Source organism: Epinephelus fuscoguttatus, linkage group LG1, assembly GCF_011397635.1.
Source record: "Epinephelus fuscoguttatus linkage group LG1, E.fuscoguttatus.final_Chr_v1".
NCBI lineage: Eukaryota > Metazoa > Chordata > Actinopteri > Perciformes > Serranidae > Epinephelus > Epinephelus fuscoguttatus.
The window spans coordinates 5,929,648-6,073,065 of NC_064752.1; the positions used below are offsets into that span (position 1 = coordinate 5,929,648).

A 143,418-nucleotide genomic window follows, 5' to 3' on the forward strand; every position below is an offset into this window, starting at 1 on the left:
TGATGGGGTATGCTGGTGGAGAAGGTGTGATAGGTACGCTGGAGCCATTTGTGTGCACGCAGAAGAAGTTTGTAGGTGATGCGGAACTTAACCGGAAGCCAGTGAGGGTGGGCTGATGTGCTGCCAAGGCTTAGTGCGGGTAAGCACCCTGGCAGCTGAGTTCTGCACATACTGGAGCCTGTCGAGAGCTTTATTGTGGACACCAGCAGGACTCTGTTGCAATAATCCAGCCGGGATGTGATGAAGGCATGGATCAGGGTCTCAGCCACAGTCTGTTAGCGACAGGCAGAGTCTGGAAATGTTTTTAAGGCAGATTTGGTGACAGATTTGATGTGTGACTCGTATAATAAAGTAGAGTCAGGGTGACGCCCAGGTTACGTGCATCTGGCGCAGGAGAGATGGAGCAGCCGTCCACATGGAGAAGATCTCCAACCTTCCAGAGCAGTGCCTTGGGAGCCACCACCATGAGCTCTGAAGTTTGAGGAGGTTAGTGGTCATCCAGGTTTTTATTTCTTGGAGGCAGCATGGTTTTAGATAGTAAAAAATCATACTTGTAAAATTATTTCAGCATAAATATATGTTGTATAAAACAACGTTTTTCGTTTAACAACAATGAATGATCAGGTTTTTTTTAATTTTGTAGCAAACAATCACTTTTGATTTTTGTAAAAAAAATGAGTAGCCCAGCTATTATTTGCTTAAATCACTAAGATAAACAGGCCTATATTTGGGACAGGCCTTTAATTCCTTGCACGCAAAACTGTTGCTCAGCAAAGATGGAAAATACAATCAAATTGTTTATTTAAACCGTATCTTGAGTTCCTTTTTTTTTTACCAACTTCCTGCAGGAAGCTATAAAGTCCTACTTTTTAAAAACACAGTGACATGTAGTGGATTTTTTTTTTTTGCCTAATATTCCTAAAATGATTAGCAGAGATAGCTTGAGTTAAGTTCACCACATTTTTATGAAGATATAGTGACTCATAATGTGCTCTACCTGTTGAGCAGGATGTTTAATTAGCATGGACCCCAGGAAGAGTAGCTGTTGCCTTGGTAACAACTAATGGGGATCCAAATAAACAATAATAAATAAATAAAAGAAGACAGCGTCAGGCAAAGCTGTTGAAACAAAGCTGAAAATTAAGCCTTGTAAACATCGGCTAAAGAAAAAGGCTTTGTAAGAACAAAGTTCACCAAAATGGAGTCCACTCATACGAGAACAATAGCTTCCATGGGCCCTGACAGACTGGAGGCAGGTGATCCAGACAAGATGATTGATGAAAAGCAAAATATATCTGGGATCCTTCAAAGCGGATCAGGATCAGCAGGACCACAACATAAAAACAAAATGTGTCCAGTTGAGAAAGTGATGCAGCAGCAGTCTGCAGCAGAGATCAAACAGCCGCGTGGGGAATTTGACATTTATAGGAGACAAATTTTGGAATCAGTGGGGTGAACGGATTCCTGCTGGGCCAGCTCATCAGTTACAACAAAAGACTCTCAGAGACCAAAAGCGTCAGTTAACAGGATCCAGTCCTCCTGTTGGTGTGCATTCCCCACTATGTTTATTAAGTGTGCTGGACCCCTGCACAGCCGAGACACTCGTCATATTTTCCGTCTAACACGTCCCTCACCCCCTCACAGGCCACACAGTGGGGCTTAATAAACCTTGATGTTCTGACACGGCTAATTTGATAGCTTCCACTGTTCTGGACTCTTTGACTCGGGTCCCTCAGAGGAACAAATGATCCAATTTACATGTCAGATTCACCAGTGCACGTGGTCGTCGCCTCAGCAGGCACATCCACTGATTGCTGCCATTTTGTTGAAATTACTCAATTCTGATCCAGAATCTTCCTGTTATAAATGTTGGTTTGGCTCCGAGACGTCATCGCTGAGACTGAGGGTGATGCCGTAAGAATACTGAACCTGGTTTTATCTGGTAATGTGCAGCCTGACCGCAGCATTTAACGTCCTGACTCTAATAATGAAGCCTCACAAGCACAAGCAGCTCGAGGTGAAACGAATTTGTAAAGACTGACAACTGAACTTTGTGTTAAAGGTCCAGTGTGCAGGATTCAGGGGGAAATATTGCTGGTTCTCCTTATACAGGAGAATCAGACATTTATATCTAAACTGGAAGCAGGTCTTCATTTACAGAGATCATGTTGCATCGCCATCTTCCAAAGCAGACAAACCAAACGCTGCTCCACAGAGACCATTTGCATTTTTGCATCTGCCACCGTAGTGAAAAGCCAAGCTGCAACGAGCAGCGCCAGAGTTATATTGATTTGTAACATGAAGCTGAAATATTCTGTGTTTCTACTGGTTGAAATCACCTGGTCCACTTGCATTGGAGAGGACAGGAACTTTGCAGAAAACTCAGCTTCAAGTGAAAACCTGCTGAACATCTGGATCTTATGTTAACGGGGGGGAAAAAAAGGAAGAACCTGTGTTATTGACGTTTTTACCAGTTTAAATCACCGGGTCTGTTTGTTTGGCAGAGGAGGAGACCTCCACGGATAATTCAGCTCAAGGTAAAAACCTCCTGAATGTTGGATCGGAAAAAGGCGAGCATACAATGAGGTGTTGTGGGTGAGCTGCCAAGGATGAAACAATCAAGATCCAGGAATACATCAGGAGGATGGCCCCCAGAGATGAGCTGCTGAATGAATACCTCAGGCAGCAGAAACTTGAGAATGCAGAAGGGGATGATGAACCATCATGGAAGGACAAGCCCCTGCACGGCATGTACCACCGACAGATTGAAGAGGTAGCTGACATCATGAAATCCTTCCAGCGTCTGGAAAAGGCTGGACCGAAAGACAGCACGGAAGCACGAATCATGGCAGCACAGGAACAGGCCAGTATAAGATCAGTAGAAGCAGACCACAGCAGACAGGACCCCAGGTGCAGGCTGTGCAAAGGTGCTTCTTGGTCCTTGAAGGCAGGTTTGACAGGTTTACAGTGATAAAGTGGACGGTCCTATAGAGCCTTTTTCGGCACAGTAAAGTTAAAAAAATGATTTTGTCTCCAAATAGCTGTCAATATTTAAAAAAACAACAACTCAATTTTAACTTTTACCACTTTATTTTACACAGCTTTGTTGGATACTCAATGCAGTTCTCATTGTAGATGCTGAATGGAAGCAACAGATGTATCTTTAGATCTATAAAATCAGCTTTAAATATATTCTTTGTTGTCGCATAAAAGAGACTCAAAACATGGGATTGCAGATTTGAGGGTGGGACCTGGGAAATTTAGAAGCCAGGTCGTCACCTTGAGCTTTTTGTCACGCTGCACGGGACATTTCTAAACAGTGTTTGCAGTGTGGCATGGTGCATTATCCTGCTGGGGGGCCACTGCCATTGGGGAGTACTGTTGCCATGAGGGGGGGGTACTTGGTCTGCAACGGTGTTTGAGTGGGTGGAACATGTCAGGTGGTATCCACATGAATGCCAGAACCAAAGGTTTCCCAGCAGAACAATGCATTGGAACAAGTTATTCACTTCACCTGTCAGTGGGTTGAATGCTTCGGCTGATCGCGGCGTATCGTTGCATGTGGCCATACAGTGTGTTCGGAGGTTCATACCATCCTAGTATGACCGACTCCGATTTAAATATCCAGACTGCAGAGCAACAATGAATTATAGTTTAAAACAGAAGAATAAATATTCTACTCATGCCAGACTTTATTTAGAATAGTTCACAGGTTGCATGCTTCCCCTTTGTTTTTATTCCCTGTGTTAAAAGTACCAGTCTAATGAAACCACCCTAGCACACTGCTGTATAATGTGTCCTAAGATTTAGACACACTGGTGCAACACTCTTTATGTAATTTCAGTAATTCTTGACACAATAACTGAGCCTGAGCCGCGATTCATTATCTTTAACACAGCCCTGACGCTGTGTGAAACGTACATAAAAACAGAATGGTTTTGCAAATCCTGTCCAGCGACACAGCGGGGGAAGTAAGGACTCAACACGTCAAACGGATTTCCGATGCAGCTTCTCACATATTTCCACCAGACATCGGTGTTAACTGAATTAAACTACACAGATGACACCATTTCAAGTGGAATACCAAAGGAAATGTATTTAATGCTTGAAGTGCTGGATGAGATCACGGCCCACTCTTCCCAAAATCAGTCTTTAAATCTTGAAGATGTCGGGGGGCCTGCCAGAGTCATTGTTAGGCCCGGGTGTGTGAGACTTGAGCCTTAATGTTTTATGAAAAAGCCTCAGATCTAAACAGGCTGTTTATATATATATATTTTTTTTTAAAAAAAAAAAATAAAAATAGACCTAATAATAAAAGGAAAAGCCCCAGATGTACCAATGTGTCAGTTTGTTCATGCATTAAAGCCCTCAGAAATAATATGATGTCAAAGACAGCTCATTATAATCATTTTAATGTTGCAGCTGGTGAAGGTGGAGCTCATTATAAATACTTTATATAATCTATAATCATACATCATTTATTAGTTGATTATATTTTATATTGATCTTGTTTTTTTAATGAAGTGCAATCCACTATTTATTTTTACTTGCTTGTTTTAATAACTAGTTGACCCCTGATCAGATACAGCACCATCTTGTTTTATACTCTTCATACAATTACAATCAAGACTTTCTATTCTATTTTAAGTCTTTCAAATAAATGTCGTGGAGCAAAAAGTACAATGTTTCCTTCTGAGATGTCTAAAGTAGCATAAAATGGAAAAAAAAGTCTCTAAATTTAAACGACAGCAGTTGCAAAGTATTCTGCTGCTACTTGACACTAATTAGCAATTAACAACTAATATTATAACATCACAATTTAATCTGGAAAATAGAATTAACTAAATATATTTTAAGGGTAAATAAGATGCAGAGTGCATAAGAAGGCTTCAAAGTAGAGCTTGTTTATTAAGAGAAAATTCCCAGGGAAGGATCCGTCCGGGCTGAGCCACTAATGTCCTCACATCCTACAAACACTCCTGGGACCTGTTTGTGAAACCTGATAAAGAATTTCACTTTCAGTCTTGAACAATTCGTGTCTTCAGTTGTTAAACATCTACTGAGTGATTTGATGAAAGAAAAGTTGATGAAGCAGAGTGGTAAAAGTGCCCCAAACGTGTTGCAGACATCAAACTCGGAGTGAGTGTGTATTTACGACATTAAATATCTCGAGCCTCATTTTCCTTCAAATCCTTTACTCAAAATGAAACCAGTTGCACAAAACACCCTAAATCTTCTTCTTGAGGTTTCCTTAAAATGTTCATTTGAGTATTTATGGTTTTCTCCTGCTCTTGGTTTTAAAACTTCATGAAAGCCTCGACCGACTGCACAAAACACATTAGCAACCAAAGCAAGGTAAAATAAAAAAGATCTTAAGGTGCCTGTGAGTTTATCTTAACTGCAACATGACCGAGTTTATGGTGATAATCCATTTTGATTTTACACAACAGATTTGACTGAATTTATTTTCGTTGCACTTTCTCCGTACAATTGTTTTCTGGTATTTGGGGATCAAACTTACTTTGTAGTTTGTATTCCTTCCTGCAAGTGTTGAGTCTCTTCCTCCTCTGACCAGTTTGGTTTTCTTGTCTTCTTTTCTTCTGCCATTTTTTCAGTATCTAACTATGATCCAACTTTGAGAGACGATAACAGGCGTCACAACCGTGAGTCCAAGCAAACTTTCACAGCTCTCTTTAAACACAATAAATGAGTTTAAACGTTTTAAGGGATTCTGTGTGACTGTGTAAGGCCCTCAGCTGAGGAGAAATTAAGCCTAAAGTGTCATACCTAAGGAGAAAACTTAAGGTGTTAAATGCAACTGATCCCTGGATCTTTGGACTGTATTTTATTGATTATAGATCAAAAAGAATCACCAAAGCACTGCATCCTGTTTTTATTTATGTTTCACACAACAGCCCGACTTCTTTGGCATCGTGGTTGTGACTCCGAGACATTTAACAACCTCACACTGACTCACAGATGACATATCAAATATTGCCTTAAATCAGCCTTAAATGTTTGATGATGATGTGGAAGGGTTAAAAGGTTCCTCATGTCAAAATGTGGCTTCATGTGGAGAAGATCAGAGATATTACAAGTGAGCAGCTGAACTTATTTGATGCCATCTGGCAACTTTTCACTAAATATTTGGAGGAGATAACACAGATCTGTTGGACATCTCTGTTCCCACTGCAGGATCCTTTGATTTTGTTCTGGACGTCTGGGCTGGGTGTTTTGTTTTTTCTACATGTCTTAAAAACAGAGCGGTCTCTCGATTAGTTTTGTAAATTCACTGATTATCTTTACATTGCATCTGTGTGTTCACAGATCATTTTGATACTTTTATATTTGCTGCACTCCATTCTCAAAATATAAATAGATATTGTCAGTGACACTGAGTCAACCTGCTGACTTACAAACTCCCCCGGCCCCTGCTGGAAGACTCCACAGGTCTCGCTGCCACAGCAGGGCTGCGCTCACCTCCGTCACCACCTGTGCTGCCCTCTGAAGACGCTACAGGGATCTGAAATGCAGCACGTCCAGACCGAGCAACAGTTTGTACCCTACAGCCTCCAAATCCCCCTCCGTCCCTCCTTCACCAACACAACAATTTTAAATCCCACTACCACGGACTGATGCACAGTAACTGCATGAGCACTTTATCTTTTCCTTTTTACAGCACCTGATTTATCATATTTTAGCCTTATCCTATTTTAATGTGTGGGTATGTGATTTTTCTTTCATGAGAGACAGCAAATTTCGTTGTGCGTGAGCATGCAGTGACAATAAAGGCTTTTCTTCTTGTGCTACTTTTATACTCAGCCAAAGTTACACAGGCTCACGTTAAAGTCAGAATCTGCAGTTTATTTAAGCTATCTTTTTTTCTTAACTTAAACTAATGTTTTTTGTTTATTACTTGTTTTATTTTGTGTTTTTTGTTGATTTTTTAAATGATGCTTAATAATAATAATTTTTATTTAAAGGGCACCTTTCAAATCAGTCCCCTCACAGAGCATAAAATAATGTACGGGACGAGGCAGCCGGAGCTGTGGAGCTGCTCACAGCCTCTCTAGCCGAGAGTGTAAATGAGTCTGTTTAAACGGGGGCTCTCCGACAGGAAGTGACACATTTATGCAACTTTCTCATTAAAATCAACAATAAAACACAAGTTTTGGATCTGATCATTTCATCCAGAATTTTTGACATTATAAACTCTCAGCATCTAATGTCTGATCCTCCTGTAACATTTATAACACTACATTCTTCATATAAACTTAACCGATCGCCTTTAAATGAGTGTTGGACAGAGTTAATATAGTTTTGTATTTTTCATTAGTTTTTATTTCATTTTAAATTTTTGTTTTCAATTCAGTTTAGTTTGTTAGTTTTCATGGTGACTTTGTGGCTTGTTTCATTTTTACTGTTTACAAAATGTTAAGCTTTCCTTTAGTTTTTGTTAGTTTTATTTTTGATTTATTTAATATAAGGAGTATTTGTCAGGGGCAAGATTTAAGAGGTTCAGAGCAGCTATTACAACACAGACACAAGGCTGTGTAGAGGCAGCTGACTGACAGTCATGTCGATTCACAGTCTCTCTAAACATTTGCACCAGTGCCTCATCGTGTTTGTGTCGTGGACACATTTTACCAAATTTACAAACTCTAAAACTAAAAAAAATTCCTGTATATATATTTTTAGTATCTAATTTCATTTTAGTTGGTTTTGTAATTACATCATTTTGTGTCAGTTTTTTTTCCTAAAGTCTAGTTTCTGTTGAGATTTTTCCCCACACCTAGTTTCATTTAGTTTGAGTCAGTTAACCATAATAATTAACCATAATTACCTCGGTGTTGGACAAAAGACAGGAAGTGGTCGCCCATTCGCCCGATCTGAGTGCTGCTGCTGACAACTGAGTAGGTATTATGGTTTTCAGCACACTGTCCACAATGACACATAATCCCGAGAGCACAAACTGCCACCTGCTGGTGAAGGAGCGCAGTGAAACACAGCTGACGACTACAGAGTGTGGAAGATACACTCACACACTGACACATCTATTCATCTGTCATGTGTTTAAAAAGATGGTGGCTGTGGCTCAGGAGGTAGAGCAGGTCGCCCACTAACCTCGACTATGAGTGTATGACTGTGTGTGTGTGTGTGTATGAATGTGACATGAAACATAAAAAGCACTTTGAGTGATCAAAAGACTAAAGTCTATTTATAATTTACCATTAATATTGCTTTTATTTATCACATCACCACCGTGAGATAGAAAGAGCAACCTGTTACTAACCTAACCTGTTACACTCAGCGATAGGCCTACACTAGAAGGATGCAGTCGAAAACATAGCCATGTTATCATACCCTGTGTGTAACTAATTACGTGCCTTACCCTTATTGATCCCATAGTTGAAAATGTCTAGGAGCAGGAGCACGGATGCACTGGTGCCAGGCGGGAGCTTCTCGCGAGATTTTGAAGTATCTTGTCTCCTCGTTCAGGAAAAAAATTAGCACAAAAAAAAAACAGAAAAAAAAATACCCTGAAAAACAGAAAAAAAATTAGCACAAAAAAACAGAAAAAAAAAATACCATGAAAAACAGAAAAAATTACTAAGAAAAACAGGACTTTTTTTGTCAAGTGAAGGCAATACGCTTCCGTAGGTAAGGGATTTTAAAAGATCTCAAAAGAATCTAAAATCAGCATTTCACTGTCTGAAAAACAGTCTACAAGTGGAGGACAATCAAAACAACTGCCACCATGCCCAGGTCTGGCCGTCCAAGCAAGTTCACCCCGAGCTCAGACTGCAAGATGATAAAAGAAGTCTCCAAAAACCCTAAAATGCCATCATGGGTCCTACAGCAGGCTCTTAATACTGGTGATGTGAAAGAGCCTCTACAGTCAGAAAGAGCCTTAAGGGAGGTGTGCAAGGAGGAAAACTTTGCTCTCTAAGAGAAACATGAAGGCCAGACTGAAGTTTGCCACAGATAATGTAGACAAAGACCAGGACTTCTGGAATAATGTTCTTCAGACAGATGAGTCTAAAACTGAATTATGTGGACACCATAACAGAATGTGGCGTAAACCAAATACAGCCCTCCAGGAAAAGAGCCTCATACCAACTGTGAAACACAGAGGTGAATGTCATGGTTTGAGGATACTTTGCTGCAGCAGGACCAGGCCAGCTCACCATCGTAGAATCCACCATGAACTCTACCATGTATCAGAGGATGCGTGAGGAACGTGTGAGACCCTGCAACATGACAATGACCCGAAACATACCAGTGAATCCAGCAAGGACTGGCTGAAAACTAATGGCTACAAGAAACGTGTCACTGCAGTTATTTCAGCTGAAGAGGGTAACACGAACTATTCAGGGGCAGGGTGTCCGAACTTTTTCCTCAGTTAGAATACGCATTTGTGTTGATATCCTTTGTTTAATGAGTAAAACAAGGTTATTTTTTGTTGTTTACCTGCAATTAAATCACTTTCTTTTCCAGAGATTAATAAAAACAAGATTAGAAATCGATATCTGAACATTTCTTAATAAAAGATCTGAATATTTATTGGGTTGTCCTCATTTTTTCACGTGGCTGTTAGTGCATCTGTGTGTATTTTGGGCCTGTGTGTGTGTGTATATGACAATTGAGTCAAAAAATTGAAAATGAATAAAGTATATCTTAAAGTCAACCAACTACATTTTTAAAAATGACTCATGGGTTTGTGGATAACAGTTGAAATAAAGAAGACAAACTTCTGAAATCAACAAACTGTCAAATAAACTTAAAGTACACTCTAAAAAATAATTCATGGTTTTAATGGATAAAAAGTTTTTCAGCATAAAAATTTTGTTTGTTTCATTAAGGTTGTTTAATCAGTTGACAACTTATTTAAACTAGTCCATACCCATTGGTAGCTTTGTCACCTTCTACCTATGCCAATCCTCAATGCCTATGTGCAGTTTCACATAGATTGACCACGTCAGTGAGTAGAAAAACGTGGGACAGACAGAATGACTGACTGACAGAATGACACACTGACAGTTTCCGTGATTATGTACAGCATACCATACCATGACTTAGTCATACCAAACATTAGAAAAATCAACAACATTGGTCCACAGGGGGAGCCACAGCGATCGGTCGCATTTTAGCCATTTTTAAGCATTTTTCTGTTGTTATAGCGCCACCCAGTTGCCAATTAGAGTTAAATTTCTCCAGTCACCTTGAGGCGTCCTGTTCTACATATCTACCAAGTTTAGTAAAAATCCATATGGCGGTTAGGCCTAGATAAGAAATGAGCTCTCTAGCGCCCCCATTTTGTTTGATGGGGTCAATAATGGAGGGGTCCCCTCAGATTATGTGTGGTCATATGCCTACAAAGTTGCGTGGTGATGGGTGAAACCCTTGAGATGTTCTACACCTTTATGTGATGAGCCACGCCCTCCGCAATATTCATTGCCTTATAGAAGCTCAGTTTGAGTAAGTTTTCCAACTTTTGCCAAGAGGGAACTTTAGATATTGGTCCCTAGATTATGTTCACCCAGTTTCATGCAGATCGCTCAAACTTCCCAGGAAGAGATCCATTTGAAGTGTTTTTCAAAAAATTCAAAATGGTGGAAAATCTATATAAGCGGAAGTTATGGGTTCTTGAGGCAAAGGAGACAGGAAGAGTAACTGTTTTCTTAACATTGGATAAGCCTAAGGTGGGGTGTCTCCTTTATCCAATATCTCTGCTATAGCGCCCCCCTTTGGCCAATTGATGTAATATTGCTTCATACACATCCTCCCATGACCCTCTACCACTGTGCCAAATTTCACATGGATTGACCAAGTCAGTGAGGAGAAAAACGTGGAACACACACACAGACAGAGGTTTCGTCATTATATAGTAAGATATTTTAAATATTAAGTTGGTTCAACTTCTTATGCTTTCGAGGTCAAAGCAAATTGGTTGTGATCCTGCTGGATCAGGTTATAAAAGACTCACAGGATTGACTCAGTCAGGCAAGGTCTGGAACTAAAAAGATGCATGAATATTGTAACCTTCACTTTTTAAAGTTGAACCAGTGGATCATTTATGGCTTTATTTGATTAGAGCTCCCTGAACACGACCTTTATACTCATATTTTCATGAACAATATTCCTACAATCATCAGTTCCACAGCCTGAAATAATTCCAGGCCTCCTGTCTGTCGAACGTCTCAGTTACAGTTTAATTTACAAAGGTTTAACATGTCGACATTTTTGTCATTGAACATATTTCCAATGCAGCTGTTCAAATGAAATTTACACCAGACATTGATATCCACTCAATAAAACTACACAGAGAAAATAATGCCGGCTTTTAAGACACTTCCTGTGTGAAGAATTGAATCTCTCACAGTGTTCAGATGGGATTTTAATCAGATTTTCCACACAGAGTCTTTAAATCTAGAATATTCTGAGGGCCTGCCGGTGAATTCTGATCTTCCAACTCGGTTTCTCTCTGAAGTCATCGAAATCTGGTGCTTGGTCAGTGACTTCCAGTGCCAGACAGCAACAAAAAAGCTGTCCTTTAACGTCGGCATGATACATGGCCGGTCACCAATATTGCGTAATGGTGACCAGAGGTATCGGGGGAAACGCAGCGGGAACCACTTGAGTCTTTGCAGTGTGTTTTAGATTGTGATCCTGCTGGAAGGTCCACCTGCGTCTCATCCTCACCTTCTTGGTGGATGGCAACAGATTCCTCAAGAATTTTCCGGTACATTCATATTCCCTTTCATAATTTGGATTCTGCCGGTACCATGAAAAGATAAACAGCTCCACCATGATGCCTGTACTGCCAAACTACACTGTAGGTATGGGGCTTTTAAGGTCACACACACACAGAGCTCTGATTCCTCCAAACATGACACATCGTGTTGGTGGCTACACGACTTGGAGAAGATTAGAGGGAGAACATCGTATGGTCAGATATGACAAAAATCTAACTTTTCTGCAAACAGTATGACATATCTGGAGTTTGAAGGTGGAGGCGTCATGGTGTGGAGCTGTTTCTCTTTTCATGGAACCAGCAGAATCCAAATTATCAAAGGGAAGATTAATGGAGCCATGTTTCAAGAAATTCTTGTGAGGAATCTGATGCCATCCACCAAGAAGGTGAGGATGAGATGCAGCTGGACTTTCCAGCAGGGTAACAATCAAAAACATACTGCAGACAAGACTCTCAACTGCTTCCAGAGACAGAAAATAAAGGTGCTGGATTAGACTCAGAGTGCTTTCAGCCCTAGAGTCGTCTCCTTTGGTCTGAATCAGGGACTAATTTTGTCCCAAAATTGTATAATTGCCTAGAGTTGGTTGGTGTTCTCACGGCAGCATTTACAAGAGGACCAGATCAAATGCCTTGTGTGAGAAAGCTGCTCTTGATTGGTCAGAATTTCCATGTGGGAAAAATCCAGGAAGTAAAGCAAACGTTGAAGAAGAGTACACTTGCAAGATAAATGTGACACTTTCTAATGTCACAATGGAGGGACAACTACGCAGGTTGATTTTAGCGCTGCTCATCGTGGACTATATTGCTGTCATTGTTCATTTTAGTCAAAGCATACAGTTTGAAAACGAGGCGCGGCTCCAACTAGAAAACAATGTTTTGATGCATTGGATGTGCTGAATGTGCATATTAAGGCAGTACAGGAGGAGGTGCACATTAATAATCCTCCAGGACTGTAACATGCTCATGTTTAACCCAAACAATGTGTCATGTGACTGCAGTTGCTTCACATCCAGGTCGGAACACCTTCTCACCACAAACCAACCGCACCAGAGTTCATTTGTAACCAGACTGAGACCACCTCTTCAAGAAGGTCTCGGTCTGGTTGTTTTGGTGCACACCTGGCCAAACGAACGAACCACACTGAGGGGGCAAACTAACTTGAGTTCAACTGAACCGAACCAAACAGGGCAGGTGTGAAAGCAGCCTTAACCCTGATAGAACATTTGTGGAAGAATGGACCAAAACCACATCTGAACACTGAGAGATTGCTTTCTTCATACAGGAAGCAAACAAAGGCTCTTACACCAGTTATTAAATATATTTTAATTAGCATGTTCAGTACTTTTATTCCTGTTATTCCATGTAACATTATATATACATACATATAATGTAACATTATTTACTCTGCCATCTTGTACTTTCAAATTAGCACCTGCACAATTCAAGAACGCTATCAAAGGTTTGTTTTAATCTCCCCAGTGTTACGCTTCAAGACTATCTGGGTAAACGGCCGACAACTGAAGTTTACCTTCTTCATGCGTGAGGATCTCGCCACAGTAACATGCTGATAGTTTCAAACACAAACATAAACGATCTTTTATCACACATGAACTTTAACTCTCAGGTCTGGTTCTGCTCTTGTTTGCTTGGAAGTGTTTTTTTAACAGTACCTTTATCTGAGACCGGTTTTAAAAAGGTCCATTCGTCCCACCTCTGGGGTTTAATCCAATCAGCAGACTCTCAGAGTGGTTCTGAAAATGATTTTAAAGTTCTTATATCAGTATCAGATCTGCTGCTCTGACATCTGGTTTGGGTTTTGCGAGCTAACTCAATTCTTATAATAAAATAGAAGCTTCGATTGATGCCTGGAGGACTTGTGCAGTACAGATCTTATCAAAGTGTTCAGCTGGTGGGGGAATCGCGGGACTGTTTGGATTGTCACTCGGCCAAACAGCAGCTTCACTTCAGAGACCAGATTTACCCAAATATGAGACCACAGTTTCACTGCCACAGACCGTATTTCCTTACATTTAAATTTCCGATTTCATTCCTGCTGGTTATGATATTTTACTTTAAGTGGTCGGTCAGACAGGATGTAAATAAAACCGAGCGTTCCCTCCCTTCCCCACAAATAACCTCCATCTCATCAGACACAAGGGCTCTGCATAAATCTGTCTGACTCAACAATCGCAGCAGCGTGACAGTTTCACTGGAGCCCACGCTGCCTCAGTCGAAGATTCTGAGAATCAGTTCTGCTCTGACTGAACAAGAGTTCAATATTGAGAAAAACAAAACTATTTATAGTTGATCTCATGTCAGCTTCTTGAGCCACATTATCAAAGGTCCAAACAGTGACACTCGCTGTTTTCTTTTATTTCTTCTTATTCTTCTCTGCTAAAAGTGTTTGTGCAGCAAAATAAGTGCAACAAAAACTCATCAAAACTGGCAGGTGAGTTGTAAATTCAAACAATGTATGACATTTGATTGTGTTCCTATGATTACTACTGACTGTTTTTAATATTTTTGTGTTGAATTTATGTCATAAAATATAATTGTTAAGACCCTACAGCTCAATGACTTGGAGAAAAGCAACATACTGTCAGATCAGAAGGCAGAGTCGGCTGTGCCTGTGAAGCCACAGTCCACCATGCAGTCACCACAGACTTATTTAATAATTAATACTTTTTAATAAGAGGAACCATCAAAATATTTGCTAAAGCTCAGCTCAGAACGTGGCTCATATTAGCTGAAATGTGTGGCCCAGTGTACCTGAACACATGAAGGTAAATTGGGCCACTAACAAAAAAATGCTTTTTCATCAAAAATAATTTTATTTAGCAAAACATTAGCATCAGGACATGTATTATAAATCATTATTTATATATGTACATTTGTTTTTTATTTTTATCAACCTTCCCATTGACAGTTAAGATTTGGTATGTCAGGGCACTCACCATGCAGATCTCTGGAGCAGTCTCAATATGAGGCTTTGCCCCACCCACCATAGCAACCATAGACCAATCATATCAATTGTTACATGTCAAGTACTGTTGCGGCAACAGTTTGAAATCATTTGCATTCATTGGCTGTTAACTTTTACAGAGCTGAGACGCTCAAACCTTAAAAGGCCCATTTTACCTGATGGCTCAATTTAGCTGATGTCACCCTATTAATGGCCAATTCGCACGGGATAAGAAATATCAGTAAAACTACCACAAGTGGGAGGGGTACATCCATTCACGCACTGCCGTCCCCTCCTGTCGCCACGTTGCTTCCTGTGCGTACCACACTCCTTGCAGGCAAAACACACTTGAATCGTGTTCGTCGTAGGCCCACAGTGCCTGAGGTTTCACACGGACTTGTCTGACTGTGAAGTGCAAAACTGAGTGCTTCTTCAAGAGCCTCCATGCTTAAAAATCTGCGAAAAACCACTTGTAAACAGGATATGATGAAATATCTACACACATATTTACTGGGATTCGTATAACCTGGATTAGTATAACCTGAGGTAATTTTCCGGGACCCTTTCACAGAAGGTTAAAGTCACGGTAATCTTTACTGACATCGTGTGGTAATGATTACTGACATGGCACATTCAGACGGGACTAAAATCTCTGGTAATTATTACTTTACCCCATGTCCCTATGTAAAACTAATCCCGTCTGAACAGGGCTTAAGGCACAAAAAAAGGACACTCATTGACCTGAAGGTGGCGCTGTAACAATCGAATTTACATTTCAGCAATTATCTCAAAAACAGCTTGAATTCAAAATTCTTTCACCATATTCATCTTTCAATTCATCTGCATTATTTGCTCCGGTAAAAATGTCAACTTATGTGACTTTTTCCTCAATTTTTTGGTTTCCTGATCTAAGGTCACCAAAGAAATTTCGTCAATCCATTTTAAAGTTATACATTTTCAAACCTTTGTCTTTAAAGTCAATTTAACATAAATACTCAAATCAAAAACGTCACGATCTTTGTCTTTTAAAAGATCATTTTGCACATCAAGAAAGTCGCAGTTCCATAACCACTTATCTTGTTGGAGGTCGTGTGTGTGTGTGTGTGTTAAGCAGACTGATGCCAAAGAACATTGGCGTGGACTAAGACTGCAAGGAAAGTTAGCCTGTCTCGATTTTGTTGATCATTCTACCTCACATTCAATGTACAGACATGCTGCTGTTGGTGAGGATGTCTTAAAATTTACCATCAAAGCAAGATTGCAAGTACTGTCAACTAAGTATAATCTGTCAACCTGGTACCCAAGTATGCATGAACCATTTTGTTTAAACCATGATTCCTAACAACTTGAATCAACTGCACATGTTCTAAATGGGTGTCATGCTTACAAAGCTCTGTATATTGCTCGTCATGATCGCATTGTCGATCTAGTATCTGAGGCTGTGCAAAAAGCTTTACCATCAAGCGCTGCAAGGTATAAAAACTTGAGTGTTGCCAGGTTGGTTTGACCTGGATTATGACATCTTTGCCAACATCCCCAATACACCTGACATCGTTTTTGTTGATAGCCGCCACACGGAGGTCCTGATTTTGGAAGTAGGCTGTGTGTTTGACCGGTACATGGACCAGGCTTTCCATGACAAATATTCAAAATATCAACCATTACTCCGAATCATAACAAGTCTTGGTTACAAATGCAAATTCTCCGTACTCATATTTGGAAGCCTGGGCCATGTGTATAAATATACCACTAGTGGCCTGAACATTGCTGGCATATCTAAGCGCAGAGCAAAAAAGCGTGCTAAATTTTGCTCTGTTTCTGCTGTTACAGGCAGCTTGGCTGTATGGAGGAGAAGATGCTATGTATTTCCATGAGTGACCAGTATTGTCTTCTTGAGCCCCTTTGTATTTGATTCCCTGCCATATTTAATGTAATTGGCGGAATCAAATAAAGAATTCAAATGTGTGTGAGGCGACAGTGCTAACCACTGCACCACCGTGCCGCCCCTCAACTGCAGTTCCAAATGTGATCAAAAAACAGTCTCTCCATTGAATACCACTTTTTCTTTCCAACATAAAGTTCAATGGTGGACGTCCTGCGTCACAGTGTTGTGTACCTGATGTGTGTTCTCGTCGGCTCACACTGAGTCATCCTCTACATTTTGGAAAAGCTAGCAAAACCACAACCCAGAAAATTTTCAAATTGCCCATCATAGTGTTCTACTGGAAAGCATGTGCAGCTGCATCGTGCTAGAATATAGTGACATTTCGATGGACTCAATAATTGAGTCTCAATTCAAGCTGCATCCTCTGAGGCTGAAAAATCGAGCCAACACAGAAGTTAAGAAAAACTGCAGATCTAACAGAGTCAATCCCCACGTCTTCCATGTTAAAATGTCTGACTTTACAGCAGAAATTAACATGTTTACAGCCTTATGCAACAAACAGTTTGGGTTTCTGTAGTTAATTTCAACATTCATCACGACTGTACCGGGGTTAATTTTTCTATAACTCACTCACTGACTTCTTATTAAGGCCCAAAGTTATGCATATTTGTGACAGACTGTAGTTTGAGACAGCTCCACCCTCTCACCCATATATGATCACTTCTGGCTCCAAAAACACAACATGGTGATGCTGCTGCAGTTACAGTACGCACAGCTTCAACCAGCAGGGCCCTTATCTATGTATTTACATCACTTGCTTTCCCACAAAGTCAGATTTGCCCCAGGTGCGTCCGACTCGTCCAACAAAGTCTCTCTATCCTCTTAAAGGAAATTGTCAATAAGACCTTCTTGTCCTCTTAATACTTCCATCATCTCTACATGTTGCGATAACACTGTTTGTAATAGAGTTTCTACTACAGCATCCTGTGGGGTCAAGAAACGAGCAGTCAGACAGGTTGTAAACAAGCAGGCGGTTTATCCAGATGATTAAACCACTTTATCAGGAGGTCAGACTGAAAGTCGAATCACCCGGAATATGTCGATATAAATTTGGTGTATGCTGATGGATGTTTATAAAGAACAGTCTGGAAAATACATTTATATCTCAGCTTTGTTTTCTCCTTCAACTACGTTTGATTCATCTGCCAACATTTGCTTCTGGCGACTGAAGTATTAGCTAGTACTGAGCTAGGAAAACCTCACAAGACTAGTAAAATATTAGTCTTGTATATAAGATTATGTGTGGTTCAGCACTTCCTCCTCTATCTGGCTCCATAATCTTCAGATCTACTGCTGACAGAGCTGCCAGAGGGCCAGCGAGGGAAGACGATCCTGCTGAGAGAAAATGAATCCAGCCTGGTCGTTTTTCCTTCAGGGTATCGCATCAGAGTTCAGTCCCACTAACAGTTCTCATCTTCATATCAGTCCGTTAAAGTTAATGCAAAGAAATGGATAGCTGACAACCTAAGATGTGAACAGATACATGCAATATTTAACTCTAACATGTGACAGTGGATTTTGTCTGTAAGCATATTATGTGTGATGAGTTTTGACCTGTTTTACATGCTGTGTTTTGTTGTTTTTAATTTTTCTAGGATGCCTTTTTACAGCTGGCGAAGGGACTGACGATGAAAACTAGCATTTAAGATAATTCAGGTGCATTTACATTTGCTAACATGTTGGCTAACGCACAGTCTCATGTCTTAAATAAAATAAAAAAAATAAATTCCACTTTGTCATAAAAGACCACATGAAGGAGAAACAATCCAGAGTCAACATGTTTTGTTTTTTTTATTTCTCATTGTCACACTCGACAGTTTCACTCCACCGTTAACAAGCAGTTCAACTCTGCATTTCAGGCTGTAACCGTTGAGAACCGTGGCCACCGCTTTAACGTCACCCTGATCGGCTCCAGTGAGAATCAAAGGATAAGAGGGGGCCGCTGCACGCGTTTGGCCCTTCAAGTCAGATTAAATAAAATCACAATCATGAAAGAAAATTAGGCAACAGAAATAAGACTTTGTTTAGAAATCAGGCAAAAACATGATGTGCTTTGGTGGTTCCTTTGGCAGCAGTGCTTCTCCTCACTCTACTGATCAACATGGATAATGAGTAAACACACTGAGAACACCAAGCAGCACGTCACGAGCATCTTCTCACACAGTTCAGGTACAGCTATCAGTAAGTGCTAACACAGGGCAGCGCTGATGGGAATAAAGTGGAATAAGGCCGTTGTACACTGAACTTTGCCTCGATTCATTAAAGACGCACAAGAAAAACCTGCTCTGTCACCTTCCAGCTCGAGCCACGGCGAGACAGAGAGAAGAGCTCAGGTAGAAAAAGATCAGGGTTTATTTTATTCCATAAACGGACAGGGAATGACGAACAACGACAGGAATTCTCTTAAACAGCCACAGTAGCACTTGATGGTGTTTCAGAAGAGTACTGATGAGAAAGAGAGAGGAGATGGCGGAGGACTGAAGATACTGGTGTGGTAGAGTCAAAGAAGATGGCGATGAGACGAACTAAGTAGCTTTCAGGTGGAGATCAGGGTTGGATGTTGATTTAAATTGCAGAAACAGCCTTCTACACCCACCTGATGTCCATAAATCTACTGACAGAAGCTTTGGGGCAGCAGACGTCCTGCTTCGACCAGAAACGACCCCAGTAAAGCAAAAGCAAGGTGTCGGCTCCCAACTTCAGTTGTGTCAGATCACTTCGATTGACACAGGATGCAACATGTGAAACACATCTTTAGCATTTGATATGAAAGGCTATTGAAGGGGAAGAAACAAAAACACAAACTGTCTCCGTGTCCCTGAAAAGTCGACATTTAGAAGTCCAAAACCCAAAATGGTGCCCAGAGTGCAACCTGCCTGCGATCTCTCAACGTGCTCCCACACACCAAACCCTGCTGCACCTAAACACCAACACCGTTCTGTCCACACCTCCTCCTCCTCCTCTTTCTTCTTCTCTGCCTCTTCCCCAGCTGGACGGGGCGCTCAGTAGCGATAGTGGTCCGGTTTGAAGGGCCCCTCGGTGGGCAGACCCAGGTACTTGGCCTGCTTGTCTGTCAGCGTGGTCAGCTTCACCCCCAGTTTATCCAGGTGAGCGGCTGCCACCTGCTCGTCCAACTGTGGAGACAGAGAGAGGAAGATGCTGTTAGATCAGACTGCTGTTCGCTTATTGGCCTCTCTTCTGTATTTACACATTATCTGTCTTGCAAATGTTTTTTCTTTTGAAGGTCTAATGCTGTACATATGACGACAAAGAACTTTGTCACTCAGCAATGTTTCCTCAAGGGAAATTGTCTCAGAGTCGTGAGTGCTAACTTCAGATTAAAGCCACTAATCCTTGTCTTCATCACAGATCATTCTGATTTGGTTTGTATGGTTCGTTATTTACAAAAAGCTGAAATTATCTATCACAACTTTCCTGAGCTTGAGGCAACTAAATTGCTTATTTTGTTAAACCAGCAGTCCAAAACGTACATTTTTTAACTTACAATGATTAAAAAAAAAGAGAGAAGCTGGACAAAATAACGTTTGACATTTGTTTGATAAATGATAAACGTGCCCACAAATAACAGTCAATGTTTTGAGCTTGTGAAACTTTATTAAGTTAAATTAGTGTGTGTATGTCTCACTGTCTTGTGCAGAGATGTTGATAATGTAGTGAGTCCCCCGGGCCCCCATGGTGGTCACTGGAGCCAGGCCCCACTGAAGTTTATTTTTTTTGACAAACTACAAGGAAAATCTCATTTTGCACGAGATATGATGGGGTTTTCACACATTCTCATGAGCAAAACTTTTCCACCACTCTTTGAGGACCCAGAATAAAATCTTCATCTTGGAAAAGCATGCACTTCACTGTGTCCAGTGCACTGGTTAGTCTGGGGCCGTTAGTGGCCGTTTTGGTAAGGAAACGGAACCAGGGCGAGTGAGACAGGATCCGGAATTCGATGGATGTGCCTTTCCGTAGAGATAAAAGCACCAAGCTAATAAAAATGCGGTGAAACTTTTAATTTAAAGAATATAATTTACAAGAAAAGCCCCAAGCCATTAAGTTAATCGATTTTCTTACACCCCTCATCACCCCAAATCGATGGTGCGCCAGAATTTAAAGTTTTACTATGGTGAACACTTTTAGTTTGGTGAATTTGGTGAATACCGCATCCGCTCCCTAGACCGGAACCAGAATCCAGACAAAATTCAGAGTGAATAGACACCAGGCTCTTCGCCTGAAGAGCCTGGTGACGCGAGGCTGGCACTGGTTAAAGCACTCATTCACACATACTCCACTCGATTCAGTGTTTCCCCTACATTATATCAGGGGGCACTGACCTGACCTGACATAGTTATTGTTATGGACAGTGTAAATAACCATGAACAGACTGAGCACAGGTCACACAGCAGTGCAGCATGGCACTGTACACACAGCGGAGCGAGCCTGTGTTGCGTTCAGGCGTTGATATGTAAATGACAAATTCCAGCACACCATAGCACAACACAGCAGCCTGTCAAGTGGGCCGAACCTGAGCAAAATTGCTCCGTTTTTCATTTGTTATTATATAGTTTGTTATGGAGTCCATGATTTCCCTGTAACACTTACAAATGTTTGCATAACCATGCTTGGATGTTGTTTTATGAGGCTCTGGCGGCTCTCAGTTGTCTCTTTGTCTTCAACGTTACACGGCTCGGCTTTCTCTCACATGCACTCTTCCTGCTTTGTGCTGTGCTGTGCTGTCTCAAGTGTTGATATAGATTGGTCGTGTTGCCGCGGGACGTGGCGACTTTAACACAGCACGTCTTTCTGTTCAACGTCGCCGCACCTGAATCCAAAGTATCGCCATGTAATAGACGTTGGGTTTTTTTCCCACCACCAACTCAGCCTGTTCATGATCGTGCTCATGCTCTTCTTCTGCGTCTATGTTGGTCATTGCCGCACGCTGGCTGGTCACCTGGCCATACGTGCCGCACACACCAGGATAGTTTGGGGCGTAATGTCAACAAACTCCAGGGGAGGTAGTCACGTCCACGGGCGCACACGGTAACATTTATTTACATTCAATCACAGCCTTTTATGCGGTTATGTAATCACACAGCCTGACATCGTGATTCCAACTGCAATTAGATTAATCATGCAGCACTAATGGGAACCCTGTATGATATATACACAGTAAGAAAATGGCAGCTGAACATATTTCTTCAACACGGTGCAGGACATGAGTCCATACAGTATCAGTGGCACATTCACATCATCACTATTATCAGGAGAAACATATGGCTTGTTGCTGCGTCCCCTGAACTGCAAACATCATTTAGTCATCATCGACATGACTCAATACAACATCTGTCACAGCAGATGAGATGAAAAGTTACAGGAATGCCTGTGTGAATTCAGGTACATTTTCTAAATCTAAAATTTTAAAAAGGTCTACCGGCAGTCCTCGGGGACCTTGTGCCGACAGTACTGCCGCCTTTTCCAGGCAACAGTGGCTCACAGAGCTTCAGAGAGCTATGGATGAGGGTCAGTGGGCACCGGAACAAATCACAGACAGTACAATAACATCTGAACAAGTGGTTTCTGTGACATGAGAAATACTTTGAAGATTTCAACATGGACTTGTTCATAATGTAGCGTTATCGGGGAAAATGACAGTGCGTTCCCCAGGTGCATTGACAGTGAGTTTAATTTGTCCTTTCCAAGTTACCTCACCAGGGACACAGGAAGCTGCAGAACAACATCACTGAGTATGAGACACTGCAGTCGGCAAAAATCTCACCTCAGTTTTCTGCTTTATGTCTAAATAAAAACTTATGTTATCACCTCACATTGATATAATCTGTGCAAGGAGTCAAAAGCAGTCACATTTTTCCTACGACTACATCCTCTTCTCTGAATACTTACTAACTTTAATTTGTCGTCCAGGTGGTTGTTCACAGGTTTATAAAGGTTATACATTGATTTCATTTCACAAGCTCAAAATCGTGAGCCAACAGAGGATTAAACAACACTTCTGTGGATCGACTGATGGATTCAGCGTATTTCAGAGAAGCCTGAATGGATCTGTAAAGTGATCCTTTTGTGTAAGAATAACCTCTGTGCTGATACACATACACACACGGAGGACCAATGTGAAGGATTTATGTGGAAGGTAAAGAGTTGTCTTGGATGGAGGAAGATGTTCTGTGGGAATAACCTCACTCTTTAAAGCTCTATATCATCTCTTAGCTTTTTACTGCAAAGCACCAAATAATTGTGTTGCATTCGCCAGTAGCTTCCTCTTCCTGTCCAGCTTTTGTATCTCGGCTCGAAATTCCTGCCCGTCTTATGAACCCCGCTCCCTTTGATGTAGCCGCTGTCTTTACTACTCACTGTAAAAACATCACATCTGGGATTTACTGCTTTAATTTTTTCACTGCTGTTTTCAGGCTTAAGTGAAACACACTTCATGCCAAATTCAGTGTAAAGGAACTGACAGACACCACATGAGACTGCCCTCAAAACTAATAGTTTTCATACCAACTAAATCCCTCTTTTTGAAGTCACCCAGCCTGATCTACATCTTGGCTGCATCCATTCCGTCCTCTGGTTACAGCCCTCAACACTGAACAGACATCTAGTGTTTGGCTATTGCACAGGAAAAACACCTCACCTCCGACTACAACTACATATTGTTTTCATAACTTCAAACTGTCCCTTCCTTCTTGCTGTTGCTGTAAGTTTTAGATCATTATCTGTGATTTTTAAATTAAATCTGACAAGTAAAGCCTCCGACCAAAAGTCTGGCCCAGAGTCTGGTTTTCAGACAGCTTTTTTAATGGCTCAACAAACAGAAACAATAGATCAGTCTGGCTTCTCCGAGCAGGAAAATAGTACGTGACAGAGGGACACATTCAAGGTCCTAACTTAAACGAACGAGGCAAACCGACAAGAATTGAGCCTTTCACTCTTAATTAAAAAAAAAAAACAAAAAAAAAAAAAGGAGAAGTAGAGACTGTGGATGACGAGACCGTCACACAACTACCAGGAAACGTGTCCCATTTAACTTTTCTGGGAATCAGTAAAGTACTCTGTATTTATTACAGAGTACAGACCATGGTGCTGACTTAACCTCTGTTTCTCTTCAGAAAGTTACTTTTGGGCGGCGCAGAGCCTAAACAAAGGAACATTAGATATTTTCTTAATGTAACATGATGTTAGCAAGTGTTTCGCTAACATTAGTGAACTTAAAATGTGACTGTATATGTTACATGTCTGAGGAGACTGTGAAAGTCCCCTAGCCACATCAAAATTAAACAAGCCCAGCAAATAGCACATCTTATGCCTCCCATACTCTAGAAGACTTAAGCCCCTTTTACACTGCCTGTCCAAGGTGGGAATATCTCGCTGTTATGCTGCCTCACTGTTCTGTATAAAAAGGTACAATTGCAGAAAAGGGTGAGAGAGTTGTCTCGCCTCTGAGTCAGCATCAGAGATAAAAACAGTGCTGGAATGATGTCTTTGTAAAAGGGGCAGCTGGCAGGATGAGATCAGGTGTGACGTTTTTGCGACTCACTGCAGGAGATCAAAAAAGTAGCTTTTAGCAGTTAGCAGCTAACTCAAAAAGAAAAACAGCGTCCAAAAATGGCCGCAAACTGGGAGAACAATGACGTCCGCAAGCTCCTTATTCTCCGAGTAGAGGATGAGATCAGTCGCCATACATCAGGGACAGTAAGTGATTGTTATTTCCATGTTATGCCATTGCGATTCTTAATAAAGGGCTGCCAACGCATATGTTGTGTGTCACACTAGACGCTGACGCAGTTGTGTTACATGTCACACCCATCACACCTCTTTGATTCCGTGATGCCAGCACGCAGTCTTAAATCACACAGTTTTTTGACTTTGTAAAAATGCAAAGGCGGCATGAAGAAGGGACATCGTAGCTGCTCTCCAGCACAATCTGTGCAAAGAGGGCTTTTGAAAACACTTTTAATCGACGTTAATAGAGTTGTCTGAGGCTCTGCAGTGTTCCAAGCTCACTCAACTGTTATTGGAGCACAGAGCGAAGAGGGGCGGGACTTAGGAGGGGCTAATTGTTGGGCTTTGGTGCAAGCCATGAAAACATGGCATAACTAACCTGATAGCATTTAATTTTACTCTCCTGACTAGACGTGGATGTGAAAATCCAGTTTTAATGCTGATGCTGCATAACATATACTTCATAATCATAGGTGTGACCTCTGACCTTTTTGGGCAGGAAGTAGACTCCAATGGGGTATTTGGCGGTATTCGTCCACAACTCGATCTGAGCCAGAACCTACAGGGAAAAGCAGGTGATGAGACTCAGACAGGGGCTGTGTTAAATAAAGCAGGCTGGATGCAACTATGGTGTCTTTATGTCAAATTAAAATATTGCTGTAGCTTTGAAAATCATGCAACTAAAGAGAACTTCACCGCAACTTTTCCCCTTCTCTTGCTCACACAAAGTCACAGTACCTGGTTGGTGAAAGAGTTGCTCATGACGAAGGACGGGTGTCCCATGGCACAGCCCAGGTTGACCAGTCTGCCCTCAGCCAGGACGATGACGTGACGGCCGTTCTTCAAACGAAAGCGATCGACCTGAGGAAGAGGAGAAGGATTACTGCTTCTGTGATGGTTCAGATACAGAGCTGAGACTGATGTTGGAGAGCCAAGCTTTAACAGAGCAAGAATACAGAGGAGAAAACTAGATGCCAAAGTTCAAATATGAACCCCGGGCAGCTTAAAATGGAACATTCCCCAAATAAGAATAAGGTCTGTGGAAGTTTTCCTACCTGTGGCTTGATGTTGACCTTCTCTGCAGCGTTTTTGTTGAGCCAGCTCATGTCGATCTCACAGTCAAAGTGTCCGATGTTACAAACGATGGCATCGTCCTTCATGTTCTCAAAGTGACTGAAGATAAAGCAATGACATTTTCATTCAAGAGTTCAGTAATGCTTTGGATAGGTCACGCACTTTGTGAAACTTTAATGAAAGTAGTTTTCAGCTCAGGTTGAGTCGAAAACATCAGGTCAAACTTACTGTCCCAGGATGATGTCCTCACAACCGGTGGTGGTGACGAAGATGTTTCCTTCCTTACAAGCCTCATCCATGGTGGTGACCTCATAACCTGCAGAGGAACGAAGAAGGAGGAGTTTGTATTGTGGATCAACAGTTTGGCAAAACTGCAAAAGCAAACCCCGTCCTTTTATTTGACAATTTTACAGGTTACTACATAATAAGTAGGTTCAACTTAGTATTTCTTAATTATCTCATCCACTCAATTTGGATGTGGATTTAAACGGTGACATAAAAGATTTCCTGAGATTATTCCAAAAGGTCTACTATAGGTCAGTTTGCAGTTTGTACAAAACCAGAGCATATTAGTGGCAGTGGATCTAAACTGTCGGTGGAGTGTATCACTCCGAGTCCTCAACTGGTTGTAGAGTCTCAGTGCAGACTACCACCGGTCTCTCTCTGCCACCTTGTGACACAGCCGCAACACGACAGTTGGGCTGCAACGCCTCAAGGGGCAGTCAGTCAAACATATTATTGCTTTTACATGCAACATCATGAACAGTATCTGGTGAGAAGTGTATTTAAATTACAAAAAAGGACTGTGTGAGCTAGAAAGCAGGAATGCAGCAATTTATCGGTTCAACATCCATATCAACCAATATTGGCCTTGCTTACCGCCATCAGCCTCAATCAATTTTGAGCAGACTAAAAAAGCAGAGCTCAAGACTAACGGCCTAAAACTTAAACTACTGAGCAGGTACAAGAACAATACAATTGTTGATTGGCAGACAGGCTCTGTGATCTCACTGTTGTGTTACAAGATGGCAGCTACTAGCCAGCCTCTTGTGGACAATGGAAATTGTGCTTGAGATGAACAGAGATAGGGACGCCTTCGGGACAAAAGGACGCAGTCAACTCACTATCGATATGTCAAAGGACACAGCCCATTGTTTTCCTGATAACGTTAAACTGTGAAAGACTAATCTGTGCTTGTATTGGCAGGAGGAGAGCTAATTAACAAATACTGCTGCAACAATAAGGAGACATAAATGAGCATGGAAATGTCTTATATGCTTTAATCATAATGTGTTAGGCCACTATAGTTAAAACTTTAAGTTTGAATAAGTGCCTGACCAAAACAAAATGCAACTCAAATAAATCTTGAAGTTCCCAGCTTCCAGATGATGTACAGCATTTTATGAGTCATATGCTGTTGACCCCACTGAAAAAGTAAAAAGGAAATGAGTCTATGGGGTCGGAGGGGGGTTACTGATTTCTGCAGATTGTATATAATTGGTACAATCTTGTCAGCTCTGAGGCTCGAGGCAAAATGTGATTCTTAACTCCCAAGGTAACCAACTATCCTTCGTCAACTCAAGTATTTTTGCACAGCGGTGCCCTCTCACAGTTCTCATTCATTATTATACTGTTGTTTTGGCCATTATCACCTACCCTCCATGGCGGCCTGCAGGGCGTTGATGGGGTCGATTTCAGTGACGATGACGCGAGCGCCGAACCCACGCAGAGCCTGGACACAGCCTTTACCTACGTCACCGTAGCCAGCAACCACTGCAACTTTACCAGCAATCATCACATCGGTGGCTCTCTTGATGCCGTCGATCAGACTTTCCCTGCAGCCGTACAGGTTGTCAAACTTACTCTGCAAGGAGGGACACAGAAAATATATTATTGCATTTTAGTCAACAGGATGTTGAGATTGTTACGGTGAGAGAAGATTTCCAGAGATTATTTCAAAAGGTCTACTATAGGTCAGTTTGCAGTTTGAATAAAACCAGACCTTTTAAAATATACCTGTTTGTAAGGTCACATTTTATAGTCAAACTCTCACTGTTCATTCAACAAACACATATAAACCATTCTTTCATTACTGAGTGGTTCCACTAGTGACGATGTGTAGACACAACAGGATGCAGCTGCTGAGGATTAAAGGTCGAGGCTGCTTACCTTTGTGACTGAGTCGTTGACGTTAATGGCGGGCATTTTCAGCTCGCCCTTTTTCATCATCTTGTACAGGTTGTGGACACCTGTTGTGGTCTCCTCTGACACGCCACGGATACCTGAAAACACAAGGTCGCATGATTATGGAAAACATGATTACAGACATGGGTCTCCTGGATTACAGGCGAAGAAATGACGTCAGTGAGCGTGGCTCCTAAATCAATATAAAACTACGAACATTGTGCACAAAGCAAAAGTGAGAGAAATAAGATTCAGACATATATAGTTCCTCTTCACAGTTGTGCCTGTTCTTAAAATCTCTTAGTACTTTAACTGTTTGTTAACTGTTGGTGGAGAGTATCACTCTGAGTCCTCAGTGTGTATCTGGGTCTCAGTGCAGACTACCACCAGTCTCTCTCTGCCACCTTATGACACAGCTGCAACACGACAGTTGGGCTGCAACGCCTAAAGGGGCATTAAATCAAACATATTATTGCTTTTACATGCAACAGTATGAACAGTATTTGGTGAGAAGTGCCTTTAAATTACACCAAAAAAAGGACTGTGTGAAAACGCTGGCCAATTGTACAAAATAATTGACTAGAAAGACAAAGCAAGAGAAAATCCATCTTCAGAAACTAAAAATATCATCGCGACTGATGGCTGTATCTGCTCTGCAGCTATGCCGCACTATGTGCCCAAACAAATTTTCCGTTTGGGACAATTAAGTTTCTTATCTTGACTTCATGCATGAAAATGTTTCATGTTACATAATTTTGAATTCACAGGAGTGAAGCTGCCCTGTGAGCCGGCTTGTGTCAGACCACTGCCGCCATCTAGTGTCCAAAACTCTAACCTGCATGTTCCAGAGTGGGAAAATCATCAACCACTGCATGATGCTGGGATGTCTCCTGGTCAAAATCAGTTTCCTGCAGCAGCCATTTTAGAACAGATAAAGGGCCCAAAATTAATGGGTGCTTTTCATTATGCCAACCTATGCCTCCTTGCATCCTCTCTCCTCCCATGACTCAAATAGTTCCCTCTCCACCATCATGGAAGAACTTCCAATCCCTTAAACGCACCTCGAGAAAGGAGAAGAAAGGAGGCTCCTGGAGTAGCTACGAGTGAGGAAACACAGGGGCATCCTATGCCCAAGTCTTATCAAGCTGTGTGACGTATAAGTGCTACACATCCACATGTGGCACAGTAACTGATGTCACAAAAGACTGATGCTACCGAACCAAGGATTTCTCATTTGGCAGCTTTGGCTCCTCCATCCTTGCATCTGTCTTACATCATTGCTAAGAGGAGCAACGACACAAAGAGACAAGTGAGGGAAGCAAGGAGACACATTAGCATAATGAAAAGACCCAATTTACCCGAGTTGAATGGTGGTAAAACAGTGAAACCTAGGCCAGGCATCGCTAAACCCTTACCAACATGTCAGTGATGGAACAGCGAGTGTGTTGTGTGTTGTTATCAATGAAACTTCAAACCAACCTGCCAGCAGTTTGGGGTACTTGGTGTGGACCATGTTGGTGAGGTCACCTCCGTCGTCCAGGATCATGTTGAGGGGCTGACCATCCTTGAAGTACAGAGTCTGTTCAATGCACCACACGTACTCCTCATCGGTCTCACCTTTCCACGCATACACTACACAAACAGAGACATATTCACTTATTTGGCTTCTCACTGAGAGCCATGTAAGAGTGTTCGCACTCATTGGCAGTGGATCTAAATTGTCAGTGGAGAGTATCACTCCGAGTCCTCAATTGGTTGTAGAGTCTCAGTGCAGACTACCACTGGTCTCTCTCTCTGCCACCTTGTGACACAGCTGCAACACGACAGTTGGGCTGCAACGCCTCAAGGGGCATTCAATCAAACATATTATTGCTTTTACATGCAACAATATGAATCTGGAGAGAAGTGTCTTTAAATTACAAAAAAAAGAAAGAAAAAAAAAAAGATTGTGTGAGCTAGAAAGCAGGAATGCAGCAATTTATCGGTTGAACATCCATATCAGCCAATATTGGCCTTGTTGACCGCCATCAGCCTCAATCAGTTCTGAGCAGACTAAAAAAGCAGAGCTCAAGACTAACGGCCTAAAACTGCAAACAGACTGCACTGAGCTACATTATGATGCTTTCAAGCTCTACTCAGTGAAAATGAGTACTGGGCGAAGGTAAATTGTAATGTTCACTGTACTCTTGTAAAAAAAAAAAAAAAAAACAGATTTTCATGAGAAACTTTTGTTAAAAAAAAGGAGAATTTTGTTGATGTTTTCAAAGCACAATTCACTGTGCAGCCCTGGTATACACAGAGGTGATGTTTGTTACCTGGAACGCCAGACTTTGCGATGGCGGCAGCAGCGTGGTCCTGAGTGGAGAAGATGTTACAGCTCGACCACTGAACCTGTGGACGAAGACAGAACGTCAGGAGGAGGAGAAACTGAATCTAAACTCATTCAACAGGTGTTATACATGTTAATACAACTGAAGTTGTGTGTTTAACTGTTGGTGGAGAGTATCACTCTGAGTCCTCAGTGTGTATCTGGGTCTCAGTGCAGACTACCACCGGTCTCTCTCTGCCACCTTATGACACAGCTGCAACACGACAGTTGGGCTGCAACGCCTTAAGGGGCATTAAATCAATTAACATACAGCACTATTATTTGGTTATTCATATATTTTTTTTCAATTAAAACCAATTTTAAACACAGTATTTTACAGAGTGAAAATATTAGCCCAATGACCAATTTCTAAGGCTTTAAAGCTACGATGTGCCAGGTTTGTCTTGTCCATCTGCCACTGAGTAGGTGACCTTTGTTTTGTTTTATTTTGTCTGGCTAGTTAGTGCAGCAAATTTAACAGCTACTTTCATATTTTACCAGCATGAGACTGGAGCCAAATTCCAACCCTGGAACATGCTCTGGTCATTTTAACTTCACTCAAACAGGGCACATCGAAAGATAAAGTCGGGATGAGGATGAGCGTTCAATTATGGTGATTTTTTTTTTATCGTTCCGTGAAAATCTCATACCACTGCAATCCTAGCGGTAGGTTTGACGATTCGTAACATTGGAAATGTGGACTTTCATGCAGAAGAGCTTGACTCATTTTGACAAAAAGATATTAAAAGATGGATAAATTAAATCAGATAAAATGTCTGTCGATCTAGACATCAAAAATTCTAATTTAGGACTGTTTAATTACTTTTAAGGTCTAATATTTAAATCATTGGCTTGAAGATATTTTAAGACCTCTTAAGGACCTGCCTGGCTCTATAATATGGTGTCTCAGATTATCTATCAATGAAAAGCCATTGCATTGTGAACAAACACTGCCAGCTAGTGTCCAAACTTCTAAACTGCAGCTTGCTGTCCAGTTGCATCAGTTTCCGACAGTAAGTTAGGTCCTGTCAAATCAATATCAAGCCAGGTAGCATTTACACACTGATCCTTTAAATGTAAAGTAGAGCTGCAAATGACAGAATTACAGTGTCTCCGCCACCTCAGAGAGGAGTACATCCAGTTTTGGGGAAAAAGCTGAGAGCAGGTTTTTATTCATTCTCTGTTCTTTCTCAGGGTGCCGGTTCCCGCAGGATGAAGCCAGTCATGTTGAGTTAGATAAAACCAACATGATAACAGAACACACTGGCCTTGAGGCAGACAGAAGGAGAGAGAAAAGCCCAGACTCAGTGAGACTGTTTGTTCAGATAAATGGATCAATAAAGTTGTTCTCTCTCTCAGTTACTACTGCTGGAGTGCACTTTAGCAAGGCAGAACGTTAGGGAGGTTATACTGGCATAGAAGCATCATCAGTGTACTCTAGAGCTCTCTTTTCTGATGAAACCAACTTGACTTGTCTTTAAACATTAACGCCACAACAGCTATTTGTCCAAAAGAACTGCAGTAGTCTTATTTTTATAATCTACTGGCCTTTACTTGACACAAACTGTTTGTGTTTAATGAACGAAGAAATCACAAGAGTGTAAAGACTAACTGAGCAAAAATCCACATCTGGCAAGGGGTGTTTTATCTCTGGGGAACATTTAACTGGGCTTGAAAATGTTCTACCCAAAGATGTTATTGGAACAGAGTGGAAACAAAGTTCACGCTCACCACAGTACAAGAGAAAGTATGACAGGCCTCCCTTAATAAAGAAGGAAGGGATTATGTTCTTTTTTTTTTAGATCCGAGAGGCTCCTTTTCTAAAATGTGCCTGCATCCATTCTGAGATTAAAAATCATCTACTTCCATTTACAGTGTTTTTCTGAAAGTCATGGTGAGCAATGGATAATCTCCTGCTGAATGCAGCTGGTAAATATTACCTCAGCTCCGAGGGCGGTGAGGGTCTCGATGAGCACGGCAGTCTGCAGGGTCATGTGGAGGCAGCCAGCAATACGGGCACCCTTCAGAGGCTTGGTCTGACCATACAGCTCCCTCATCTTCATCAGACCGGGCATCTCGTTCTCTGCAATGTCGATGGCCTTGCGCCCCCATTCGGCCAGGCTGATGTCAGCTAGGAGAGAGAGGGAGACAACAGGATGTTAAAACATGATTACAAAAAAAAAAAAAAACATTTTCTTGTCTGGGCCTTAAGGCTGAGTGTCCACAAAGTGTTTCTGGGCGCCAGCGTCCATTTTCTAATAAGGAGAGACCGTCCATCCTGAGCTGTATGATATGTCAGTCAGAAACTATGACAAAAAAGACAGACAAACCCATTTGTGAAAGCAGATTGGCCGGATACTGAATGTTGCTGTCAAATGTCACGCTTGTGTCACCGCACATGTTGAAAGCTTGTTGTTAGTGGTGTAGTCAACCCTCTGAATGAGGACAACAATGAGGACACAAGCCATTCATGAGCCAACGTTTGTGCCGTTTGTGCCAACTGGCCAAAAACACAAACACACACCATTTGGCCACGTCCCCTTTCATGGGTAATGAACCCGTTGTTGTAGGGACGCTTCAATGGACTAATGACAACTTCCTGTGAGACTGTGTGTGCGTGATTGCTTGAACAGGTGGGTGCTTGTGGACATGTGGCTGCAGCCACTGCAAATTCGCGCTTGTTTTAATTCAAAAGCATGACCAAAAAGCACAGTGTCCATATTTCCTGGAGACTTGGCACAACTCAACACGATTTAAACTGACACACAACATGAATAAGATTTGTTTTATGCCCTGGGGCACTAATAAATATGTGGTCTTTTCAAATCAGTATATCTGCTATAGTTTAAATAGATAAGTCTTAAGAAAACAGACAAATACGAGGTTATTTGCTGTTTTTCCTGCTGCATGTGTCACTTTCTAATATCTGAGAATATAGCAGTTATATCTCCTGATGCTAACAATGTTGGCACTGTACTAAGACAAACAACCACACCTGTCTGTACAGGCACTCTTTTCATCTGCAGACAGCTGCTGGTGCTGTGCATGTGCAGTTTTTAAGCCTTATTGGAGATTAGAGGACATGATCGCACAGAATGAATGTAACATAATTATTACCTTTGACTGCAGGGAACCAAGTCTCACCATGACTGATGCAGCACAGCAATATCAATGTTTAACTCTTAAAAATGTCTGAACAAGCAAATAACGATGAAAAGGATGTGATGCGTAAGTACGTGTTAGAGCATTGTTGCATCACCTGACTCTAATTCAATATTTCATCCGTCAATGGTTAAAGCTACAGGATTGTACACTGACAGCACCCAGTGTCGGTTTGTTCTTCCTTTCACTCCTTGTTTTTTTTAGCAGCAAAGTGCTGATCATGTCCTGATACAAAAGCTAAAATTCTCCACACAAACTAAGAACAAGTAGTTCTGCAGATCAAACACCAGACTAAATGCATTTTGACAATCACCAGCTGGACCCACATTTTAACAAATATAAACTTCTGACTAATCTCAATCCTTTAACTTTAAGATTATCATGATGCAACAGAGCATCTTGGGTGAAAGTGAAGCATGTTGGTTTAAGCTGTGGGCTCTACACTGCTGCAAGGTAAACCTCAGGGTGCACAAATCCCAAAGTACAACCCACCCTCCACAATTAGAGGCTGCGGCCTGTGCAAACACACCTCAGGGCTAACTGCACCTAACCGGCCCTAGCCTGACTGACCAGCCAGAGACGCGATTAGAAAAATGAGTTCACACTGGGGTCAAAGGGCCTGACTCAACTAAAACTCCACTCGGCTGATTAAACTACAACCATCAGACGTGAATGGCTGTGTGGTCCTGTAGCTGCATGAACAGAGCAGGGTACCAGTACCGACAGGCACTGGAGCTCAAATCCCATCCAAAGCCACCTATTAACAGTTCAGTATTAGCATGTGAAGTACGGCGATCCACCAGGTACAAATGCCCTCATAACCGCTTTGAACTTTGTGCCAACAGTTGAAACCAGGACAGATGTTTGGAAAGGCACCAAAGCCAGACCTGTGTGCATAACATGAATAGTTTTTGAAGACCTTAAATGCAACAACCTAAAATATTCACTTTTTTGAAGATCTGATCATTGCAGCTGTAATGAAATACCACCCTGCAGCAGTAGCTCCCTCTAACCCCTGCTGCAAACCCACCAGCCTAAAGCATCAACGCTGGAGTACAAACTGTACATTTCAAAGACTGAGCCAAAACGCAAGTCAGTTAACATGTCAGGACTTGACAGACACAGTCACAGAGCAACTCTCTGACACTAACTGCAGGTAGTCAGTAGAGAATGTGCAGACTTTGCCCCAGACCTATCTGTTAGCAGGACGTTGTGCAACTTTTTCTGCTTCTGACCAGCTGCTTCACAGCAGGTCAACAACTGTCACATTGACACACAATGATTGAACTGTTACAGCTGCGGTTATTTTAATAGATCGCACCCAAAATCTCCTATTTAACATACATGTGCTGATATTTTCCACTCAATTCGTTTGTCAAGTGCATTTCCATTTTTACAATGCAAAGCAGTTCAAATGTATTTGTATTATTCATTTTTTCCCCTTCATACGATGCTTTTTCCTATCTGGAGCCAAACAAAGACATCTGGAGAAATTAAAGATTTTTTTGGATTCCTAAACTTGAAAACAACTTTTAACCAAACTCTTCGTAGGCTGTGGCACAGGGGCACCACGTGTAGCTCCAGCATTACTACGGTATGCAAGTTGCACACAGTGCAGCTCAATCTCTGCCTGCTCCTGTCACTCACGTAAAAACTGGCGGCGAGGCGCGGGGCATCGCGGGAAATGTAGTTTGCAAACCCACTGAAAGCATAACGACGTCACGCCCCGGGCCTCGCTAATAAACTACAACACCCAGAGGCTGTGCACATTGTCTCTGCCCACGGACAAGCCCATGCTCGGCGCTAGTTCGACTGTAACATGTCGATTCATTCTCAGATTCAAACAAACTCTGCGAGCTGCGAGCGTCGGAAATAGAAAATTTACGAGTGAGAAGCTAAAATCACTGGAAAGAACAACAGATGTGCTAAACATTTAGCTAAAGGACAATAACAACGCAATACAATTCACCACATGCTAGCAAGTTATTGTTAGCAGCAGCACGAGGAAGAGCTGTAAACCCTAAAATTAGCCACAAATCAGTCTTAAAGATTTAATTACGTTTCTTTAGTTGCGCGATTAGCTTTTAGGCTAAATCCGGCTGCTAAAAGGAGCCGTTACCCGACATGCACCTCAATGTAAACTTCACAACATGCTAGCTAGCAAACCGCCGCTCTGTCGTGTTAGCACGGTTGAAATATTATATTCAGACACTGACCAACTTTGTAGGGAAGTTTCTCAGACATGGTTGTTTTCTGGTGTTGTTCTGGGCAGGTTGGTACAGCAGCAGCAGCCTAGCCGACGGACAGAGGCAGAGAGGGAGGGACAGAAACATGACGGCTCGCTTTTTATGGTCGAAGCCACATTCAAACTAGTTTACAAGTAGGGGCGGTTCCAACGCGGATCTACTCTGGATTCCCATTGGCTGCAGGAGCTCCCGCCCCGCGTGTGAGGGATTTGATTGGACGATGGCTGGACAGACAGCCAATGATAAGTCGAGGTGCTGTTTGAGGGGGAGGGACTGTTTGGAAGTGTGGTTGGAACAAGTTTTGTCTAGTGTTTTTGCCTTTGGGCAAATAAGTAACATTGCAGCTATTATCAACACCACCACATTTATATATTTATAATTTTTTCTAGATGAGACAAGCACATGTCTCTTTTACCACATTCTTTATGATGCACTTAAATTCATACATTAAAGATATTTTTCCAATATGTTCTTTCTGTAAAACAGAGATTGAATCAGTTTTTCATTTATTCTATCAGTGTACTTACTAGAGGTGGGAAAAATCGACACAGCATAGTATTGCAATATTTTTGTGTGGCTATAATGTATCATCACACAGTGCCTAGTATCATTTTTTTTAATTGTATAAATGATTAATATTACAAATACAATTTAAACTTTAGGTAGCCTACTAGAATAATATAACCAGTTGCTTTTTCAGTCCAGTAAATACATTTTGCTGCTGCAAAAAATGGCTGAAGTGAGATGAACAGACTGAAAACATATTAACTTAGTGGTAGAGCAGGCGCCCCATGTACAAGGCTGTTGTCGCAGCGGCCTGGGTTCGACTCCAGCCTGTGGCCCTTTGCTGCATGTCACTCTCTCTCTCTCTCTCCCCCTTTCACACTTGTCTGTCCTATCAAATAAAGGCTAAAAATGCCCCAAAAAATATCTTGAAAAAAAAAGATAAGAGACCGTAAGATAAGATAAAACTTTATTTATCCCACACTTGGGAAATTCACGTCACAGCAGCTCAAAGCACTGACATATACATATATATATATATGTATATATATAACCAGTAGTATATGTATATATATATATATATATATATATATTGACAAAGTTTTGCTTTAAGGACATAATTTACAGTTGGAAAAGGGTAATAAATTGCAATATATAGCAATATATTTCATTGCAATTCTCAGCATATCACCACATATTTAAAATTGCAGTAATATTGTATTGTGGCTTAAGTATCGTAATGATATCGGTTTGTGTTTGTGGATCCTCTGGTGATTCCCACCCCTTGTACTGACTCAAAAATTTTGTGTTGAAGCTTCTCTGTTAATTTACCTAAACTCTATCTCTATCTATAGAGTGCTTCAGATTACACCAAATGTCCATCTGTGTTGTGTTGAACTACAATACATCTTTGACTGTTTCTAACACAATGACGAATAAGAAAGCTATTATAACCTCTTAATAATGGTGGGTTGGACGTCACTGACCACTCGCGGACAACAGCACTGGTATATTTTGATCTATAAAGCAATACTGGACAAACTTCCAGCCTACCTCTGCATCAACTATGCTTCTCCAGGTGGTTGCTTTTTAATGTAGGCCTACTCAGGGTTTTAACAGATCTGGGCTAAACTGATTTCTCCTACTCTGCACCTTGGATGTGCAACAATCTTTAAAAGCATCTGAAATTAAATAATATTCACTGATGAATTTAAGGGCATGATAAAGAATGTAGTGACAGAGACATGTGCTTGTTTTTCTTGAGAGGCCACTACGTTTGAATAGCCAGGTCTCTCTTGTAAAAGAGATTTTTGATTATAAATGAAGTCTGTATCTGCAAATGCACTGTTATATTTGAGAAAGATTAATTGAAAATATATAAAAAAAAATATTTTATTCTACAGGCATACAGTGGAGTTGTTACTTGTATAGTTGTGAATATTGTAGTGACAGGTTTTCTCCTGTGAACAGAACTAGATAAACTGGTTTAACACTGCACTGTGAATGTGCACTGGAATCGAGGAATGGATCACCGTGATGTGATGTAGTATATTTGCATTAGCTAAATGGACGGCTGAGTTACCAACTAAATAGGTAACTGCCATTGGTTCCCAGACTCTCAGAAGGTCCACAAAGCCCCAGAATGACCACGTGTTTGTGGTTATATCTTGGTGAATTGATTAATTTCTTTTATTTATTTAATTTGCAAAAGAATTTGTATCACCAAAGTGCAATATCAACTAATGCAGGCCCTGCATTATTACCTAATTTTATGACTCTTTGTTGTACAGGTGCCCGGTGTCAAAATCTAATTTGTCGGCCGAATTATTTTAATTTGCACTTTGCTCATTTGGCTCATATTCCAAAATAAATATATCTTTAATAAAATAACACAAATTTAAGTGACACACAGGTCAGACCTGAGCCATTCAGAGGAAACTGCCAATAGTCAGTGGAGCTTTAATTGAATGTTCCCATATTAGAAGCAGATTAGTGGCTATTTGGAAGACTAGCAGTGTTGTAAGCAGGGAGGGCAGCTGGACAACGGAGCAGGCCAGGCTTCAGGTAAAATTGCCCCTGCAACCAGTGGGGCCAGTCAGTGCAGTGCAGCTGTTAGATAGAATGAGGAATCTTCATGTAACCAGACCTTATCTGAGGTCTGGTTACGCAGCCAAGTTTATGCTCTTTGCTTGAGCACTGGTAAAATTCAAATGCAGTTTAAACAGTGGAGCTCCCCAGGGCTGTGTGCTCAGCCCCTTCCTGCTATTGCTGCACACACACAACTGCAACACCGGAAGATGACTCTGTTGTGAAGTCTGCTTACAACACCACCATCATCAGCAGCCGGAAACAGTGATGAGAACTCATATTGGAGGCAAATCAACAGTCTGGCCGAGTAGTGCTCAGAGAACAACTGTCTGTTCAACGTTGGCAAAACCAAGGAGTTGATTGTTGATTTTAGGAAAAAGGAGGGGAAGACACGTACGACCCTGTCTACACTGATGGAGCTGAGGTAGAGCGAGTGAACAGTTTGAAGTTCCTTGGAATCAGCATCACAGAGAACCTGACATGGTCATCACACATCTCCACCCTGATGAAAGAAAGCAACAAAACAACTTTCTTTTTCTTACAGGAAACTTAAGAAGCAATTTTACCCAGCCAAGTTCTTGTCAACTCTTACACAGAAGCAACAGAAAGCCTCCTGGGTTAAAACATTACAAACTGGGATGCTGACGGCCCCGGACAGGAGGGCTCTGACTAAACCTTAAACCTTGAAAAAGTTAGCTGACTTTAATAGGGGCCCTAACAGCAAAGATTTCACACCATGGGGCCCCAAACTGGACACTCACTCTTGGGAATGGGGACAAAACATTACTTAGTGGGTTTTTTGTATTTTTACTCTTCAGTTAGGCTGGAAAATATATTTTATAAGATCTAAATCTTGACTATTAAATCTTGTAATGAGCCATCCCCCCGGTGATTTAATTTTTTTTTCTTGAATAGCGTAATAATGGATGTCAGAGGTAAGATCTGACGGAGCTGATGTCTTATGGACCTGACAGGAAGTTATATATTTATTAATTTCACAGCAGTCGAAGTGAGTAGCCATTTTATTTTAAATAGTTGCTGAGAATTCTCTTAATGCTCATCAAAATATTCATTTTTAAACCATAATTCTTACTTAGTTGTGATTTAGAGGGGCTATAGCCACCTGATAGGAATATTATTAAATTAATTTATCAAAAAATATAACGCTCACCAGAACTTAAGCAGCATTTTACTTTTGGAAACCAGGAAGTCAGGAGTCCTTTTGATGTAGCTGATCCCTTTTATACCTGATTAAATTATGCTTTTGTAGAAGTCTGACAGCGCTGAAACAAAATTGGGACACATATTTAAAGGGCCAACATTTTCACAAAAAATATACTTTAAAGCAAAGATGAATATAGTAGTAGATTTTTGACGCCGATGTTATCAGTGCGTACTGTCCATTTTAGACTGTAAAGGCTTTTAACAAATATTTTTAACTGTTTGAAGTTGTGCGTTATTTTCTGGGACAAGGCTGTTAAGATCAAAATATTTTATAAAGCATATTTATTTTAAACATATAAATCCTTTAAAAACAATGTGTCATCCTGGAAACTGAATAAGTGTGTTGATAAGTTAGAATTTTAAGGGTTTTCTTGGTAGGATGTGATTTGTCCCAGTAGTCATGAATGGGTGTTTCTCATAAATAAGTTAAGTAACACTAACACGCCCAGGAGCCTCTGGGAGATTCCAGTCAGGCTGAGGGTCTCTGCTAAACATGTTAAACTACTCTACTTTGAACTGTTAAAAATGGCCAAGAAACTGAAAGACTAAAAAAAAAAAAAAAACTAAAAGGCGCCACAAAGATGAGGAAACACTGATTATACTTTGTGGTCAAGGTGGGAAACACTTCTGGATATGTTCATGTAAGAATGATAAAGTAGATGTGATAATAATGTGTTAATATTAAGAAGAAACTGTATTTGTGTCGCACCTTTCCTACATGAGATACAGCAATTAATATACTAGAGAATGCAACATTAAAAAGACATAGCACACTGTCATATTTGTGTGTGTGTGTGTGTGTGTGTGTGTGTGTGTGTGTGTGTGTGTGTGTGTGCTATTAATAGCCATTGCTCAATCTAAACTCTAACCCTGGCCTTGGGCTTTTCCCCAGTATTTCCTTCATGCTGGACCTTGTCTCAGTGTCACTGAGGGTAAAGGTCCTCACACACATTCTGTCACAGCAACATGTCATTTTCAACAGTTGATACTTGATGTGACAATCAAGTAGTCCAGCTACTGGGTCCAGATTTCTCCTCAGTCATTAAAGGTCCACACAGTTTAATATATTCACCATCATACTTGGCCATGTTGCTGAGCTAGTTTGCTGTCTCTGTCATGTAGCTGTCAAGTAGTACCTCACTCTACAGCAGAAAACAGCTCTTTAAAACAACAGCTCCATGCCAGAAATTTGCTGTCCTTCAAAATAAAGTGCATTTTTTACAAAGTTGACACACTTGTGAGTCACTTGTGGTCCTTTCAGAATGGGCCCGTGATCCACTTTTGGACCACGACCCACCAGTTGGGAACCACTGTGATGTGGAATCAGTTCATGTGTTTTTCAGGAGGCAGCAGACACTATCACTGCGGCTGATTTCAACAATATTCAGTAACTTTACATTTGGAAATTTGAATGCAAAGAAGAGCCCATCACCTGACACTAAAACCCTGCACTAAAAGTCAAAGTAATACTAAGGAGAAAGTATGTAAGTGCATTTTGTGTGACTGATTTTCAGAAGAAAATATTGCACTTCTGACTACTAAAAAAGACAATATGGCTGGAAAATGTAGTGACTATAAATACAGGGAGTAGAGGGGCTAAACTGAGGCCACTGCTAGAAACCCTACACTACAGCTAATTTAAGAGCACGTTTCAAGAGGACCACAGCAGACTGTCACCCTATCGCTGTCAAGTCTCGCAGATTTGATTTTAAAGACTTCAAAGTGTCAACCTGGCCTCCAGATTCCCCAGATCCCAATCTGAATGAGCATCTGTGGCACGTGCCATTAACCCACCTCACAACCCACTGGACTAAATGGATCTGCCGCCAACGCACTGGTGCCAGACACCGCACAACACTCCCAGAGATCCTGTGTCCATGCCTCCACAGGTCAGAGCCAAGTCCGACCCAAGGAGGCCCCACCTTGGATTAGGGGTACATCTGGGGTACCGGAACATCACAAGAATCCTTGAGCAGATTGGGACCTGGGAAATTTAGAAGCCAGGTCGACACCTTGAGCTTTTTGTCACGCTCCACAGGCCATTTCTCAACAGTTTGTGTAGTCTGCTTTTTTCTGCTGGGGGGCCACTGCCATTGGGGAGTACTGTTGCCATGAGGGGGGGTACTTGGTCTGCAACGGTGTTTGAGTGGGTGGAACATGTCAGGTGGTATCCACATGAATGCCAGAACCAAAGGTTTCCCAGCAGAACAATGCATTGGAACTAAATAATCAAAGTTATTCACTTCACCTGTCAGTGGTTTGAATGTTTTGGCTGATCGGTGTATATCTGAATAAAGACTTAGCTTCTTTATACTAGTTTTGTGCTATTTAGGTAACCTCATTACCATATTTAGGTAACCTTTAGGTAACCATTCCTTTCAAATCCGCCCACAGGCAGGTTTGAAAGGAATGTTTTCTATTGATCTAAGGATGCAAAGGAGGGGGAGGTGCGGGTGGAGGCCAGCTGTGTAGTACAGTAAGGTGGTGTTCAGCTCCAAACTACAGTGGTGGTTCTCCCAAGACTCCAAAGTCACATTTACTTCATCAAATCCATCCAATACTTTTACTCCCCTGGCATATTCTGTTGTAGCATGTTCGTTGTTTCAAGGCTCAGCAGCTGTGTGTTGTCTCAGTAAGGTGTCAAGGAGAAGCTAATCTTAACCACAGAGACTGATGCTTTGTCACGAGCTGGGTATACACTGTGTGATTTTGGGCTGTCCCAGACCCAAGATGACCAGCATGAAAGAAACGTGGAGATATCTTTGGTCGTGGCCCTAAAACAGTGGTCCTACATCTTGCAATCAGAAATCTGGGATGACCATCTCACTGTGCGACTGCTGTTATGACCTACATCTACTAACCATGCAGCATGAAATGACACACTGATGGTAAACCCCAACAAACAGACGGATAGCAGCTCGCCATGAAGGCAAATCACGGTTAAGGAAATGTGTGGGATTCCAGCAGAGAGGAAAACCTTGTGGAGATGTGGCAGCGGAAGCTTTGGACGAAGCATGAAGCATGGACAGAAGTAGCGGTAGAGGTGCGGCTGACAGGTGAGCAATAGCAGCTAGCAAACACACACAATCACAGTTCATCAGTTCAACAGTTCACTATTCAATCAGTTATAGTGCCCACAAAACTTTAGGTTATTTAATAATGTGACTCTCTACGTTGGGCTTCACAGTTGGAGAAGTAATACCCAGAACAGCACTCAGTATGGGAAGCTGTTGCATAGTATAGCCTGTGATTCAGTAGGCACTGTCATCGTACAGTCTGCATACATCAAACTTGATGTCGTACCCAAGTTTATTAGATCCTTATCAGAGGCTTTACATGTATTATCTTAATGCAAAAAGTAACTGGAAGTGAAATACAAGTTGTGGAGTAAAAAGTACCTCAAAATCCCACTTATGGTATCTGAGATGTACCTGAAGTGATCACGAGAGAATATGAAATTTGAGGTAAACAGAAGAAAGGAAAATAAACTCTATTGGCATACGCACGTTTCTTTTTAATGGTGTGTCTTTAAAGGTATACTAGGCAGGATGTTCCTAAAAAGTAGTAATCCCTCTTGATCATCACTTATGACGCACTAGAGGTGTGTGGTGGTGTTTTTATCTGCAGACTCTCCCTGTATTGTCATGTTTTCTTCTTATCTTGCTGTGTTCGGGATGTTCCTGGGTGCAGCTCCCAGCTAATACCAGCACACAAGGAAGTTGAAGACTTTATAAAATAGTAGCAACCAGGTCGTATCAGCACATATCCAAGAGGAAGTTATGGAAATTGTGGACAAAATGCTGGGGAAAAAAATGCAAATATAGCGAGAAGTGGACAGAGCTTGCTCCAAAACAAGATGAATCTGCGATTGGGTTTCACTTTCATTTCCTCTGGTGAGCCCTGAAGGATGATGATGAAGAAGAGGTATGGCTAGGTGCCAGTGGTTAGCTTTGTCAGCTTGTTTAAGTATTAGCTTTTCCATGACTGCAAATGTAGCTTTCCTTTGTCAATAGCTTGGAGTGTACGTACAAGCAGTGTCGGAAGGAGGGGCCAAAATTTAATGTTGTATCTGGCATTCCTGCATAGTATACCTTTAAAAATCAGGACTGGGGTCAATCGGCTTAGAAATAAGGACATACTGTGTTCACAATGACTTCATTTAAAGTCCCTCTCCACTCAAGAATGAGTTTTTCTTATGTTTATAGCCCCAAAATGTCTGACCTCACGTTCTTCTACTGAAGGGGACGATGTCTGTGCACTTCCCTAAAATCTGACATTCAAACATAGCTTGGGCAAGCTAGATAAGGTGTGTCAGTAATACGAAAGCCAATTGCTGTCTAATATAGGAAACTCTCGTTGTCAGGGGAACAGATGTCAACACAACTCTGGAAAAGAAACCTGAAACCTCCAGCGCAGAGCAGACCTGGCAGTACAGAGAGCAGAGTTAGCACAGTGAAAGTTCTGACAGTAGACATGGTAGAGATGTAAACTGGACCCTGGAGTTTCTTTCCGCTGCCTACCCAGAGCCTACCGAAGCTAACAAACAACATAAATAAAAGACGCAATTTGCACTGAACATTCTGATTAAACGCTAGCTAGCCGGTCTGACTGAGGCTCGAACATGTATGGCTGAATCGCTTCAATGGTTTCTCTAAAGCTAGCCATGTTTCACTGGAAACAGAGTTGTTTTTATTATGCGGGAAAACCACATTAGACAAAATACTAGTTTAAGTATTTATACTTCAAAACGTGTCTGGGACTTTAAAGACTTCAGTCATGTTCAAATTACTGTCTCAACCATCTGTTTGCTTGTGGATCGACTCCAGTCCGTCCATGCATAAATGTGTCTGCTGACAGAAGGACAGAAGTGTAGCTACAGTCATGAGTAATGAGGCAGTGAGCCAAAGGTTTATCATGAAGACCACTGTGTATGTCTCTCAGTGTTTGAATGAGTTTCACACTACAGGTGAGTCAAGAGCAAATTAAAAAAAAAAAAAAAGACGTCAGCTCACCATTTTAATTCGACTTAATATTCACAAGAGGTCACTGTGTCAAAAGGCTGAAAAACATCACACACACTCACACACATTATCTTTAAATTCAACAAATGTAGGACTTTCTCAGAGTGCATCGCTGTTGAACACAGACAGACGAGGCGCTGGAGGCGTCAGGCACGAACTAAAGTTGTGGTTGAGCCCACAAAGCAGAAGCAATACAGGCTTTTGTGAGACAAGTGGCTCACTTCTGGTTTAGCACTCCGCTAACTTGAATCAGAAATGACTTAATGATTGAAATGATTTAATGGTGCAGCCAAACAGTGTTATTACACTGTCATGACTAAATCTTTTTATCCCCATTCAAGTCAGTGGAGCGCTTAACGGGAAGTAGCCAGCTTGTGGGCCACACCATGTAGAAGCGGTGCCGATCATAATTAACTTTATAAACGGTAATTAATCTTTTCTGGCTTAATGCACCACTGAGCAACTTTCATGGGATGAAAAGGGCCCCACGTTCAATGCTGTATCCAGTTCTCTTTATACATTCATGCCAACAGCATCATGTGACGGATCTGGAATCGTCTTCAAAGCTTAGCACACTTCCTGGGGGCTTGTTTGTAATATGCCCTCTGGCAGCCATATTAGAGGTCCACAACTTGTTTTGAAGGGTCACACACTTAGCCTGTACAAAAATATTGACTTTAAGTACCATGACATCGCCGATCCATTTGCGGACTCCTGTTTGAAGCCTTGAGTTTGGCATTTCGGCTGTTGCTATCCTGGATTTCTGGAGTTAGAGGTGACCGTATTTGGACCAGAGGTGGAGCTGACTCAAAGTGGCACTGCCCTTGAATATGGGCACTTTTAAACCTTAATAAAATTTAAACAGGTGAGTTATATAAACATTCACCCCCTGTGAAGGTTTCATGAAAAGGGAAGTTAGCTGTACAGGCTGAAACTGGCTGTAAACATGTTTATAGTACAAGCTTGTTGGCTTTATCAGCTTGTTGGTGTAAGCACTTACTTTGGTAAATTAGCCTGCTAGCTAATGATTAACATTCACAGACTGAAGAATAGTCACTATTACTGCTTGAGGCAGTCATGTCTAACTGAGCAAAGCAGCTGCAAAGGATCCAGTATCAGCATCCAAGTCCATACTGGAAGCCTCACTGATGGCATTGATTACAACCAGGCACTGGTGCCACTGTAATGTTGAGTAATGGGGAAACATGCCCTTTCTATTGACAATGCTCCTTTTCCCCCCTCATATGGCATTTTAGGAATTTAACTGATTAGATCCAGAGTGCCAAATGAAGAAGTTGCCCATGGACACTTGGGTAGGAGATATGGCTGACAGAGGGATCAAACCCTGGATCCTCTCTTTACACAATGTTGCTGTAACACGTAATCTTTTTGGTAGTTTGACAGCGATACGTCAGTAAGAAAGTCCTACATTTTCATCATTCATCTGTTTTGTTTTTTTTTTTTTTTGCTGCTGCTGCTGAGATTTAGCAGAGATGGTGAAGACAATGGGTTGTCGTCATCACTGTAGAAGAGCAGAGAGATGACAACACAGGAAGCAGAAAAATGGCTGACTCTTCGTCTTTCTGTTTTTGCTTTTTTCCCCATACATTTGTTTATTCTTCAAATTGCTCCCAGAAACAAGCCTCGTCCTGTTCCTCCAAACACCCTTCCCTGGAAGTATGCACTTGCACTCTCTTGCCCTATAAGTGGCCTTTCTCAAAAAGAGATTTTTCAATACATAAACGCAGGCTGTCAGGGCACGACTTCTGCCCTTCCATAGTCTCTGCCCTTTAGAAACAGATAAGTGTACAGCTGGAGCAAAGAGATTTTTACTGTTACATTAATCAGAGAAGAAAAACCTTGGTTCATTTTAAGTCAGTGAATATGTGCACAAGTGCATACTTTGGGGTTGGGGTATGGTTAGATATTGGGACATAGCCTTCACGACAGAGCAGCATGCTAGTAGCCAGCCCAGGAGCCCAGAGTCCATGTCTCTCTTCCAGATGTCTGGGAGAAGCCTTATAGCACAGAGACAGACAGGAGAGGGGTGCTAGCTAGCTAGCAGGGCAAGCTAGCTTAGTTAGCCGCCCAGGCCTCCAGGTCCGCCATGTCATCCTCGTCTTCTTCCTCCTTCTTCTTGGCTAAAAAAGGAACACACAGACATAAAGCATTATATTTAATGATGTTATTGTGCAGATATTTGTGATGTGGACAATATGTGTGAATTAAATCGAATTTTTATTTAGTGATGTATCGTACCTGGTCTAGCTGGTAGTGATGTAGATGGTACGCTGGGTAGAGGAACGTCCTCTGTTCCTTCAATTTCCAGAAGATTTTTATCCAGCTCTTCCTGTTCCAGATCCTCCAGCTCAGCCATAAGCTCATCCTGAACACACACACACACACAAGTAAGTAATCAAGAAACCAGGTATGTGCAGGCATACCACACAGACTAATTAAAGGATGAATAAATTACCATTTGTGTATCACATTTCAAGTGGTCTCCGTTCAGTTATTTGGTCCGCACTAGGGTTTGACTGACAGCTTTAACACCAGCCCAAACGAACCGTACTAACCATGCAAACGGGCCTAAGCTATTTTCAACCGAACAAAAAAGTTAAGGAATGGAAGCACCCTGATCTATCCTCTCGTCAAAGCTCGACTCCACTGACAAAACAGTAATTTTACCTTGCTGAACAGGGGAGCTGCTGGTCTACCACTGCCCTGATGAGTTAGTTACCCTTTCAAACACTAGTCACACAATAACACAAACAAACTAACCGATCGGGGTAGTGATAGACCAGCAGCTCCTGTGTTTAGTGAGGTAAAATCACTATCTTTGTCAGTGGAGTCTGGCTGCAAATAGAGCATGGATTATTTTCACTTTCAGTTCGGTTTCCCATCAGAGAGGGCTGTGTGTTTGGGGAGTACTGAGCATATGACCGGATAAATGAGCCTTGGATTACACTGCATGAGTTCATGAAAGGGTGAGTGAGTGTGGGTGAGAAACTGATATACAAATGGTCATTGGGGTTCCTTTAATGTTATGATTAAAGACTAATTTCTTTCATCTGATTCCAATGCCAGCAGCTACAACTTAAAGTGTATATTATCGTGTTTGTTATTAATTATTCATGACAGTTGGGCAGAGCTCAAGAGATACACTACATATGATACTGCACTCTTCACCAAGTCAAGTCTCTGCAGCGTTTTGCCTTCATGTCTAAAGTTAAGTCCATTTGCTTGACATTTTTACAACTCGCGTCCCACTTGTGTACAAGTCTCACGTCTACAGCCCTGCATTGATAAATATTGTAACACATCTACTGTAAAAAGTGTCATGCAGGGGTCCTAATATTAATACTAGAGTCTATTAGAGCTTGTTTGGTTAATGAATGAAGCTGTACAAAAATTGTTGCAGCTGTGAGGTTTGTCTCTGACTAATTGATGACCCTGAACTCTTCCCTGATAGTTCCACGGCCATCAGAAAGTACAACCCCATCTGGTTTGTCTGGTTGAAATGCAGGTAAGATTCCAGATTTCAGGAAATTGTTTTAGTCTATGTTCTTACCTCGTCGTACTCTTCTCCGAAACCAATCGGTCTGGAAATTACATCTGAGATTTCTTGGGCCACTTCCTGTTGTTCTGTGATGTCCGCCATCAGTTCGTCTACTTTGTTGATGTCCCTGTGAAACAGAAGGACACGAAGAGAGAGATGACATCAAAATGGATGCATGAATACAAATGGCTCTGCACAAACCAAGAAACTGGTGTCTATAAGATTCTTGGACGATATGTTTATCTCCCGATTCAATACTATCATGATACTTGAGTGCCGATTCAATATATATTGCTATTTTTAAGTATTGCAATTTGTGATTTTTGTTTGCATTTTTAAATACTGGCCAACGGGAAGAGGCTGAATCATACACTCCTAGAGACAGTTTATCATGAGGTATAGTTACAAAAACAACGTCAGCCAGTCTTTTATGTCAGCAGCATCATATAGCGCATGGAAAAGTGGTAAATAAACTAGTAACTGTTTTAACCCCAGCAGGATACCAACCCTGGACCTTCCGCATGAAAGACAAGTGCTCTAGCCACTACATTAGGGAGGCCCACTACACTAAGGTAGAACGGGAGGACAGTGGCCCCACTGGTTTGTTTCCTATAAAGTTCAGAGTTAGTCAAGAAAAGAAAACTAAAACTGCACCAACATGGCAACATTTTGGATTTGAAGCTGCACAGGCCTTTTTGAGCTAAACTTATGTCGGACCCTATATTTCTCTTTATTCCGGTCACTCACTTTGAAAGCGTCACGATGGACGAGGAGCGGCTGATTCTTGAAAGTGAAATGAAGACTAATCTTTACAATTCCTCTTAATTTCACTACAAAAGCACAAATGAGAAAAGAATTAGCTGGCCAGGAACCCCGCAGTCCCTCTGCCCCTCCCCACCACTAGGAGACTATTCGCCGGTAGGAGAGCGGGAGGAAGCTCTGGAAATGGACCTCCAGTAGCTGTTGCAACTTGAATTTAGCCAGCACAAACCCCAGGGCCGGGGTACCCAGTGGGCAGGGTCTAATGTGTGTAACGGCAGTAACAGAAAGTTTGCTAATCCGTTTTTCTGCTTTCTCGCATCAGACTTTTTTTCCTTGAAATGGATATGACAGCACATTACTTCCTGACCACCACAATAAAAGTGGCAACTTCTTTCCACCTCCGCATTTGAATTCTATCAATTCAGGCATAAAATAATCAATTATGAAAATCTTAAAAAGAAACATTCCAATACATGAGGGAATCAGTGTTTTTCCCCTCCCCATCACCTAGCAAAGGCAAACAAAGAACAACAAAAGGCAGCTGATTATAAAAGGAATAAGACAAGAAAATCTATAAACTTAAACTCATAATACTTAAAATAACCTCAGCAGCACCCAAAAAAATCTAACCTGTAACTTGTTTCTAAATGTCTCTTACATGTGTTGGTGTGCAGCCTCCATTGCCTTGGCGGCAATGCTCATGTTCTTGAGCACTTCTGTGTTGGTGTTGGCATTCTCTAGCGCCTCCCTCTGGAATTCAATGGTAGACAACGTCCCGTCGATCTGAAGCAGCTGCTTCTCATAGCGCTTCTTCCTTTTCAAGGCCTGCAGAGCCGCTGGACAGAAAAAGAAAGGACGGATCAAAGTTTGGTCAGGAGACAGATACAATGCTTTTTCTTTTAGGAGTAAATTTGTGTTGAAAATGTTAAGTATGAGACAATGAGACAAAGACCTATAGACACATATCTGTTGAATGCAGCAGCAGCAGCTTGCTTTGCATGTCTGAGGACAAATAAGGAGCAGGTAGAGCTGTGCTGCTGCAAGATGAGCTTCAGTGAAATGTTTGCATGATGAATTACAGTGTTTGTCCTAATGGAGCAGGACTCGGTTAATCTGATAAAATCCCGTCTGAGCCAAATCTCTGCCTGCAGACGCAATATGCTTTGGACAGACTACTTTAAGTTTGTCCTCTCTCTAGCATCTCATTGAGCTCACAGAGATCTGGTCTTATCTGAAACAACAGAGATGAAAATATTTGGTAAACCTGAGGCTGCTGTTGGATTAGCTGGATTTAGTAGCTGGATTTCTATCACTGGAAAGAACAGCTTGACTGAGTACAACAAAGTGACTTTTGTAGTATGAGTGCTGAAACAATTAGTTGATTAGGCCTAATTAATTAGGCGATTCAAAAAGAATTCATGAACAAGTACTTCACATTGATCGTTTGAGACATTTATGAAGCAAAAATGACAAACTTTACTGGTTCCAGCTTCTCAAATGTGAGGATTTTTTGAACTGATGATAGTAAACTAAACTTCTTTTGGTTTTAGACTTGGGCTCATGGAAATTGTGATTGTCCCTTTTTACTAAATTCTGACACAGGGTGCTCCAGAGATGACATCCTGGTTCCCTTGTCAAAATACCAATGTGACTTTTCCATTGGATTGAATTTCGGATTATTGCAGAAAATAAGCTCTGTGGCAAATGAGTTTATGATACTTTTGAAAATGCAATTGCCAGAATTAAAAAGCGAACATTAGTCTATAAGCTAACTACACCACAGTCGCATGACCTAAGACCTTTTTAAGACACACAAAAGCTTCAAAATTCTCAAGTAGGGTATTTACAGACATCTTTTATGTTATAGAACAAAACGTTAAAGTCTCTTAAGCTTGTGTCAACCACAGAAGAACCCACTGACTCTGACACGAGGGAGCAGGGAGTGGTTAAATGCAGGTAAAAATTTCCAGACAGACTTTTCAATTAATTCTGCAATTTTACTACTTAAACTTGAGTTAACTTATTGCCAACTAACATTCTGTCAATTAACTAATACACTAAATGTTACAGGTCTCTCTTGTGTATTTATTTATTTTTTCACTGACTGTATATCCTGTATTAATCATTTCAGTATATGTGTCCACAGTATATTTTGGCACTTGCCTTCCTCCATGTGGTTTAATTACACAGAAAAAAACATCTAAACCAGAACACAGGGAAATCCCCTTTGGTTCTGATAAGGGAAAGCACCTCATCCACAGAGGCGGTGACTTAAACCTGCTGAGTCATATGTGACGAGGGAAGTGGGTGATGAAGTCACAAGAGATAAGAATGTATGCTGGAGTGTGTCTGGATTACAGCCTCCGTTTGGAATCAAGATTATAAGATGCAGTTACATAAGGTTTAGCTTTGAATAAAACTCAAAGATCAGGATTTGACGTTAAAATAGTTTCCACTTGCTGTCACCCTTTTGAGCGGCAACCGTACAGTAAAATACACACATACAATAATCTTTGTTTTCATCTTGCTTCGCTGCTGCTATAGTGATGCTTTCCCTGTCCGAGATCTGTATCATGCAAATGTCCACACAAAGTCTTTCTGTTTTAAGCAGGTTATTATTTAAAGGGATAGTTCAGATCATTTGAAGTAGGGCTATATGAGATTCTTACCCATACTCAGCAGCTTCTGTGATCAGTGAGCTAAAATTATTTTTTTTGTCAACAGAGTATGGAATTTTGACGAGAGCATAAATGGGAAACTAAAGCCTTTATCACCTTGCACGTCAGAAAGGGCTGTCTATGTTTAGGTAAAGCAGTGAAAATATTCTCAGTAGCGAGTATACTAAAACTGATGTTGATTTTTTAGGGGGAGTTCATGGCGGACTTTGCGATATCAGCAAATATTGTATCATTGTCCAAAGAATCGATATAATATCATGAAGTAGGGATGCGCGATATTGGATTTTTTTTGCCCGTATTGATCTGCTGATATGTAACAACTCATGTCGATATATCCACTTTTTTCCCAACCTAATTTCAGTGATCATCAAATCTCTTCTGTGGTGGAATTAACACCATATTATGCCTGTATACCTTCATTGTGATGACCCACCGGCAGATGAAGACATGAAATACAATACTTATTAATGTATGTAATATTCATTCATGGAACAAGATAAGAAAAATAATCTTGGCCAATTCTGATTAATTTTGAAGCTGATATTGACTGATACCAATGACATGATATTATTGCGCATCCCTATCATGAAGAGACTTGTGATTTACACCCTGAATTCCCATCAGCCTCCACTGTACTTTGTGTTTAGTGCTAATTAGCAAATGCCAGCAAGCTAAAACACTAAACTAAAGCCCTTTTTAAATAGGAATTGTGCGACTTTGCAGGAAAGCCCAATCAGTCTTCTTTCAGCATGGGCAGCATAAAAACAAAATCGGAGAGTACAACAAAATGCATCATCCAGAATGTGCCATTTTCGGGGCAATGAGGGGCGTGAGTAAGTAACAAAACATGTAGCTCAGCATGTGACATAAACAGTGATGCAGTGTTGCCAACTTAGCGAATTTGTCGTTATATTTAGTCACTTTTCAGACCCCTCTAGCGACTCTTTTTCAAAAAAGCGACTAGCGACAAATCTAGCGACTTTTTCTGATGTTATTGAAGACTTCTGGAGACTCTGTTGTGAGAGCACGTATCATTCTTATTCTTCTCAACGAGCAGCGGATGCTGCTGTGGGCTCCTCTCTTGCCCCTAAGCACTCACAGACAGCCCAGTCCTCCCTCCCAGCAGCAGTCAGAGCAGGAGATGTTAACCCCTCCACCTCCAGACTGCAAGTGAATCGCGCATGTGTGGAACCGCCGCTGGCTGATCCCGAACTGGTTTACAGTCAGGGCGGGATGTAAATGTAAAATTTTCTTTGTCTAATATAAATCACTGAAAGAATGTTCATTTGTAGTTCTAAACATTTTCAGGGTGTTTTTTTACTCAGTTTTTGTCTCGCCCATGACATTATGCCTCTCTCCTACAGCAGCCATTACAATTACATGCATATGAACAATTATGCAAATTAGGCAATGATGTCACTTAGCAACTTCTAGTGACTTTTAGGACAGCCAATAGCTACTTTTCTTACTGAGGAGTTGGCAACAGTGCAGTGACGTACTCTGAGGGAAGCCGCGGCTGGTCAGTCCTTCGGCGATTCTCTCATAAGTCGGCCCATCCTTCACCGTTCCCGTCATCTGACGGTTAATGGCCTCTTAGTTTGTGAGGACAAGGAGGGCGCGCAATTCCTTGTCTCCTCAGTTGCTCATCTTTACAGTGTCTGTCAGGTTTGTGTTTCCCTCTTGCTACTAGCTGCTCATTTCTGCTATCAGCTGTTTCCTGTTAGTTCACTGCCAGTGGGTCGCACGTGCAGCATCATCAACAGCTCCTCCCACAAGTCATCAACAGCCCCTCCCGTGGCGGAAGGCCGCCTCGTTCCGCCAATATGTCTACCCTACGAGGCAGAAAATTGGGCACCTTGCCTGCAAAACAGCCCAACATTCACCAAAAATCTGGCAGTGTATAAGGGGCTTAAGACTGTGAACATGGGAAACATCATACCAGCTTTACATCAATTTGTTAGCATTGTCATTGTGAGCATGTTTGCCTAGCCATGTTAGCATCTAGCTCAAAGCAACATTGTGCCTCAGTACAGCCTCACAGAGCCGCTAACATGACAGAACTTTTTTTTCTATTAAAAAAATGAAGCCAAGGTTCTCATATATTGCACGCAGCTGTACACGAACTTCTTAACTGGAACTGGAAAATTATAATCCATCAGAACATTTCAGATATAGAAAAAAGACGAATTTTTATCAATCTAAACAAACAACTCTTTATCGATCTACTGACCAGACTGGTTGGTCTGGTCCACCAGGAGCCAGAGAGCAGCTGACAGTTCCTGTTTCATCTGATTATTCTGGCACCTGGCTCTATCCCTGGACTGATAACATCATTACCCAACATCACACACAGCATAATTAGATTATCTCAGTGGCGGAGCTGCATTCAGACCACACCCTTGAATTATAGGTCACCTTTTGTGACCCTTTGTTTTTCCTGTTGTCCTGCTTTTTTCTCCTGACTGCTTCAAACCTCATTTTTCAGTAGCGACTCTACACGTCAAGTATGATTTACGAGTACAGTCTGTTTTCTGTTGCGTTGTCACTTTTATCAACGGAAATGTAAGATATACTTGTCAGTGACAGGGCTGGAGGCTTCCTCACTATTATTACTGGAAAAATGAATCCATTAACTGGGCTTTTTAGACGGCCTGAAGTCAAACAGCGAGAAGTAGGTGCAGTATAGCAGTTAATTGTGTAAACACCAAAATCTGAGAGAGCCATCGTGCAGATGCTGGTAGAGTTTGGTATATTTGCTTTCAGGAATTAGAGATTGTGTGTATGGTTCTTCATCTCCCAACAAGAGGGAGGCTGACTGATTGGATGAACTATGTTGAAAATCAGGTTTAAGAGTTGAAAGCTGATTAAACACGTGTGAGGAACAGTTACAGGACTTTTAAAACCAGTTATAAATGAGCCATTTTTCCTGGAAAGAGTTTATGGTTGCATCACAGATCTCACTGCAACCTCAGTGGGAATCTGGCTGTATGTAATCAGCGGTGTATCATATTATTATTATTGTGGCCGAAAATATCACAGTAAATAGTGTCATCACAACATTTTAAAACTCTCCTGAAATACTTTTAATAGCTAAATAACAGTAAAATTACAAAACAACGTGTTTGCCTTGAACTTTAACCAACTTAACAAATAGTTGGACTCTGCAAAGGCACCAGCATAGCATACACTTTACACACTATCAACAGGAGCTGGCTGGTTTTAATGGTAAAAATAAATTTTATAAGGCCAAACGTGTGTTAATGCACAAAGAACAACGAGCTACACCACGAGGCGAATGCAAATATGTGACTTGTCTGGCCTATGCGAGTGGTGTCCCACACAAAACATGAACCTTCACTGTGGTCAGAGCTGACGCAGTAAGAACACTGGTACAAAAGTGCTTGCACGCAGCTAATCAAAATAAAACTGGTGGTAAAAACAGGAGTGCAGTGCAGCATTCACAGCCTTCTATGGTAGCATATAGGAATTGTTGTTGGTGTTATTATAATTAAAAGCAATCAGGCTTGTGTAGCAGTATGGTATACCAGGGTATTTGGGGTAACCTTATGACCAGAGAGACCAGAGAGAGACAGCAGGGGAAAACAACATATTTATTTACATCTAACTTGGTAAAATATGGATTTATTTGGTACAAACCAGAGGTGGTGATTGTTGAAACAGTGGACTAACTACAGGACTAACAAAGCCAACTACAACAACTTTGGGGAGTTTTATTTTGTTTGTTGGGTTTTACTGAAGTGTGTTTTACAATGACTTAACAGGGCAATTAAGCTAGTCTTGGTTCAGCGAAAGAGAAACGTTTTGTTTAATAAGGCAAATAATTGTAAGAATATTTCCTGTCATGACATTTTGTGAGTTTAACCTGTGCACAAATACAATCATATACTGTATACTCTCGTGAAATGCCTGATACCAGTCACCTTTAAACCAGTATACTGGCACATCTCTATATGTAAGTAACACTGAGTAAGTGACACTACATGCTGCGAACATATTGAGTAACACTTTCAATCAATGTAGACCGCCTGAGAGGGTTGACAGATTTGACAGTCAATGGTCTTGTTGACCCTTCCCCAAACAGTCTGAGTTGAAACAGGACGAGCGTCACCTCAGTTAACCTGATCAAAAAGCTCAAGAGGCCATGTCTGCATGTTTCCCTCATATTTTGTTCTCATGTCATCACCATCCCTGTTCTTCAAATGCAAAGTTATTCAAGCTAACAAGCAGATATCAGGCAAATTAATCCTGTTTATTCTCATCCAGCTGATTTGGTTCTTTGAAAGCAGTTTCAGGATTGATTTGATAACCCTGGATGCAGTGCGCTCTTTTCTGAAATAAAGGTAAAACTACTGGAGAGTTGAAACCATGAGCAGCATGCATATGACTGGCTAACTGCTGATCATGTGATTGTGGATACATGAAGTAGGTGTGATGAGAATCGGCCCAGCATGCATTGATTTAATACATTCAATCATAATCTCATTTTATAAGTGCTCCTGCATTGTTACGGGTGTCAATTTGTTCGAAATTTTGCTCAGCAATAGGCGTTTTCAAACTGGAGAAAGTTTTATTATATTTCTAAGAACGCCACTTTTTATTGTGTCCACACTGCCAGAGCTAGAAACAATCGTGGTTCTTAAAAGGCTGCTTTGATGGACTTTTTCAGCTCCTATTTCAGAGGACGCTTGAGTGATGAAATGTGTATTGATTGGTCCAGACCTAAGTGTATTGCAACTGGTTGAACACACGAACCAATGCAGCAATGTTAACCGCCATTTAACAATAAATAAATAAAACAAATGACCATTGGCTGTGTCAGCAACAGGCAACACTAAACACAAACCGATGGTGGAAACGGACCGATGATGAACTCCAGGTTTAACTGAACATATCTGCGACGGGGAAATTACACCACAAAGCATTCATTATAACAAGAATTGGAAACTTTTTGTCTATATGTCACCGGGACCGTGGATTCCTAAATTAACCAACCACTCAATAGATTACTATTGTTTGGCTGATGAGTGGAGCAAATCCAACAGCCGCTTGCAGATTTTACCAGCACATGGCTGGTGTCTGGTGCTAATTTACAACCCTAATTATGACTTTATCACATCAAACACAATGTTAGTACAATTTGCACTACAATTTGCACAAAAAACCCACAAATTTTATTGGGAACCCACTCAAATAACCTCCTGTGGGTTCCAGGGACTCACTACAATGAAAACCTTACAACATCTCTGACTCAGTTATTCACGTAAGAAGAATGAGGCAGAGTACATCCTGTACTGCTTCTAAAACCACCACAGAGTTAACAAGTGTTTATACTGAGAGTCATTTCAATTACAACCAGTTCCAAACTAACAAGAACCAGATTTTTTTGTTGTTTATTTAATCATTTTAAGCCTTTTAAATGGGCTTGTAAATTCCTGAAAGCAACGTTTGGTCCACTGCACCTCTGTCTTCGTTGCTGGTGACACATATTTCAACCCACATGAAGAGAGTTACGGTTGACTGGAGCAAGTGCTGAAAGTATGGCTAAGAAATGAGGAAGCTCGCTTCACATGACAAAGAATGTGACAGGAAGTTTAAAACATGTTATGTTTGTGCCTTATTCATTAAGACATCCCACGAAACTGTGAGGGAATTACCTTTATTCTTTGAATTTAGGTTTCTGGAAAAAATTAAAGGACGACTCTGACTACGTTCAGACTCAAAATCAAGCAGTTTTCACTGTATAAATCTGAACAATCACCAAAATTGAAGTCCCACATTTGCACACCTTGAAGTAGCTACATTTCTAAATAGCTGAGGTGCAAACGTTGGTAAGTTCAGCTATGATCCCAGTGAGCACCAGAAAGCTTCAGATCTAAGAAGCTGAGAGTGACTTTTTCCTTTAAATTACGACAGCACAGTGTTATTTCTGTAAACGGTCTATTTATGACCAAAGCATTTACAAGTAATACAGTTAAAATGGAGAAAATATGAATTTGCTGCGTTGCGAGTCAATTCAAAGGGATACTTTACCGATTTTCAACCAGCTTTGTGTCATAACAACGTGGGTATGTGTAAATGAACTGTGCACTTCGGCTGACCAGTGCCCAGATCTTCCTGCTCATCTCTCAGCTTGCTAGATTGTTCTTCCTCATTTTCATAGGCCCGCCACCACGAACACAGAGTATAAAAGCCGATCAAGAGAGGAACCTTACAGATTGTTTGTTGCCGACTGGTTGCCATATTGTTCCTGTGTCAAAACAGACAAGGTCGCGTTACATCACCTAAAAGTGGAAGTGTTTCTTGGTCCAGTGCAGCACAGTGCATTGTGGTATTTTGAGGTTTTCTACTGCTTGAGCAAAAGCAAATGTGTCTCTGTTTTCTGGCCATGTAGCACTAACATCAAAACTCATTGATTGATGATTGATTCTCCTCTACAGACAACCCAGTTTTATGAAAAGACCATCTTTAATAGCTGTGAAATACTTCTTTAAGTAGTGCTCCTAAAATTTTCAGCAGGAAGCATCGGTGCTGCTTGTGGAAAAACTGGAGACAGACTCTTTGTAAACTCCATGGTGGCAGGAGGCTGCAGTCCACCAGGATCCAAACTTCATGCTACAAAAACTGCTTCTTCCCATCTGCAGCTGGCCTTTTCCTGCACAAGACTTTTTCATTCTTTTTAACAGCTAGGATATACAGTTGAGGTCAAAAGTTTACATACACTCATAAACAACACGTTTGTCATAGATAGGGTTGCGACTGCATGAGATTTGCATGGTACGATAACTATCTCAGGAAAATAGCCATCCACAAGCGTCTGGTTGAATCTCTGACTGCTGCTCTTGAGCGAATCGGTGCAGTTCAAATAAATATGTCGGCTATCTGTCATGGACTTGTTTCTGCAATAAAGTCAAAGTGCTCTTGATGAGGTTAAAGTCAGTACTTTGGGAACCTTAATCTAATCATTTAGCCATTCTGTTACCACTTTTGATGTGTGATTGGGGTCATTGTCCTGTTGGAAAACCCAACTGCATCCAAGTCTTCTGGCTGATGATTATATGTTTGGTGGGCTTGTTTCTTGCACGGTAGCCTCCAAGCCCACGCTGATATTAACGCACTTGACTGTGGACACCAACACCTGTGTTTTAATTCATCGCAGAGCTGTTTTTCAGTGGTTCTTGGTTGACTTTTGACCATCCTGACCAACTTTCTCTCTTGCGATTTCTTTCTGATCGTGGCACTGACACCTCTGTGCCATGCACTTCATCAGGGAACTGTAGCTGCTTTTAAATGGCTCTAAATGACTTTCATGACTTTTAAAATTCAGTGATGCTGTTTTTCAGATCCATACTGAGCTCCATTGTAGTGTTTGTGGCTGAATCTAATTTGCGTATCAAACAGGCCCAGAGGGCTCAGAGAAGTCTCCTGCTGTAAGCCCGTTTTACACTGCCTAGTCAAAGCGGGAATATTGCGCCATTATGCCGTCTTGCTGTTCTGTAAATAAGGTACGAATGCAGCATGGGGGGGACAGAGTTGTCTTGCCACTGAGCCGTGTGGGAAGTTGTGGGAATGTAGGTAGTAACAGTGCAGAAACAACTTCTGTCTGAATGACAGCCGGCAGGACGGGATCAGTGTAGCTGGCAGCAGCTTGCGGCCGCTCAAAGAAGAAGAAAAGTGTCCGAAAATGTCTGCAAACTAGGGCTGCCACGATTAGTCGACTAATCGATGACTAATCGACTATTAAAATAATCAATGACTATTTTAGTAGTCGACTAATCGGTTTGAGTCATTTTTCATAGAAAGTACTATAAAAGTACCCAAAATACTCTCACTGCAGCTTCTTACGTTCAGATATTGGCAGCTTTACACACTCTCCCGTGACAGTGAACTAAAACCCTTTGGCGTGAGTAGGAAACAAGACATTAGATGATGTAATTTGGGGGTTTGGGCGAGACAGACCGACATTTTTCAACATTTTAACACTTTTTTCGATGAAATGATCAGTCGACTAATCAAAGAAATAATCGACAGATTAGTCGACAATGAAAATAATTGTTAGTGGAAGCCCTACTGCAAACTGGAAAAACAACGAGGTCCAGGAGCTCCTTAGCCTCCGAATAGAGGACGAGATCAGCCACCATATGACAGGGATGTTAAATAATTGTTACTGCCATGTTTTTCCATTGCTATTGTTTATAAAGCGCTGCCAATGTGTACATTATATGTCACAATGGCGGCCGACACTCTTGTGGCACGTCATGCCCTTCACGCTTCTTCTGATTATGCAATGCCTGCATCATGCTATCTTAAATCACACACAGGAGCCACTGCTGTTTGGTTCTGTGTAAAAAGCAAAAGCGGCATGAAGACGGGACCTTGTGGCAGATCTATGGCACAATCTCAGTGTCACAAGAAACAAAGAGGCCGTGCCACAAAGCTAATTTGTGTGACACAACTGTGTACATCACCAAACTTGATAATTCAGGTTGCTCTGTGTATTTTTGGCCCTGCAGATTGCGCACACTTTCAGATAATCCATGATAAATTCATTACTGTTCTTTGTGATAAAGTAGTAGGAGCTTTAGTCATTTCATCACAGAGAAATAAAAGTTGTGGATATTTGGGGAACTTGACACTGCCGTGACAAACATGTTCCTTACAAGTGTGTGTAAACTTGTGACCACAACTGTACTGTACACCTTTTATGTTAAGCTGTCTAAATTTATGCTCTTGACTGTTGCAGTACTTTACCTCTATTTTTTATACTTTATGTTTTTATTGTACGCTCCAAACACAAAGGCCAACTCCTCTGTGTAAACCTACTTGGTAATAAATCAGAATTTCATTGTGGTTAACAACTTTTTTTTTAGCTCCTTCCTAGTTTGATCTGTGGGCTCTCTGTGTGGTAATGTAATTCTTCAGCATGATCCCTGTGCTGTCATTAAAACACACATTTAAAATGGAGTCAGGGGACCGTGTGGACTGACAGGTAAATTCAGGTAAATGCAGCCTGACAACTGACAACTTCCCGGTTCCTCCTGTGCCGTTAGCCTGCGGGCTAAACTAACAAACTAACTAACTAATTAACCCTCCAAATCACTTCAGGAGCTTCTTCCTCACCTCGTTTGTTTTTCGTGCCGTTCTTCTTCGCTGTTAAGAGCTCCTGCTCCACTTTTTTCTCTAGAAATTCCTGTTTTTTGGCCAACATCTCCTCGGTCTCTCGGAGTTTCTGGATAGCCTCCTGAGGTGTCGGCGCTTTTCCACTCTTCCCCCCGCCGCCGAATAGCCTCATTATACCCGACATGTTGTTGTTAAATGTAAACAATAACGGCTGTGTTAACTGTACAAGAGCAGCCGGTACTTCGTGATACCGGACAGGGTGTCGTTAAATCGCTGTGTTGTCTTTTCTCGTCAGCTATCGTCGCCTCGCCGGAGGGCTGCCGCCGCCGCTGCTGCTGTTGTTGTTTTCGTCCCTTCTTCCGCTCTTCCAGAAAGGCCTCGTGATGTCATTACGTCAGCGCTGACTCATGCGTGGGTTCAGTGCGTGAGACCATGGACATATATACGTGTGAGACAGCATGGGATTTCCCAAACGAGCAAACAGTGTTGGTGTTTATTTATTTTTTTTTAAGATTATTGGCGACGATAGTTTGTTACATAATATTTGTCGTTTACAGACATGACTGATTAATATTTTAATGATTGAATTTATATATATATATAAATCAAGACTAGTCCATATCCATAGAGTGCACAGTTGCCCACGTACAGTTTCACATGGTGTGTGTTTGGGATACAGGTTACAGGAAATTGCAGATTAACTAGTCAACTGAACCCATTAAGAAGAGCAATGTATTCAGACAGAGTATTTGTGAATTTGATAGTACGATTGCTTTATTTAAAGTACAGTAGCACCATTGCCAATAGTGGGATAGTTAGTGGGCTAAAACTGTACATTAGTAGTTGAGGTAGCACGTTGAAAGGCACATAGTTAAAGTGTTTATATGTTGTATTGACTTAACAGTGGGGCGCACTGGTAGTTCACATGGGAAACACAGATTGACCACGTCAGTGAGTAGAAAAACGTGGGACAGAATGACACGCTGACAGTTTCCATGACTATGTACAGCATACCATACCATGACTTAGTCATACCAACAAAACAACAACATTGGTCCACAGGGGGAGCCACAGCGATCGGTCACATTTTAGCCATTTTGAAGCATTTTTCTGTTGTTATAGCGCCACCCAGTTGCCAATTAGAGTTAAATTTCTCCAGTCACCTTGAGGCGTCCTGTTCTACATATCTACCAAGTTTAGTAAAAATCCATATGGCGGTTAGGCCTAGATAAGAAATGAGCTCTCTAGCGCCCCCATTTTGTTTGATGGGGTCATTAATGGAGGGGTCCCCTCAGATTATGTGTGGTCATATGCCTACAAAGTTGCGTGGTGATGGGTGAAACCCTTGAGATGTTCTACACCTTTATGTGATGAGCCACGCCCTCCGCAATATTCATTGCCTTATAGAAGCTCAGTTTTAGGAAGTTTTCCAACTTTTGCCAAGAGGGAACTTTAGATATTGGTCCCTAGATTATGTTCACCCAGTTTCATGCAGATCGCTCAAACTTCCTAGGAAGAGATCCATTTGAAGTGTTTTTCAAAAAATTCAAAATGGCGGAAAATCCATATAACCGGAAGTTATGGGTTCTTGAGGCAAATGTGTTCCTCATGAGGAGAGGCATCTCTGTGCAAAGTTTCATGTCTCTACGACATATGGGGCATGAGTTATGCCCATTCAAAGTTTGCAATGCTATAGCGCCCCCCTTTGGCCAATTGATGTAATATTGCTTCATTCGCATCCTCCCATGACCCTCTACCACTGTGCCAAATTTCACATGGATTGACCAAGTCAGTGAGGAGAAAAATGTGGAACAGACACACCCACACAGACAGAGTTTTCGTCATTATATAGTAACATATAGTAAGATTATTAACATGTTGTTATTATGTAGGCTACATAAATTGCATTAAACTGTTATTAATATTACTATTATTATGATAATAATAATAATAATTATTAGTAGTAGTAGGACTGGTTCAAACCTTTTATTTAAGACTTGGGAAATCAGTTGAGGGAGATGATGCCGAGAATGAACAAAGACATTAAAACAATTAATAGGCAAACAAAGAACAATCATGCATATCAATTAAAACAAAAATGAAATCATACAAAACAACAATAGCAATAAATGTGCTCTAAATGTAGAAATACAGGGTGATAAACATGCTAAGGTGTAGATGTATACTTAAAAACTTTTACACTCAATTAAAACAAGATCCGAAATAAGGCACTTAAACTGCCATAAGGGCGGCAGAATGACCTTCTTCCTGGTTCAGTTCTGATTAAAGGAGTGTGAAGCAACAACCTGTTCTGTGAACGAGTACCATAATTATGTGAGGACAGAGTTAAGAGTGATGAAATATGGGGTGGAAGCATCTGTATCGAAGCTTCATAAATGAACAAATACCAATGCTGCTCTCACTGCACAGCCAAATGTGGCCAGCCAACCTTTCGGTAAAGGTGTGATGGGTGCTGTCAGGATCACCTGTAATCAACCACGTCTACTACTACTTCCTAAGTAACAGTGTCTTATCTTGTTGCTGTTGCCATGTCAAACTACAAACATTATTAATCATCAATAAACAAGTTTCAACCATAGCTTTTGTGTCAGGATCAGCTGCAGACTGACTCAGTAGAGATGACTGCCAACTTATTTCTATGTGAATTGGTGTATTGTGCTCTTACTACCACTAGATGGCACAAAAGTATCTACGAACGAGGACAACAGGTGTGAGTATAGTAGAATCAAGTATAAGGTCAAGTAAACCCAAAATGTGATGTCGTTATGTGACGACAGGGTCTCAGGAGGATAGTGAAGAACAAGAGTTATAGAAGGACATTAAAGACCATTTTGAGAACATTCCACATATTCTCAGGATTGATTTAATGTCTGTCTTTAGTTGATGCTACATTCTCGTAGCTCACTGAGTCAGTGATCAGCCGAGACAACACAGAGCGGTGGCTTCCACTCAGCTGCAGGCGTCGAAAGGCCAGCCCAGCTCCTTCAGAAAACTACGCCTCCCATGATGCACCGTGACGTGCTTTTCAAGCTGAAGATGTGAGTGAGCTGAACGCCAGCCAATCAGAGCCTGAGTTGTCTGAGGAACCGGAGGAGAGGGGCCGACCTGGGGGCAAATACAGGTGTGGTGTGAAAGTTTGAGATGGATGGATGGATGGATGGATGGATGGATGGATGGATGTACAACAGACAGACAGATGGATATCATACGTGGATGGATTTATCAGGAGTGGTCGCAGGTCCAGATGCCAGGTGATGAGGAGGCTTGACTCGGACCTCCTCCTTCAGCTTCACACTCTGCCCCTCGTACTGAAATACACAGAACATACACCTTGAGTACTGTCCACTAATGTGTGAATGCAAAGACTTGAAACAATATCTGTGTGTCAGTATGTGCAATTTGGTGTCTTGCCTGTAATACACTTGCTGTGGCACTTTTTCAACAGTAGAGGGCAGTGTGTGACTGGTTACAGAGTGGTAAACTCTGTGTGTGTGTGTGTGTGTGTGTGTGTGTGTGTACCTCCTTGTACACCTCGGTCAGGAAGCCCCACTTGTTGGGCCAGACTTCAGCCGAATCCTTCTCAACTTTTACATGTGCTTTCCTACACACACACACACACACACACACACACACACACACAATAAGTTTAAAGCAACATTATTCAACCTTTTTTTTAACCTTAAAATAACAGCTTTATTATCATTGAGTTCTGTGGTTCCCAGCTGGTCCAGTCACGGTGTCCACATTTCTCCTTAGGGTGCATTCACACCAGGATAGTCCGGGGGACTCAGTTCAATTGGGCGGGTAATGCCGAAAAATTTCACACCTTCATTTGGTTCGGTTCACTTTCACACTGCACTTTTTAAAGCGGACCAAACCACCTGGACAACGTCACGCAGTTACAACAGCTGCTCGTTTGGGGGTGGTATTGCCCGAAACGACCACTGACCAGGAAGAAAAAAAGCATGAGGAAGAAGAAAACCTGGCTCATCGATTGGCCAGGACCAAAAACGGAAATCCATCAAACGAACCAGCGATATATAGTCCTCTGACCATATATCAATAAGCTCCTGCACCTCCTCACTACTCCACGTCTGCCCAGGAGACTTTTTACGACTTTTCTTTTTTAACCTCTGCTTCTCCTGGTTGGCGCTGTTGGCTTAGTTTTTTTTCTACCCCAAATGCACTGTGCTCTACATCACTTCCTCACTTTGGTTCACTTCCTCTCTTTGATTCGCTGGATAGTCCGTTTGCATTTCCCACTGTAAGCTAACCGCACCAGGGTTCACTTGTAAGTGAACCGAGACCCCCACTTTTCAAGCGGACCAGGGTTCGAATGAGCGCTCACGCCACTCCAAACGAACCAAACTATCCATGGAAGCGGACCAGGGTTCTTTTAAAGTGGACCAAATAGCGCCAGTGTGAATCCGTCCTTAGTCATAAGTTCAAGGTCCACACAGTTTAATATATTCAGCGTCATACTTGCACTTGGCCATGTCATCGAGCTAATTTGCTGTCTCTGTCACGTAGCAGTCCAGTGGTCACAGACTCTGCAGCAGAAAACTGCTCTTCAATATAACAGCTCTGTGCTGGAAATTCACTGTCCTTCAAAATAGTGGGTTTTTTTTTGTTTTTTTGTTTTTTTTTTTTACAAAGCTGGTGACCGAGACCACCTCTTCAAAAAGGTGACGGTTTGGTTGTTATGGTGCACACCTGAGTGATCACCTGCCCAAATTAACCGCACTTAAAGGGAAATTTCGGTTTATTTCAACCCGTCTCCTAACGTCCTAAATTTGTTTCAAGTGACTAGTGACATGAAAATAATAGTTAGCATGTTAGCCGTTAGCCTAGATACAGCCGGGGCACATAGTAGCGTCAGACCTGTTAAAACGTAAGTGAACGGGCAACCTTCAAGTGCAAAGTTAGTCCACTAAACAAGCTTTTTTTCCACAAAGACCGCCTCATATTGTTAGGATAAATGTCAGAGAACATATAGAAAACGACATGTAAACGTGTTGTCTTACCTTACTGGTGTGCTGCCATGTTTGTTTACTGTCTAGCTCTGCTTTCCAAAGCGCAGCCAAAATATTGCGAGAACAAGCAGCTGGAAGGCAGAACCAGACAGTAACCTGAAAAGTTCATTCATTTATTTTATGAAAGATTTTTAGAATAATGGCTGACGTTTTGCCAGACTTCGAGTTTGTGGAGGAGGAATTTGATTTTGCAGAGTTTGATGGCCGCCCTTATTTATTTGAGGCAGAACACACTGATGAAGAGCTTCGTGAAATTGAAGAACGGAGGAGGAGAGAGAGAGAGGCGCAACAGGTAGAGGACCAGAGAGGAGGAATGGCTGCTGCAAGGCTGCGTAGCTCTGGAGATTGGTGGTGTACCTGTGAATGCTGTGCCCCAGTGCCCACAGAAGAGGAATGCCTCTGTTGCAAGGAATGGGACCGGTTGCAGCCTTATTTTCAAGGTCTGGATGTGACCGAGGACGAGACACCTCCACCTGGAGTAGTATCCAGCTGGGCTTTATCTAGAGCTTGCGAGATATATTTCGGCCGAGAGTTTGACTGATCCGAACCAAACAGGGCAAGTGTGAAAGCACCCTAAGTGTTATTCAAATCTATGGACATCCTGCTTCACAGAGCACTGAGAGGGAAAAGAAATCCATAGAGAGCATAAACAGCACTCATAGTTATGTATGGTGACAAAATAATAAATGGCGTCTCTTTGCTACAACAAGGTGGTCTTCATATTTACAGAGAGTATGAACACAAAACCTTAATTTCAGGAAGAACTGGGAAACATGGATGAAGCAGGCTGATGTGACAGTTTATTGCTACAACCACGACAAAAACATATTTGGAGTTGCTCATCATGAAGAGATAATTTTCCTAAATTCAAGACAACCTTTTCTCATTTTAACAAGATCATTTTTATCCAGTAATTACACATATTTCTCGTTAATGCTACATATTAATTATTGACATTTTTAGGCACTTGTTATTTATAGCTTATCATTTCATCTTAAAAATGTCTTATTACAAAAACAGACGTATCTCATTAAGTTATGCTTCTTATTTCATGACACACCAAATCTCATTAAACCCCAAAACCTTTCTCGCTATATACATTATTATGGCAAGCTGTATTTGTTATATAACATATTTCATACCCAGGGAGACACAATGAAGACTGAGAGGAAAAAAGAAACAAGAAGAGAGAGTAAAACATGATAACAATATTCTCAGTATCAATAATAATAGTAAAAATGATAATAGTCTTTCACAACAGCAAACAGGAAGACACAGCTCATGTTTTAAAACAAGACAAAGATTCAGAATTTTAAACATCTAGCCACCGATGCTACATCAATACACTTCACCATTTTCATAAAGAATAATTTGAATAAAAACACAAATGATGCACAGTGCTGAAACAAGTTAGAAGATTTACCAGATTTCATCCTGATGCACAAAGTTGATGGGCTCAGATGTTCGCTGTGAAGCCGCCATCTGTCCTGACCAGTGTGTGTGTGTGAGTGTGTGAGTGTGTGTGTCAGTATGTGTGGCTTCTTTCTCCCGGCCTGGCTAATGTTTCACCTGTGTGTAAGTCACACTGACAGACCTGTTTACCGTCGCCAGGGAGACGGAGTTCCCTGACACATTTATCTCTTCTCTCTGTCCTGTGTGTGTAGCCGTGGCAACAGTGGGATGAAACCACTGGAGGGTGGCTGGGAGCTCAAAATGGGAGTTTTGCAGCCACACTGGTTCAGTCCTGACTGAATATCTGGACAAGTCAGCTAAAACTACACTGAAGACAGACTTTATTTTAATGTACACATCCTGTAAAATTCATCTAAATTATGATACTGCTTGAATCACTCTCACCTCACATTCCGTTGCATGTTTTTGTGGGAAATGTGTGATGTAAATAAAGTTGTATGGGTTTTTTAATTTCCCGATTAAGGGAAAATTAGGTCCAGGTTGGAAATATCCAGAAGGACTGGCTGATTTAACAGGTTTTCTATCAGATTACAGAGCGTCTCCTCCTATAGTGGATCAGTCCTGAGGACAGAATCACTGCTCCCAACAGCAGAGCAACAACTCCACCAATCACGAAGCTCCTCTCGGACTGATTAAAGGAAGAGTCTGCAACAAAATGACAAGAGAAAAATCTATTATACAGAATACACAATGAATGTACCAATCATATAAAGGACACTGTATTGTTCCAGAACAAGTTAAAGGGGAACTCTGTCATTTTTCAGTTTGGACCCTATTTTCTCATGTTTTTGTGTCTTACTGACTCATGTGAGCAACCATTTTTCAAATTGGTCCAGTAAAAAGAAAGAACGCAGTTAAATCATGTCAAACCTGTTGTTCCCATGAGTCCCTGAGACACAAAAACATGGGAAATAGGGTCCAGGTTGAGGAGTTCCTTTGAGTTTGCTCATCTGATCCAATCAAAAATAAAATCTCAGCTCCATCCTCACCCCAGTCAGAAATCTTGGGCTCCCTGAGGCTGATGTGCTCCACCACACAGCTGACCCTGTCCTGTCGGCCAGGTGTGAACTCCAGGAAAGAGTGGACATGGTAGGTCCAGTCTCCGTTTGTCATCACCTCGGTTGAGGTCACGCCTGAAGTCACTTCCTGTCCGTTGCTGTGCCATGTCACCCTGATATGTTTGGGGTAGAAATCGTAAGCGCTGCACACCAGCATGGTGTCGTGACTGGAGGTGGTGGTCTCTGTAAGAGTGATGTTGGGTTCAGCTGAAATCAAAATCAAAAATCTTTTTAAATGTATTTTCACTCAGAAATTTCATGCAAAAATTGAAAATCTGTGTAAAAGAAGGTGGATGGATCTGCACTGTGATGGGAAATTCTGTTTTTAACCATGTTTAACCTATAATGTATGGTATTTGGTATTGCTATGATGTATGATGTGTGGTGCTCATTTAACCCCTACTGTGACAGCAATGAGAGACACCAAGGTTGTGAGCCAGACAGGCTCAGACACCAAGTGTCCTTGTTAGTCTCAAGAGATGTTGTGTTTTAGGAATGTCAAGGTGCCACATATGTTGACTGTTGATATGCATGTGTTATTGGAACTATAAAGATAGCAGGGCGAGAGGTCTTGCTAGGCACTCGTTCACTGACTGACTGTTGCAGTTGTATGTGTGTGACTCCATTCATGAATGCTTATTAAAACTCAAGAAAGACAGCTGACGTGTGAAGACTTTTTCTTTAAACTGTTCATTAAATAGTTGTTTTGCCACCACAAAATTGGCGACCACGAAGGGACCTCATCTGTGAGCGGATTCTGGAATTCTGGAATGAAGGTGTGAAGACTGTGCGCACAGCAAGAGCCAAGGCTCTTACCACCTCAAACTCCCCCACAAAGGAAGGTTGAGAGGAGGGCCTGATGTCTGGAAAACTGGGATTCCCTTCACCGTTGGGGTCCAGCGAACTTGGTGGCTGTCAACACCTCACTGTCTTTTCTGGTGAGTTTTGAGGACTGCGCAGGAAAAGTCTTTTCCACCTACTGAGATAGGTTGGCAGATGTGCCAGGCACCGTTTCTGGGAAGTGGAGTGCAGGAAAAGTGGTGAGCTTGGTTTAGGTCAGGGACCTAAAGTAGTGTAGGTTAGGAACCTAACACGACACCTGATTATTTCAGCTGTTAAAGGTGGAAGAAAAGGTGGTGAGAAGCTGTCTGGGTTGGAGAAGTAGAGACACTTGCTATCAAAGTGGAACAGACAGAGTGAGTGAAACACGTCTTTTTCTTTATTTCCTTTTTGCGTGCGCGTTTTAGGGTAAAAGGGGGAAAAAATCCTTTAAAGTGATAAGTTTGTGCATTTTTTGAGATTGATTTTTGCTTCCACAAATTTGACTTACTTCTAATACTACTAAGAAAACTGAGAGTTTGATTGCAATGGGGTCTGGACAGAGCACAACCTCAAAGGGGAAAATTGAGCCTGATTATGGTGCTCCCAACATGAGGTTTATGGAGATTAATTATGGAAAGGAGAGCGTGGCTCAGTTAGATCTGTGGGTCAATATGTGCTGTTTTCCGAGAACAGTGTGTTAAACAGCCCGAGGCTTTAGAGGTGAGGTTGACAGACTTAGAAAGAAGTGGATTAGAAGGGAAGTTTGGAGGTAAGGTCAAGTTCCAGGCAGATTGGTCAGCTTTTAGTAGTTGGACGAGGGAAGCCAAGCATAGGCAGGGCCCCAAAGGTTTCCCGGTGCAGTGTTTGAAGCTGGATTCGGACCTCGACTCGGCTCCACCTGTACGGCCCCCACCGTATGTTGAACACCATGAACCGGAGGGAGCAGCTGGCCTCTCTGAATCAGCGCTGCTTACAGAGACATTGTTCTTCGGCTGATGACAAGATTGAAAATGAAGTTTCCTGTTCGTTTGGACTGGGCTGAAGTGGTGGCGGTTAAGCAGGATGACAATGAGACTGTCTCTGCTTATCTATACCGCCTGAGACAAGCAATATGGTGGACGGACCGAAATTGAGGAAAGTCAAAAGGAGGACAAAAAGACAATGACCGTTGCTTCAAGTGCGGCAAAAGGGACATTGGGCAAGAAACTGCCATAAAGGGGGAAACAACAAGAAAAAAAATGGGGCAGATGAGTCAGATTGACTATGTGGTGAGAGCACGAGGACAGACGAATCTGGTAACTACACTGGCCTGGAAAACCAACCAGCGCTTCAGACACGTGAGAACACTGACACTAACACAAATACAGAAACACACAGCACGCACATCATGACTGATGCAGAGTATGAGCTTGTTTCTGACGCGATTCTGCACCTTGAATCTGAACAGAGAGAGAGAGTGAGCGTAGCAATATACTGGCTGATTTTTCAGCGGAGGCATACAAAAAGGAGGCCTCGATACACACTGTCAGTTAAAGGTGTTGAATTCTCTTTCTCGGTGGATTCCGGGGCCACAGAATCAGTCATAAGACGTTGTGATTTTCATCCGAATGCTAAACCTAAACTAAGTGGGAGATATCAGAAAACAGTTGGGGTTGCTGGAGTAGCGATTATTGAAAAATACACTGCTCCGCTGAATTGTTTTGATTCTGAGACAGGGAAGGCTTTCAAACGCTCATTCTTATATTCTGACAAATTCCCCATCAATCTGATGGGACGAGATCTCATGTGTATGTTGGGGATTGTTTTGATTTGTACACCTGAAGTCATTCAGGTGAGGAGAGTGAATGAAATGAAGGAAAGTTCTGTTTTTTTCCAAAACGCTGAGGGACAGTTTGTGTGCGAGTGGAAGACAAATCTCTCTGTCTCTGTGTTACTGCAGCTCTCAGACACACACACACACACACACATGCTGATGTCACATGCCTGCACTGTACAGCACAAATGGTTCCTATTTCACACACTGACCGTGATTATGAGGACATCTGGTGTAGTACAGGACAAGACATGGATAGGTTACAGCTAGATTGGTTGTATTGGAATGATGTTAATTGTGCTGTCTCGGTGAAACTTCCTGATTGATTGCATGAGTTGATTTTGTCACAAAACTGTGATCCACACATGTCACTGGTAAATCCCAACCGCGCAGACCTGGGTCTGTGATACTGGTTTACAAGAGGGTTTTCCAGTTATGCCATAGAGTTTTGCAAAAGATGTGTGATCTGTGCTACTATACTAGTGGTTAGACTACTGTAACAGTCTGCTCACTGGCCTCTCCAAACGGGCCGTAAGACAGTTGCAGTACATCCAGAATGCTGCTGCTCGGGTCCTGACCAGAACCAGGAAGTATGAGCAAATTAGTCCTGTGCTCAGGTCTCTACACTGGCTTCCTGTGGCTCAGAGAATAGACTTTAAAGCAGCTCTGCTTGTGTACAAGTCTCTCCACGGCCTAGCATCAAAGTACATCTCTGACATGTTAGTGCCATATGAACCATCTCGGACTCTGAGGACCTCAGGGACCGGCCTCCTGCTGGTGCCCAGAGTCAGGACTAAACATGGGGAATCAGGATTCCAGTTTTATGCAGCTAAAATCTGGAACAGTCTTTCTGAAGATGTGAGACAGACCTCTACTCTGACAATGTTCAAATCTAGGCTCAAAACAGCTCTATTTCACTGTGCATACGACTGAAAGGATCTTATCTGCACTCTTCTCTTTTAAAGTTCATTTTATAATGATTATTTATGTTTTTATTTTGTATTGTGATTTTAATGCATTTTCTTGTTCTGTAAAGCACTTTGAATTACTTTGTGTACGAATTGTGCTCTACAAATAAACTTGCCTTGCCTTGCCTTTAGTTTAGTTTATTTAGTTTATCAAGGCACAGTGTGCAATAGCATTAATCATTTACAAGAAATGGCGAAGGCTCTGATGACTCTGATAATTCCCAGGTGGGAAAGTCCACTTGGTGAGTTGGTGAGTATTGATCTGAGACACCATTGTGCATATCACCCAGCCTCTGGAGGGGCATGTGAAAGAGAAAACGCAACTTTTAAAAACAAACTTGTGAAAGTGTGTGAGGAGACTAAGATGTCATGGAAAAAAGCTCTTCCTATTGTATTGATGCACATGAGGGGCTAGATGGAGGAGCAGAAATGGATTCAGTCCATTTGAGATCTTATTTGGCAGACCTCTCAATACTGGGATTGGGCCCGTTAAAAGGCAGTTGCCAGACACTGGTCACTGCGAGGATGAAATGTTACGATATTGTGCAACCTTGTCCTCTGTTTTGTCTGAAATCCACCAACAGGTGAAAGCTGCCATGCCCAAACCAGCGGAAGGGAAGCTGCATGATCTCAATGCAGGCGACTACGTTGTAGTGAAAGATCTGAGACGAAAGAACTGGAAAGCTTGCAGGTGGAACGGTCTGGGTTTGTCACATTGTGGGTACTGATTGCTGTACATACATACCTGACATCACTGATAACATGACCCATGTGGTTGCTCATCTTAATGATCTGCTACATCTGAAGAAGAGCCGTGACACTGAGTTCGGAGCAGGTATGGCCCTGTGGTCCTGGTTTTCTCGGAGTGGATGGAAAGTGACATTAATGCATCTGTTTGCACCTGTCGCAGTGGTTCTGCTGGTGCTATGCATTGTTATGTGTTGTGTCGTTCCCTGTGTGAGATTTTTGATTACATCAATGGTATCATCTGCTGTAGGGCGCTACGTGCAGATGGATCTGTGGACTCCTCCTTACAATTCGCAGGAGTCACTCATTTAAACTTTCATGTTGAGTTGATTTTGGCGACCCTGTGGACAAAAGCAGTAGTGTTTTGCCGGAATGAAACCTACATTTCCCATGAGCTGTCGTAAAGACGCTTACCTGGCTCGCGCATGTGTTTGTTTTGGGGATGAATGAAACAACAAGACGGGAAAATTTTGCCCCCGCTCCTATCAGAGATCCCAGCTCACCTCTGCCGCGCCCCAGCTCCACCTCTCCGGCGTAAGCGCCACCGCCACCGGGGTAAACACAGCGGTCAGCTGGTAAGGCTGAAGGCCTGTTTGGCAAGCACTTCCGCGACTTCTTGGACTGAGTATGGAGCGGTGCCTCGCCTCTTTATTTCTCGGCACTCGCTGGACCCTGTGGACGCCTGGCTGGTACATGTCGTCGGCCCGGATAAGGTGTTCCAGCCCCGCGGCCCCTGCTCTCCTTGTCCCCGCTGGCGCGGGGTGAATCTGCGCAACCTGCGGCCTCTGTGTGTGGCTCCTCGGACAGCTAACGCCGTGGACCCGCCAGCTCCTGCCAGGATTGGGCTGGTAAATGATAGATCGCTAGCGAACAAAACGTTTATCCTGAAGGATTTCCTGACTTCCCTAGGATTGGATTTTCTCTGTGTGACTGAGACGTGGCTGACTGTTGGTGAGTCCAGTGCTTTCACAGAACTTTTACCCGATGATTGCTGCTATTTTAACTCTCCGCGGACGTCGGGTTGAGGAGGAGGAATAGCGACTATTTATAAGAGTCACTATAAATGTAAGCAGCTAGGTAAGATGACGCGTACCGTCTGAGTGCCGTAAATCGTTTCGTCCTGGAAGCGACCTGGGGCGGACCCGGATACAGTTTCCTAAAGGTATGGATATACACTATATAGAAATAGCTTATTTTCACACCGATGGTCTCATTTGCTGTTGTAGGTCACGCACAGACATCAGCAGAAACGAGAGACTTTTGCATATCCAGTTAAAAGTTCCTTGTAGCGGCTTTAAGTTTTTCTTCTGATTCACATTTATGTGTTTTAGTTTAGAAATGTTTTGATCATTAAAGTTGATTCTTTAGTAGTTTGATTAGCAATCACATTTTTCTTTTGCTTTTCACTTTCATTTTTTTTTATTTTTATTTTTATTTCTCATTTTATTCATCTTCATTTACTTTTATATAAACTTTCGCATGACAGTCAGTGTTCCCTTTATTGACTGTGTATTCTCATTAAAGATAACATTTTTCATTTATGCTTATCTTGCTTTACCTTAGAGTTTAGTTTAAGGGGTTTTTTTTGTCCTCATCATATAGAGGTTTTTTCCCTTATTAGGTAGTGTAGTTAGACGGACAAGTCTTTTACCCTCTCCTTCGCCATATAGGGAGGGGATGTTTGGCTTGCCTGTGCTTGTGGCCTGTGACTTCTGCCTGGGTTTTTGTCTCCCATGTTGGAGACAGGTGGTACTGGCATTTGGCTGACGTTTTAGCATGAGAATGCTAAAAAGGGTGGAATGTGATGGGGAAATTCTGTTTTTAACCATGTTTAACCTATAATGTATGGTATTTGGTATTGCTATGATGTATGATGTGTTGTGCTCATTTAACCCCTACTGTGACAGCAATGAGAGACACCAAGGTTGCAAGCCAGACAGGCTCAGACACCAAGCGTCCTTGTTAGTCTCAAGAGATGTTGTGTTTTAGGAATGTCAAGGCGCCACATATGTTGACTGTTGATGTGCATGTGTTATGGGAACTATAAAGATAGCAGGGCGAGAGGACTTGCTAGGCACTCGTTCACTGATGTGTGAGTGTCTCCATTCATGAATGCTTATTAAAACTCAAGAAAGACAGCCGATGTGTGAAGACTTTTTCTTTAAACTGTTCATTAAATAGTTGTTTTGCCACCACAGCACTTTATATCCTGGTGAATAGTGACTGTGTCATAACAGTGAGGTTGCCAGGTTTGGTACCATCATGCTTGTCAAACCTGGCATTTCATCAAGAAATAGCACAGCTACTCTTAAACCACAAGATGATGTTTTTGCAGTTCTGTTTGTGTATGATTTAAAGAGACACACATATCACTCACCCATGTTCTCCTCCATTGCATTCATTAACAAACCAATTTGGTTGACACATATTAGCTGTCTCTCCAATTTCCTCTGCAGAACGTCATGCTTGTCTTCATTAAACTTTGATGCAAAGATTAATCCAACTGGAGTAAAGCCTGTCCAGTTCCCGACTGTGCTGTTGTACCGCATCGTAAACTGTTCATTAAAATACCAGTCGACCAGATACTCCACCTGCTCTGGCTTTGCAGAGTACCAGGCACACCAGAAGTCGGCGTAAATGAAGTATCCCTTTCCATCAGCAGCACAATCTGAAAGGAGAAGGCACAAGACTTACTCTTTTTTAAACACTAAATAATGACAGTTTTTTGTCACGGGTATGGTAAGAACCCAATTGTAGCCCCACAGGCAGACAAGAAAAGTTTGTAATGTCCTTTAATGTTTTGCTTGTCAAACACAGAATGAGCAGGCAGGTGAAACAACAGCTAGAGTCAGTTTCTTGGCTCAGAGCCTAGACCAGGTTCCAATACTAAGCACTCGGCGTAGCACACCAAAGCATAGAGCAGGTGAGTCACTGGTGTCCACTGGATGCACACAAACAGCAAAAAGCTCAAATGTGTACAACAGTACCGTGACAGAGCAGACAGGAGGCGAAGTCAGACGAGCAGAGGATCCAATACCCGGTGAACACTTAAGAAAAGCCAACACACCTGTGAGGAGCTGACTGTATGTTGGTCAGATCCAGCAAGGAGTAGATGAACCAGCAGTAATGAGTGGATCCCGCAGTGCACAGACAAAAGCAGAATGTGCAGCCACACGGCGAGGTAATCCACAGCACAGGAAATCACAGGCTGCAGAACACGTACATAAACACAACGGAGAGCTGACTGGCAGTTTCTCCACACAGCGATGGGGAAGAGGCAAACAGAAACCAGGAACACGAAACAGAGCTCTTAGTCAGGGACAGAAGGCTAAGTGGTTTACCAGGGAGCAGACGAAGCAGGAGAGTCAGTGAAAGGCAAGGTTGACAACAAGAAAGCAGGCTGGGAACACATGCTGGAAAGTCTTTGTGCACACTGTGACAGTTTTGGTCCATCAGTATTAACGACGGCATGCACAAACTTTGCTTCAGCGGTATTGTAATGGACTGCCATGATATTTCGTACAGACAGAGGGAATTGCATCAGGCGAAACCTGTCTCCAAGTTTTTAAGGGCACCCAATAGTGTGGACTGGTAGCTGGAGAGGTGCCAGTTTGCCTCCTGGGCACTGTGGAGGTGCCCTGGAGCAAAGTACCGAACCCCCGACTGCTTGGGGTGTCTGTATGAGGCAGCCCCCTCACTCTGACATCTCTCCATTTAATGCATGTATAGGTCCTGTTTGCACATGTTTGTGTATTACGGGCCTGTGTGTGTATGACAACAGAGCGAGAAAAAAAGAATTTCCCCTCAGGGATTAATAAAGTATATCCTCTTATTCTTTTTCTATTGTTTTAAGACAGACTTTAAAAAAATGTAAACATGTGCTTTAAATAGGGCTGCCCCCAAGCAGTCGACCAAATGTTAGTCGGCCAGAAAGGTCATTAGTCGGCAAGACTTCATTTGTCATTGATTCATTTAATTTAATTTGAAAGGACAGACACAGGAAGAGGCCATGCTCAGCAGTCAGACAGGACTCACAATACAAACCAATCACAGCTGACAGATATCTTTCCCTTCTTCTGTAAATATTCAGTCTGATAAATACGGAAAAGTTGATCATATTAGTGCAGGGCTACACAGAGCTTTACATCTGTCCCACAGACAATAGGCCTACACACTTATAAACAGTTCCTGGAAGAAGATCAGCTCTGCACTCAGGATTTCAGGTAAATAGGCTATATGATGCTTGTTAAGGTTGCTTAGCAACCTCAGAAGGAACCCGTCACCACACTCTTGAAAGCTGGCACAAAAAAAAAGGCACAAGAGTAGCGCCCAGTGCCTGACCTCGTGTTTTCCAGGCGGTTTAAGACGCGACATGTGTACGACCCCTAATCTCCAGGGCTGGTACCTGCGGTTATTCCACAGGCTAGTTAATAACATGTCGGGCAGGAAATCCAAAGTGTGGGATCATTTTGAGAAGGTGAAGGACGAACCCAAGGTGATATGTAAACTCATCTTCATTGGTCGACTACAAACATGACGTATCATCTGAAACATGGAAGTAGCTACATGCCCATTAGCCCACAGCGTCATTAACAGGCGGCTCGCTCAGTGTGTGACGTGCACTTGGAGATAAAATATAGGCCTATATTAATGAAGGGTCATTAGTACGGTTTTGTATTTCTCTGTAATGTAGCACAGTGTTAACAATGTTACTGATACTATTCTTTCTCACACCTTCAGCTCAAAGCATTGTGTTGGCCTGCCCAAAATACATCATTTAATAATTACCTTAATATCATAAACATGCAGGCGACTAGTCAACAAATGCCCCTAAATGACGACAATTGGTCGACTAGGAAAATTTTTAGTCTCACAGTGATTTACCAGACTAAAGACAAGTTTGATTGATGTGTCTCTGTGACCACAAGCACCACACCAGCAGAGCAAAAAGCTGCTTTGAAGTTCAAGTTCCTCATTCACATCACTGAAATGCACACAAAAATAAAAAAGGGGAAATTAGACGCCCCGAATCTGCCAGGACATTGACAACGTCTACTATTCTACTAGAGTTTCTAAATCACTTTTGTGACTTTACGACCGTAATGCTGCAGCAGGGATGAAGGGATAAACGGGGCCAAAATGGTGGCAAGCCACAGCACAACTACTGCACCACAGATACATTCATATTTTTATTCATAATTAGAGGAACACAAGTATTAGCAGCAAAATGCACTCAATGTATAAGAACTCAGTGCTGGCTGAAGTGGAGCTTATTCAAACTACTTCACAGACTCTTGGTAGTTAAACCGATAATAATGCATCAAGGACATTAAAGACAAGTACCTCAAAATTATACTAGTATAGTATGACGCACTTATTTATATATTTCCAACACTGTAGACTGCCTCAAATATTTTGTACAGCTTTTATCTAAAACCATTTGACTTTCAGGGATACCAATGTCAATATTTTAACCCCAACATGCTGTGTGGCCCTAAAACATCAAATAATGGACAACAGTAGAATTACTCACCGACCACAGACCGAGAGAAAAGATACACAAACAGCAGGAACGTGAAACATTTCATGTTGAAGACAGTCAGACCAGAGTGTTGTGGATTCTCGACCAGCGCTGTGCAGTGCATGAGTGATTCTTTACTTATGACTACAGTTACTGAAACTACTGAACATGATCCTGTAGTACTGTTCGGTCCAACATTTTCTCCAAATTATTATGTGCAATATGAAATACATTTTTATAAACATCTACAACAACATCATTCTGAAACATTCTTCATAAATGCATCAATGTGTTTCATTTGTTTTTACAACAGCATCCACTCTTTAAAACTTTTTTATTGTGTTGTTGAGGCATTCATAGAGAGTCTTTGTTGAGTTCAGAGTGTCAGTGAATACAAACTCTGGTCATTTCATAGTAAGTCACAACTTTTATTAATGAGTTCAAAAAGTTTGGATCCTGAAAACATGTCAGACTTCTCACATGAAGCTGAAACTAAACACCACCCAGAAAATGAAAGTAACATTCCTCAGCTGACTCCTCTCTTCCTTTTTTCAAGCCCCTCACAGACGCCTGATTCAACTGTGTTTTAGTTTGTCAGCTTTCTTTCTCTTTTCTTAATGTCAGTGTTTATTTTAAACTTTTCTTTCATTTGAAAGATCAAAGATCATCAACTCATAGAAAAGACGCTGATGTGAGACTGCTTGAATCCCTCTCACCTCACATTCTGTTGCATGTTTTTGTATAAAATGTGTGATGTAAATAAAGTTGTATGGGTTTATTATTTTTCCAATGAGAGTAAAATTAGGTCCAGGTTGGAAATATCCAGAAGGACTGGCTGATTTAACAGGTTTTCTATCAGATTACAGAGCGTCTCCTCCTATAGTGGATCAGTCCTGAGGACAGAATCACTGCTCCCAACAGCAGAGCACAAACTCCACCAATCACGAAGCTCCTCTCGGACTGATTAAACAAGAAGTCTGCAACAAAATGACAAGAGAAAAATCTGTTATATATGTGCAGAATACACAATGCCTGTTAATGACAAAATAATGCTGTACTGATCATAAAAAGGAAGCTGTATTGTTCCAGAACAAGTTAAAGGGGAACTCTGGTATTTTTTAACTTGGACAATATTTTCCCATGTTTTTGTGTCTAAGTGACTCATGGAAACAACATCTTTTAAACTGATCCAGTGAAGAGAAAGAACGCAGTAAAGTCCCATCCCCACCGGAGGGGAAAACAACTCCTCACTCCTCATTGACTGTGTATTAGTGTTGCACGGTATACCGGTACTAAAATAGTACCGCGGTACTAGAGTATTCCAAACGGTACTATACTGCATTTGGAAAATACCGGTACTTTGAAATTGATTCAGTTCATTAATTAGTTAATTTATTTTACTCATTTATGCACACAAACACCTTTCTTGTTCCTATTGGAGCACAGATTGCACAAGTGGTGTGTATGACAACACCTGTATCAACATTCGCAGCTGGCGCACATGAAAAAGACAAGAGAAAGTCTGCCTCGCAAAGGGAGACAACACGAGACAACACAAACTTGGTGGAACATTTGAGTTACCAAACCGTGACGTCCATACCGAGGTACTTACCAAACCATGATTTTTTTGGTACTGTTACACCCTTACTATTTATTGTTCTAAAGGTCTGTATCCAAAAGGACTTTTCCTTAGGAAAAGTACCGAAGAGTATCGAAAAGTATCAAAATTCATATTGGTATTGGTACCGAAACAAAGATTTTGGTATCGTGACAACACTACTGTGTATTGTGTGAAGGTGCCTCCTTGTCCCTTACGTCTGCAGGCAACAACAGAAACATGCCGAAAAGCTGCTGTGTGGTGGGATGCAATACTAAAAGGGTAAAGACCCCAGAAGTAAACATTTATAAGCTGCTAAACAGATAAACCTTTGATTGAAATGAGCAAGGTAAGGAGACAGGACACTGAGACAGACAAGCAATATTGAGATTTTCAATATATCTTTTTCTCTCTGGAAGACAAAGGGTGCTAGAATAATCCTCTGACATGCTGAAATCTAATGTTTTTAGCTAATACTGGTATTTTGTTGGCATTTCAGCCCCTGTGTTGCCTATTGTGGTACCATTTGTTTCCCTCTCTGATGGCAGTGGTTTTCAGAGTGTGACGTGTTGCGTGCTACAGCTGGAAGCAGCCAAACAGGATGCAGTGTAACCACTTGGAGCAGGTGTGCCGTGTCACTTTACTTACATTAAAAGTTCTTGTTTTTGCCACCGACAGGCTCAGATTGCTGTGATGAGTGTCTTACATCATTATGAAAAGTCTGTTAGATCAGAGTACGATAACACTCTCTGAACTCCAACACAAAAACCCCTCTCTCCATCTCTTACTTTAGTACCTGTGATTTCAGAATGAGACTTCTTTAGCGAGACTTGGACACAATAAAGACCAGATCGAGCGAAAAGTGCAGAAGAACGCTTAATTTCTCTGTAGAGTCCTTTTTGCTATGTCGACCCATTCTCACTCCAAAGACATCGAAATTTGGCACTTGTGCTGTGACTTGTGGTGTTAGACAACAAAACTGACCTTTAATGTTGGCATGACATGCAGCTAGTTGCTGTTATGGTTAAATGGTAGCCGGTGGTGTCAGGGGAAAACAGAACGGAAGTTAAGGCAGTGAAAGTCCAAGTAGGGTGGGCGGGAGGTGTGATAGATGGGTCCAACAAACACCGACTTTTCTTTTACACCCTGATGAAGACCTTAGGGTCGAAACCAGTCGGTGTTTAAATGTAAGCAGCCATGCTTTTTTGAATAAAGGCTTTTTAACTTAATTCAAGTTCCTGCTTAACCGCATGAGTGCTTGAAGTTCATTTTTTCTTCCCAACACTGATTTTCACCTGCAAGGCCAGTGTTCCTGCCCCGTAAGATTATGAAGCCAAACCTTATTCTTTTTGCCTTCACCTGACCACAGGCTTTTGTTGTCTAAACCCAGTGGTCGAAAAAAAAAGTAGATTTGCACTGTTGAAAGAGCGCATTTTCAAAGAAGACAATCCATGTAACACGTAGAACTTGACACAATGTCCCAGAACGTCAACAACCAACACACCCAGGGTACCTTGCACGTTGTATGCAGATGAAAACTCTTTGATCAAACGTAGATATGTGACAAGGTTGGAGTGAGAATATGTTGGTTATGCTGTAAGAGACTTATAACAACGATCTGAGCCTGTCAGTGGCAAGAAACAAGCACCTGTAATGGAGGTAAATAGACGGAGTGTACCAAACCCAATTGACCTATGGCTAAGCCCCGCCCATAAACGTAATGAGCCAATCACAGTGCGTATAGCCATTCCCATACACTTGGACATTCTCTGCCTGGACGTCCATTGAAATGCATTACAGAAAGTCAGTTTTGTTCGGTTTTATGAGCTTTTTCAGCGATTTGAAGTTTAAAAATGGTCAAACGGTGTGCATGGGGTACATGCAACTCTGACACAAGGTATCCTGAGAGGCTGGGTGACGAGGTGTATTTTTTACCCTTTAAACCACATCTCAACCAAGAAAAGTGTCTCCTTTGGATAAAGTTGTGTGGTAACGTTAGACCACAACATCAGCTCAACGTGAATAAGATTAACAATGATGTCTACATCTGTTCTAAGGTAAGTCAACATCGTGTTTGGGGCAACATATTGTCACTTTGCTGGAAAGAAATATAAAGTTATCTTTAACATCTCTAGCTAACGTTAGCTAAAGTTAGCCTAACGTTAGCTCCTAGCTGCGTTGTTCATCATGTCACCTCATTTGCTGGGAGTTCATTAGCCTATTTTGTTCTAGTTTTGTACTTTGGTGATCGTACATCATTGTTAGCTGTTGTCCAAAGAGCTCTAGTTATGCTAACGTTAACTTCTGGAGCTTAGCTTCATTAACTTATCTGTAATGGCAGAGATAACAAAGGTTGGCAAACGTTATGCTGAATGATTCAGTGTAAATACTGTAGCACCAAACTAACGGAGAGACACTCTTGGTAAAGATGGTAAAAAGGCCGTTATCCTTTTCTCATATTCTGAGCCAAAAACCTTAACTTCAGTGGTACTTTAACTTGTTGTCTTTGATGGTGACGGCAACGAGATGCGGTTCACAAGCGTACACTGTGACCTGTAAATTTTGTCTTGTAATTTAAGCTTTTCATCGACCTTCTCAACAATAAAATGATGAATATATCCCTCCAATGCGTAGTTCAGGCCCTTTTGCTACTTCTCAATGACATCTGATCATTATGTCTCCAAAAATCATCAATTGCCTCCTGCGAAATGCCGTGTACTGTGACACCTGCCATAGCGCCAGTCACTGAATGTTGATATTAGGCCCGTTTCCACTGAAGAAGTTCCTGGTACTATTTGAGGGCAGGAACTACTACAGGAACGTCCTCTCACTCAGCCCTCTCAACCGCTGTGTCTCCACTGAGAGAGCGGAGTAGGAGGAAGGTTCCTCTAAAGTTACCGGGCTCTGGATGACGTAATCGTTGCGCAACCATTTTGACCGGGGCAACGTAGTGGCGTAGGGACGCTGTTAGCTGTTAGCCGATAGCGGTGTCTGTAATAACTCACTAAACTCACAAAGTGGCCCGTGAAAAAAATATTTTTCCAGCGGATGTCTTAGTTACAACATGATTGAGGTAACTGGAGTAGTTTCATGTCGTTTCTGACAACAGGAGGCTTTTAACAGATGACGTCCTGATGTTAGCTTTGCTGCTGCTGCTGTTAGCTGTCCCTGTCAGCGGCAGCCGCTAACGTTACTGATGCTTTCTAGACATCGTGATTTCCCAAAACTGAATAAATACCACACATAGCAACACAAAACTGCTTTGCTAGCTCAATCATGTTGTAATGTCCACTGGAAAAACTATGTTTTTCACGGACCAGGTATTGAGTTTGTTTACATGGCGGTGGAAGCTATGAATGAGCTAACCCTCGTCTGCTGAGTTTTAAAAATGCCGGCTGTTTTGTTGCTTTTTGACGTCACATTCCGCCTTGAGTATATCCAATCAGCACCAAGTAACCCCCAAGCCCCAGCCAGGAGTTTATCGGGGCCGTTCTGAGTACCTACTATGAGGCAGTGACTTGTTTAGCCCCTGTAAATGTTACGGAGCTCTGTCCTTCGGGGGTGGTTCCTGCGGTGGAGACACGCACCAACAGCCCTAGCCCCGTAAATTTACCCCAAAGTTCCTGCGGTGGAAACGGGCCTATTTTGTCCAAGTGAGTGGAGGGGGGTGTGGCTTAGCCATAGGTCAATTGGTTACACTGCAGCCTGTTTCACAGCTGCAGCGCTCTCTCCCAGTACTGGACCAATTTCAGAAACTGTTGTTCCCATGAGTCCCTGAGACACAAAAACATGGGAAATAGGGTCCAGGTTGAGGAGTTCCTTTGAGTTTGCTCATCTGATCCAATCAAAAATAAAATCTCAGCTCCATCCTCACCCCAGTCAGAAATCTTGGGCTCCCTGAGGCTGATGTGCTCCACCACACAGCTGACCCTGTCCTGTCGGCCAGGTGTGAACTCCAGGAAAGAGTGGACATGGTAGCTGCCGTCTCCATTTGTCATCACCTCGGTTAAAGTCACGCCTGAAGTCACTTCCTGTCCGTTGCGGTGCCATGTCACCCTGATATGTTTGGGGTAGAAATCGTAAGCGCTGCACACCAGCATGGTGTCGTGACTGGAGGTGGTGGTCTCTGTAAGAGTGATGTTGGGTTCAGCTGAAATCAGAAGGTGAAGAGTTTTTACTGAAAGATGGCCGCCATCTTTGAGCCAACAGCATGTGTGTCTACTGTTTGAGGAGTGTTTACTTTGAACATTTCTGATATGTTTCATCAGTATTTAACAACTGAATAACTGGGATGACCCTTTCCTGTAGGTCATGGTGGAAGTTAGTGTTGCCCTGGTTCCCTCGCCAAAAGCCAATGGGATTTTTCCTCTGGCTTTTGGATTACTGCAGAAAAACTCTGTGGCAAACAGAGCATATGAACTTTTTTGAGATATTTAAAGATTTCTAAAAAAAAAAAAAATGCATTTTCACTCAGATTTCAATGTACAAATTGAAATGGTGAATGGATCTGCACTTTATATCTTGGTGTCGTGACAGTGAGGTTGCCAGGTTTGGTACCACCATGCTTGTCAAGCCTGGCATTTTATCAAGAAATAGCACAGCTACTCTTAAACCACGAGATGATGTTTTTTCAGTTCTGTTTGTGTATGATTTAAAGAGACACACATATCACTCACCCATGTTCTCCTCCACTGCATTCAATAACAAATCAGTATTGTCGACACATATCAGCTGCCTCTCCAGTATCCTCTGCTTAATATCATATAAGTTTTCATTATACATCGATGCAAAGATTAATCCAGCTGGAGTAAAGCCTGTCCAGTTCCCGACTGTGCTGTTGTACCGCATCGTAAACTGTTCATTTAAATGCCAATCAATCAGATACTCCACCTGCTCCGACTCTCTGGTGTACCTGGCACACCAGTTGTCAATGAATATGAAGTATCCATTTCCATCAGCAGCACAATCTGAAAGGAGAAGGCACAAGACTTACTTAATGACGGCATGAACAAACTTTGCTTATCAAATTACAAGATATTGGCAAGATGTTGTTCTTCCTGTCGGCCCACAAAACCTGTCTCCAAGTTTTTAAGGGCACCTGATATTGTTTTTATTAATGTGTCTCTGTGACCACAAGCACCACACCAGCAGAGCAGAAAGCTGCCAAGAACATAGGTGGTGCTGGGGGGGAGCTTGGAGGTGCTTCAGCACCCCCAAAGAAGCCCACAGCACCCCCGTAGCACCCCCATGAAATGCTAATAAAATTGATTTTGTTTTTGTTCTATTGTGTGACATTATCTGGTGGTCATATTATTAATAGGCTATCTATGAATAGGCTAATGCATCAATTAGCGAACGTACCGTAAATAATGTATTATGGGGTGCCTGATAATACATTATTTACAGTAGGTCCTGCCCGAGTGCAGCACCTCTCGCCTCCTGCCTTTGAAGACATACCTGAGGAACAGCAGTAGCCATATGTGCAACAATAACCTGGCATACTTGACCATAAACACCAGGAGGACCAAAGATCTGGACGCAGATAAAATCATCGCTGCCTTTGCCAGCAATCACAATAACAGACGCACGTTCTACTGTAAAGACGTGTAGTGGTGAGTAACAATATATTAGCCTGCCATAGGCGCAGTACAGGGATTAATTTTTATTATACTCGGGCATAGTCGATAGTGTTGTTGTGTTGTGTTAGTGAGGGCCGTTGCAGGACCAAGTGACAACCAAGTGACTGTGTCACTGGGTGCTGTTATGGACAGTGAGCTGTCGTTCTTTTGTATTGCTCAGTGTGTGTATTATGGCCCGTGAAATCTCTCTCTCTCTCTCTCTCTCTCTCTCTCTCTCTCTCTCTCTCTCTTAGGTGCTGCTATATCCAGGGTTGCCTCGATGACTGTGGAGCCCAGCAAAATTAAAATAAAAATGTGTTGTTCAAAGATGGTTGTTGTTGGTGGTCCCTCTAATTCCACAATGTGCATGATTTTTTGTTGATTTGGACTCTGCGTGCTTATATTGGTAGGCTATATCCACAACTCCTTAGCACATCCAATTAATAGTTAAGCCCCCCCCCCCAGCACCTCCAGTAAAAATTGGCTGCCGCTGGCTATGAACTTTAACTTCCTCATTCAGATCACTGAAATGCATGCAAAGATGAAAAGGGGGAAATGATACGTTTCGAATCTGCCAGGACACTGACGTCTACTATTCTACTAGAGTTTCTAAATGACTTTTGTGACTTTACGACCGTAATGCTGCAGCAGGGATGAAGGGATAAACGGGGCCAAAATGGTAACAAGCCACAACACAACTACTGCACCACATTCATATTTTTATTCATAATTAGAGGAACACAAGTATTAGCAGCCAAAAGACAAAACAGATAAAGTTACCAAGATAGATTTTAAAATTGAATTTGTCTTGTGTGAGATAAATAAACGTTATTAAAATATTCCCTGTACCAGAATAGCAGTTGTCTTGTGTCCTGTCAGTTTTATAGAACATAAGTGATTATTCTGTGAATCACATTGTGTTAACTGCGAATAAAAACTGCTTCAGACAATCAGGATGCACATGGTCTATCTAAAACCATTTGACTTTCAGGGATACCAATGTCAATATTTTAACCCCGACATGCTGTGTGGCCCTAAAACATCAAATAATGGACAACAGTAGAATTACTCACCGACCACAGACCGAGAGAAAAGATACACAAACAGCAGGAACGTGAAACATTTCATGTTGAAGACAGTTAGACCAGAGTGTTGTGGATTCTCGACCAGCGCTGTGCAGTTCCTCAGTGATTCTTTCCTTTTGACTACAGTTACTGAAACTACTGAACATGGTCCTTTAAAAAGTACTGTTCGTTCCAACCTTTTCTCCAAAATATTAGATTTATTAACCACCAATGTGCAATATGAAATACATTTTTATAAACATCTACAACAACATCATTCTGAAACATTCTTCATAAATGCATCAATGTGTTTCATTTGTTTTTACAACAGCATCCACTCTTTAAAACTTTTTTATTGTGTTGTTGAGGCATTCATAGAGAGTCTTTGTTGAGTTCAGAGTGTCAGTGAATACAAACTCTGGTCATTTCATAGTAAGTCACAACTTTTATGAACGAGTTCAAAAAGTTTGGATCCTGAAAACATGTCAGACTTCTCACATGAAGCTGAAACTAAACACCGCCCAGAAAACTAAAGTATCATTCCTCAGCTGACTCCTCTCTTCCTTTTTTCAAGCCCCTCACAGACGCCTGATTCAACTGTGTTTTAGTTTGTCAGCTTTCTTTCTCTTTTCTTAATGTCAGTGTTTATTTTAAAGTTTTCTTTCATTTGAAAGATCAAAGATCATCAACTCATAGAAAAGAGAAGACACTGATGTGATACTGCTTGAATCACTCTCACCTCACATTCTGTTGCATGTTTTTGTATAAAATGTGTGATGTAAATAAAGTTGTATGGGTTTATTATTTTTCCAATGAGAGTAAAATTAGGTCCAGGTTGGAAATATCCAGAAGGACTGGCTGATTTAACAGGTTTTCTATCAGATTACAGAGCGTCTCCTCCTATAGTGGATCAGTCCTGAGGACAGAATCACTGCTCCCAACAGCAGAGCAACAACTCCACCAATCACGAAGCTCCTCTCGGACTGATTAAAGGAAGAGTCTGCAACAAAATGACAAGAGAAAAATCTGTTATATATGTGCAGAATACACAATGCCTGTTAATGACAAAATAATGCTGTACTGATCATAAAAAGGAAGCTGTATTGTTCCAGAACAAGTTAAAGGGGAACTCTGGTATTTTTCAGCTTGGATGAATAGGGTCCAGGTTGAGGAGTTCCTTTGAGTTTGCTCATCTGATCCAATCAAAAATAAAATCTCAGCTCCATCCTCACCCCAGTCAGAAATCTTGGGCTCCCTGAGGCTGATGTGCTCCACCACACAGCTGACCCTGTCCTGTCGGCCAGGTGTGAACTCCAGGAAAGAGTGGACATGGTAGGTCCAGTCTCCGTTTGTCATCACCTCGGTTAAAGTCACGCCTGAAGTCACTTCCTGTCCGTTGCGGTGCCATGTCACCCTGATATGTTTGGGGTAGAAATCGTAAGCGCTGCACACCAGCATGGTGTCGTGACTGGAGGTGGTGGTCTCTGTAAGAGTGATGTTGGGTTCAGCTGAAATCAGAAGGTGAAGAGTTTTTACTGAAAGATGGCCGCCATCTTTGAGCCATCAGCATGTGTGTCTACTGTTTGAGTGTTTACTTTGAACATTTCTGACATGTTTCATCAGTATTTTGTGGTTGTTGGGCATTTCAGTCAAAGATTTATATGATGGAATCATCAAATTAACAACTGAGTAACAAATGTCTTTGCTCCTTTTGCTCCCATGGATGCACTGAGCATGATAATACTTGAGACTTTCACCAGCCCAGAGGCTAACTTCCGGTTTGGCACTTTGCTAACTTGAATGGGGATAAATGATTTAACTGTACAGCTCTTCTAGTATTATGAAATGTTATCAGACTGAATGAATCAAATCCCAATCGTAAAACAAGTTATTTTGTGGTGATTGTGATGCTCAAAAAAATGTATCCACTGATTTACAAACATCTTGTTCACAATGTAAGTCTATTGAAAAAGCATTTCTTGACTCCATGACATCACATGACAGACCTGGAAGTTGTAATTCCATAGTTTGGCCACGATGTCAAATGGGCTTCATAGCCCAGTGCTGATTCTGCAGGCTCAGGTTCCACTGCAGAAAAGGGCACAATGTTGTGACGTAATTGAAAGAGAGCCAGTTAAATCACAAACAAAGGAAAACAATACAGTGCTCCTGGGATGACCTTTTCCTGTACGTCATGGTTAGTGTTGCCCTGGTTCCCTCGCCAAAAGCCAATGGGATTTTTCCTCTGGCTTTTGGATCACTGCAGAAAAGCTCTGTGGCAAACAGAGCGTGTGAACTTTTTTGAGATATTTAAAGATTTCGGGGAAAAAAATTTGCATTTCACTCAGATTTCAATGTACAAATTGAAAAGGTGGATGGATCTGCACTTTATATCTTGGTGTCGTGACAGTGAGGTTGCCAGGTTTGGTACCACCATGCTTGTCAAGCCTGGCATTTTATCAAGAAATAGCACAGCTACTCTTAAACCACGAGATGATGTTTTTGCAGTTCTGTTTGTGTATGATTTAAAGAGACACACATATCACTCACCCATGTTCAAATCCAGTCCAGTAAATAACAAATCAGTATTGTCGACACATATCTGCCTCTCTAATATCTTCTGCTGAACTTCATATATGTTTTCATTATACATCGATGCAAAGATTAATCCAACTGGAGTAAAGCCTGTCCAGTTCCCGACTGTGCTGTTGTACCGCATCGTAAACTGTTCATTAAAATACCAGTCGATCAGAAACTCCACCTGCTCCGGCTCTCTGGTGTACCAGGCACACCAGGAATTGACAGACACAAAGTATCCCTTTCCATCAGCAGCACAATCTGAAAGGAGAAGGCACAAGACTTACTTAATGACGGCATGAACAAAGATTACAAGATATTGGCAAGATGTTGTTCTTCCTGTCGGCCCACAAAACCTGTCTCCAAGTTTTTAAGGGCACCTGATATTGTTTTTATTAATGTGTCTCTGTGACCACAAGCACCACACCAGCAGAGCAGAAAGCTGCCAAGAACATAGGCGGTGCTGGGGGGGAGCTTGGAGGTGCTTCAGCACCCCCAAAGAAGCCCACAGCACCCCCGTAGCACCCCCATGAAATGCTAATAAAATTGATTTTGTTTTTGTTCTATTGTGTGACATTATCTGGTGGTCATATTATTAATAGGCTATCTATGAATAGGCTAATGCATCAATTAGCGAACATATCGTAAATAATGTATTATGGGGTGCCTGATAATACATTATTTACAGTAGGTCCTGCCCGAGTGCAGCACCTCTTGCCTCCTGCCTTTGAAGACATACCTGAGGAACAGCAGTAGCCATATGTGCAACAATAACCTGGCATACTTGACCATAAACACCAGGAGGACCAAAGATCTGGACGCAGATAAAATCATCGCTGCCTTTGCCAGCAATCACAATAACAGACGCACGTTCTACTGTAAAGACGTGTAGTGGTGAGTAACAATATATTAGCCTGCCATAGGCGCAGTACAGGGATTAATTTTTATTATACTCGGGCATAGTCGATAGTGTTGTTGTGTTGCGTTAGTGAGGGCCGTTTCAGGACCAAGTGACAACCAAGTGACTGTGTCACTGGGTGCTGTTATGGACAGTGAGCTGTCGTTCTTTTGTATTGCTCAGTGTGTGTATTATGGCCCGTGAAATCTCTCTCTCTCTCTCTCTCTCTCTCTCTCTCTCTCTCTCTCTCTCTCTCTCTTAGGTGCTGCTATATCCAGGGTTGCCTCGATGACTGTGGAGCCCAGCAAAATTAAAATAAAAATGTGTTGTTCAAAGATGGTTGTTGTTGGTGGTCCCTCTAATTCCACAATGTGCATGATTTTTTGTTGATTTGTACTCTGCGTGCTTATATTGGTAGGCTATATCCACAACTCCTTAGCACATCCAATTAATAGTTAAGTTGTCTTGTGTGAAATAAATAAACGTTAGTAAAATATTCCCTGTACCAGAATAGCAGTTGTCTTGTGTCCTGTCAGTTTTATAGAACATAAGTGATTATTCTGTGAATCACATTGTGTTAACTGCGAATAAAAACTGCCTTAGACAATCAGGATGCACATGGTCTATCTAAAACCATTTGACTTTCAGGGATACCAATGTCAATATTTTAACCCCGACATGCTGTGTGGCCCTAAAACATCAAATAATGGACAACAGTAGAATTACTCACCGACCACAGACCGAGAGAAAAGATACACAAACAGCAGGAACGTGAAACATTTCATGTTGAAGACAGTCAGACCAGAGTGTTGTGGATTCTCGACCAAACTACTGAACATGATCCTGTAGTACTGTGCAGTCCAACATTTGCTCCTAAAAATTACATAAAACCAAACACCGCCCAGAAAATTAAACATCATTCCCCTCACAGACGTGTCTGCCTTTCTCTTCCTCTTTTCTTAATGTCAGTTAATTTAGTTCAGTTTTCTTTCATTCAAAAGCAGAGATCAGTATCAACTCATAGAAAAGACAACAACACAACAATAAAGAAAGACACTGATAAAAGTCAGTTTAACGCCTTGTCCACTCTGGAAGGTTTGAAAATAGCTTTTTCCATGTGGTACATCACACACAAGCTGTGTTTTAGGTTGTTGACAATAAATCTTTTGTAAAACTCCATCCAGGATGAAGGTTTAAGTCTGTTTTCAGTGTTGATGTGTAGACAGGGTAAACCTACTGTGTGTTCCAGCACCCATACTACCATACTATATAGTACGCCAGGAAAACATTTAGTATGTCCCAGTACATATATAGTATGTCAAAAATACCAGGATGTTCTACTACATCTGGTCCGATTTGCAGTATGTAAGCCAGCATGCTTTACTGACTATTCTGACCCACAACTGACCCTTTGCATAGTCTGGCCAATCATAAGGTAGCATCAGGCATTCAGGCATATTCAGGCTGGTTTTGTGGATTTGGAGCTAAATGTTGTGCCTGGGGCACGTCGTGTATTAATGATACTGGTTACCTGGAGAGGTTGGAAAAAGATATACGTTTCTTCCCTGTTCCAAAACCAAAATCAAACCCTGAAAAGTGTAGGGTTAGCCAGCTAGCTACTGTGCAGTTAGTTACAGTGTGGGCTCCATGCTTACTCTGACAGCTTGTCGGACCATCACAAAGGGGCGCAGCGGATGATACGTCACATCAACTGAGACGCAAACAGATGACAGATAGACAGTTGATTGAAAGCTGCCAGAGGTCACAATGACAAATGACAACGCATTCAAGTAACTGATGACCAGTCGAACAGTAATAATAGGAATATTTATTGATTCAGTCAACAAATAATTATTAATTTTACAAACTGTCACTGTCTCAAATATACGTTAGCATCTACAATCTGTCCAGTTATAACTTTAAAGTTAAACTACTTATGCATTGCAAAGTAACAACACTGGAGGGCTGCTGGGAGCTCAAACTGGGAGTTTTCAGCCACACTGGTTTGGTCCAGACTGAAATATCTGGACAACTCAGCAAAAACTAGACTGAAATCTCTCCACTGGCTGCCTGTAAGATAGAGAGTTTAATGTAATATACACATCCTGTAACATTCACCTAGATTCACCTAAAACACGTCTCCAAGGCATACCCAAAGCAAACTGAAAGCTGTCCCTGTTTTAGAACATGTACATGCAGGTCTCATATGAAAGTTGACACTGAGGTTTTTTCCCCAACAGTCAGAATCACTGTAAGTGATAAACACTAATAGAAAATCTAAATTGATGAGAAAGACTGTTTTTAAGGCAGCACAGGAGCCGTTTGTTTATCATTTCTGTACATTTATAGATGACACTAAGGGGTTAAAACTCCTGTGGAGCTTCAGAGTGTCATTGACTACAAGACCCATAAGTCTCAGGTGAGGTGGGCCGATCGCTGGCTCTATAAATACCTCGAAACTACAGGAAATGTGTCCCTTCAGCTCAGGCTCTGGTTGGCTATCAAGGCCAAAGCAATAGCAATGGAAGCTCCTATTGGCTCAGCTGAGGTGTCAATGGAAAGGTCAGGAGCTCGCCTCCATTTTAAGATACATCAGTCAATTTGTTTACATGTAGAACAGGAGAAATTATGGATCATATAAGGGGTAATATGAACGTTTGAAACAATGCAGCAGCACTTTGTGGATATTTATGGATGTAATAACGTGTGTGGACTAAACATTTGCTGGATTTAGATCGTCAGGACTATTAGCAGTGTGAGAGAGGAAAACGAAGCTGTGTGAAATGAAGCTTGGTCTGGATAATATGGATCTGTGGCTTATGATAACGCTTCATAGATGAGTTGTAACTGTTGAATTATTTGTTTTTGTCTGACAGGAGTGCTTTTGAACGACAGGTCATGTGAGTAAACCTAAGGAGGTCCAGGCTGGAAATATCCAGAAGGACTGGCTGATTTAACAGGTTTTCTATCAGATTACAGAGCGTCTCCTCCTATAGTGGATCAGTCCTGAGGACAGAATCACTGCTCCCAACAGCAGAGCAACAACTCCACCAATCACGAAGCTCCTCTCGGACTGATTAAAGGAAGAGTCTGCAACAAAATGACAAGAGAAAAATCTGTTATATATGTGCAGAATACACAATGCCTGTTAATGACAAAATAATGCTGTACTGATCATAAAAAGGAAGCTGTATTGTTCCAGAACAAGTTAAAGGGGAACTCTGGTATTTTTCAGCTTGGATGAATAGGGTCCAGGTTGAGGAGTTCTTTTGAGTTTGCTCATCTGATCCAATCAAAAATAAAATCTCAGCTCCATCCTCACCCCAGTCAGAAATCTTGGGCTCCCTGAGGCTGATGTGCTCCACCACACAGCTGACCCTGTCCTGTCGGCCAGGTGTGAACTCCAGGAAAGAGTGGACATGGTAGGTCCAGTCTCCGTTTGTCATCACCTCGGTTAAAGTCACGCCTGAAGTCACTTCCTGTTCGTTGCTGTGCCATGTCACCCTGATATGTTTGGGGTAGAAATCGTAAGCGCTGCACACCAGCATGGTGTCGTGACTGGAGGTGGTGGTCTCTGTAAGAGTGATGTTGGGTTCAGCTGAAATCAGAAGGTCAAGAGTTTTTACTGAAAGATGGCCGCCATCTTTGAGTCAACAGCATGTGTGTCTACTGTTTGAGGAGTGTTTACTTTGAACATTTCTGACATGTTTCATCAGTATTTTGTGGTTGTTGGGCATTTCAGTTAAAGATTTATATGATGGAATCATCAAATTAACAACTGAGTAACAAATGTCTTTGCTCCTTTTGCTCCCATGGATGCACTGAGCATGATAATACTTGAGACTTTCACCAACCCAGAGGCTAACTTCCAGTTTAGCGCTTTGCTAACTTGAATGGGGATAAATGATTTAATTGTGCAGCTCTTCTAGACTTTTGAAATGTTATTCGGACCGAATGACTTAAATCTAGTCATTTCGTGGGGGTTGTGTTGCTCAAAAAATGTATCCACTGATTAACAGACATCACGTTCACAATGTAAGTCTGCAGAAAACAGTATAATTTGGCCCCATGACATCACGTGACGGACCTGGAAGTTGTAATTCCATAGTTTGGCCACAATGTCAAATGGGCTTCATAGCCCAGTGCTGATTCTGCAGGCTCAAGTTCCACTGCAGAAAAGGGCACAATGTTGTGACGTAATTAAATAAGAGCCAGTTAAGATTTTCTAAAAAAAAAAAAAACAAATTGCATTTTCACTCAGATTTTAATGTACAAATTGAAAATCCACAGAAAAATGGTGGATGGATCTGCACTTTATATCTTGGTGTCGTGACAGTGAGGTTGCCAGGTTTGGTACCACCATGCTTGTCAAGCCTGGCATTTTATCAAGAAATAGCACAGATTGGCTTAAACCACAAGATGATGTTTTTGCAGTTCTGTTTGTTTCACAAATATCACTCACCCATGTTCAACTCCGTTGTACTCAATAAGAAATCAACATGGTTGACACATAGCACCTGCCTCTCCATCATCCTCCCCTGAGGGTGTTCTTCATTAAATATCAGAGTTAAGATTAATCCAGCTGGAGTAAAGCCTGTCCAGTTCCCGACTGTGCTGTTGTACTGCATGGTAAACTCATCATTCAAATAAAAGTCGATCAGATACTCCACCTTCTCCGGATCTGGGGAGTACAAGGCACACCAGGAGTCGATATGAACAAAGTATCCCTTTCCATCAGCAGCACAATCTGAAAGGAGAAGGCACAAGACTTTTTAATGTGCAGATACAGTAGATCCATCAGTTGATGGCATGCACACACTTTGCTTAAGTTAGTTAGGTAGTTGCAGTTTATTTCAAACATGTAAGTATCAAATAAAACAAAATAATCATACAGTGGTAGACAGAAATAAAAAACAGATTACTAAAGGAAGCATGAAAACAACATATAATGCTTTTATTAATATGTCCCAAAAGGTGTGGGAGTAAGTATAAACTTATATTGTAATAGTCAATCATGCAGCTCCCCATCACAATATAGCTGTACAGTAAATAATTCTTCTAGACCTTTTCTAACATATTAAATTAATTACCAATCATATTTGTCTTACAGCAAGATATAAAATAATTACAAAAATACTTAGAACATAAAAATTCATATGTATATATTCATACATATATACATATATGTGTGTACACATTATTCAAAAAATAATCTCATCTTTATGTCCTGATCCAATCATTACATATTTGTTTTGCTTTGTCAAACTAGGAATATATACACAAACTATTGACATACACCCACATATACACAAGCTATGTAAATATGCATACTCACACTTACACATACATGCATAAAACTGATGGTAATAAATAAATAAATGAATAAATAAAGAGTAAACACCTTCTTCATTCTTGTACCTTGTGAAAATCATCTCTTTTTAAACTGGTTTATGTTTGGACATTTCTTGAGCTCCACATTCAAAAGATTCGATAGTTTCAACCCACAGATTGAAATACAAAAACTTGTTCTTGTCATATGCACAGACAGGGTCTTGAAATTTAATTTCCTCTTTAAATTATAACCCCCTTGCCTTTCAATGAATACTTTTTTCAAGATTTCCTGGTAGTACATTGTTCTTTTGCTTTAAATATTATTTGTGCTGTCTGTAATTCCACATGATCTTTCAATTTTTAAGAGTTCTGACTGTGAGAATAATGAGTTTGTATGATCCCTATATCCCACCCCATGAATGATCCGAATGGTCTTCTTTTGCAAAATAAGTAATGGATGAATTGTACTTCGGTAGTTGTTGCCCCAAACATCTGCACAGCAATTTAGATGGTGAACAGTACAGAATGTGGAGTGACTTGTGATCCAGGACCTGCTTTGCTTATTCAACATTGCAATAGTTTTTGACACTTTGGTTTGTACATGCTTAATATGTGATTTCCAATAGATTTGATCGTCAACTGTCACCCCAAGGAATTTGATTTTATTAACTCTTTCAATAGTAAACCCATCCAAATGAATATTTATCCATAGATTAGTTCTGCAGTTCCCAAAAAGTATCAGTCCTGTTTTGTTCAGGTTTAATGATCATTTATTTCTATCAAACCATATTTTCAATTTAATCAATTCTGACTTGATCGCCTGCATTAAAACATGCAAATCAGTGCCAGAGCAAAAAAAGAAAAAAAATTGTATCATCATCAAATTTTATTGCTTTTGATATGTTGCATAAATCATTGATGAAAGAGTAAACAATTAGGGGCCCAACACTGACCCCTGGGGGACACCACAAGTAATGTCCAGACATGTTGAACAAACTGCTTTCTGTTAGACAAATAACTCCTCACACAATCTAACGCTTTCCCCTGGTGCCATACCGTTCTAGTTTATTGAATAATATATCATGGTTAATTGTGTTAAAAGCCTTTTTATTTATGTCTATGAATATTCCAACTGAATACAGGTTTTGGTCTGGTGAATCTGTGATTTCCTCAAATTAATCCATTAATGCCAGTGATGTTGCTCTGTTTGATCTGAATCCATGTTGACTTGCAGTGAGTAATTTGTGTTTGTCTATGAATTTTTCCAGCCAGTTACTGAAAAGCTTTTCTAGGATTTTGGAAAATTGAGGTAGTCATGAAAGAAGGTCTGTTTGTGAAGTGGTATTTGTTCTCAGATTGCTTTTCTAGTTTAAAAAAAAGTTTTCCCAAACTCTTCCTCATCAAATAGTTTAAGCTTTTACCTATCAGATTACAAGTTATTGGCAAGATATTGTTCTTCCTGTCGGCCCACCACTTTGATTCAGACTGAAACATCTCAGTAACTATTGTAATGGACTGCCATGATATTTTGTACAGACAGAAGGAATAATTGCACGAGGCAAAACCTGTCTCCAAGTTTTTATGGGCACCTAATATTATTTAAAAACAGACTTAAAAAATGTAAATGGGCTTTAAAACAGTCAGAGTAATGATAACCCAAGACAAATTTTGTTAATGTGTGTCTGTGACCACGGGTACCGCACCAGCAGAACAAAGAGCTGCTATGAAGTCAAGTTCCTCATTCAGATCACTGAAATGTTTTATATGTATGTTGAAATATCTTAACCTCAACATGCTGTGTGGCCCTAAAACATCAAATAATGGACAACAGTAGAATTACTCACCGACCACAGACCGAGAGAAAAGATACACAAACAGCAGGAACGTGAAACATTTCATGTTGAAGACAGTCAGACCAGAGTGTTGTGGATTCTCGACCAGCGCTGTGCAGTGCATGAGTGATTCTTTCCTTTTGACCGCAGTTACTGAAACTACTGAACATGATCCTGTAGTACTGTGCAGTCCAACATTTTCTCCTACAAATTACATAAAACCAAACACCGCCCAGAAAATTAAACATCATTCCCCACAGACACGGCACAACTGTGTTGCGTCATGTGTCTGCCAGCTACCTTTCTCTTCCTCTTTTCTTAATGTCAGTGTTTAGTTCAACAACACAACAATAAATAAAGACACTGATAAGAGTCAGTTTAACGCCTTGTCCACTCTGGAAGGTTTGAAAATAGCTTTTTCCATGTGGTACATCACACACAAGCTGTATTTTAGGTTGTTGAAAATGAACCTTGTGTAGACAGGGTAAACCTACTGTGTGTTCCAGCACCCATACTACCATACTATATAGTACGCCAGGAAAACATTTAGTATGTCCCAGTACATATATAGTATGTCAAAAATACCAGGATGTTCTACTACATCTGGTCCGATTTGCAGTATGTAAGCCAGCATGCTTTACTGACTATTCTGACCCACAACTGACCCTTTGCATAGTCTGGCCAATCATAAGGTAGCATCAGGCATTCAGGCATATTCAGGCTGGTTTTGTGGATTTGGAGCTAAATGTTGTGCCTGGGGCACGTCGTGTATTAATGATACTGGTTACCTGGAGAGGTTGGAAAAAGATATACGTTTCTTCCCTGTTCCAAAACCAAAATCAAACCCTGAAAAGTGTAGGGTTAGCCAGCTAGCTACTGTGCAGTTAGTTACAGTGTGGGCTCCATGCTTAGTCTGACAGCTTGTTGGACCATCACAAATGGGCGGAGCTTAGAGAAAGGTCAATTCTATGCGCAGCGGATGATACGTCACATCAACTGAGACGCAAACAGATGACAGATATACAGTTGATTGACAGCTGCCAGAAGTCACACTGATGAGATGACAACGTCTTCAAGTAACTGATGACCAGTCGTATAGTAATAATAGGAATATTTATTGATTAACTAAACAAATAATTATTAATTTTACAAACTGTCACTGTCTCAAATATACGTTAGCATCTACAATCTGTCCAGTTATAACTTTAAAGTTAAACTACTTATGCATTGCAAAGTAACAACACTGGAGGGCTGCTGGGAGCTCAAACTGGGAGTTTTCAGCCACACTGGTTTGGTCCAGACTGAAATATCTGGACAACTCAGCAAAAACTAGACTGAAATCTCTCCACTGGCTGCCTGTAAGATAAAACGTTTGAAACAATGCAGCAGCACTTTGTGGATATCTATGGATGTAATAACGTGTTTGGACTAAACATTTTGCTGGATTTAGATCGTCAGGACTATTAGCAGTGTGAGAGAGGAAAACGAAGCTGTGTGAAATGAAGCTTGGTCTGGATAATATGGATCTGTGGCTTATGATAACGCTTCATAGATGAGTTGTAACTGTTTATTTATTTGTTTTTGTCTGACAGGAGTGCTTTTGAACGACAGGTCATGTGAGTAAACCTAAGGAGGTCCAGGCTGGAAATATCCAGAAGGACTGGCTGATTTAACAGGTTTTCTATCAGATTACAGAGCGTCTCCTCCTATAGTGGATCAGTCCTGAGGACAGAATCACTGCTCCCAACAGCAGAGCAACAACTCCACCAATCACGAAGCTCCTCTCGGACTGATTAAAGGAAGAGTCTGCAACAAAATGACAAGAGAAAAATCTGTTATATATGTGCAGAATACACAATGCCTGTTAATGACAAAATAATGCTGTACTGATCATAAAAAGGAAGCTGTATTGTTCCAGAACAAGTTAAAGGGGAACTCTGGTATTTTTCAGCTTGGATGAATAGGGTCCAGGTTGAGGAGTTCCTTTGAGTTTGCTCATCTGATCCAATCAAAAATAAAATCTCAGCTCCATCCTCACCCCAGTCAGAAATCTTGGGCTCCCTGAGGCTGATGTGCTCCACCACACAGCTGACCCTGTCCTGTCGGCCAGGTGTGAACTCCAGGAAAGAGTGGACATGGTAGGTCCAGTCTCCGTTTGTCATCACCTCGGTTAAAGTCACGCCTGAAGTCACTTCCTGTCCATTGCGGTGCCATGTCACCCTGATATGTTTGGGGTAGAAATCGTAAGCGCTGCACACCAGCATGGTGTCGTGACTGGAGGTGGTGGTCTCTGTAAGAGTGATGTTGGGTTCAGCTGAAATCAGAAGGTGAAGAGTTTTTACTGAAAGATGGCCGCCATCTTTGAGCCAACAAGGTGGATGGATCTGCACTTTATATCTTGGTGAAAAGTGAGTGTATATGATTTAAAGAGACACAGACATCACTCACCCATGTTCTCCTCCGTTACATTCAGTAACAAACCAATATGGTTGACACATATCAGCCGCCTCTCTGATTTCCTCCCCACTACATTGTGCTTGTCTTTATTAAACTTTGATGCAAAGATTAATCCAGCTGGAGTAAAGCCTGTCCAGTTCCCGACTGTGCTGTTGTACTGCATCATAAACTCTTCATTAAAATAATAGTCGATCAGATACTCCACCTGCTCCGGCTCTCTGGTGTACCAGGCACACCAGAAGTCGACGTACATGAAGTATCCCTTTCCATCAGCAGCACAATCTGAAAGGTGAAGGCACAGACTTACTCTTTTTTAAACACTAAATGTGCAGGTACAGTAGGTCCATCAGTATTAATGACAGCATTCCTCATTTCCTGAATTCCTTTTCATCAAATAGTTTAAGCTTTTACCTATCAGATTACAAGATATTGGCAAGATATTGTTCTTCCTGTCAGTCCACCACTTTGATTCAGACTGAAACATCTCAGTAACTATTGTAATGGACTGCCATGATATTTTGTACAGGCAGAAGGAATAATTACACTGATATTGTTTTAAGACAGACTTAAAAAAATGTCAACGAGCTTTCCTCATTCAGATCATTGAAATATATGCAAAAATAAAAAAGGGGAAATTAGACACCCTGAATCTGCCAGGACATTGACGTCTACTGTTCTACTGGAGTAACTCTATGACTTTTGTGACTTTATAACCGTAATGCTGCAGCTGGGATGAAGGGATAAAGGGGGCCAAAATTGTGGGAAGCCACAACAGAATGTCTGCATTACAGATACATTCATATTTTTAATCCATCAACATGGAGGCAGCCCCACTGTGGTGCACAGCGCTTGCCTGCCTGACAACCTGCTGTTCGGACCCGGCGGCATGTGCCTAATCTCCCCGGCCCGATTGAACCTCTCTGCTGTGCTTGCTTTGGCTGCATACTTTGTTCTGGTGTGCCTGCTTTGCAAGCTAGATCGCAACCATCTGCTGTTACTTTGCCTCCTCTCCCTGGGTACCAAACTGCTACCGTGGATTATACGCCATCATGGAGGCAGCCACATCGGGATGCACGGTGCCTTCCTGCGAGCTAATCTGCTGCATAGAACTGGTGGCGTGTGTTCAGGTTACCCTTCATAGTGTACCTCTGCACGGCCACTACCAGCACTCTTTTTTATGAAGTCACTTTTGTATGCTCTGGCAGTTGGTGTTGCACTGTCCTGGCTCACATCCTGTCTCACTGACAGACTATAGTTCGTTCAACTAAGTAAACACAAGTCGAGGTGTTCTGCTGTTTCACTGGGTGTCCCCCAGGGTTCAGTATTGGATCAACTTTTAATCATCATCTACCTTATTCCCTGGGCACAATCCTCCGTTACCATGGTGTTCATTTCCGTTGCTACGCAGATGGCACAAAGGTCTACATCTCATCTAAACCATCCACTGCCCTTTCTCCCACCTCCCTCACCACCTGCCTTGGGGACATCAAGAGTGGGATGAGCAGGAACTTTCTGAAACTCAACAGCAGCAAAACTGAGGCCCTGCTCATTGGCTCCAAAAACACCCTATCCAGACTCCAAAGCACCCAAGTCCCACACATCATCATTGATAACTTCCCTGTACCCTTCTCCAGCTAGGTCAAGACTCTCTGTGTCATTCTGGACAGCACTCTTTCATTTGAACTCCACATGAAAAACATTACCTGGACAGCTTTGTTCCACCTTGGCAGCATTTCCAGACTCCACCCATCACTGTCCCAGTCCAGCGCTGAAGTCTTGGTCCACACAGTTGTTACATCCTGTATTGACGACTGCAAGGCAGTTCTCTCTGGCCTTCCCACCAAACTCATTAACAGAATTCAAATCGTTCAAAACTCATCTGCCGGGATCATTACCTGCACCAAATCATCCGACCACATCACCTCCATTCTCATCCAGCTACACTGGCTCCCTGTTCAGTACCAGATTGACAACAAAAACCTTCTGCTCACCTTCAAAGCCCTCCAAAACTTGGCCCAACCTTGGTTGATATGGTATTTTCAAAAAGGAAATCAACAATAGACTTGATTAACAGGTACAGTTACCAGGTTTAAAACATATTTTTACTTATGTTTACGTCTTGTGTTATATAAAAAGGGTTATTAAAATATTCGCTGTGTTAAAATAGCAGTTGTGTTTTTTCACGAAATGCTATTCTCAATTTTCAGGTTGCACATCATCTATCTAAAAACATTTGACTTTCAGGGATACCAATGTCAAAATTTTAACCTCAACATGCTGTGTGGCCCTAAAACATCAAATAATGGACAACAGTAGAATTACTCACCGACCACAGATCGAGAGAAAAGATACACAAACAGCAGGAACGTGAAACATTTCATGTTGAAGACAGTCAGCCCAGAGTGTTGTGGATTCTCGACCAGCGCTGTGCAGTGCATGAGTGATTCTTTCCTTTTGACTACAGTTACTGAAACTACTGAACATGATCCTTTAAAAACAAACTGTACAGTCCAACATGAAACCAAACACTGCCCATAAAACGCAAGTATCATTCCTCAGCTGACTCCTCTTTTCCTTTTTTCAAACCCCCCACAGACGCCTGACTCCTTTTTGTTTTTCAGCTTTCTTTCTCTTTTCCTATTGTCAGTGTTTAAGTTTTCTTTCATTCCAAAGCAGAAACCATTATTAACTCATAGAAATGACAAAGACACATCATGTATTAAGACACAGATAAAAATCAGTATAAGGCCTTGTCCACTTGGAAAGGTTTAATAATATCTTTTTCCATGCGGTACATTCACACGCAAACTGCATTTTAGGTTCAGAGAAGAGAAGTCCAGAGTGCTCAGAAGTCAGAACAACTGTGATGAGGGTGCTCTTTGGCAGGGGACCCAAAAATACAAAAAAGAAAAAAATCCAAGGCACTCCTCTAGCAAAAAATGTAATAAGCATTCATTCATTCGGATGGCTATTTCATGATGAAATGTAAAACACAGTTAGCCTACATATTAAAAATGGAGCTGGGATACAACCCACGTGTAGCTGCACTAACAGCCTTTTTCAGGATGTAAACCCTGAAGAACCTATAACCCTGCGTTTTAGGTTGTTGAAAATGAATCATTTGTAAAACTCTGTTAAGAGAGAAGTCTGTTGTCAGTGTTGACGTGTAGACAGGGTAAACCTACGGGTTATTTATTTGTTTTTGTCTGACAGACGTGTTTATTGAGTCTGCTGTGGTGGTTGTACCTTGAAATGGTCAGCATTAATGACACCACGCAGAGTGTAGCTTTTGAACGACAGGTCATGTGAGTAAACCTAAGGAGGTCCAGGTTGGAAATATCCAGAAGGACTGGCTGATTTAACAGGTTTTCTATCAGATTACAGAGCGTCTTCTCCTATAGTGGATCAGTCCTGAGGACAGAATCACTGCTCCCAACAGCAGAGCACAAACTCCACCAATCACGAAGCTCCTCTCGGACTGATTAAAGGAAGAGTCTGCAACAAAATGACAAGAGAAAAATCTGTTATATATGTGCAGAATACACAATGCCTGTTAATGACAAAATAATGCTGTACTGATCATAAAAAGGAAGCTGTATTGTTCCAGAACAAGTTAAAGGGGAACTCTGGTATTTTTCAGCTTGGATGAATAGGGTCCAGGTTGAGGAGTTCCTTTGAGTTTGCTCATCTGATCCAATCAAAAATAAAATCTCAGCTCCATCCTCACCCCAGTCAGAAATCTTGGGCTCCCTGAGGCTGATGTGCTCCACCACACAGCTGACCCTGTCCTGTCGGCCAGGTGTGAACTCCAGGAAAGAGTGGACATGGTAGGTCCAGTCTCCGTTTGTCATCACCTCAGTTGAGGTCACGCCTGAAGTCACTTCCTGTCCGTTGCGGTGCCATGTCACCTTGATATGTTTGGGGTAGAAATCGTAAGCGCTGCACACCAGCATGGTGTCGTGACTGGAGGTGGTGGTCTCTGTAAGAGTGATGTTGGGTTCAGCTGAAATCAGAAGGTGAAGAGTTTTTACTGAAAGATGGCCGCCATCTTTGAGCCAACAGCATGTGTGTCTACTGTTTGAGGAGTGTTTACTTTGAACATTTCTGACATGTTTCATCAGTATTTTGTGGTTGTTGGGCATTTCAGTCAAAGATTTATATGATGGAATCATCAAATTAACAACTGAGTAACAAATGTCTTTGCTCCTTTTGCTCCCATGGATGCACTGAGCATGATAATACTTGAGACTTTCACCAGCCCAGAGGCTAACTTCCAGTTTAGCGCTTTGCTAACTTGAATGGGGATAAATGATTTAATTGTGCGGCTCATCTAGACTTTTGAAATGTTATTTGGACCGAATGACTTAAATCTAGTCATTTCGTGGGGGTTGTGTTGCTCAAAAAATGTATCCACTGATTAACAGACATCACGTTCACAATGTAAGTCTGCAGAAAACAGTATATTTTGGCCCCATGACATCACGTGACGGACCTGGAAGTTGTAATTCCACAGTTTGGCCACCATATCAAATGGGCTTCATAGCCCAGTGCTGATTCTGCAGGCTCAGGTTCCACTGCAGAAAAGGGCACAATGTTGTGACATAATTAAACGAGAGCCAGTCAAGATTTTGTCCAAAACAAAAATTTGCATTTTCACTCAGATTTTAATGTACAAACTGAAAATCCATAGAAAAAAAGGTGGATGGATCTGCACTTTATATCTTGGTGTCGTGACAGTGAGGTTGCCAGGTTTGGTACCACCATGCTTGCCAAGCCTGGCATTTTATCAAGAAATAGCACAGATTGTCTTAAACCACAAAATTATATATTTGCAGTTCTGTTTGTGTATGATTTAAAGAGACACACATATCACTCACCCATGTTCTCCTCCACTGCATTCAATAATGAATCAGTACTGTCGACACATATCAGCTTCCTTTCCAATATCCTCCCCCGAAGGTTTTTATTAAATGTTTGAGTAAAGATTAATCCAGCTGGAGTAAAGCCTGTCCAGTTCCCGACTGTGCTGTTGTACTGCATCGTAAACTCTTCATTGAAATAATAGTCGATGAGAAACTCCACCTGCTCCGGCTCTCTGGAGTACCTGGCACACCAGAAGTCGGCGTACACAAAGTATCCCTTTCCATCAGCAGCACAATCTGAAAGGAGAAGGCACAAGACTTACTCTTTTCTTAATCCTAAATAATGAGAGTTTTTAATGTGCAGATACAGTAGGTCCATCAGTATTAATGATGGCATGAACAAACTTTGCTTTAGTCGGTTAGTAGCAGTTTGTTTCAAAAGATGCACTCAATGCTGCCAGGTCCACCCACTACTCTCACCTCATCCACTCTGGCTCCAACAACCCCAAGGCTCTGTTCTCCACCATGAACTCCCTCCTCAAACCACATGACAACACCTCCTCATCATTCACCACTGAAAAGTGCCAGTCCTTCTTAACATACTTCCACACACAAATAAACACCATCTACAGTAACCTCAACACCTCCAGGATCTCTCCCATCTCCCCACCTGCCTCACCACCCATCACCATTCAGGCCCTGTCCCACTTCTCTCCAGTATCCCCAGCACAGTTAACAACCATCATGACCGGAATGAAAACCTCCACCTGCACCCTGGATCGCATACCATCCAAACTCATTAAGTACTGCCTCCCTGCCATCTCCCCACTCATTACTGGTATTATTAATGCCTCCCTCAGCTCTGGTTCTGTCCCCCAAACCTTCAAACTGGCTGCCATCACACCAGTCATCAAAAAACCTGGTTTAAACCCTGACAATCCAAGTAACTTCCGCCCCATCTCCAATCTCCCCTTCCTGTCAAAAATCCTGGAACGTGTTGTCGCCTCACAACTCAGAACCCACCTCACCTCCAATAACCTGTTTGAATCTTTCCAATCTGGTTTCGGTTCAAAACATAGCACTGAAACAGCCCTCCTGAAAGTCACCAACGACCTCCTCCTCTCCTTAGACTCCGGACACCTCAACATTCTCATCCTCCTTGACCTCGCAGCAGCCTTTCGACACCATCAATCAATCCTGCTCTCCTGACTGGAATCATCTCTCCACATCACCGGTACAGCACTCTCCTGGATTCACTCCTACCTCACCAACCGACACCAGTTCCAGTATAAACAACTGCACCTCCTCCACCTCTCCCCTGTCCCAAGGTGTCCCCCAGGGGTCTGTGCTTGTTCCCCTCGTCTTCATCCTCTACATGCTCCCCCTTGGCAAGATCATCCGTCGTCACAGCCTCCAGTTCCACTGCTACGCCGACGACATCCAACTGTACATCTCCACCAAAGCCATCACCAACACCACCCACTCCACACTCACCAACTATCTCACTGAAATAAAATCATGGATGCAAACAAACTATCTCCAACTGAACAGTGACAAATTGGACATAATCATCATTGACCCCACATCCCGCACCAAAGCCACCCACAACCTCTGCCTCACCTTCGATAACTGCACTCTGTTTCCCTCACCATACACCCGCAACCTAGGAATCATCTTCAACAGCCAGCTAAGGTTTGACCCACATCAATCACAGCACCAGGAGTGCCTTCTTCCACCTCAAGAACATTGTGCGTCTCCGCCCCTCACTCACCTTCTCTGCTGCAGAAACCCTCATCCATGCATTTATCACATCCAGACTGGACTATTGCAATAGCATGCTGTACGGCTCATCATTCAAACTCCTCACTAAACTTCAATACATCAAGAGCTCTGCTGCCCGCCTGCTCACCCACACCCACTCCCGAGACCACATCACCCCCATCCTCCAAAACCTACACTGGCTCCCCATCACACATCACATACAGTTCAAAATCCTCCTCCTCACACACAAAGCAATCAACAACCAGGCCCCCTCCTACACCACACCCCCTCCCGTGACCTCCACTCATCCGAAGGAGATCTCCTCTTACTACCTGCATGGACCAAGAACTGAACCTGGGGGGACAGGGCCTTCTTCATCACTGCCCCCTCCCTCTGGAACTCACTACCCAAACCCATTTGTATCTGGACACACCTCCCAACATTCAAGACCATGCTCAAAACACACCTTTTTAAATTAGCTTTTTGTGTTAGTTTGTGTGTTTTATACTGTTTTGTAGTAATTTAGATATGGATGAACTGGTGAACAGTACAGAATGTGGAGTGACTTGTGATCCAGGACCTGCTTTGCTTATTTAACTTTTTGATACTTTGGTGTGTACGTGCTCAATATGTGATTTCCAATAGAATTGATTGTCAACTGTCACCCCAAGGAATTCAATTTCATCAACTCTTTCAATAGTAAACCCATCCAAATGAATATTTATCCATGTATTAGTTCTGCAGTTCCCAAAAAGTATCAGTCCTGTTTTGTTCAGGTTTAATGATCATTTATTTCTATCAAACCATATTTTCAATTTAATCAATTCTGACTTGATCACCTGCATTAAAACATGCAAATCACTGCCAGAGCAAAAAAAGAAAAAAAAAATTATTATCATCAGAAAATACTATCGCTTTTGATATGTTGCATAAATCATTGATGTAAAGAATAAACAATTTAGGGCCCAACACTGACCCCTGGGGGACACCACAAGTAATGTCCAGACATGTTGAACAAACTGCTTTCTGTTAGACAAATAACTCCTCACACAATCTAACGCTTTCCCCTGGTGCCATACCGTTCTAGTTTATTGAATAATATATCATGGTTAATTGTGTTAAAAGCCTTTTTATTTATGTCTATGAATATTCCAACTGAATACAGGTTTTGGTCTGGTGAATCTGTGATTTCCTCAAATTAATCTATTAATGCCAGTGATGTTGCTCTGTTTGATCTGAATCCATGTTGACTTGCAGTGAGTAATTTGTGTTTGTCTATGAATTTTTCCAGCCAGTTACTGAAAAGCTTTTCTAGGATTTTGGAGAATTGGGGTAGTCATGAAAGAAGGTCTGTTTGTGAAGTGGTATTTGTTCTCAGATTGCTTAAGTAGTATAAAAATCAAAGTGTGACTCAAGTTTTTCCTCATTTCCCAAACTCCTTCTCATCAAATAGTTTAAGCTTTTACGGATTACAAGATATTGGCAAGATATTGTTCTTCCTGTCGGCCCACCACTTTGATTCAGACTGAAACATCTCAGTAACTATTGTAATGGACTGCCATGATATTTTGTACAGACAGAAGGAATAATTGCACGAGGCAAAACCTGTCTCCAAGTTTTTATGGGCACCTGATATTGTTTTAAGACAGACTTTAAAAAAAAAAAAGTAAATGGCATTTAAAACAGTCAGAGTAATGACAACCCAAGACAAATTTCGTTATGCGTGTCTGTGACCATGGGCACCGCACCAGCAGAACAAAGAGCTGCTATGAAGTTCAAGTTCCTCATTCAGATCACTGAAATGTATAGGGTAAAGTGTATAAAAACTGCCTCAGAGATACCAATGTCAATATTTTAACCCCAACATGCTGTGTGGCCCTAAAACATCAAATAATGGACAACAGTAGAATTACTCACCGACCACAGATCGAGAGAAAAGATACAGAAAGAGCAGGAACGTGAAACATTTCATGTTGAAGACAGTCAGACCAGAGTGTTGTGGATTCTCGACCAGCGCTGTGCAGTTCATGAGTGATTCTTTCCTTTTGACTACAGTTACTGAAACTACTGAACATGATCCTTTAAAAACCTACTGTACAGTCCAACCTTTTCTCCTTACAAGTACATGAAACCAAACAGCGCCCAGAAAATGAAAGTAACATTCCTCAGACTTTTTTTCAGATCCCCTCACAGACAAATGACTCAACTGTGTTTTCAGATCGGTATCAACTCATAGAAAAGACGAAGACACAACATGAATAACGACACTGATAAAAATCAGTTTCATGCCTTGTCCACACAGGAAGGTTTGAAAAGAGCTTTTTCCATGTGGTACACTCACAGCTGCGTTTGCTGAAAATAAATCTAAAAAACATGTAAATATAGCAAATTCTGATCGACCCATATCAATTTCAGGCTAATAACTAATGATTAAGTCACACCCATTTCCTGTTTAAGTTCCAACCATTTCCTGTTTGAACTCTGCCCACTCTGAGTACAGACAGGGATACAGATCATTTAGCTGGTTGAACAGATACAAATACAGATACAGATAATGGTGTACTCATGCAACTAGTAAATAGTTGCAATTTGAAATCAATAAGAACAAATCCCTCTGTCAGTCCAAAGTTTCTTCTAAAGACACATCAAACCCAGCAATAATTATAATGTTTAATAATATGTTGAATTATCACAAAGTTCAAAATATGGACATTTAGGCCACACTGAAAGTGAATAATGGTAGAATCATTTCAATTATGCAGCTGCAGAGAGACACAAACTGGCTGCAACATGAAGCTTAACTTGTCAGATAATTAGCCGCTACACCAAAGCTGCTGCAACAATTAACTCCACAAATGAGGAAATATTCTGAAGTCTACAGGGAGAACTGTATCCACTCCTCTCATGCTACACAGTTCCTGGGTGAAGCAACAGGTTCTCTTAAATGTTCCATTCTTGTTTTAATCCACTGGGTGTCACTGCCGTGCTTTCCAACAGAGACACCACCCTGTTTATTCTGGGCTTTGTCTCTCAGGATTTGCTAACTGGAACCTCCTGGTTTCAAAGTCCTTAGACTCACATCTCACCAGCCACCATGAGCGTCCAAAAACACAGAATTGAAACCACAAAATATCTCCATACTGCTTGTCCGCAGTGATCCAAGTGTCCTGAAGCCCTGACATAAAAAGTTGTTTGGAAAAACGTCATCTGAACTCTGTTTTTAGCCTCACTGTAGCTTGTAGCTCTAACTGCCTCTCTGTACACTGCGCTCACATGTGCGCTTGCACGAGACCGTGAGACATGGGCACTGCGTTCATGTGTGTTCACGTGCTTTCGCTGGTTTCTCTTTCCTGTCAGTCCTCTCGTGTCTATGACTTCATCACTCACAAGTTCAGTTTTGCTCTTTTCCTTTTCTCCTTGTTACTTTTGAAACAATGCTTTAAGCTCCAGAGGAAGCTCAGATAGCTAGAGGAGGTGAATCAGCGTCATCATCATGTCAAAATGTGCCATCCACATGTTTGGTCAGAGATCGCTGTCTCGCCTTCCTTGTGTGTGTTTGCAGATGCAGATAATTCGGCATCAACACAGATGACCAGGCGAGGAGGTGAGACATTCAGCTCAAAGCTTGAATTTTCAAAGTAATCTCTCAATGAGTCTGCAGGCAGTCTGCACAGTGTGAGGGAAGTCAGACATTTGCTGGCATTTTCTGTCACTTGTACATGTTCCCAGCTGTTTTCAGTCTTATAAACCTTCCCTCTACACAGCTCTGAGAGTTGAAGAGATACTAGAACTCGTTCAGTTATCGTCCATTAAAGACCGAATCACCTCTACGTCACTCTAGCAACAACAATCATTACCAGGCAGAGAAATGAAGCTCAGCGAAAGTTCAGTCAGGAAGACTTTCTTTGTGGGCATCCATTCACAATTCTCTCCATCCCACTCCCACTGCTTCCTCTAATCAAACCTGAATTTTTTTTTGTAAACCTTGTGATTCAGTGTTTAGGATGTCCTATTGATTGTTACCATGGAAACGCAGCTCTTCATTCAGAGATGTGGGTATAAGGTGGCTAAATATTAGTCTCATTAAAGTAAGTCTGTCTTGTCTCTGGACTGGAGTGCATTATATTAAAGAGACACCAGGTGGCGCCCTAATCAAAGACTTCAGTTCTTGTTCTACCTCAGGGGTCAGTCACTCTTGGGATGTTTATGTGTTGCTTGGCAACAGGTCAGTCCCAGTCTAGATGGGGATATATTTGTGATGGCGGAGCTAAATGAATCATTTGATAAACCAACAAATCAAGACCTGTTGTCGCTTTTTACTGTTAATAAATGGCACTTGTAGAACTGTTGTATGAAAGCAATATCACATGAGAGGTTGTGCTGCTGAACTGAATATCATACTGCTATTCAGTTGTAGGAATGAGGCCGCAGGCCGAGTGCTGAAAATATACAGTACAACAGCACTCCCTCTCGTGTGCTATTGCTTAAATATTTTAAGTAATACTAGTAAGTAGTAGTTGTCCTTTGTCACTGATCCTGTTCGTGATTTTCATGGATGGGATCTCGCGCAGGAGCAGCCGGGAAGCGGGGGAGGTGTCCGGTATGGGGACGTCAGAATTGCATCTCTACTTTTCGCAGATGATGTTCTGTTGGCTTCATCACACAGTGACCTCCAGTATGCACTGGGGCGGTTTGCAGCCGAGTGTGAAGCAGTCGGGATGAGAGTCAGTGCCTCCAATTCTGATGCCATGGTTCTCTGCCGGAAACTAGTGGATTGCCCCCTCTGAATTGGGGGAAAGTTATTGTTTCAAGCGAGGGAATTCAAGTATCTTGGGGTCTTGTTCATGAGTGAGGGTAGAATGGAGTGTGAGATGGATCGGCAATTTGGTGCGGCTTCTGCAGTGATGCAGGCTCTGCGCCGGTTCATTGTGGTGAAGAGGGAGCTGAGCCGGAAGGCAAAACTGGTTCATCTACATCCACACCCTCACCTATGGTCATGAGCTCAGGGTAGTGACCAAAAGAGTAAGATCGTGGATACAAGCGGCTAAAATGAGTTTCCTCAGTGGGGTGGCTGGGCTCAGCCTTAGAGATAGGGTGAGGAGCTCGGAGTAGATCCACTGCTCCTTCACATCGAAAGAGGTCAGTTGAGGTGTTTCGGGCACTGGTAGGAGGCCTCGGGGCAGACCCAGAACACACTGGAGGGATTACATATCTCAACTGGGCTGGGAACACCTTGGGATCCCCCAGGAGGAGGTGGAAAGTGTCACTGGGGAGAAGGACATCTGGGGTGCTTTGCTTGGTCTGCTGCCCCCGCGACCCGACCCTGGATAAGTGAATGAAAATGGATGGATGGATGTAATGCTAGTAATATTCTATAATAATGATGATTTTCTTCCTCTCAAATCTATGTGGCCTGATTCAAGTGAGCCTAATCACATTTACTTACTCCTGTAAAGCTTAAAATATTGTTTTCATACATATTCCATATTTCAATTTTTTATAATCTTGTGGGAACTGTGATTTTCCACTGCTGATGTTTGTGCAAATGTTCTGATTGTCACAGATTACAACTAATTGCACCCTGTGTCATATTATTACAGACAAAGCCCCTGCATTGTTATCAGACACGCAGCTTTACATCAGTGTACTTGGTACTTTAACCTCTTCTACCGCAGCTGCTGTTTGCTGTAGGTATGAATCACGCATTGCAACGTTGGGACCGAGGCTGAATGACACACTTTGGTCTATCTTGTACCTGCTGCTGCCGTCACACCAGTAACACTGAAATTTACGAAAGAGTTCATCAAACTCTGAAGTACGACAAAGGCTCTGCATCACTTTGTGATGAGGTGGATTTTACATGGTTTGATTTTGTCTCCTGTGCACAGACACATTTCTCTTTAGGTCATGAAAGACTTTGTATGCTAAAATACATCTGCAACATTTTTGAAAAAAAGTAATAGTTAAGGTCATTTTAAGGCAAGAGTGCCAAAAAAGAAAAAAAACATCAATGATTCCAGTTTTCAAATGTTATTGCTGGATAACTCACCATCTCTGTTACCAGTATGAAAAAAACATTAAAAATCACACCTGGCATTCTTCATACAGTATCAGTAAAATTGTAAAGATTCTTACAAGGACTTAATTATGTGGATTTTTGCTATTGTTAAAAAGTCAGTGTTCAAACAGTGGACCTTTTTCCATTTTGGTCCGTAGCCAGGGGTGTAAATATAGACAATGCAGGTAATGTGGTAGCGCCGGGGCCCATGGAGTCTGGGGGCCCGTAGAGAGAGTGGTTGGAGGGCCTGCTCTTGCTAGACCAGAGAACAGGCCTTTGTGAGTGATTCAACTTGCCACCTCAGAAATATGCCTGTGTTCACAGTAGAACACACGTTAAAATAAAAACGCTGTTATCTTATATATGCGCCTGAGAAGGCAAACCCATCGCTGTCATTCATTCATGCATTCATTTTCCGTAACCACTTGTGCTGCTAGCAATCGCAGGGGCTGGAGCCTATCCCAGCTGATGCTGGGCGAGAGACGGGGTTCACCCTGGACAGGTCACCAGACTATCACAGGGCTGACACATAGAGACAGACAACCATTCACACTCACATTCACACCTACGGACAATTTAGAGTCACCAATTAACCTGCATGTCTTTGGACTGTGGGAGGAAGCTGGAGCACCTGGAGGAAACCCATGTTGACACGGGGAGAACATGCAAACTCCACAGAAGGGCTCCCCCACCCCATTCTTCATACAGTATCAGTAAATTTGTGAAGATTCTTACAAGGACTGAAGAGTCCGTAGTGCCTATTATAAAGCTTAGCGAAAGTTAAGTCAGGAAGACTCTCAATCATTCAACTGCTCAGCTCCAGCTCTGACTCTATTAGCTGACTATGGGCATCACCTTCAATTAATCCTACCAGATTTCGCCATGATCTCCCTGAACCAATCTTATCGTTGCTGTCAAGGTTTAAAACTGCTCTCCTCTCTGTTGCTGTCAGTTGTCTTTGTAGGACGAGCAGATGCAACCCTCGCCCACCTCGTTCATCTCCAGTCTTCAGCTCATCCACTGCCCATCATCCTCATCCTTCAGCCATCCCTCTCTTCACCTCCATCCTCACTCCGACCTCGTCACATATTGACTTTTGGTCATGGACTTTCCATATCCACATACGATGTGCAAGGTACCCTGGGTGCGTTGGTTGTTGACGTTCTGGGACACCATGTCAAGCTCTGCCTGTTACATGCATTGTCTTTTTCAAGATACAGTAAACGCACTACATCGGTACAACACTGCAAACTGAAGTTTTTTTCCTTCAACAACAAAAACACGTGGTTGGGTGTAGGAAAAAAAGAACAAGGTTTGGCTTTAGAATCTTACAGGATGCGAACACCGCTCTCTCGGGGGAAATATTGGTGTTTGTTGGACCCATCTACCGCCCCTCCTGTCTGCCCCACTCAGAGTATCGCCGCCTTAACTTTCATCCTTGCCCCGCCGCGTTTCCCCCTGACACCGCCAGGTGCGGTTAAACTATAATGGCAATCAGCCACATATCATGCCGATGTTAAAGGAAACTGTTTTTTGTTGGTTTCTGACACCACAAGTCACTGCCCAAGTGCTGGATTTCTCCTACCACTAGTGTCTAGACTCCATCGGGGGGGAATATACTTAAACTAACCATAGTATCTGTGCCCTCTAAACATTCACGTCACGATGGGGATTAATCACCAACAAACTTTTCACCATTCATCATATTGTGGATTTTGTAATAGATAATTGTTCACTCAAAAATAAGTCTCTCCTGACTGAACTCCTGCAGTTTACACATTCACCCTGCACTAACTGGTGTGTTGCATTACTTCAAGGGAATTTATGAACTCACAGCCAGCTGTGTTTTCAGTTAACTGCCTGTACTTATACCCGTCCTGTTATCTGGGCTTTGTCTCTTTACAGATAGAACTGGTCAAACTCTTCCGTCCTGTGTTCATAAAACGAGTGATATAAGATTATCTCTGGATATGATATAGATTAGGCACTGTATATACTCAGTTTATGAGGTGATGTAACATACCATGAAATCAAAGGACTTTTTTTACCCAACAACACTAATAGTCGACAGCAGGGGAGTCAAACCCATTTAAGTTCACGGGCAACAAACAGCCCAGCTGAACCTGTAAAACCACTGCAGAATAGCCATAAAGGACACCATCTCCAAATGTTTCCCTTTCTTTTAGCGTAAGGAAGTACAAGTATATTCATGCTTTTACAAAACAGATAATAATCGGTCTGAGATATCATAAGAAAATGTCTGTTTTTCCACATTCAGTGAATCTTCTCCTCACCTGTGCACACATTCCCACTCCTGTATAGTAATGCTGGCATCACCACAACAAACTAAAGTGAAAGCTATTGAGGAAGCAGGCGAGTTATCCCCTGCCGTTACTCTTTTATTGCAAATCTGTATCCTTTATTATGTTTTATATCTTATTGCTCAGTAAAACATTTTGAATTGCCCTGGTGTATGAACTGTGCTATACAAATAAAGCTGCCTTGCCTTACAGACCATTTACAAATCAAACCTTTTGGCAGTGCCTCAGTGATATAATTCAACCAGAGTACAGAGAACTGTGTCATGGTCAGGGTGGAAAAACCTCTGAAGCAGCATTCACAAAGCATCTCAGACCTTAAAAGAGCTGCTAAGGTGGAAACCTGTTAGGAGCAAGGAGTTAAGAGTTGCTTAAGAAGAGGAGAAAATGGTGGAAACACAAAGAGGTCTGAGAACTATTCTCCCATAACACTACCCATTAGATCATGCAGGGATAATACGTGTGGTTGATGTCATTAGGGATGCACACACATTTCCCACCTAGCGCTATAACGCCAGAAAGAAAATGATCACAACACTAAGTTTCCTGGAAAAATGCCACAGTGCAGCAGTGATGACTTGAGTCTGTCTCAACCTTCCATCAGCAGAGTGATCACACAAACAACGACAACACTTTCACAGTCAGCAGTTCATTTCATCTCCTCTGGGTGTCCACACCTTGCAGGCTCACAAAGGGGTGTGTCTGTGACAACCAATCACATCACTTAAAAGAATGCATCACGCCTAGCAACAGGGTCGACCACACCTCCTCACTCCTAAGCTAGGACTGTCTGGAGAGTATTCTCAGAATGTTTGTGAATACGGCCCCAGGTGTGTAAAGCTATCCTGGAGGCCGACTGGACTCTTTAGCAGGTTGGATCTGACCTGTATGTTTGATGCCCCTGGTCTACAGACATGCTACCAGCTCTGTGTACTCAGGAACAGTTGTGTTTTGAGCTAAATGCTAACATACTGGTGTTTATGTGGTACAAATCTTACCATATTAACCATCTTACGCTAGTTTGTTAAAGGGACAGTTCACCCCCGAAATCATAAATAGTGCTATTTATCAATCTAGATTGTGTTGGTGTGGGTTGAGTGTTGGGGATACAAGACTAGGGGTGTAACGATCCATCGATGTGGATCCATATATCAATTCAAAGATCAACGATCCAATGTCATCGATGTGAAGTAAAAAACACTCATCTATATATCGTCATCTTTAGGATACACCTTTATTTTGAAATTCTGTGTCAACATGAAACAGCAGCAGGCAGATGGCAAGTAGACAACGCTGTTTACTCAGGAATAAATCAGCAGTGTGGAAATGTTTGATTTTAGAGACAATATGGGACAACAGACAAAGCACATGCCGCATGTAAACAGTGCCTTTACCAGACATTACACGACAATGTCTGGTTGGGCACATGGGCATTCTGCTCACTTCTCATTGGCTGCTCTGTCTCAATAATGTCCGACTGAATAAAGGTGCATGCAGGCTGAAATTCAACCGAGCTGTTCTGTCAGGAGATGCCGTGACTTGAACCAAGAGTTTTAGTAAAAAAAAAAAAAAAATAACACTGCGTGTAATCTGTTAAGCTATGAGCAGAGGCAAAAAGTCAGTGAGCCGCTGGGCTAATTTATGCAAAGTAAACATGCTAAAGCTAATAAAGGGTCACTAGCAGAAAACAGCTGATTTGCCTATGAACCCTGACAGTTACGAATGAGCTGACTTTGATATTTTTGTCATATGGTGTTGACATTCGCATCTTTGCAGACTTTGTAATATCAGATCGTATTGTTGTCCAAAGAGATAAAATATCGTATTGTTTTGAAACTGGTGATTTAAATGGTAAATGGACTGCACTTGTATAGCGCCTCTCACACACACATTCATACACTCATGGTGGAGGCTACCATACAAGGTGCCACCTGATGCTCAGTTTTCAACATACTCACACACCAATCTAACAGCCGTTTTGGGGTTCAGTATCTTGCTCAAGGATACTTCGACATGGAGACTGGAGGAGCCGAGATAGAGCTGCTGATCTTCCGATTAATAGACGACCCACTCTACCTCTAAAGGTGTGGACACACCAAACCGACATCAGAGAACTAGCGGCGACGAAAGCCAACTGTTGCGTTGTCTATGTCGCCTCACGTCGCCCTGCATCAGTTGCATTTGAACACACTACACGGACTACGTCCGACGGCCAAGTGGCACGTACGTTCTGCGCCTGCGTGAGAGAGAGCGGAGTGACAGAGTGGTACATCCTGTCAGCCGAGGGGTTTCCTATCTGTGCAGCCGAACACCGCAGCACCTCCACAGACTATTACATCCAGACGGTCCTGGTGTGTCCTCCGCAGGCTCCACTTCACTCAGCTGCCCGACAAACCCGCTGTTTCTTCCCACTTTAACCTGAATAACAAACCAGGGCTCGGTGCTCCGGTTGGATCCAAACGGAGAGCCAGGGCTAGCTTAGAGACCAGCGGAGGCTAACTGGCTGTGCGCCCCTCTGTTATGCTGTGGCTAACACTCTGGAAGCCGCTCCCAGCTAGCTCCGGCTCTCCGTTTGAAGCCGGGGCTAGCTGGGAAGCTAGCGGAGGCTAACTGGCTGTGCTTCCCTCCGGTCATGCTGCGGCTAAAGCTCCACTAGCCTCACAGCTAGCTCCGGTTTGTTATTCAGGTTAAAGTGGGAAGAAGCAGCAGGTCTGTGGGCAGCTGAGTGAAGTGGAGCCTGAGGATGAAGCACTGGTTAGCACTGGTTTCACTACAGACAGATTCACTCGCTACAGGGGCGAGGGAATAAAACCTGAACAGCCAATCAGAGTGATCTCTTTCTCCGACTAGCTCTGCCGCCGATTCAACATGCTCAATTGGCCAAAAAGCCACCGACGCCGAAGGGCCAACAGTGCAGGACACACCGCAAAAACTAGGCTGACAGACGCTCACTGACGGCCCGACTTTGGTCGACGGCCGACCGTTGGCTTGGTGTGTCAGGGCCTTAAGCCATAGTCGCCTGATTACACTCCTATCAGCCAACAAGATGTCTGCCTTCTCTCCAATAAAATGGAACTAGATGGCACTCTGCTTGTGGCACTCAAAGCGCTAAAAACCTCAACAGCAATGTCTCCTTCCAGAAATCATGACCCAGTTACTCAAGATAATCCACACACCTTTTGTAAGCAGTTTCATGTAGGAACTATTTTCTGTCTACAGAACTACACCCGCCAACCGTATCACCAGACAGAAGAAAGCGTGCATCTGCTAATTTGTGGATCATCTTGAGTAACCAGGTCATGATTCCTGGAAAGAGACATTCCTGTTGAGTTTTCCGAATGTATTTTTTTTAGCGCTTTGAGCACCACAGGCTGAGTGCCCTCTAGTTCCATTATATTGGAGAGAAGGCAGATGTCTCTATGGCTGACATCTTCAACACTCAGCAACTCACACCAAAACAATTTTGAGTGATAAATGGAACGACAGGGAAAAGGAAGAAATGTTTATTTTTGATTTTTGAATGAACTGTTCCTTAGCTTAGTTTAGGTAAATAGTACTAAAGACAGAGTAGAGGCGAGGCTGATGGTTGTAGACTTAAGGGATCAACACAGTGGTTACAGTTCATCCTGAGGGGGATATGAATGTGTGCGCCAAAGTTCATGGCAAACACGTTCATGTACGTTCATGTGAATCGCCGCCTCCTCCCTCCTCTCGGAGCCCTTGGCCCTCCCTCCCTATAAAAGGCTACAGCCCGTGAGCAATGGCAGCGCGTATTTTCGAAATGAAATGGCAGAGAGTAGAATGTCCACCAGGATCTGACATTACCTCTAAAGAAACAACGGTCGTTGGCGAAGAAGTTGTCGGATGAAGAAAGGGACAAAACTCGGATTAACACTGGCCTTGCATTTCCAAGGTGGAGAGCACTGCGAGAGCTAAAGGGGCTACAGTCTGACTCGGAGCTAGCTCTTCTTCTCCTGGACAGGTAGCCTAAGTAACAACAGAGGAGCAGCAGAGGTAGAGGGAGGTGTGGCTCGTGACACACTTTGTTCTGGTCTACAGGCAGTGCACAACAGCAAACCTAGCGGTGAAACGATTTCGCTTTTTGCCCCTTTAAATGTATCTGTTCAAAAAAGCCTTTTATTTGTTTTAGCACACTGCTTATTTTATATCTGTCTCATTTGATTATTTTTATTGTTTTTATCTTGTGTCGTCATCAGTTATTGTATTCTTTTATTTACCTCAGCGCAATTTATAAGGCAATTAGTTGCCAATCTTTGCTTATCTGCATCAGTGACGGTATTTTATCTTATTTTATTTCTTGTTCTTTGTATTTTTCTTAAAATTGCCTCATTTTATTTGCTTGAATTCTGTATTGTTTGTAATCCAGGATCAACCAGGTAAAGCACTTTGTAAATTTGTTTTAAGGCTTTATAAATAAGGTTTATTATTATTATTATTATTATTATTATTATTTATTATCTCTAACTTTTTAGCTAAACTAGGGTGACCATATTTTGATTTCCAAAAAAGAGGACACTCGCCCCGGCCACGAGATACTCGTGATACTCGCCGTTTACTCGAAGATGCCTTATAATTTTAATATATTTAAAGTTTATATGTAAAGTTTATATGTATGGTTACTCAACTTGCTTTTATCATGCCTAAAATAATAATCTTTTTACAAGTTTCAATTGTACAAAAATAAATATAAATGTAAAATAAATGTAAAATCTCTGGAATGAAATAATGATAGAAATAATGTCTCTTCTGTATTTGAAAAATCAGCTTGTAAAATAATAGCTATCTTTTCAAGTCTTACTGGACAAATAAATAAATAAATAATATGAAATAATGTTCTAAATAATACCTCTTCTGTATTAGAAAATCCAACTTTGAGCTCCCCAGCACCTTTATTAGACACAGAATCATATGTGCCAGCTTTGCACACGGTGCACTCAGCCTCCCATATATCCCGACTGGGTCAGGACGGTAAGTTGGGAATTTTTTCTGCAGCTCATCTGTGAAGCTGCACTTGCGCTTCAGCATCTTGGAAGCTCAGGATAATGCTGCGCAGCGGGTGTCTGCTGCTTCCTCGTTATGAGTGTTGTGGATCTGCTGATAAGGCAGCCTCTCGGGGATTACACACACACACACACACACACATACACACACATACACACAAGGAAAACCGGACATTATCACCAATTTATAAACACCCCCTGGACGCCCTGGTCAGGACGTGAAAAGTGGACATGTCTGGGCAAAAGAGGACGTTTGGTCAGCCTAAGCTAAACTATAGGCTCAAGTATGACTTGATAAAGTCATGACTGAAGCTCCCATTACGAACAGTTGTACCGAGCATGCTAGTAGAGCACACACAAAGGTAACAACAGGTGTTATGTGTAACAATCTGTAAACAAATCTAACTGAGGAGACTTTTCCCGAAGCACAGTTTGGGAAAATGTTAAGCATATATACTATGCACCTCACATCAGCCTATACAAATGATGCAGCCCTTTTCAAAACAAACACAACGCCTGAATAACCGTCTCTGCCTAAAGAGTCCCTGTTGCTAAACAAGTTCAGGTCTTTGTTTATGTTTGCTGTTCTCACAAACATTTATTTAAATTACTGCTGGAAATGTTCTCTAAGCTCCGTCTCTTACCGAACAGTTTGCATCAAATTTAGCAGCGTATGATACAAGTAATGGTTGTTTTTTTGTAGATAAATGCCTGAATATGTTAATGTGTCAAATCAGCAGAGCTGCAAACCTACAAAACAATAACCAACAGCGAGGTCTGGAGATAGCATATCTCTCTGTGCTACTTTAACACAAAGCCCTGGCTTATGTTTGACACTGTCTCTAATATATAAGCTCATGTTATGCATATACAGTAAAGACACATCAGAGGATGTCGTAATCGCTTGGAAACATTTTGTCCTATGATGTCTGCTCTTTAACACCCAGGTCACGTGGATCGTGCCAGGATATACTGATGTTTACTGTGATGATTTTCACCACACTGCAACGTGTCATCTTCACAAATATGTGAGTGTAAATCAAAAAGGCTAAATGTTCAGAGTATAAAATATATACGCAGCTATAACCTCACAGAGTCAGCGGAGGAAAATCGAGTAGACAATTAAGTGTGTCAATATTTGAGACGTTGTTGACGCACTGGTTAGATGGTGTGCACACACACACACACACACACACACACACACACAGCTCAGAAAACATTATCAGTTGTTGTTCTTGTTGTTGTTGAGCAAGTTGTTATTGATGAACTTTGCTCTGTCAGCAGTTCTTCCACTGTTTTTGTCCTAGAAAATTTGTAAACAGACTAAGCCACTTTCTCACACACACACACACACACACACATAAAAGGACGAAAGGTCATGTATTTGCAGCCATGTGTTTATGTATGCATGCTTACAGGTATAGACACCGATCAGCCAAAACATTAAAGCCACTGACAGGTGAAGTGAATAACTTTGATTATTTTGTTCCAATGCATTGTTCTGCTGGGAAACCTTTGGTTCTGGCATTCATGTGGATACCACCTGACATGTTCCACCCACTCAAACACCGTTGCAGACCAAGTACCCCCCCTCATGGCAACAGTACTCCCCAATGGCAGTGGCCCCCCAGCAGGATAATGCACCATGTCACACTGCAAACATGGCTCAGGAATGGCCCAAGGAATGTGACAAAGACCTCAAGGTGTCAACCTGGCCTCCAAATTCCCCAGATCCCAATCTGAATGAGCATCTGTGGCACGTGCCATTAACCCACCTCACAACCCATTGGACTAAATGGATCTGCCGCCAACGCACTGGTGCCAGACACCGCAGGACACTCCCAGAGATCCTGTGTCCATGCCTCCACGGGTCAGAGCCAAGTCCGATCCAAGGAGGCCCCATCTTGACTGAAATAAAAGTACTACTGTAAATCCTCAGTGTGACAGCACACTCAGATAAGATGGGACCAGGACTGTATAACAGCACATCTACTGAATGTCCTTCTAAATAAACAGACCAAACTCCGTATCTGTTTTCAAAGTATTTTCTCTGAACACGATATCTGTGTTGTCACTGTTATCAGATAGCCGGGAGTTTCCTCTGTTTTTTATGTTTTATTACGACACACTGATGTTCTTGGTTCCATGACAATGTCCTTAATAGATTGTAAGAGTACAGAGAGGCTGAGATATATTAAAAATCTATGTTCAGTAAGTTGTGTTTTAATCCTATGACACATATGAGGCCCTGTTTTATTTGATTCAGCAGATCTTACCTTCTAAAACTTTTCTATTTACAACACTTTGACCTACGTGTGGCACAACGTGCACTTTTGAACCAAGTGTTAATCTCCGAGGCTGAAAGTCCCAAAAATGGCAGTTACTCTAACGGCCACTTGAGGCTGGCTCCAAAACAAAGTAAATCCCCTCAGACTGTCATATTAAAATATCCAAATTTACAGTAGAAGTAAATATGTTTGCAGCCTGCAAATGGTTTTGGTCTATGTAGCTAATTTCCTTGCTCATGACAACTGTATGGGGGATGAATTTTTTTTATAACTCCCTGTCTCTGAGGGGCGTCGCCACAGTCTGTGAATTGGACCCACTGCTAACTCCTCTACAGCTCCACCCACTCACCCACATATGGTCACTTCTTGCTCCAAAAGGAACAAGATGGCGATGGCTGAATGCTGATCTCGAGGCTTCAAAATGACAGTCCACAAACCAATGGGTAACATCGCGGGAGCTACATCACAGTCACATGGTTTGAACTCTGCTTGTGCCTTCCATTGAGATCAAACGCACAAAAGTTTTAGCAAAAATACACATTTGAGAAATACTGAGCATACAACTGGATAAATGAGACTTGTGAGCTGTGTGAGAGTTTGCAAACAGATGTTTTGATATATATTTGCAGCCCCTTTTCTTCAGTTCATCAAGAATTTTCCCCAGATTCAACACATTCTCACTGCGTCCACGTCACATATTAATATTTGGTTATGGACTTTCCTCGTCGAAATACAACGTCCAAGGTACCCTGGGTGTGTTGGTTGTTGACATTCTGGGACAACTTCAGTCTGTTACATGCATTGTCTTCTTTCAAAATACACTTCTGTTTTCACAGGAAATGGACAGTTTGCATATTCTCTCTTTCAAAATAAACACACTATGTCGATACAAAACTGCAAATTGACTGTTTTTTTTCCTTCAACAACAAATGCGTGTGGTTATGTTTTGCCTACACATGCACATAGTTGGGTTTAGGAAAAACAAACAGGGTTTGGCTTTGGTGCACACAACCCTGCAAAGTGGCCCACCAGAGGAAGGCCTTGAAGTACCAGTCCTTAGTCCAGGATTGTAAGGACAAGGATTGGCAGGCGTGGCTCTTCCCGGTGGAGATCGGTCGCAGAGGTTTCCCAGCCAAGTCAGCATGGCGATTGTTGTCAGCTCTGGGCCTTGACGACAGGGGCAAAAAACAAGCTGCTTGCAAGATGGGGGAGGAGGCTGAACGAGCCTCCTGTTGGTTTTGGAATAAGAGAGAGGAGGAAAGCTGAAGGCCAGGAGCAGATAGGCAGTGATTTGACCAATCACTGCCGGCCCTCCAACTACACTGTGTTGTGGTTGAGGGCCGAAACACACAGTGAGAGTTGTGTACCACCTGATGATATCTGTTCCCAGCCAAAAGCTACAGTTACCTTAGATAGGTGACAAAACAACGCACCTACAAGTGTATGTCACAAGCTTTACAATCACATGGGAAGCAAACACCAGCCTCCTGGGTGAGAGCTGGTGGTTGTTGGACCCATCCACCACCACTGCTACCCGCCCTATGTGAACTTTCACTGCCTTAACTTTCATTGCCCCGCCATGTTTCCCCCGGGTTTTTTCGTCTGTGTCTGACACCAGAAGTCACTGACTAATGACTTCGGAGTGAAACCAGGTTGCTGTTTTTGGATTCTTCAGTCTCTAAAGAGGCATGTGAGAAAAGTTTTCTTCATGAAGACAATATGTGGCGAGTGATTCTTATACAAATGGTCATTTTATGGATGAAACAGAAACAGTGTCACCATACAAAGTAAAATGTCTTGCTCAGTTCAAACTTTGGCCACAATTCTTCGATAACCCAATTTAAAAAGTTTGTATATTTTCTGTGTTTGTTACTTTTTGGGCACTCTGGGGCAGCGGAACAATCTGAAAACACAACACCGATATACACCTGACAAAGCTGCTAAGTTGTTGCTCATTTACATAATCATCCCGCTGGAGTTGCTTTTAAGTCCACCTGGTGAATTGTTTTTCTCTGGTTTGCTTGTCGCCGACCCTTGAGACAAATATCAGCCTCTTTAGCTGCTAAATTCTCAACATAACAGAAAATCCATACTTGGGTCACCTGATGACACGTGAGCCGCTTCCATGACAAAACTGGTCAGTTAACCCTGAGTTGAGATTCTTTTGTCACTTTTGCCTATCCCAGCATGCATTGGGTGAGAGGTACAGTCTGCCAGGGAACTATTAAATACTTATATTATTGTACAAATGTTTCCTTCTACTACTTATGTTGCTGTCACCACCTCACCCAAAGTCTTCGTCTGCGTTCAGTGCTTTAGGTTTTTTATTCTGATGCTACAAACGTTAGCAAGCGTGAGTGTCACCAAAGTTTAGTGACCAGGTTAAAGATCCTCTGTTTTATCACTGCTGACTGTTGCACAACTGACTGAATATTGTCCATAAAACACTTGAGCAGTGGCTGTTGTGTAACTTTAAGAGCCATTATCATGCAGGTTGTTTTCCTGCCTGTTTCTCTTGTTGCGCAGCATTTAATCAGACTCTCTGTGAAGTTATGATTGGTCACTGTATCAGTGCTGAGGTCAAGTACAGGCGGGACACAACACAAGAAAAAAAATCCCCAGAAAGCTGCCATATTAGCACCACTACTACTACTACTTATACCCTCCTACGATCACCCATGGTAACTACTACTGTTGGGGCACTATAATACTGCTACTACTACAAGCACAACACAGAAGAACAATTGCACTTGTTCCATCTCCTGCACCGGCAACTACAACTACTGCCAGTGGCATGCAAATGTTTGGGCACCCCTGCTCAAAATGTCTTTCCTGTAGGGAGTGAAGAAGATGAGCTTGTTTCCAAAAGGCATGCAGTTAAGCAAGATTACTTTAAATTTCAATCTGTTGCAGTTTCAAAATAACAAAAAGGAAAAGGGCCTGAAGCTAAAGTTTGAGCACCCTGCATCAGTACTTAGCAGCGCCCGCTTTGGGAAGTATCACAGCTTCTAGACGTTTTTTGTATCCAGCTCAGAGTCTTTCAGTTCTTGTTTGCAGGATTTTCACCCATTCTTCCTGCAAAAGACTTCTAGCTCTGTGAGATTGTTGGGCCGTCTTCATGCACTGCTCTTTAAAATCTATCCACAGATGTTTAAGGATGTTCCGGTTGGTGGACTGTGAGGGTCATGGCAATCGTTGTCCTGTTGTAGAAGCCATCCTCGCTTCATCTTCAGCTTTTTTACAGATGCTGTGATGTTTGCTTCTTGAATTTGCTGGAATTTAACTGAATCCATTCTTCCCTCTACCTGTGAAATGTCCCCCGTGCCACTGGCTGCAACACAAGCTCAAAGCATGATCCATCCACCCCCACGTTTAACAGCTGGACAGGTGTCCCTTCTGCCCTTCTGGTGGTTCGCAGGAACTGGGGGGGATGATAGGAAGGGTTGAGGGGTTGAGTAGGTGGGGACCTGTGTGTGTGTGTGTGTGTGTATGTATGTATGTGCGCATCTGTGTATCTCTATATCTGTGTACTTATGTGCATATGTGTAGATGTATGCATGTGTGTAGATATGTGTATGTGTACATTGTATGTATAATTCAACATTGATGGGGCTGATATTTGTCTGCATCTTGCTTGACAGAATCGAATTTCTACAGAACTGTAGCACAGACTTTCTTTTCAGTCTCCTTTGGCTCTTGACCTTCTTCGTATTTCCTGTTTGTGTGGGGTTTTTTTCATTTTGTACTGGAGCCAATGTTATATGTAATTTGTTGTGCACATAACCCCCTTATTGTGCTATTGTCTTATAAAAATAAAAGAAAAACTTGATCTCAAAAAGTTCTACTCTAACGTCATCAGTCCACAGGACTTGTTTCCAAAAAGCATCAGGCTTGTTTCAATGTTCCTTTGCAAACTTCTGATGCTGAATTTTGTGGTGAGGACACAGGAAAGGTTTTCCTCTGATGACTCTTCCATGAAGGTCATATTTGTGCAGGTGTAGAACAGTGCACCACCACTCCAGAGTCTGGGAAATCGTCCTGCAGGTCTTTTGCAGCCAAACAGGGTTTTGATTTGCCTTTCTAACAATCCTACCAGCAGCTCTCTCTGAAAGTTTTCCTGGTCGTCCAGACCTCCTCTTGACCTCCACATTTGTTGTAAACTACCATTTCTTAATGACATTATGAACCGAGGAAACAGTTCCCTGAAAACACTTTGCTATCTTCTTATAGTCTTCTCCTGCTTTGTGGACATCAGTTATTTTAGTTTTCAGAGTGCTAGGCAGCTGTTTAGAGGAGCCCATGGCTGCTGATTGACGGGGCAAGGTTTCAGGAGTCAGAATATTTAGAAAGCTTTGAAATTTGCATCACCTGTGCTTTCCTAACGATGACTGTGAACAAGCCAGAACCCTAACAAGCTAATTAAGGTCTGAGACCCTGGTAAAAGTTGTCTGAGAGCTCAAATGTCTAGAATTGTATGCGACAAAGATAACACACTGATCTTGCTTAAAATGTTGAAAATCATGTCTCATCTTTAAATTCATGTCTTTTGGAAATCAGCTCATCTTCTACTTACTTAACCACCAGGGGTGCCCAAACTTTTGCATGCCACTGTACTGAAATATACGCATATATATATAGACATAAGATTCTTGGCTTCGAAATAAGCAAGATGCATTTTAATTCAGGGCCGAACTATTATTAAATATTCAAATATATTCCTAATTTTCTGCTTTCTTTTAAAGGAGTTTCCAGTACAGCACAAATGCTCCCTGTAGATAATCAGCATATCAGCCTCTTCAAAGACTGAGTAAAGAACTTTCCCAGTCTGATCGTGACAACTGGTACAACTGGTTTTATTACTGCTGAAACTTCTACTTCTGTATTAATACTTCTTACTTTACTGCAACACTCACTTTTACCCTTAAAAGCTGAATGTGTCTTCACTCAGAGAGTTTTTGTAACTGCTACATACACATCTATGCACACACACGCCTACACACACTCACACACACACACACACACACACATTTCCCTAGCTGACCTTTGACTGCATGAGGGCGAGCCTCCGTCTGTCATCCAATAGAGTGGAGGCAGAGAAGAGGAGGCACAGAAGGTGCTGCCCTTACACACACCAGACTGGACGCTGTCGAACGCTGTGCTTACATCAGTTAGTAATGTGGGTCAAAGTTCAACAGCAGCGGGAGGTTTCCACACCCAGAGAGCAGAGAGAGACGGAAAGAATTAATGTTGCAGGATTGTTTGTCTGGTTACATCAGGGCTTATCTGAGCTGAAAGATGATTAACAATTAAAAAGTGTTGAAAGAAAAGACACCCAAATGCACTTTTTTTAACAGCTGAGACTGTTTATAAAGAAAGTTTTGAACACGTCACCTATTTTGTTTGATTTTTCACAACACTTCTGACTCTACCCAGACTGCAGGGACGTTTGAAACAAAAAAATGAAGCATGATTTCAGTGGGAAAACGATCAAACTGTACAGCTGGGCGTTATCACTCTTACTTTCCTATTCATAGGAGTGTGTCATAGAGCGAGATAGTGCCAGCAGTGGTGAGGACAAAACTGTCTGTCTCTCTCCTTGGGATCTGAGCCCAGCTATCAGTGTTCAGCCACCGGCAGAGGGAACCGGTTATGTGACGACAACGTTACGTCCCGCTGCTGATTAATAATTCACCGGCGGCCTGTAACAAAGTGTTTTGCAGATCTGCGGAGAACAACAGGTTCATGCAAATAGCCCAGAGGACAAGCCTCTCCCCCCACACCTCCTCCTCCTCCTCCTCCCCTCCTCCTCTTGTGGGACATCCCAGAGTATAAAAGAAAACTCTCACCACAGCAGATACAACTAACCAAGAGGGAGAAGGAATCCTCATCTCGTCTTGAAACAGCCAGCAGACACATCATCTGATGAGGCCAAGCTAGAGGCTCTCTGCTCCTCACAAACTACTGAAGGTAACCTGATGCTCTTTATTTCCAGCGTAATATGAGGAGGGAAACGGAGGTTATCTGCAGAGGGATGCTACTACATCACACAGAGTCTGATCTGGAGGCTGCAGCAAATTTGATGTAGTATTTGTTATGCAGAATAGTATAAATTAGACAAATTATAACAGCTAACAGAGTCAAGAAAGACTGAAAATGACTTTTTTATTATAATAATGTGCTAAACTTTTTTCTATCCTTTCTCTCTTTTACCCTTGCCATCTTTTTCTTTCCTCCAATTTGTTCGCTGCTTTCTTTGCCTCTTCCCTCATCTCTTTTCTTCCTCACCCTCTTGCTGACTTTTCTTCACCCTTATCCAATTCTCATGTCCTCTCTTCACCCTTCTCACCCCCCTTTCCTCTCCTCAATTTACCCTCTCTTTCCTTTCTTCTCCACCCCATCTGTATCTTGTCTCCAGGCTCGTCCACTCCTAGACCTCCTCTCGTCTTTTCTATCTCCGTCTATCCACACTCTACCACCATGCCCCCTCAGCTTCCATCCCAGAACCAGAACGGTCCCAGGATCCTGCAGGGCGACCTTTGTGCCCTCAGCCCGGCGGTCAAGGAGTTTGTGGACGCCAATGTGACTCTGTGCCAGCCTGACTCCCTCCACATCTGCGACGGCTCCGATGAGGAGAACCGCGCCATCCTGGCCCAGCTGGAGGAGCAGGGGATGATCAAGAAGCTCAAGAAATATGAGAACTGGTGGGTTGACTGGAGGTTGATTTGAGGTGGTTTCTGGTGTGGCAAAACATACACATTTGTTTTGAAATGTTCGAGGTATTTTGATATTTGTTGGTGGGACTGGAGGGAGTGTGACCTGGGTGAGACAGAAGAAATGATGCAAGTCTGGTTCCCGATCTGATCTGTAAACAACAGCAGGTTTTAAATGGATTTTTGACTGTCAGCAGTGTATGGAGACAGTGTAACCTAACGCAACTGCCAGATTGCTCAGTCATGTTGTTGCTTTGGAAAATTTGCATAAGTTAGTCATCATCAGCTGTTGAAACAACAGCATATGTGGAAAGGTCAACATTCTGACAAACCAGTAGGTCCAGCTCGTTCAGTCGGATCACACCAGCCTCCCGGTAGACATCAACAAACAACACTGCTGCAAATCCTAAAATGTAATCAAACTTTCATTTCCTACCTCCCTCCTCCTCCTCCTCCTCCTCCTCCTCCTCCTCCTGTAGCTGGTTGGCCAGGACCGACCCAAGAGATGTGGCTCGTGTTGAGAGTAAGACTGTGATTGTGACCCGGGACCGGAGGGACACGGTGCCCACGCCACTGGATGGCGGAGTCAGCCAGCTGGGCCGCTGGATGTCCCCAGAAGAGTTCGACAAAGAGATGAGTCAGCGGTTTCCAGGCTGCATGAAAGGTACAACAGAGAGCGAGGTTTAATCAGACAGGATGAAGAAATGAAAACAAAATGACAAAAGTGAACATTCTGAACAAGAGCTTAGAAATGATAAGCTGTTAAATATCACTATAATTTACATTTGGGTAGGCAGCTAATCTAGCACTGTGACCTTTGTTAACACTGCTGATGTGCAGTATGTGCAGAAAAGTATGGATTTCATCTCAACTACTCAACTGAAATTGAGATCAAAATGAAGAACGCAGCTCCAGTGAAGCATGTTCATGATGTCTTACTGTCTCTGTCCTCAGGTCGTACCATGTATGTGATCCCCTTCAGCATGGGCCCCGTAGGTTCCCCCCTCTCTAAGATTGGGGTGGAGCTGACAGACTCTCCGTACGTGGTGGCCAGTATGAGGGTGATGACTCGTATGGGGAAGGCCGTGCTGTCCGCTCTGGGGACGGGCGAGTTCGTCCGCTGTCTGCACTCCGTCGGCTGTCCTCTGCCGCTCAAAAGTACGTCACCAAGCTAGATTGTCTGTCATTCAGCAGCACAAAGGCAGTGCTGAATACTTATGAATACTAATGAAAATGACCAGTATTGCCGTTGCACTTCTGGTATTTCAACCATGATTACTGCTTATAAATAACCCATAATACTTCAGCTATTAATACTGATTATGATGCTGTCCACTCTTTCTTCCAAGCTGTCGACTGATTCAAATAAACCAATGTGTCTTCCAGAACCCTTGGTGAACAACTGGCCCTGTAACCCTGAGCAGACGTTAATCGCCCACATCCCAGATCGCAGGCAGATCGTCTCGTTCGGTAGTGGTTATGGAGGAAACTCCCTGCTGGGGAAGAAATGCTTTGCTCTGCGCATCGCTTCACGGATTGCCAAGGAGGAGGGCTGGCTGGCGGAGCACATGCTGGTAAGGGCTGAGAAGAAAAAACAAATTCTAACATATGACTTCCCACAACAGCTTGACTAAACTAAACATGTCTCCTGATCAGATCCTGGGCGTCACCAACCCTGCTGGGGAGAAGAAGTACATGGCAGCAGCCTTCCCCAGCGCCTGTGGGAAGACAAACCTGGCCATGCTCTGCCCCATGCTGCCCGGCTGGAAGGTCGAGTGTGTGGGAGACGACATCGCCTGGATGAAGTTTGACAGCCAAGGTGAGGGAGCCAAGACTCAACCTGAAGTTTAAATCAACACCTCATAATAATAACACAAGCTAACACTCCTATTGTTTGTTGCGCCCTGTTGCCAGGCAATCTACGTGCCATCAACCCAGAGAACGGCTTTTTCGGAGTTGCGCCCGGCACCTCAGCCCAAACCAACCCCAACGCCATGGAGACCATCAACAAGAACACCATTTTCACCAATGTTGCAGAGACCAGCGATGGCGGTGTGCACTGGGAGGGAATGGACCAGTCGCTGCCGGAGGGAGTCACCATCACTTCCTGGAAGAACAAACCCTGGAGCTCAGAAGATGGTAAGAGCGTGTTCATGTTTGAAGAGCTTGCAAAAAACAGGAGGTAATGCAAATTGTGCAGGTTAGAAAAGGAAAATTAACAAGCTAACAACACCAGAAAACAGGATGGTCAACATAGACTGTGCAAAATAATGGGCGTAGCCACCATGACGTCACCTATTAGTTTATGGACTCCCCTTCTGAGGCCTTGAATTCGGCACTTTGGCCGTCACCATCTTGATTTTTGTAGCCATAAGTGACCATATTTGGACAAGAGGGTTGAGGTAACCCAAGTGCTAGCTGTTAGCTAGGTTAGCACACTGTATTTACACTTATGGTTAACTGTGGTAATGCTAATGCTAATTTTTGCTAGCAAAAAAGGCATGTAAATAAAAAATTCATCCCTTGCACAGTTGTCATCAGGGGTTTAATTAGCTATAGAGACCAAAACCATTTTTTCTACCAGGCTGTAAAGGGGGGTCTATGAGGATTGTCTTGGTCTTAGAGCCAGCCTCAAGTGGCCATTAAAGGAACTGCAGTTTTTGGCACTTCAGCATTGGCTTCGTTTTTCAGCTCCATCACTAATAATCTCAACATGCTGATTTTGATTTCAGTCAGTGGTGTAAAGATGAGCCAAAACATTTTGAAGAAGTAGGTTTTCAGTCACATTTTTTCAGACTGTGGCTATTTAATTATCAAATCCAAAACTCAAAAATCTAATTTTCATGACTGGAGAAAAATTAAAGATTGAAAAATCTCTGTTTCAGTACAGTTAGCAAATGAGCATGCTGCTGGAGCACTTTACCTGAGTCAAAACACATTATTTTCTCTCACTGAAGGGAGAACTTTGAATAGATCAGATGGTTGGAGATGTGTTTTAAGGAGCAACGATATACATACAAAGTTATGATAAAATAAGAGAACATCACACACTGAAAGCTTACATTTCTCCACTTCCAGGTGAACCCTGCGCTCACCCCAACTCCCGTTTCTGCACTCCGGCTGGGCAGTGTCCCATCATCGACCCACAGTGGGAATCCCCAGAGGGAGTCCCCATCGAGGCCATCATCTTCGGAGGGCGCAGACCACAAGGTGAGCAGGAACCAGAGGAGACGACAGAGACAGTGTTCAGTGGGATTAAAAAAAATAAGAAAATCATTATCTTGAATCTAACTCATGACTCTTCGTTTCCTCTCAGGTGTCCCTCTGGTGTACGAGGCTTTCAGCTGGCAACACGGAGTGTTTGTTGGAGCAGCCATGCGATCAGAGGCCACCGCTGCAGCTGAACACAAAGGTCAGTGTCTCATCTTTCTCATGAAAATATTCCTCATCCTGAGGATATGAAGAACTTATTGCTTGGACATTTATTTGCCACCAAACACCACCAAGATCTTCATTTGTGTAAAGTTTTAGTCTGGAAGTCGATTTAAGCGACGTATGATTGACCTGTCCAAACACTAGATTGTGTCAGGACGCATTTAAGTTCCAGGAAATAACTAAAAAGACACTCAGTAACTCTCTCCTCTCCATGTCCACCCTTATCTGCAGGCAAGGTCATCATGAACGACCCCTTCGCCATGCGCCCCTTCTTTGGCTACAACTTCGGCCAGTATCTCTCTCACTGGCTGAGCATGGCCGACCGCCCCGGCGCCAAACTCCCTAAGATCTTCCACGTCAACTGGTTCCGCAAGAGTCCCACTGCTGGATTCCTCTGGCCTGGCTTTGGTGACAACATCCGCGTGTTGGACTGGATGTTCAGGCGGGTGAACGGCGAGGCTGGCGCCATGCCCTCTGCCATAGGCTACCTGCCATGCAGTGACTCCCTCAACCTCCAGGGCCTGAAGGGGAACGTGGACCTGGACGAGCTGTTCTCCCTGGATCAGGAGTTCTGGCAGAGGGAGGTGGAGGATGTGAGGAAGTACTTCACCACACAGGTGAATGATGACCTGCCTAACGAGGTGGCTCGGCAGCTGGAGCTCCTGGATCAGAGAGTGAAGCAGATGTGAAGGGGGGAGAGGGGGAGCATGTTAGCGAGTCTGAGGGAGCGTGACTGTAATCCTAGAACAGAATGTGAGTAATTCAAGAACGTCTCGTCACTGTTTGACTGAAGAACTGATTTTTATAAAGCATTCATTTTTTTTAAATGGAGCCTTACAACTTTATGAAAGATCATTTCTTCTCTAGTAATTGTTTTACTGCTGTAGGTTTTTTTGATTAATTAACTAGGAATCTGCCTGTTTCAGATAATTATTCTGAAAACACTTCCTTTAAACCTGGGCTGGGGACGTTGAGATATAATTATATGAATTTATAGAGTTAACAATCAGTCCTCACTGTGCTCATCGTAAATACAACAGCGGGGTGGTTCCAGGTCAAGACTGCTGATCTGAAGAGGAAGTGTTTCCTTTCCATTCATCCACATGCTGTCATCACAGCACTCTGTTGTTCCAATGTGTTGTCCGACTGTACGTCTGAATTCTAATATTTAATAGTAACTTATTATAAGCGCACATCACACTGTCAAATGAGTCCAGTGTTGTTTGACCCCGGACATGGGGTAAATGTTTTCTGTTCCTGTCTTTTTTTTGCCTTAATTTATTTTTATACACCGTGTGTCTCTTGTTCTGTTTTGCTGTAATCTTGAACCCTAAAAAGGGGAGGATGAAATAAAAGTATTTTCAAGTATCTGGTTGAGTTGTGGTTGTTTTATTAAAGAAGGTTTCTGTTAGTATTTCAGCCAGGAACACTTTAGTCAAAGTAAACTTTATTTCCATCTGCAGTGTTATATTTGGCGGCATGGCTCTGTCCTGGGGCCCCTCTGCCTTTCCTAGGCCTATGCTGAAAGCCTCTTTCGTGCACCTATACGTGGAAACCTCCCTGCCCTTCCATGCGCCTACTTGAAAAGCCAAAAGCAGAGAGAGCAGCAGCAAAGTTGCTCAATTTCTGATATTATAGGGCAGCACATCATGAGCAAAACTGAAATGTAAAACACCCAGATCGTAAAATGATATCAACTAAACATCTTGTTCACCTGCTGTGAAAAGCACTGCAAACATAAGTAAGCAAATGTACTCATGATAAAAGTTACTAAAGGAAACATTCATTCTCTCACTCCCCCATCTAATGCAATCATAGCATAGAGCAGTGGTTTCCAACTGGTTCAACCATGGGGTCCATGGGCCGTATTCACAAAGCCTCCTAGTAAGTTGCTCCCAGTGACATTAACTTAGAATTTCCCCTTAAAGTTCAGACAAGGTCCTTGTAAAGACAAAAGTTAATCACAGAACATCTTAGACCTTAAAAGAGCTCCTAAGGTGAAAAACTGTGAGGAGCAGGGAGGAGGACTTTTAAGAGGCTTAAGAGTTTCTTAATCAGAGGAGAAAATGGTGGAAACACAAAGAGGTCGGAGAAATATTCTCACAGTCAGCAGCTCATTTCATTTCAACTCCTTGCAGGCTCACAGAGTGGGTGTGTCTGTGACAGCCCATCACATCTGTTAAAAGAATACATCACACCTAGCAACAGGGTCGACCACACCTCCTCACTAAGATAAAGTTTGTGACCCTCCCTTGCTCAGAGTTGCTCTGAGAACTTTCCTAAATCACTCCTAAGCTAGGACTCAAAGTTAGGAGCTCTCTGAGAGTGTTCTAAGAATGTTTGTGAATACGGCCCTTAGTTTCTCCTTAGTCATTAGCTCAAGGTCCACACAGTTTAATACATTCAGCGTCCTACTTGTGTTTGGCCATGTTGTTGAGGTAGTTAGCTGTCTCTGTGAAGTAGCTATCCATTAGTCACTCACTCGACAGCAGGAAATGGCACCTAAAATGCAGCTCTGTGTTGGAAATTCACTGTAATTAAAAATAAAGATATTTTTTTAAACAAACTAGACATGTTTGCGAGTCACTTGTGGCCCATTCAGAACAGACCTGTGACCCACTTTTGAGCCGCAACCCACCAGTTGGAAATCACTGGTATAGAGGACAAACTTCTGTGTCTAAAGAGGAGCGTACTGATGTTGGGACAACAAATTTATAGCAAATGTTCTTGTTCCTTAAATGAGCATGAGAGTCACAGAAATGTCACGTTAAGAAACAACAGGCTTCATAAGGCAGTGATACTCAATTTACAGACCGTCGGGCAAAAGTGGCCTGTGATAGGGTGCTGGGTGGCTTGCCGTCTACTTTATGATAAACAATGAAAATAAATTCACACTTTTTTGTAGTTTTAATGTAAATAAGGTACAAAAAGGCATCAAAACAGGGCTTGAACCCTGACAGAAGTCTACGTTAAATGCCCCCAAATCCTAGAAACACCCCTGCACACAACCGATCTGTGCAAAGTGAGGACAGCAAATGTCAAAAGGTTTTAAACAATTCATGTATTATAAATACTGATGAATTTTATTAACATTTGTTTATTAACTGGCTCCTCGCCTCCCGTCATTTTCCTGAAGTGGCCCCCGGGCAAAGCAAGTTGAGTTTCCCTGTCATAAGGATGAGAGAACAGCAGCAAAGTTCTCTTTGCGCTTCGTCTTTTCAAATTCAGTAATTTTGTCTTCTGTTTGTTTTCTGGTGAGCGCTTCACACTGCAGACTCTCAGAGCAGTTAGAATGGCTTTTTGTCTTCTTGATTGAAATTTCTTCAGAGTTAGGACTGTAGCAGGCCACATGTGTTTGTCCCATGGTTCACCACAGCTCTTGTGTAAGACGTGAAGATAATGACGGTGACTGAAGTTAATCATCACTTACTTGTTTTTGACACCATGTGTGATCTGAATCCTGTGTGTTCCTACATCATGTCCCATGTTGCTGTGAATGTTCTTCAGTGGAGGCTTCTGGGAACAAAACACAAACAACAGTGAACTGTTACATCAGAGGCGAATCTCAATTTGACTTTTACAGATTAATTATCAGTGTGACAGATGATGTCCAACACTTATGAAGACTTTGATTTTAAAAAGACATTACTGGCATTAAAGACAGATTAGAAGTCATTATAAAGTTTTTGCATTTTCCAATTTAGGCCTCAAATATACTCTGTTTTTCCCACAGTATATGTCAGATTGTGGAAGGAAAAATAAACGCATGTAGTCAAGCTGCAGCTTCATTAAACAGCACGGTTGTGTTCCACAAGTGCACAAGAGAGAACGCAAACTAAGAAAAGGCCTATTACAATGTAAAAAAAACTTCATCCTATTAAGTTATTTTTTCCTGAAACTGAGTTCTTAAAGTTTTATTTTCACATGAAAATAATCGTCTACTGTCGAAACAATATATTCCCACCTAGAAATGAGAGTACTTATATTAAATGAAGGAAGAATAAGGAAGGTCACTGCACCATAATCAAGAACATTAAAACTTTATGAAAAGGTTGCAATTTTCTTACCGCAAACTTGTTTCAAGAAAACTCCAAGCATTACATTTAGTATAAAATCAAGTATAAAAGATATATAACATTCCCCGTGATGATCATGTTCGATATATATTAATATCTTTTATACTTAGTATGCCCTCTAACACAACACATCAGCCCAGTCATCAGAATAAAATGTTGACATTGTGCGTGTCTGCAAACCACAGATACGTTACATTTTAATGTTTCATATGTATCATAACAAACATTTCTAGAGTGATGTATATATGAGCTGACTTTGTCATCAGGAGGTGGTGGGGATGCTGGATGGCGTGCCACTTTGCCGAGACGCCTGCCAAGCTGCAGAAAACGGTTCGAGACCAACAAACAACAAGCCCAGTTGTGATTTAGTGAATAATCACTGTGTTTCCAGCAGCTCTTCAGCCACCAAACGTGGGTGTTTTGTTGCAACCAAGATAATGCCTCAAGAAGCGGATGTTTTCAAGCTGGAGATCGTGCTCCCAAATCAAGAGCCAAAAAAAGCTTAAACTTTCCCTAACCTTTACCAAATTGTTTTGGACCCAAACCTAACCACACATTAACCCCAGCATTGTTAAAATGTAAAGTTTTAACGTATCCATTACAACGTACAAAACAGGGTTGAGTCGACTTGTCGCATGAAACAAGTTTCCAGTAGAGATCAGTATCCGTACTCATGATGAAGGACTCATTTTGGTAGCTGCTTTCAATGTCTTATTCTTGTGATCAAAAAAGTCTTGAAGCTCAATTCTGAGATTCTTCGATGAGCAGTTGTCTAATAAATAATAAATATGGCAACTTCTGATCAATTTCAGATTAAAATTAAGTCTGTTTAGACCACACCCAGACCCAACGTCAGGGGGTGGAGATGACTCCGGCCCAATGCCAAGGTGGGGCCCATGAAAAGGTCTATAGCTAACCCTTAAATAGGATCAAATATGACAATTTACTTAATGACTTATAACACGGACATAACTGTGCCATCTGATCCTCCCACACCCCTGCAGATATTGTCAGCTTGGGTGGTCCATCTTACAGCGGACAAATGTAAACATGCGAGGCGGACTGCAGCCTGACCAGCGAAGTCAACATGCCTCACCAAAAATCAGGAGTTCCCTAAAAGAAAATCCAGGGTACAGCGAGAATAAGGAAATGAGTCATTATTAGCAAATAAAACCTGCTGTATCAGGGTAAGTTTTAAAGCTATAGTAAAGACACAGATATCCTATTAAACTAGAGGACCTAAGGCATCCATTGATACCAACCACGCTATGCTATCTTGTGAGTCGAGACGTCCCAGTAGTGATGCAGGAATCATGGAAAGTCTTTTGAATTCACATAAACATATACAGACAGAGCTGTGTGTAGCGCGTGCTGTTGACAGTGCGTTCCGTCTCCTGCATGTTTTGTTGCATTGACCTTGTACATTATGTGTCTGTGTGTACGTTGAGACTCTGTTAATCAGCCTGTAGCTTTAACAGCACCAAGAAACTGACTTTCTCTGAGCAACAACAGGACTGTTTGTCTGACTGTGTCGATAGATATTCTTCTTTGAGACAATTATTTACACGTCGTATTCTGCCAACATCACGGAGCGTCTGAGTGTTCTGGTTTTCTAGTGGCCTCATCTGAGGAAATAATTACCTCACAGGCACACAGAGCCACACTCTGACTGCGTGTTGCAAACTGCCTGTTTTCATGAACATGTCTTATCTCACTTTTTATTAACTGTGCAGGTTATTTATCATCCATAAAGACATCTCAGTATTGTTCCTGATCCGTTATCTTCCTTCTTACTTTTCCAGGTTTTTATGCGTTTTACTACATGTAAGATGTAAATATGCTATTTATGATAAACAATATGTAGCCCAACTTGGAGAACATTAAACTTTGATGACATCTGTGGGGAAATTGTGTTTAATTTGCAGACACCTGATTACAACTTTATACTTTATAAACCAACACATTCTCACACCGACCTGGTCATATTTCGACGTTTGGTCATGGACTTTCCATGTCCACATATGACGCGCAAGGTACCCTGGGTGTGTTGGTTGATGACGTCGTGGGAAGTTCTGCCTGTTACATCTATTGCCTGTTCTCAAAGACACCTCTGTTTCTCAGGAAATGTACAGTTTACATACACTCTGTTTCAAAATAAACGTCGGTACAACACTGCAAATAGATGTTTTTTACCTTCAACAAGAAACGTACGTGGTTGGGTCTAGTGAAAAAAACAGGGTTTGGCTTTACAGTCTTACAGTAGGCCAACACTGGCCTCCTGGGTTAAAGTGGGCGGTTGTTGGACCCATCCAACACCACTCCCACCCGCCCTACTCAGACTTTCGTCCCCTTAACTTTCGTTGTTGTCCCGCCACATTTCCCCCTGATGACACCCATCGCAGTAAAACAATAATGGCAACAAGCCATGTGTTATGCTGACGGGAAAGGACGGCTTTTTCATTGGTGTTTTTTTCAAGTGCCTCTATTTGACAACTTCAAGGCTGCACACTAAAATTAAAATTGGCGGGATTCAACAAACGATTAAATGACTCCATGCCTCTCACAGTGATGAACCCACGGAGAATCATCACCAACTCTGCAGCTCTACGGAGCCTTTTAGCCTCTTTTAAGGTCAGAGTTTTGGTTTACAACACATGTACTGCCTGGTTCAGTCTGCCAGATCTAACAAAGGATCTAACAAACTCACTGCACACTTCCTCCCCAGCACCAAACAGCTGACTGACAAAGTGAGAAACAAGCTAGTAAAAAAAAAAAAAGTTAAACATTTTGCAGCTAATTATCTCGCAATCATTTTTTAAGTTGGTGGACTCTGTGCCAAAGACATGTGTAGAGGAGACACTGATTGTTGCCGTGTTTAACCAGTCAATACTGTATCATATTAGTCATGAAAAAATAGAGACTGCCCCACATGAGAGACGCTGCATGTCTGGCTGTGAGTCGTGAGACAGTTATGGAATGTAACAAAATGGAAAATGTACCAATAACATCATATTTTATGGTATTAATTAACAAGCTAGCTCTCATTAGCTATCGGTCACGTCAGGCACTGCCCACATTCAGCAGGAATATCACGAATGTGTGAGTGAACCCTAATTCTGTGAGACCACATGAGCCCCTGCTCTTCCCGCTCCGACTTCCCTCGTCACAGCCACCACCGCAAACCAAAACAAAAGCAAATAGTTAGGTAACGGCAGAGTTTGCCCAGGGCCTCGACATTGTTTGTCACCGTTTTTAACTTAAACCACTACGAGGGAAGTGAAATAAATGAATCAAGCAAAAGATTTGCTACTGTGTGTTACTGTGCTTGCTGATATGAAATCACTCAGCTCAGCAGAATAAAATGAGGTGAAAACAACAAGTTTCTTCATGTTTACGTTAATTATTATCTCACTCTGTGGAAGTTGTTTGTCTCGCTGAACATGAATGACACGTCATGTTCAGCGAGACAAGTGCTGATATCTGTAACAACGCTGACTCGGGAGTATTTATCAGCTGTAGTGATAAAATACCACAGCTGTTATCAGTGTAAAGGTGTCAGTGTGCTGAGCTGTTCTAATGACTGCCAATTAAACATAAAAGAAATATTACTGATAACAAAGAACAAAGAACGGTCAAAGTTTTATTGTTTCTATTTTCAGAGAAATTTACTGGAGTTTATTTTTTCCTTCTTTCCTTCTTCATTCTTTGCCTCGTTTCTTTCATCCTTCATTCCTTCCTTCCTTCCTCTCTTCTTTCCCTACCTCCTTGCTCCCTTCCCTCCTGCCTTACTTCCTCCATCTCAAATGACCCCGCCTCTTGACGACCTTTGGAGTCAGCTCACTGTTCAGGTGATCAACTTACATTCTTTAATCACCTCATTCAGACATTTTAACTTCATTGGACTCGCGTTAAATCTTTTTGTCTCTTCTGCCAACTGGATCGTAAAACATCCAGACTGGCGTTTAACCAGCGGGCGGACTGCCAGACACACACTGACCGACAATATGAGAGATTGTTCCACTCACACTGAGGACCTTCATGATCGCCTTCAAACTGCTGCTAATATCTGATTCATCTGAGACGTTAGTCATATTGCATTGCCTGCATGGACATCTGCATCTGCTACAATATGATTAGATTTAGTAAATCAATGAGATAATCCATTTCAGTTGTCACTTCTTTTTGGTGACACTATTCTCAACAGATTTGGACCAAATAAACAAACTAATTTCAGCCTGATCTCACAGAACATTCTGACATATTCAAATGAAAAGGAAAGCTTTCAGACTTGACGAATAAATCAGCACCTTCCTCTGTCAGGGCCTGTGTCCACATAGCATTCATTAAAAAGCATTGCCAGTGCTATTTTATTGACATGCTCTGCAGTTATGTTTCTATGACAACACTAACATTAGCTAGGTAGCTGACATAACAAAAAGGTGGAGTACTCTGAAAAAAGATACTGGGTGCAACTATTTCTCTGAGCAGCTGCATGCAGCCGAAAAAAAAGACGTCGGCACTGAGTAAAAAATGCTATATGGACACAGGCTGTGACTGAATACTGGACCAGCAGGCCTCTGTGAGCCTGTGAGGTTAGACAGCCTCAGAGTGTCTGCAGCAACAAGGATGAGAGTGTCTACTGTCTAGACCGAGACTCACCAAACCACTATGACAGAACTAGTGGCTACAAAGCTGAGTGTTGCGTCACCTCAACCGTGTTTTGGCCAAAAAGTCGTTCTTCAACACACTGCAAAAACTGTAGCCAGTGGCCAACAAGCACGTATGTTCTACACATGTGTTAGAGGAAAGACCTCTCCATACCAGCAGGTGGCGGTAGTTTATATTCATTATTGAAAAAGGGAAAAACAGAAGACCGATGGGTTCAAGAACCGAGCATAGCATTAGTTCAGGCAGGACACAATGTCAAGCTCACATCCCAGCTACATCAGCTGATCTCAAGCAGCCCAATCAACTGATGGAGCAGCTGATTGATGGAAGGGAGTCAGCTGATAGATCACATGATTCCTTTCTATACAACCAATTGGCGAATCTCATTCAAAGCGCCCTATTTAAACTGCTCTGGCCTGCCTACTGTTGCTGCTTCCTCTATAAGCTGCTTTGCAACCTGCCTCCACCCCAGCTCCTCCTTTTCATGCTGTGTCTGACTTATCAGTGTCATTTGTGTTTGTCATTGATGCTGCTCTGTTCTGTTCCCGGGGGGGGGGTCTCTGCTGCTGCTCTCTTCCATGTAGGCGCTTGGAAGGGCAGGGGGGTGCTCTCTCTGCCTTAGGCTTTCCATGTAGGCGCATGGAAGGGCAGGGAGGTTTGCTCTCTCTGCCTTAGGCTTTCCATGTAGGTGCATAGAAGGGCAGGGGGTGCTCTCTCTGCCTTAGGCTTTCCATGTAGGCGCATGGAAGGGCGGGGGGGGGTGCTCTCTCTGCCTTAGGCTTTCCATGTAGGCGCATGGAAGGGCAGGGAGGTTTGCTCTCTCTGCCTTAGGCTTTCCATGTAGGTGCATAGAAGGGCAGGGGGTGCTCTCTCTGCCTTAGGCTTTCCATGTAGGTGCATGGAAGGGCAGGGGGTACTCTCTCTGCCTTAGGCGTTCCATGTAGGTGTGTGGAAGAGGCTTTCTGCGTAGGCCTGAAGGAAGGCAGAGAGGCCCCAGAACAGAGCCATACCACCTAATGTAATATTGCAAATGGAAATAAAGTTTTCTTTCACTAAAGTGGTCCTGACTGAATGCTAGTTAGTCAGTTAGCACATAAACAACATAACCTGATTTTTAAAGAACAAACATTTACCGTACGGCAGTAAACAATGACACAAGCAATTAGGAACCATTTCTGCTAAAGAGCTCAGTAGCTTAAAAAAATTCATTTTATCTAATATGACAAATTTGAATCGCCCCTCTTTACGTTAGTCGTTTGTTTGCTTTCCTCACTTTTGTTTCTCTTCTTTTGCACGAAGCTGAGCAATTTCTCTCGCTGACAGACTCTGCTACTAAAAACAGCCAACAAGGACCAAATTGTGCCAATGGTGTGCAACACATCACAAGGACTAGAAAGACAATGACCCAGCATTGATCGTCCATCAACCTTTGGCTTGGTGTGTCAGAGCCCTAAAAGGACCACAACCTGGCCCTCAGAAACAAAGACTTAAAAAAAGAGCTGATTACAGACTTCATAACGCATTTTGGGGTATTTTGGCCTTCCTGTATTTTCAGTGACTTAATTTGCAGTAAAGTTGAGATGAGCCTAAAAGCTGAAGGATGAAGACAAACTTCCATCTGTTGGCACTGAGCAGAGGTGGAGCAGGTCTCCAGCTATAAGTTGACATTTCTGAGGAGCTCTCCTGGAGGCTCGACACCTCCAGCCTGGTCAACACAGCACTACAACACCCCAAACTGTCTTGGTGGTGGATGGTGGAAGTTTTTGCCAAGACACAGGCAATGTGAGATGACGCAACAGTTGGCTTTCATCGCCGATAGTTCTCTGAAGTTGGTTTGTTGTGTCTGGGTCTTTAAGCATGCCAGACGTAACACTGTGGAACAAGGCCGTTTAACTTTACAGACAAGTGAAAGAATATTAAAGTTAAAATCTTCCAGCATAATGAAATCTTTCTATGACCTCAACCCAAACACTTCACCATGTCTTATTCTTGAGTCCCTGGGTGGATTGTTCTGCTGTGATGTGTATTCACGAATATTTTATGATCGACCTTCTTGTATTTTGAATAGTGCATCTTGGACTAAAGGTCATATAAAAGGCTTCATCAAATAAAGACAGACTTTGAGGTGACTCAGCCGACTGTCATATAAACTAAGTGTCTCCAACAGCAGTAAAATGTGTCGGGTTTGTTTGGGTGTCAGTGCTAACATCATCACAGCTTTCTGCAATATCAAAGGTTCAAACTTTATGACTGACACTTCGCTAAAAACAAGTTCCTCCTCTTTACCTTGTGGCTCTGCCAGCGAGCCAGGTGCTGATGGGTGAGCAGAGTCAGTAAAGGAAGTCTTTAATGATAAGTCTGGTGATGTTGTATCTGTCTGTTACTGTCAGCAAGTCTCACAAAAAGACAAAAACTAACAATGAATTGATTCGTCCAACAAGAATTGCCTGTATATTGCTGTCCAGAAATCTTTGCTTGTTTTTGGAAAGTTAGGACATTTCAGTGGTTCTCAAAGTTTCGATAGGTGAGTGCACATTTAGGGAGCCAGCGTATGATTGAGGGTCACACAGGACAAATGCACGTATCTCACTTCCACACAACAACTAAAATCAACCAAAAACACTAACTTTGGCTAACAGCACTAGCATTAATGACCAAATCTCGCCAATTATTGTGACATAAAACACACAATATAATTACTCATTCTTATTTCATTTATAACACTACAATCATTTCATTGTATATTGTATATATTTCAGATTGTCTACTTTACTATTTTTATTATTTATTTTACTTTATTGTCTACTTTAATATTTTATTTTATTCTATTTTATTCTAATGTCTACTTTAATATTTTATTTTATTCTATTTTATTTTATTTTAATGTCTACTTTAATATTTATTTTATTTATTTCATTGTCTATTTTAGTATCTTATTTATATCTTCATCTTTATCTCTTGTTTCCATTCATGCT

At 42.1% G+C, this 143,418-nt stretch overlaps 7 protein-coding genes and 4 non-coding genes across 31 annotated transcripts; 1 reads left to right on the forward strand and 10 right to left on the reverse strand.

Moving 5' to 3' along the window:
• Nucleotides 1-18,429: 18,429 nt before the first annotated feature.
• Nucleotides 18,430-35,560, reverse strand: ahcy (adenosylhomocysteinase). Its single transcript, XM_049590061.1, has 11 exons — nt 35,413-35,560; nt 31,975-32,165; nt 29,982-30,057; nt 29,146-29,298; nt 27,652-27,764; nt 27,139-27,346; nt 25,711-25,798; nt 25,464-25,581; nt 25,147-25,269; nt 24,896-24,967; nt 18,430-19,796 (listed from the first exon to the last, which is right to left on the reverse strand). The coding sequence occupies exons 1-11, from the start codon at nt 35,438-35,440 to the stop codon at nt 19,665-19,667; spliced, it is 1,302 nt and encodes a 433-aa protein (XP_049446018.1). The 5' UTR covers nt 35,441-35,560; the 3' UTR covers nt 18,430-19,664.
• Nucleotides 26,071-26,205, reverse strand: LOC125898227 (small nucleolar RNA SNORA17). The gene has a single exon (XR_007450600.1). It is a non-coding gene; the product is annotated as a small nucleolar RNA SNORA17 (small nucleolar RNA).
• Nucleotides 27,989-28,123, reverse strand: LOC125898238 (small nucleolar RNA SNORA17). Its single transcript, XR_007450602.1, has one exon. It is a non-coding gene; the product is annotated as a small nucleolar RNA SNORA17 (small nucleolar RNA).
• LOC125898233 (small nucleolar RNA SNORA17) lies at nt 29,384-29,520 on the reverse strand. Its single transcript, XR_007450601.1, has one exon. It is a non-coding gene; the product is annotated as a small nucleolar RNA SNORA17 (small nucleolar RNA).
• Nucleotides 30,155-30,289, reverse strand: LOC125898241 (small nucleolar RNA SNORA17). The gene has a single exon (XR_007450603.1). It is a non-coding gene; the product is annotated as a small nucleolar RNA SNORA17 (small nucleolar RNA).
• An 8,701-nt stretch (nt 35,561-44,261) lies between the features above and the next one.
• Nucleotides 44,262-60,786, reverse strand: chmp4ba (charged multivesicular body protein 4Ba). The gene is made up of 5 exons (XM_049590499.1): nt 60,417-60,786; nt 49,259-49,436; nt 47,851-47,965; nt 46,539-46,665; nt 44,262-46,420 (listed from the first exon to the last, which is right to left on the reverse strand). The coding sequence occupies exons 1-5, from the start codon at nt 60,598-60,600 to the stop codon at nt 46,356-46,358; spliced, it is 669 nt and encodes a 222-aa protein (XP_049446456.1). The 5' UTR covers nt 60,601-60,786; the 3' UTR covers nt 44,262-46,355.
• Nucleotides 60,787-62,440: 1,654 nt separating this feature from the next.
• LOC125897301 (uncharacterized protein C20orf85 homolog) lies at nt 62,441-66,985 on the reverse strand. The gene is made up of 4 exons (XM_049590535.1): nt 66,894-66,985; nt 63,957-64,038; nt 63,647-63,745; nt 62,441-63,542 (listed from the first exon to the last, which is right to left on the reverse strand). The coding sequence occupies exons 1-4, from the start codon at nt 66,950-66,952 to the stop codon at nt 63,387-63,389; spliced, it is 396 nt and encodes a 131-aa protein (XP_049446492.1). The 5' UTR covers nt 66,953-66,985; the 3' UTR covers nt 62,441-63,386.
• Nucleotides 66,149-101,633, reverse strand: LOC125897175 (rano class II histocompatibility antigen, A beta chain-like). 18 transcript variants are annotated; one of them, XM_049590433.1, is made up of 6 exons: nt 96,828-97,095; nt 86,161-86,180; nt 84,360-84,436; nt 84,146-84,218; nt 67,933-68,208; nt 66,149-67,588 (listed from the first exon to the last, which is right to left on the reverse strand). In XM_049590433.1, exons 1-6 carry the CDS (start codon nt 96,911-96,913, stop codon nt 67,467-67,469), a joined length of 654 nt encoding a protein of 217 aa, XP_049446390.1. In that variant the 5' UTR covers nt 96,914-97,095; the 3' UTR covers nt 66,149-67,466. The 18 variants fall into 18 exon arrangements, with proteins under 18 accessions (XP_049446390.1, XP_049446374.1, XP_049446383.1 ...); XM_049590417.1 differs by lacking the exon at nt 86,161-86,180 and having other exon boundaries at nt 96,802-97,092; XM_049590426.1 differs by lacking the exons at nt 86,161-86,180; nt 96,828-97,095 and adding an exon at nt 90,357-90,482.
• Nucleotides 86,386-107,970, reverse strand: LOC125897254 (rano class II histocompatibility antigen, A beta chain-like). Of its 4 annotated transcripts, none has more exons than XM_049590462.1 (4): nt 107,787-107,969; nt 104,124-104,405; nt 87,384-87,659; nt 86,386-87,151 (listed from the first exon to the last, which is right to left on the reverse strand). In XM_049590462.1, the coding sequence occupies exons 1-4, from the start codon at nt 107,896-107,898 to the stop codon at nt 87,030-87,032; spliced, it is 792 nt and encodes a 263-aa protein (XP_049446419.1). In that variant the 5' UTR covers nt 107,899-107,969; the 3' UTR covers nt 86,386-87,029. The 4 variants fall into 4 exon arrangements, with proteins under 4 accessions (XP_049446419.1, XP_049446428.1, XP_049446410.1 ...); XM_049590471.1 differs by lacking the exon at nt 87,384-87,659 and adding an exon at nt 102,974-103,249 and having other exon boundaries at nt 107,787-107,966; XM_049590453.1 differs by lacking the exons at nt 86,386-87,151; nt 87,384-87,659 and adding exons at nt 91,251-92,716; nt 102,974-103,249 and having other exon boundaries at nt 107,787-107,962.
• On the reverse strand, nt 97,951-102,538 carry LOC125897117 (rano class II histocompatibility antigen, A beta chain-like). The gene is made up of 4 exons (XM_049590201.1): nt 101,573-102,538; nt 99,238-99,528; nt 98,828-99,103; nt 97,951-98,595 (listed from the first exon to the last, which is right to left on the reverse strand). Exons 1-4 carry the CDS (start codon nt 101,796-101,798, stop codon nt 98,474-98,476), a joined length of 915 nt encoding a protein of 304 aa, XP_049446158.1. The 5' UTR covers nt 101,799-102,538; the 3' UTR covers nt 97,951-98,473.
• Nucleotides 107,971-127,388: 19,418 nt separating the features above from the next.
• On the forward strand, nt 127,389-133,067 carry pck1 (phosphoenolpyruvate carboxykinase 1 (soluble)). The gene is made up of 10 exons (XM_049589895.1): nt 127,389-127,521; nt 127,970-128,255; nt 128,744-128,928; nt 129,219-129,422; nt 129,651-129,838; nt 129,921-130,083; nt 130,179-130,403; nt 131,343-131,474; nt 131,581-131,676; nt 131,931-133,067. The coding sequence occupies exons 2-10, from the start codon at nt 128,032-128,034 to the stop codon at nt 132,386-132,388; spliced, it is 1,875 nt and encodes a 624-aa protein (XP_049445852.1). The 5' UTR covers nt 127,389-127,521; nt 127,970-128,031; the 3' UTR covers nt 132,389-133,067.
• The last annotated feature ends 10,351 nt before the right edge of the window (nt 133,068-143,418 follow it).

Coding starts and splice junctions, on each gene's coding strand:
- ahcy (XM_049590061.1), bottom strand. CDS start 35,440: ATGTCTGAGAAACTTCCCTACAAAGTTG. Junction 27,765..29,145: donor GTACCCCAAACTGCTGGCAG/GTTGGTTTGAAG, acceptor TTGTGTTTTCAG/GTATCCGTGGCGTGTCAGAG. Junction 25,270..25,463: donor AGGTCAACATCAAGCCACAG/GTAGGAAAACTT, acceptor CCTCTTCCTCAG/GTCGATCGCTTTCGTTTGAA.
- chmp4ba (XM_049590499.1), bottom strand. CDS start 60,600: ATGTCGGGTATAATGAGGCTATTCGGCGGCGGGGGGAAGAGTGGAAAA. Junction 49,437..60,416: donor CGGCACGAAAAACAAACGAG/GTGAGGAAGAAG, acceptor TTTTCTGTCCAG/CGGCTCTGCAGGCCTTGAAA. Junction 47,966..49,258: donor GAGGCTGCACACCAACACAT/GTAAGAGACATT, acceptor TCTGTTTCACAG/GGACATCAACAAAGTAGACG.
- LOC125897301 (XM_049590535.1), bottom strand. CDS start 66,952: ATGGCGGCTTCACAGCGAACATCTGAGCCCATCAACTTTGTGCATCAG. Junction 64,039..66,893: donor GTGCATCAGGATGAAATCTG/GTAAATCTTCTA, acceptor GTGTGTGTGTAG/GAAAGCACATGTAAAAGTTG. Junction 63,746..63,956: donor TGACCGAGGTGTACAAGGAG/GTACACACACAC, acceptor TGTGTATTTCAG/TACGAGGGGCAGAGTGTGAA.
- LOC125897175 (XM_049590323.1), bottom strand. CDS start 96,913: ATGCACTGCACAGCGCTGGTCGAGAATCCACAACACTCTGGTCTGACT. Junction 75,020..96,801: donor TTTCTCTCGGTCTGTGGTCG/GTGAGTAATTCT, acceptor TTCTCCTTTCAG/ATTGTGCTGCTGATGGAAAG. Junction 68,209..74,728: donor TGCAATGGAGGAGAACATGG/GTGAGTGATATG, acceptor TTTTGATTTCAG/CTGAACCCAACATCACTCTT.
- LOC125897117 (XM_049590201.1), bottom strand. CDS start 101,798: ATGATACTTGCGTTTTATGGGCAGTGTTTGGTTTCATGTTGGACTGTA. Junction 99,104..99,237: donor TGTAACGGAGGAGAACATGG/GTGAGTGATGTC, acceptor TTCTGATTTCAG/CTGAACCCAACATCACTCTT. Junction 98,596..98,827: donor GCCCAAGATTTCTGACTGGG/GTGAGGATGGAG, acceptor ATTTTGTTGCAG/ACTCTTCCTTTAATCAGTCC.
- LOC125897254 (XM_049590462.1), bottom strand. CDS start 107,898: ATGAACTGCACAGCGCTGGTCGAGAATCCACAACACTCTGGTCTGACT. Junction 104,406..107,786: donor TTTCTCTCGATCTGTGGTCG/GTGAGTAATTCT, acceptor TTCTCCTTTCAG/ATTGTGCTGCTGATGGAAAG. Junction 87,660..104,123: donor TGCAGTGGAGGAGAACATGG/GTGAGTGATATG, acceptor TTCTGATTTCAG/CTGAACCCAACATCACTCTT.
- pck1 (XM_049589895.1), top strand. CDS start 128,032: ATGCCCCCTCAGCTTCCATCCCAGAACCAGAACGGTCCCAGGATCCTG. Junction 128,256..128,743: donor CTCAAGAAATATGAGAACTG/GTGGGTTGACTG, acceptor CTCCTCCTGTAG/CTGGTTGGCCAGGACCGACC. Junction 129,839..129,920: donor GGCTGGCGGAGCACATGCTG/GTAAGGGCTGAG, acceptor TCTCCTGATCAG/ATCCTGGGCGTCACCAACCC.